The 117,497-nt window shown below is 37.8% G+C and overlaps 1 protein-coding gene across 6 annotated transcripts; it reads left to right on the forward strand.

Moving 5' to 3' along the window:
• The first annotated feature begins 383 nt into the window (after positions 1–383).
• Positions 384–113,794, forward strand: XPO4 (exportin 4). 6 transcript variants are annotated; one of them, XM_021664907.2, is made up of 23 exons: positions 384–472; positions 24,633–24,738; positions 30,317–30,458; positions 36,157–36,295; positions 45,558–45,674; positions 46,400–46,553; positions 63,378–63,490; positions 68,355–68,512; positions 68,760–68,934; positions 82,759–82,935; positions 83,479–83,621; positions 84,122–84,267; positions 85,076–85,253; positions 91,497–91,656; positions 92,172–92,341; positions 93,112–93,286; positions 95,725–96,018; positions 96,582–96,762; positions 101,560–101,678; positions 103,192–103,322; positions 104,208–104,325; positions 104,752–104,844; positions 108,295–113,794. In XM_021664907.2, exons 1-23 carry the CDS (start codon positions 404–406, stop codon positions 108,490–108,492), a joined length of 3,456 nt encoding a protein of 1,151 aa, XP_021520582.2. In that variant the 5' UTR covers positions 384–403; the 3' UTR covers positions 108,493–113,794. The 6 variants fall into 6 exon arrangements, with proteins under 6 accessions (XP_021520582.2, XP_064229608.1, XP_064229610.1 ...); XM_064373538.1 differs by lacking the exon at positions 108,295–113,794 and adding an exon at positions 105,626–107,638; XM_064373537.1 differs by lacking the exon at positions 384–472 and adding an exon at positions 4,293–4,506.
• The last annotated feature ends 3,703 nt before the right edge of the window (positions 113,795–117,497 follow it).

Here is a 117,497-nt window from a genome sequence, read left to right on the forward strand (position 1 = left end):
AGGGTAAGTACTGGCGTCCGGGCTCTGCGGGTCCCGGGGCGGGTTGTACCAGGGCTGTGGAGAGCGGGCCGGGGCGCCGGGCACCACGCATGCGCAGGGCCGGGAGCCTAGCTGGGCGCGCGACTGCAGTCCTCTGGGCGGACAGTCCGGGCCTCGGCCGGCGCCGGCTGCGGCCGCCCCCGCCCCAGCGCGGAGGCCAGGCTCACGCTAGTCCCTTCCTCGCCGCCCGGAACCCGGCAGCACGGCCAGACCCGCTGAGACCGCGACGCCGGCGTCGAGAGCGGCTGCGACGGCGGCTGCGACGGCCTTGGGAGCGCGTGAGGCTCCGGGTCGCGGCGGCGATTGGCCGGCCCCGGCGCCCGCTCCCAGAATGCAGCGCATGGCGCGTCATTGAAGAGAGACCATGATGGCGGCGGCGCTGGGGCCCCCAGAAGTGATCGCTCAGCTGGAGAACGCGGCTAAAGTTCTCATGGTGAGGACGCCGCGCCCCTCAGATCCCGGGATTCGCGGGCTCCCAGCTGGCCCTGCCACTCCAGGCCTTGCTGCCCACTGGGCTGGCGATCGGCAAGGGCCTCCAGGGAGTCTGGAAGTGGAGGAGGAGGTGGCGGTGGCGTGGCGCAGGATTCTTCATCCTACTTTCCTCCTGCAGTCGACCCCTCCTTCCAGGGGCTGTCCCCTTCCCCTGGCTGCTCAGCACCCCAGTCGGGCGTGGGAATATAGTGGTGTAGCAAAGAGAATTTCTTCACCTTACACCCTGCCCCGCAGACTGGGTCGCAGAGCAAGACGCGGGGAAGGAAGTTGGGGTTATCACCGCAGGGCTTCGGTAGGGCAAATTTGTGGGGCTGCGCGCCCCTGGGGAGTTGGTGTCGGGAGGGAATGGATGGCACAGCCGGGGTGTTGTTAGCAGCCCTTGTTTCTTGTGCGTTCGGATCCTCTAGCGCTTCCCTGACATGCAGCCACCTCTGGAGTAATTGCAGCCTGCAGCACGTGGAAGGGCCGGCAGTAGGGAGGGGAATCGTTGAGACCAAGGTCATTGGGGCAAAACTTGGTCCACTGCTAAGCTCCTTAAGTCGCCCGCGATTTGGAAAACTGAGTCTTGCTACTCTTAGACTTCATGCTTACACTACAATAAACAGTTTGATGAGGTTGTTTACTCAGGGAATTTGAGAAGGCCGAGTCAAAGGATAAAAGTGTTACATGCAGGGAGGAGAAGTAAGGATCAGCTACATTCAGTTACTCAGTACACTGTGTTTGTATTTGCTGGCTCAGCTTTGTTTTTGTAAATTATGACTTCGGTGTCTGGAGGTGTTTTTGGAAGGGAGGTTCATCTGATAGCTGGATTGATTCAGACTTTCTAAGAATTGTATGCATCCCGCACTGTTACCTTTTTGGACTTTTTTCCTTATGGTTCAGTGTTAGGGTGATTGAGCATCACATTTAAGAATATTTGAACTAATTCTAGCATAGTTTGTAGTTCTGATGTTTTACGCCAGGTATTTTTGTTTCTTCTGAAATCGAGAAGTCTTATAAAAGCAGGATTTACTTGCTTCATTGTAAATAAAGTTAATGTAGTACGTTTTGTCACAAAACAGACTAGCGAAGGTTTTCACACTTTTGCAAATTAAGTCCAGAAATAACTAGCTAGTATTCCCCTTAATACAAGATTCTTAAAATTCCCTGACATAGAGCGTTTCCTAAAATTGCTGAAATTTTCCTAGGAGTTAGAGGCTCTGTTTCTATTAGATTCTGGAAGGAGGAGGCCACCCAAAACATGGCTTTAGTTCTTACATTGATCAGGTAAAATCAGTGTCCTTCATCACTGGCTTAATACAAACTAGAATTTGTGCTTTCCAATATTTTCCCTCTTCCCTGGCAAAGCTACTTTAATCACCTATAAGGGGTAGGTGAGAAGAATAGTAATAGGTACTGTTTACTGAGTGCTAGATATTGGGCTTGATGCTTTACATACTTTACATATTTTATTAATCCTTGCAACAGCTTTACGAGGTTGAGAAATCGTTTAAGTGGCCTGGGTTACACAATTAGTAAGTAGCTGAATTAGGTCTTGAACTCAGTTCTGTCTGGCTCTAAAGCTGTGTGTCTTTTCACTCTACCCCATCTGTCATATGTTGTATAAATAATTTGTTTAAATGCTTTTTATCTTTCCAGAGGAGAGGAGTATTGAAAAAAATGTTGTGTTATTAAAAACAAAAAATTACAGCTGGGCAAAGTGGCTGACGCCTGTAATCCCAGCACTTTGGGAGGCTGAGGTGGGCGAATCACTTGAGATCAGGAGTCTAAGACCAGCCTGGCCAACACAGTGAAGCCCCGTCTCTACTAAAAATACAAAAACCAGCTGGGCGTGGTGGCGGGTGCCTGTAATCCCAGCTTCTGTGGAGGCGAAGACAGGAGAATTGCTTGAACCCGGGAGGTGGAGGTTGCAGTGAGCAGAGATCATGCCACTGCGCTTCAGTCTGGGTTATAGAGTGAGACTCCATCTCAAAAAAAAAAAGGAAATGACGTTTTTGAAAATTTCCACTTTACTATTCAGAAATTTGTTCCAAAGATGTGTAAGAGTAGCAGTTATTATATTATTTCTTAATATGAAAGCTATATTCCAAATTATTATTATTAATCGTAGCTACCATTTATTGAGTACATACTATGTTTGAGGTGCTATGCCAAGCACTTTACATATTTTATCTACAGTAACTCTCCTACTGGAGGTAATACTGAGGTAGGTATTATTACTTTCATTTTCTTTTTTTTCCATTTAGTACTGGAGGTGGTACTGAGGTAGGTATTATTGCTTTCATTTTCTTTTTTTTTTTTTTTTGAGACAGAGTCTCGCTTTGTCACCCAGGCTGCAGTGCAGTGTCATGATCTTGGCTCACCGAAACCTCCGCCTCCCGGGTACAAGCGAGTCTCCTGCCTCAGCCTCCCAAGTAGCTGGGACTACAGGTGTGTGCCACTACACCCAGCTAATTTTGTATTTTTAGTAGAGACAGGGTTTCACCATGTTGGTCAGGTTGGTCTCGAACTCCTGACCTTGTGATCTGCCTGCCTTGGCCTCCTAAAGTGCTGGGATTACAGGCTTGAGCCACCTCGCCCTGCTATTTTCATTTTCATTTTACAGGCTAAGGAACTCAAACATGAATGCTAAGTAATCTTCACAAATTTACATAGCAAGGGTTAGAGTAGAGACTCAAACTGTGGTTTGTCTGTTACCAGTCTGTGTTTATTTAAATAAATAAACAACTTCGCTCTTGTTGCCCAGGCTGGAGTGCAGTGGTGCAGTCTTGGCTCACTGCAACCTCTGCCTCCCGGGTTCAAGTAATTCTCCTGCCTAAGCCTCCCAAGTAGCTAGGATTACAGGCATGCACCACCATGCCTGGCTAATTTTTTAGATTTAGTAGAGATGGAGTTTCACCATGTTTTGTCAGGCTGGTCTCGAACTCCTGATCTCAGGTGATCCACCCGCCTCGGCCTCCCAAAGTGTTGAGAGAGATTACAGGCATGAGCCACCGCGCCTGGCCTGGTCTTTCTTAAGTTATAGGATAGTGGGATCAGAAAAGAGGTAAATTAATTAATCTAGGGCTAATTAAAAGCTGTTAATGCTCCTTCAATTATTTAGCATTAAAATGCATATTTTAAACAATGATTTTAGCATTTATCCATCTATGGGTCTGAATAAATCTTATTTATGGAAAATTGCTGTATTTTAACTGTTAATATGCTTTGAGATTCAAAATGCAATTAGTGATGTATTTTGTAATTATTTTTGCTTAATTTTTCTTTTTCTTTTCTTTTCTTTTCTTTTTTTTTTTTGAGACAGAGTTTCGCTCTTGTTGCCCAGGCTGGAGTGCAATGGCACAATCTCAGCTAACTGCAACCTCTGCCTCCCGGGTTCAAGTGATTCTCCTGCCTCAGCTTCCCAAATAGCTGAGATTACAAGCATGCGCCACCACACCCAGATACTTTTTGTATTTTTAGTAGAGACGGGGTTTCTCCATGTTGGTCAGGCTGGTCTCGAACTTCTGACCTCAGGTGATCCGCCTGCCTCAGCCTCCCAAAGTACTGGGATTACAGGCATGAGCCACTGCACCCAGCTTGCTTAATTTTTCATTAGGTAGCTCATATAGTTCTTTTATGGAAATCAACACAGAATTTTAGTACACAGAACAATCTTTTTTTTTTTTAAATTTTAAATTTTTATTTTTTGTTTTTTTTTCTTTTTTCTTTTTGCCTCACCATGTTACCGAACACAGAACAATCTTAAGAGATGTTTTAGTAGAGAAGTCTTAGGAAGTCTAGGATGAGTATCAGAAGGAAACTGTAACAAATTTTTTGGTGTAAACATACATTTTTAGTAATAGGGTCTACAGCTTTTATCAGCATCTCTGAGAGACTAGAGACCCTGAAAAATAAACTGAGTCTAAGCATTCTCCCTTCCATTCTACAGATGGGGAAACTGAGGTTCAAAGAGGTAGAAGTGACTTGCCCAAGGTAGGTCACAGAGCAAATTAATGATGTAAGTGATCCAGGCAGAGATCACCAGACTCCCCTTTCAGAACTTTTACTTTTTTTTTTTTTTTTAAATTGTTTATGCTCAACCATGTTGCTTCTCAGTCAACATATACTATAAATGTTACATTTTATTACTTGATGGAAAATGTCTAAATATGTTATATCTATATTGAATCCATTTAGTTTATTGGATAAACTGCCAAGTAAAGTAGTACAGTCATCCCTCGGTATCCATGAGAGATTAGTTCCAGGAGCCACCTCCACCCATGAACACTAACTGTGGATTGATACTGAAGTTTTTGAGACAAGGTCTCTGTTGCCCAAGCTGGAGTGTAGTGGCATGATCATAGCTCACTGCAGGCTTGAATGGCTAATTTTTAAAAAATATTTTTTTGTAGAGAGAGGAAATCACTATGTTGCCCAGGCTGGTCTTAAGTGATACTCTTGCCTTGGCCTCCTGAAGTGGGGTTATAGGCATAAGCTACTGTGCCTGGCTGAGTTCCTTATATGAAATGGTATGGTAATTGTGTATAACCTATACACATCTTCCTGTATACTAAAATGTAGAAGGGGTTTTGATTTTAGAGATAACATTATTAAAAAGTTTAGTGTTCTTATAGTATTGATGCCACATTCATTTGTGGTCCAAAGAGTGCTTTATTGTCTTGAATATTCTTGGTTTTGTTGCCCTGGCTTCATTAGGTTGTTTTGGATTGTCCTTAGTGATTGTGTGCAGTGATAACATAAGATAGTGCAGAGCACATATATTAACTGATACATTATAGAAATGTAATTTTCATATCTTGTTTTTTTTCTTTTGAGACACAGTCTTGCTCTGTTGCCCAGGCTAGAGTACAGTGGTACGATCTCGGCTCAACGCAACCTCCATCTCCTGGGTTCAAGCGATTCTCCTGCCTCAGCCTCCCGAGTAGCTGGGATTGCAGGTGCCTGACACCACGCCCAGCTAATTTTTGTATTTTTAGTAGAGATGGGATTTCACCATGTTGGTCAGGCTGGTCTCGAACTCCTGACCTCAGGTGATTGGCCCATTTTGGCCTCCCAAAATTCTGGGATTACAGGCATGAGCCACTGTGCCCAGCCCATATATTTGTTTTTAAACCAGGATGGATTTAGTAAGTGTAAATCCAACTTTAATAAATGAGATTCATGACTGGTTTTCATAGATTTTATTGTAGTGGAATTTGGTTAATATCTTCGAAAATACTTGCACATCTGTAGTCCTGTACAAAAATTCTTGTCTTACTTGATTTTCATCAGTTTTGTGAAGTAAATAGGATGAGATACTCCTAAACCTTATAAATGAGAAAACCTGGCCAGTCGTAGTGGCTCATGTCTGTAATCCCAGCACTTTGGGAGGTCAGGAGTTCGAGACCAGCTTGGCCAACATGGTGAAACCATGTCTCTACTAAAAATACAAAAATTAGCCGGGTGTGGTATCACATGCCTGTAATGTAATTCCAGCTACTTGAGAGGCTGAGGCCAGAGAATCACTTGAACCCAGGAGGTAGAGGTTGCAGTGAGCCGAGATCGTGCCATTGCATCCCAGCCTGGGCTACAGAGCAAGTCTCTGTCTCAAAAAAATAAATAAATAAATCCACGAGAAAGCCTGATATTCAGAGATGGTAAATGATTTGTCTGTTGTCATATAGCTAGTTTGGATCTGGAATCCAATCTCTGGCCATTGATTTGTTTCAGAACATTTCTTCAGCATATAGAAACACAGCATGTAAGGCACTATGCTGTATATGCTGAGGAGACAGAAAAAGCACCTTCTTTTTAAGGAGTACATAGTTTAGTGGAGAGAGGCAAAAATATTAGCAATTGTTGGTTGATAATGTTATAATAGAAGTAGGTACAAACATCTATCTCAGACTGAAATGGGGACTGAGAAAGGGCTTCTTGGAATAGGTTACCCTTAAGCTGAATCATGATAAGCGATGTCCATGGTAGAGAGAGATATTTTGGGGAAGATAGTTTGAGAAAATATAGTTTGGGGAAATACAGTGAGTTTGAGAAATATTTGAGCATTTATATAGTAGAGATTTCCTGAGCCCTTCAATGTATATGGTATACTGCTTTTATTTTTTTGTAACCACAGTATACATGTCATAAAAATGAAAATTTTAATTAACTGAATCCACTTTTCTTATTTGAAAGATGTATTATAGTGAGTATACATTTTTGGTTATTTCAACCCTGTCTTTTTATTTATTTATTTTTTGAGACGGAATCTCACCCTGTCACCCAGGCTGGAGTGCAATGGTGCAATCTCAGCTCACTGCATCCTCCGCCTCCTGGGTTCAAGTGATTCTCCTGCCTCAGCCTCCCGATTAGCTGGGACTACAGGCACATGCTACCACGCCTGGCTAATTTTTGTATTTTTAGTAGAGACGGGGTTTCGCTATGTTGGCCAGGCTGGTCTCGATCTTCTGAACTTGTGATCCGCCCACCTCAGCCTCCCAAAGTGCTGAGATTACAGGCGTGAGCCACCGTACCCGGCTTTATCCCTGTCTTTTAGTACCTGCAGTGGTACTAAATGTTAGAAAACTGGCACTAACAAAATTCTTTTTCTCAAAAAAAGCTAGTTAATGGGAACTTTATATTTCAAATTCAATTAAATGTGTATTTGCAGTTGGACTTGTGTCAAACTAATTGGAACATAGCCAGTGATCCAGAGAAGAAATGTGAAAAGACATTTGAAATCATTCATAGATACCTAAAAGGCAGTTAACAGCATTTTATGATTAAAAATATTGGATAAACTAGGAATTGACGGGAGTTCTTTTTTTTTTTTTTTTTTGTTTTTTTGAGACGGAGTTTCACTCTTGTTACCCAGGCTGGAGTGCAGTGGCACGATCTCGGCTCACCACAACCTCCGCCTCCTGGGTTCAGGCAATTCTCCTGCCTCAGCCTCCTGAGTAGCTGGGATTACAGGCACGCGCCACCATGCCCAGCTAATTTTTTGTATTAGTAGAGACGAAGTTTCACCATGTTGACCAGGATGGTCTCGATTTCTTGACCTCGTGATCCACCCGCCTTGGCCTCCCAAAGTGCTGGGATTACAGGCTTGAGCCACAGTGCCCGGTGGGAATTCTTAATATGATAACAAATAGTTATCTGAAACCATGTATTAAATGATGATATCCTCGGAAGTAAAACAGGGAGTCCTAATATAACTTATTTAACACCTTCTGGAGGGTCTAGCTGATACAATAATATTAAAAAAGGGAGTAAGTGCAGATATTAGAAAGCAAAGCCAAAAAAGGATTATTTGCAGGTGATATGACATTCTGGAAAAGACATGTAAGCAAAATAACTAAAAAACTGTTGGAACCACTGGTTGTTTGGAAAGATGACCATATATAGGATAAATAAACCAATTGCAAGATTTCCTTTATGCCAACAGTGATCAGCTTGAAATTAGAAAAAAGATCCCATTCTATTAGAAGGAAAAACTATAGAAATAAATTATAGGGTACTGATAAGAAACGTGCCACTTTTATGAAGAACATGACACAGCATATTTGCGGAATATAAAAGATTTGAATTAAATGAAGTCTGTGGTTCTTGGTCTGAAAGGTCAACCTGGTTAAGGTGGTAATTCCTCCCTCATTTATCTGTAAATTGAATATAATGTCAATCAAAATCTCTCTTTCCTCCTCACCCTTTTTTGAGGTGGAAGAAAAATTAATTGATTAGAAAATAGGCCAGACACGGTGGCTCGTGCCTATAATCCCAGCACTTTGGGAGGCCAAGGCTGGCAGATTACAGATCAGGAGATCAAGACCATCCTGGCCAACATGGTGAAACCCTGTCTCTACCAAAATGACAAAAAGTTAGCCAGGTGTGTTGGCACGTTCCTGAAGTCCCAGCTACTCAGGAGGCTGAAGCAGGGGAATAGCTTGAACCCAGGAGGTGGAGGTTGTGGTGGAAAAAAAGAAAGAAAAAAAAAAAAATATATATATATATATATATGTATATATATAATCTGGAAGTCTATGGGGGTTTGGGGACTTGATGTACCAACTTTTTTTTTTTGGCACAATCTCGGCTCACTGCAATGTCTGCCTCCCAGGTTCAAGTGATTCTCCTGCCTCAATCTCCTGAGTAGCTGGGATTACAGGCACACGCTAACACACCCAGCTAATTTTTGTATTTTTAGTAGAGACAGGGTTTCACCATGTGTTGGCCAGGCTGGTTTCAAACTTCTGATCCCAGGTGATCCGCCAACCTTGACCTTCCAAAGTGCTGGGATACAGGTGTGAGCCACTGTGCCCAGCCTATACTGAACTTCTAAGAATGTCTACATAGGCAATGAGATTGCAAATGGAAGGAGTGCTTAATACTTGTCAGATTTGTGGTTTTGATATTTGACTGGCAGCAGTGTGAAAAATCTTGTCTGTAGCTCCACATACTCTAAAGGCTGAGGCAGGAGAATTGCTTGAGTCCAGGAATTCAAGTCCAGCCTGGGCAACATAGCAAGACCCCATCTTTTTTTGTTTTTGGAGATGGACTCTTGCACTGTCACCCAGGCTGGAATGCAGTGGTGCGATCTCAGCTCACTGCAACCTCCCCCTGCCTGGTTCAAGCAATTCTCCTGCCTCATCCTCCCAAGTAGCTGGGACTACAGGTATATGCTGCCCTGCCCTGCTAATTTTTTGTATTTTAGTAGAGATTGGGTTTCACCATGTTGCCCAGGCTGGTTTTAAACTCCTGAGCTCAGGCAATCGGCCTGCTTTGGCCTCCCAAAGTGATAGGATTACAGGTGTGAGCCACTGTGCCTGTCCCAAGACCCCATCTTAAAAAAAAAAAAAATAGAGAAATAATAACTACCACCTCAGGGGGTTAGTGCAAAGATAAAATGATTTAACATACATTGAAAGAAAAGTGTTTAGTATAGTGCCTGGGGTATAGTAAGTGCTCTGTAAATGTTAGGTGCTATTTTGTACTTTAATGTATCAAGTAACATGGCATCAAATCAAGATAACTGTATAGTAAGCACTTGATAAATATATGAGTTAATTAGATTTCTTCTTGAGTAGTGCTAGCAGATAGAACTTTCTGTGCTGATGGAAGTGTTCTTTACCTGTTCTCTCCAGTATGGTAGCCACTAACCACATGTGTCTTGAGTACTTGTAACGGCTAGTGTAAGGGAGCCACTGTGGTAGTGGCTACTGTCTATGACACCACAAGTCTAGAGTGTGGCTGCTTGCTTTTTTTTTTTTTTTTTTTTTTTTTGAGACGGAGTTTTGCTCTTGTTGCCCAGGCTGGAGTGCAGTGGTGCGATCTCAGCTCACCACAACCTCTGCCTCCCAGGTTCAAGCAGTTCTGCCTCAGCCTCCTGACTAGCTGGGATTACATGCGCCACCATGCCTGGCTAATTTTGTATTTTTAGTAGAGACGGGAGTTTCTCTATGTTGGTCAGGCTGGTCTTGAATTCCCAACCTCAGGTGATCCGCCCTCCTTGGCTTCCCAAGTGCTGGGATTACAGGCATGAGCCACTACTCCTGGCCTGCTGTTTTTTTTTGTTGTTTTTTTTTTCGAGATGGGGTCTCACTCTGTTGCCCAGGCTGGAGTGCAGTGTCATAATCTTGGCTCATGGCAACCTCTGCCTCCCAGGCTCAAGCAGTCCTTCAGCCTCAGCCCCCTGAGTACCTGTGATCCCAGGTTCTTGGGAGGCTGAGGCAGGAGAATCGCTTGAACCTGGGAGGCGGAGGTTGCAGTGAGCTGAGATAGCGCCATTGCACTCCAGCCTGGGCAGCGAGAGTGAAACTCCATCTCAAAAAAAAAAGTGTCTTTTTGCCTTCCTCTTCTGATTTATCTTAAAATTGTGAATGTGAAATGTCTTTTGTCAGTTTTCTTCTCTTTGTCATTATGGTTGGGAAATGAAAATTTTCTAATTCTCAACAGTATTCAATGAAACCTTTCAAAAAAGACCACCAGGCCAGGTGCAGTGGCTCATGATTTTAATTGCAGTACTTTGAGAGGCTGAGGCAGGCAGATCACTTGAGCCCAGGATTTTGAGACTATCATGGGCAACATGGTGAAAACTGTATCTCTACAAAAAATTTTAAAAAATTATCCTTGCATACAGGTGCACACTTGTAGTCTCAGCTACCCAGGAAGCTGAGGTGGTAGCATCCATTGAGCCTGGGATGTCAAAGTTGCAGTGAGCTATGATCACAACACTGCACTCCAGCCTGAATGATAGAGCAAGACCCTGTCTCAAAACAAAAACAAAAACAAAACCCCCACCAGGTTTCTTTTATACTTTCTCAAAAGATCATGCTATAGTCTTAGGGCAATGTAGAAAACAAAAATTGAGGGTTGACTTACTTAGTTATTGCTTCTCCTTTCTAGATCACTTCATCATTCTTCCATTTTCTTGTTATTTTTGTTCTTTCTTTTTTTTTTTTTCTTTATTTTTTTGAGATGGAGTTTAGTTCTTGTTGCCCAGGCTGGAGTGCAGTGGCACAATCTCTGGTCACTGCAACCTCCACCTCCCAGGTTCAAGTGATTCTCCTGCCTCAGCCTCTTGAGTAGCTGGGATTACAGTCATGTGACACCAGGCCCAGCTGATTTTTGTATTTTTAGTAGAGAAGGAGGTTTTTCCATGTTGGCCAGGCTGGTCTCAAATTCCTGACCTCAAATGATTCACCCACCTTGGCCTCCCAGAGTTTTGGGATTACAGGTGTGAGCCACTGCACCCAGGCTAGTCTTTTCTTAGCGTAGGGAAAATTGGGACTAATTGGTGAGTTCTGATGAAATAATTCCAAAACGATGAAATAGCAAAATATTTCAAGATTTAGAAAAAATAAGATCACTAATACCCTGTTGTATATATTAAATTTATAAACGGGTTCAGTGGTCCCATAAAGTAGTTTCTCAAGCTGAATGAGGTTTATTTTTAAAAAGTAGGTCAGGTGTGGTAGCTCAGGCCTGTAATCCCAGCACTTGGGGAGGCCAAGGCAGGCAGATCTCATGAGGCCAGGAGTTCAAAACCAGCCTCACCAACATGGTAAAACCCTGTCTCTACTGAAAATACAAAAAATTAGCTGGGTGTGGTGGCGGGCACCTGTAATCCCAGCTACTTGAGAGGTGAAGACAGAATTGCTTGAACCCAGGAGGCGCAGGTTGCAGTGAGCCAAGATTGCACCACTGCACTCCAGCCTGGGAGACAGAGCAAGACTCTCTCAAAAAAAAAAAAGAAGCAAATTTTCTCTATTTTTTGGAATACCTCTGAGAAAAAAGAAAATCCGTGAAATATCAAATATTACAGATAGAACTACCAAAAAAAAAAAAAAACAAGAAAACATCAACAACTCTAAAAATTAAAAAAATTTGAGTCCAGTGGATTTTGTTATACTGACAGTTAAGGGAACGCCTGTATTGTACCAACATTAGTATGATGTTTGGTATGAGCTTTTCGTAAATTGTTTTTACGAAATTGTCAGGTTAGAGACCCTTCTGTCTGTTCCTATTTTGCCAAAAGTTTAGTTAAGGATCTTAATTTATTTAACTTGTTTCTGCATTTTAAAAATAATAACATGATCTCTCTCCTTTAATATGTTAATGTAGTGAGATATTATTTTGTATTTTTGTTTGTGACAGTGTCTTACTCTGTCACCCAGGCTGGAGTGCAGTGGCATAATCTCGGCTCACTGCAACCTCTGCCTCCTGTGTTCAAGTGATTCTCCCACCTCAGCCTCCCAAGTAGCCAGGACCACAGGTGTGTGCCACCATGCCTGGCTAACCATTTTTTTATTTTTGGTAGAGATGAGGTTTTGCCATGTTGCCCAGGCTGATCTCAAATGCCTCAGCTCAGGTGATTCACCAGCCTCGGCCTCTCAAAGTATTGGGATTACAGGCATGAGCAGCTACGCCTGGCCTTATTTATTTTCTAATGTTAACCTAGTTTTGCATTTCTGGGATCCCTAACTTGGTCACAGTTTATGTTATCTTTAATTTGGTTTATGAAATATCTTTTTATTAATATTTTTAAGTGACTCATAATTGCATATGTTTGCAGGGTACAATGTAACATATACACAAACACACACACACAACATGGAATGATTAAGTCAAGTTAACATATCCGTCATCTCCTTCTGTGAAATATCTTAAGATTTCTTCTTCTGTGTTCATGAGTAGGATTGACCTATAAATTTCTTTTCCTCAACTGTCCTCATCTGGTTTTGGTATTAGCATTATATAATGATATGCTAGTCTCCTAATATGGTGTGAAGAGTGTTCACTCTTTTGTAGTCTCTTGAAGAAATCTGTATAGGATTGGAGTTGCTGTATTTATCACTATAAATTTGTTTGTTATCCTTTCAATGTCTTTTTGTTTTCTGAGGCATCTATAGTTGCTTTCTTTTTTAATTCTTGCTTGTTTACATATTTGTGTTTTTCCTCTCCAATTTTATTAGTTATTCCAAGTAAACAACTTTTGGCTTTTTTTCAACAATTTCTGCTCTATATTATTTCCTTTGTTCTCTTTTCTTTGGGTAGTTTCTGCTTTCTGAGTTCTTAGGTTGGTTGCTTAGTTCTTTCGTTTCACATTCATTTTTATGTAAGCATTTAAGGCTAATTTTTCTCTAGTACTATATTTGTAAACTATAAGGATTTTTTTTTTTTTTTTGAGACAGAGTCTTGCTCTGTTGCCCAGGCTGGAGTGCAGTGGCTCGATTTCTTCAGTGATTCGCTGCACCCTCCTTATCTTGGGTTCAAGTGATTCTCCTGCCTCAGCCTCCCGTAGCTGGGATTACAGGCATGAGCCACCACTCCAGCTTATTTTTTGTATTTTTAGTAGAGACAAGATTTTACCATGTTGGCCAGGCTGGTCTTGAACTCCCAAACTCAGGTGATCCACCCACCTTAGCCTCCCAAAGTGCTGGGATTACAGGTGTGAGCCACTGGACCCAGCTTATGCTTTTTTTTTGTTTTTGTTTTTTTGAGTCAGAGTCTTGCTCTGTTGCCCAGGCTGGAGTGCAGTAGCTCCAGCTGAGATCATTCTCTGCTCACTGCCACCCCTGCCTCCCGGGTTCAAGTGATTCTCCTGCCTCAACCTCCTGAGCAGCTTGGATTACCAGTGCTCACCACCATGCCTAGCTAATTTTTGTATTTTTAGTAGATATGGGGTTTCACCATGTTGGTCAGGCTGGTCTCCAACTCCTGACCTCGTGATCTGCCTGCTCGGCCTCCCAAAGTGCTGGGATTACAGATATGAGCCACTGCGCCCAGCCTGGCCTGTGCATTTTCTGATTTCCATTGTGATGTCTTTTTTTCATCCTTGAATTTTTCTAGTTTTTGTTATTGTTATGTTAAATCAATTTTTTTACTTAATCACGTTTGGTCAGAGAATATGTCATGTACATACCAGTTATTTAAAATTTGTTTGGATATGCCTACGGCCTAGTGTTTTGTCAGTTTTTGTTCAGAAAGCGTTTGAAAAGAACGTGATATCCACTTAAAGTTGTAATGTGTTTATGGTATTAAATCAAACTCATTAGATTTTTTTTGTCTTCCTAACCTAACAGTTACTGAAAGTTACACGTTAATCTTCCACTCTAGTGGATTTGTTGGTAGTTCTGTCTTTTTGGTTTTTTGTTAGTTTGTTTGTTTTTGAGATGGAGTCTCCCTCTGTCACCCAGGCTGAAGTACAGTGGCACAATTTTGGCTCACTGCAACCTCTACCTCCCGGATTCGAGCAATAATCCTGCCTCAGCCTCCCAAGTAGCTGGGATTGCAGGTGCCTGCCACCATGTTCGGCTAATTGTTTTTTTTTTTTTTTTTTTTTTTTTGTATTTAGTAGCAACAGAGTTTTACCATGTTGGCCAGGCTTGTCTTGAACTCCTGACCTCAGGTGATCTGGCCTCCTCAGCTTCCCAAAGTGCTGGGATTACAGGGATGAGCTACCGCACCTGGCCCCCAATTTTCTTTTCAATGTGTCTAATCTGCCTTTTAATCTGCCTAGTGAGTTTTTAACGTATATTTTATTGAAGTATATTAACATACAAGAAAATTCACAAATCTCAGTTGTCCAGTTTGGTGATGATATGTGATTGTGTGTACCCCTGTAATTACCATCCAAATCAAACATAAGTCTATTGATATAGATATTTCTTTTATTATATTGCTCATAGAAGTTTTCTTGTGATATCTTGCTCCTTTTTAACAAAAATTATTGTAAAATTTGACATAAAATTTACCATTCATATTGTTGTGTAATTATCACCAAATTTTATCACTATCTCCAGAGCTTTTTCATTATCCCGAACTGGGACTATATTCCTGTTAAACAGCAGTGTCCCATTTCTTCCTCCCTTTAATCCCTGGTAACCATGATTCTACTTTCTATGAATTTGACTATTTTAGCTACCTCATATAACGGGGATCATACAGTATTTGTGCTTTTTTGTCTGGGTTATCTTACTTGGCGTAATATTTTCAAAGTTCATCCATGTTGTAATATATCTCAGTACTTCATTCCTTTGTTGTTGTTGTTGTTTTGAGGCAGGGTCTTGCTCTGTCACACAGGCTGGAGTGTAGTGGTGCAATCATGGCTTCTTGTAGCCTTCACCTCCCAGGCTCAAGCCATCTTCCCACTTCAGCCTGCCCAGTAGCTGGGACTACAGGTGCAAACCACCAGGGCTGGCTAGTTTTTGTAGAGATGAGGTTTTGCCATGTTTCCCAGGCTGGTCTGGAACCCCGGAATTTAAGCAATCCACCCGCCTCAGCCTCCCAAAATGCTGGGATTGTAGATGTGAGCCACTGTCTGCTATCACTTCATTGCTTTTTATTTCTGAATAATATTCCATTGTGTGAATATGCCATGTTTTGTTTATCCATTCATTTATTAATGAACCTTGGTACAGTCTATTAAACCCTTGCTTTCAGTTCTTTTGGATGTATAGCTGGAAGTAGAATTACTGGCTTATGTGATAATTTTATGTTCGATTTTTTGAGAAACTGCCATGCTATCTGCCCTAGTGGCTGTCCCTTTTTTTATTTGGCTGTACCATTTCTGCATTCCCACCAGCAGTGTACAGAGGTTCCAGTTTCTCCACAACCTCACCAACACTTGTTATTTTCTGATATGTCTGTTCTCATGGATGTGAGGTGATATCTTGCTGTTTTGATTCAGATTTTCCTAATGATTTGGTATGTTGGGCATCTTTTCATGTGCTTGGCTATTTGTATATCTTCTTTGGAGAAATGTCCATTAACCTCCTTTTTGTATTTTTTTGTCTTTAATTTTTTTTTTTTTTTTGAGCTGGAATGTCGCTCCTGTTGCCCAGGCTGGAGTGCAATGGCATGATCTTGGTTCGCCACAACCTTGCCTCCCTGATTCTCCTGCCTCAGCCTTCTGCGTAGCTGGGATTATAGGCATGTGCTACCATGCCCATCTAATTTTGTATTTGTTTAAGTTTCTTTTACACAGAGTCTCGCTTTGTTGTCAGGCTGGAATGCAGTGGCACGATCTCCGCTCACTGCAACCTCCGCCTCCTGGGTTCAAGTGATTCCCCTGCCTCAGCCTCCTAAGTAGCTGGGACTAGGCACATGCCACCACACCCAACTAATTTTTGTATTTTTAGTAGAGACGGGGTTTTACCATGTTGGCCAGGATGGTCTTGATCTCTTCACCTTGTGATCTGCCCGCCTCGGCCTCCCAAAGTGTGGGGATTACAGGCATGAGCCACCACCACGCCTGGCCCAAATTTTCTATTTTTAATAGAGATGGGGTTTCTCCATGTTGCTCAGGCTGGTCTCAAACTCCCCACCTCAGGTGATCTGCCTGCCTCAGCCTCCCAAAGTGCTGAGATTACAAGCGTGAGCCACTGTGCCCAGCCTTTTTTATTTTTTAATCAGGTTAATGGTTTTTTGTCTTCGAGTTGTAGTTCTTTATAGATTACAGATACTAACATTCTATCAGATAAATAAATGATTTATAGTATTTTCTCCCATTCTGTGGATTGCCTTTTCATTCTTTTGATAGTGTCATTTGATATACAAAAGTTTTTAATTTTGGTAAAGTCTCCTTTTTACATTTTTAGTTCTTTTAAATATTTTATATTCTGTTTCTTGTATTTCCAATATTTGTGAGTTTTGTTGGTCTGATTCTCTGATTCTTCAGTTTGTTGTTCTGTAAACTTGTAGAGGCTTATTTCCTCTTGTGTTTAGTGAAATTTATATATATTAACTCTTGGAAATGTTTATGAAAAACTTTGAAGCCTAGATTCCTCCAAGTGCCTAGGTACATAAACACAGGACTACTTTAATTTTATTGCCTGGAAGTTTTTTGGACCACATGGGTCCTGTTGTGATGGGCAAGAGACCCATTGTGGGCCTGCTTGGGGTTGTTCATTGTTTGAAGTAATTAGCCTCTTCCATCTGCTTGTCAAGGTCCAAACTGGCAAGTTAATTCTTCCCTCCCTTCTCCCTTCTTTTTCTCTTTCTTGGCCCCGCTCCTTCCTGGTTTGTTTTGTTTATTTTTTAAATAGTTTACCCTTGCGCTGAGGATCCCAGCTTTATATGGAGGGATATCTTGTTAGATCCCTACCTGAGATGGGCCCTGACTTTAATCTCCTGTCTTCTTTACCCTAGGCAGCTGTCAAAATGGAAGTTCAAGGTCACTAGAGATTGGCACATGTCTCCAGGGTAAACACATGAGTGTTTGCATTTATCTTTAGATCCCTGCTTTCGCTTCTATTTTAGCTTTTGATGATTCCTTAATTTCTTTTAAGCTCATTTATGCATTTAAAATTTTAAAGAAATTTTGTCCGCCGTTTATTTTATTTTAGCAGAAGAGTTGTTTAAGGTCAGCTGTACCATTGGGAATGGAAGGCTCACTTATTTAAGGAAATGCAAGGATTTAAGTGAATAGAAGAACACATAGAGTAATAAAAATTATACTCATGTGCCTACCTCCTAGATTAGCAAATGTTCAAATAGATGTTTCGCATATAATCTTTTAAAAATATATAAATATCACAGATATAATTGAAGCCCCCTTTGAGTCCCTGTAGACAGCATTCCCTGCCTCCTCCTCATTCTCCAACGGCCTCACAGTTGCTAATCCTTCCTTCCATGCCTTTATACTCTTTCCACAAATGTAAATAACATACTATTGAGTTTTTAAAATTTCATATAAATGGTATATTGTACCTGTCTTGTGATTTGCCATTTTCATTCAGGATAATTTTCAGGGGTTATCTAGGTTGGTAAATATATCTCTAGTTCAATTTTTAATGTCTTTACAAGCCACTGTATGACTACAGTGTATTCTCTTGTGGTGGAAATTTATTATTTATTTATTTATTTATTTTGAGACGGAGTCTCAATCTTGTCGCCCGGGCTGGAGTGCAGTGGCATGATCTCGGCTCACTGCAACCTCTGCCTCCCGGGTTCAAGCAATTCCCCTGCCTCAGCCTCAGTAGCTGGGATTACAGGCACATGACGTCACGCCCAGCTAATTTTTGTATTGTTAGTAGAGACGGGGTTTCACTCTCTTGGCCTTGATGGTCTCAATCTCTTGACCACGTGATCCACCCGCCTCAGCCTTCCAAAGTGCTGGGATTGCAGGCATAAGTCACTGTGCCCGGCCTTGGTGGAAATTTAAATTGTTACTTCTTGTTCCTTTTTTTTTTTTCTAATACAGTATTGTAGGAACATCTTTGTAGCCTTTGTATGTATGTGGGAGAGGGGAGAGATTCTCCAGGGAATAAATGCCTAGAAGGTGGTAGAAGTGGACCTTGCTGGTTGACACCTTCACCTTTTTCTGGATAAGTCTCAATTCTAAGTGGTTGTTCCATTTTATATTACCATTACCAGTTTATAATGGTAACCCAAACTTCACCAAACACTTTTTTTTTTTGAGATGGAGTCTGGCTCTGTCACCCAGTCTGGAGTGCAGTGGCAAAATCTTGGCTTCAAGTGATTCTCCCACCTCAGCTTCCCGTGTAGCTGGGACTGCAGGCTCGTGCCACCAGACCTGGCTACCTTTTGTATTTTTATAGAGATGGGGTTTTGCCATGTTGCCCAGACTGGTCTTGAGCTCCTGACATCAAGCCATCTACCTGCCTTGGCCTCCCAAAATGCTGGCGTGAGCTACCGAGCCCATCCCCAAACACTTGTTTTTGCACTTAATTTTTGTCCAGCCAATGAGTCAGAAATGATATTTCCTTGTTTTAATTTGCATTTCCATAGTGTTACTACTGAGGTTGAGTGTGTTGTCATGTTTATTTTCCATTTTTACTTTCTACTCTCAATTGTCTAGCCTATTGTTCATTGGCAGCTTTTCTTTTTTTTTTTTGAGACGGAGTCTTGCTGTGTTGCCAGGCTGGAGTGCAGTGGCATGATCTCGCCTGACTGCAACTTCCGCCTCCTGGGTTCAAGCAATTCTCCTGCTTCAGCCTCCCGAGTAGCTGGGATTATAGGCATCTGCCATCATGCTCAGCTTATTTTTATATTTTCAGTAGAGATGGCGTTTTACCACATTGGTCAGGCTGGTCTCGAACTCATGACCTCAGGTGATCCCCTGCCTCAGCCTCCCAAAGTGCTGGGATTACAGGCATGAGCCACCTTGCCTGGCCAAGAACAGAAATTTATTTGGCTCATGGTTCTGGAGGCTGGGAAGTCCAAGAGCATGATGCCAGCATCTGATGAGGGCCTTCTAACTGTGTTATCCTGTGGCAGAAGGACAAGTGAGCATAAGAGAGAGAGGGAGGGAGTAAGGGAGGAAGAGAGACAGAAAGAGGGCTGAATTTAACCTTTTATCAGGACCCCACTCTTGAGTTGATGGCATTAGTCTATTAATAAGGGCCAAACACTCATGACCTAATCACCTAATCATTGTCCCATCTCCCAATACTGTTAAAATGGCAATTAAATTTTAACATGGGTTTTGGTGAACAGATTCAAACCATAGCACCATATCTCTCTCAAAGATAAATAAGAAACCTAAGATAAGAAACCTAAACCTAAGATAAATAAGGATAACCTAAGAAATCCTTAAATGAGCTCTATAATATGACTTGAACACGTATTTTCTTTCCTAGTTTTGTAGCTTATTTCATATCTACCAGTAGTGCCTGGTTTTCAGTCTGACTTTAATATTCTCGCATTTTTTTGTGTGTTTTTTAATGGTCCTACAAATAATATGTATATTTAGCCAAGAATATTCAGATTTCTCTACTAGGTATCTGAAAGATAGTATTCTACCCAACTGTGTGTCCCCAGCCCAGTAATACTTAAGGAGGTTCAAAGCATGGGCTTTAACATCATACAGACTTAAGGTCAAATTCTGGTTATGATACTTGATAACTTTGTCATCTTGGGCGTGCAACACTATCTGAATCCTACTTTCTCCATATGTAAAAGGGGGGAAATAATTCCTACAGGGATGTTTGGGGTTTAAATGAGATGATGTATGTAAAGTATTTAGCACTCTGCCTGGCAAATAAGTAATAGACGTTGTTAATAGTAGTAAAAAAGTTAAAATTATTGCTGCCCAGGGAAAAGAAGAGTCTAAAGGTCCTGTAGAAAATTAGCTGGGCGTGCTGGTGTGTGCCTGTAGTCCCCAGTTACTCGAGGAGCTGAGGCATGAGAATCTCTTGAACCCGGGAGGCGGAGGTTGCAGCGAACTGAGATTGCGCCACTGCACTTCAGCCTGGGCAACAGAGTGAGAATCTGTTTCAAAACAAAACAAAAAAGGTCCTGTAGGATTTGACAATTGGCATTCCTGACTTTTTTGAGGAAAGGATTAGTAACATGATGGAGGAAGAAGCCAGAATGAATCAGTGCAGGCAGAAATTACAGACTCGATGAATTATTATGTGACTGTTTAGTGCCTGTCTTTCCTAATAGAATTCCGTAAGGGCAGGGCTTTTTCCCTTTAGCATCCCTAGTTTCTGGTATGGTGCTTGGCATATAGTCAGCCCTTATAAATACTCTTTGAATAGAGAGAGATGAAGAAGGAACTGAGGCTTTATGTGAGAGAGGAGGACGTAGATTTAAGAGACAGTTATGGTGTTAGTAAATAATTTAGGTGTTAGTAAATGATCTTTAGAGTTCTAATTTTGGATGCCTCTAGAACACTGATGGTGTTCTCCAGGAGGTTTTGTGAACTGAAGGTAACTGAGCTGGGCTAGAGGCTCACGCTGCAGTTTGGGGCTAGAAACCCTAGTCAATTGAGCTAGGAATTTGTGAGCTCCAGCTCTGGAAACATCTCAGTTTTTTCCCATCCTTGTTTTTATTTTCCTGAAGATCCTTGGGATGGTCTTGGCTCTCTATTACCACCTCCTATTGGTTTCAAACCTTTGAGGTCACAGTGAACTATGATCATGCCACTGCACTCCACTCTGGGTGACAGAGTAACACCCTGTCTTAAAAAGCAAAACAAAAAGACTGAGTATGGTGGCTCATGCCTGTAATCCCGGCACTTTGGGAGGCCAAGGTGGAGGTCGCAGTGAGCTGAGATCATGCCACTGCATTCCATCGTGGGAGACAGAGTAAGACTCCGTCTCCAAAAAAAAAAAGAAAATCAAAAAACAAAACCCCCACAAACTCATCTTGTTGAACTTAGAGAAGGTGCTGGGAATAAAAAATTTGAAAATTGGCTGGGCATGATGGCTTCCACCTGTAATCCTAGCACTTTGGGAGGCCAAGGCAGGCAGATCACTGAAGAACAGGAGTTGGAGGGCAGGTTGGGCAGCATAGTGAGATCCTGTCTCTACAAAAAAATACAAAAATTAGCTGGGCTTGGTAGCATGTGCCTATAGTCCCGGCTACTAAGGAGGCTGAGGCAGAAGGATCACTAGAGCCCTGGAGGTTGAGGCTGCAGTGAGTCATGATCATGCTACTGTATTCCAGTCTGGGCAACAGAGCAGGTCTCGAAAACAGACAAAAAACCCAAAAAGCAGACAAACAAAATAATTTGAAAATGGAAAGACAAAAATACCTACTTCTAGAATATAGTTAGCTGTTCAGTTTTTTGGGTTTTTTTTTTTATTTTTTTTGGATATAAGCTCTTACATTGTCACACAGCCTGGAGTGCAGTGGTGTGATCTTGGCTCACTGCAACCTCTGTCTCCCCAGTTCAAGTGATTCTCCTGCCTCAGCCTCCCTAGTAGCTGGGATTACAGACTCCTGCCACCATGCCCAGCTATTTTGGTGTTTTTAGTAGAGACAAGGTTTCATCATGTTGGCGAGGCTGGTCTTGAACTGCTGACCTCAGGCGATCCACCCGCCTTGGCCTCCCAAAGTGCTGGGATTATAGACTTGAGCCACCACGCAAGGCTTCACAGTTCCCCACCCTCCCCGACTCCCCTACTCAGAGTCTCACTCTGTCTTGAAGGTTGGAGTGTGCAGTGGTGCCATCTCAGCTCACTGCAACCTCTGCCTCCAGGGTTCTAGCAATTCTCCTACCTCAGCCTCCTGAATAGCTGGGATTATGTGTCCCCTACCACGCCCAGCTAATTTTTTATGTATTTATACATAGAGATGGGGTTTCACCATGTTAGCCAGGCTGGTTTCGAACTCCTGACCCCAGGTGATTCACCCACCTTGGCCTCCCAAAGTGCTGAGATTACAGGCATGCGCCACCACACCCCTGACCCTCAGTTTTATTAGTAAATCCCTTTTTTTTTTTCTTTTTTTTGAGACAGTCTTGCTTTGTCGCCCAGGCTAGAGTGCAGTGGTACAATATCTGCTCACTGCAACCTCTGCCTCCCTGGTGTGATTCTCCTGCCTCAGTCTCCTAAGTAGTTGGGATTACAGGTGCCTGCCACGGCACCCAGCTAATTTTTGTATTTTCTAGTAGAGATGGGTTTTCACCATGTTGGTCAGGCTGGTCTTGAACTCCTAACCTCATGATCCTCTCACCTCTGCCTCCCAAAGTGCTGGGATTACAGGCATCAGCCACACTTGGCTTTTTTTTTTTTTTTTCAAGACAGAGTCTTGCTTTGTCTCCCAGGCTGGAGTGCAGTGGCAGGATCTCAGCTCACTGCAACCTCCGCCTCCTGGGTTCAAGCAATTCTCCTGCCTCAGCCTCCCAAGTAGCTGGGATTACAGGCATGTGCCACCACGCCCAGCTAATATTTTTGTATTTTTGTTAGAGACGGGGTTTGGTCATGTTGGCCAGGCTGGTCTCAAACCCCTGATCTTGTGATCTGCCCACCTCGGCCTCCCAAAGTGCTGGGATTACAGGCATGAGCCACCACGCCCGGTCTTTTTTAAAAAAAATTGAGAGGGATTCTCATTCTGTTGCTCAGGTTGGAGTGCAGCAGCAGGATCTCAGTTCAGTGCAACCTCTGCTGCCTGGGTTCATGTGATTCTCGTGCCTCAGCCTCCCGAGTAGCTGGGATTTACAGGTGTTCACCACCATGGCCGGCTAATTTTTTTGTATTTTTAGTAGAGACGGGGTTTCGCCATGTTGGCCAGGCTGGTCTTGAACTCCTGACCTCAGGTGATCTGCCTGCCTCGGACTCCCAAAGTGCTGAGATTACAGGTGTGAGCCACCATGCCCAAATTCTTTTTAAAAAAATATTAAAAGAATTTAACACAATTCTTTCTCTTTCTTTCTTTCTTCTTTTTTTTTTTTTGAGACAGAGTTTCACTCGTTCACCCAGGCTGGAGTGCAGTGGTGCCATATGGGCTCATTGCAACCTCCATCCTTCGGGTTCAAATGATTCTCATGCCTCTGCCTCCACGTAGCTGGGATGACAGGTGTGCACCACCACACTCAGTTTATATTTTTGCATTTTTAGCAAAGACTGGGTTTCATCATGTTGCCCAGCCTGGTCTCAAATTCCTGATCTCAAGTCATCTGTGTGCCTTGACCTCCTAAAGTGCTGGGATTACAGGAGTGAGCCATGGCAACCAGCCAACACAATTCTTTAATGAAAATATTTTCATTTTTATCTAGAGAACTGTAGAGGGTGCTATTTCATTAGAAATAGTAGTCTGAACTGGCTTTAGCTAACTAATTATAAGAATTCTCTGCAAATCACACTGCCACGTATGCACCTATGCAACAATCTTGCATGTTTTTCACATGTACCCCAAAACCTAAAATGCAATTAAAAAAAAAAAAGAATTCTCTGAAGCCAGAGCTTCACAGTAGTTAATTTTTCTTGTCTGAACTTTTTTTTTTTACTATTTTGACTGAAATTCGAGTGACTGATGTTGCATAATTGATATAATTTATAATGAATGTTGATCTAATATAATTGATTATGACATTTTTCATTTTCTAGATTATTTGATATAGTTGAAATTATGACTTGCCCTCTTCATACAACGGTTTGAATAATAAAGGTTTATTTTCTTGCCATCTACCTCCAACCCCCTTTTCCAAATTTAGTATTTGTAAGTCTTAATAGTTTAAAAGTACAGGAATGTACATTTTATGTAGATCTGGTTCAGAAAATTATTATCTGTAGAGGAATGATTGTTAAACCAAAATGGTATTTAAAAACTTGGGGACAGACTTTAAAAGTTGTTTTTGTTAAGTTAGAAGTCTGGATTTTTTGAGTGATTAATTTGTTATTCAGAAATATGTTCCATAAATTCCAAACTTAAACTGCTCCCAAGTTTTTCTGGTTTGATAGTGATTTTAGAAAACTTAAAGTGGAGTTATTTGATCCTCTGAATTAAAGGATTGCTTTTGAAAACTGATTTTTAGTAACTTGGATTCAATTTCTCCTGTCCTGCAGAATTTTCAAATTATTTGAACTAGGTCAAGTTCGTCCAAGTGGTATATTTTGGAATAAAAGGTGATAATAAGTCTGCCTAATGTTTAAAAAAATACAGAAAAGTTAAATAAGTATTTTTTTAAAATGCAAGTTTTTAAAAACCTTTAAAGGATTCTGACTCAAACCTTGCCAGGATTTTTTTTTTCTGAAACCATATTTTAAACATTTATTACCAAGTTTTATACTATAGTTCTTTAAAAAGTTAAGCAAGAATTTGTCCCTCCTGCTCCCAAAAGTGCAAGCATTTTCTGTTGTTCTGGGTTAAAATATTGCTATTATTCAAGCTTTCTCATTAAATAAGTGTATCTGTTTTTGTTTTTAACTCTCAAGGCACCACCTTCCATGGTCAATAATGAACAACGCCAGCATGCAGAGCACATATTCTTATCATTTAGGAAATCAAAATCACCATTTGCAGTTTGCAAGCATATTTTGGGTAAGTATTCACTTAAAAAATATAAAGTATTTTGGCATAATCAGATCTGGGTTTGCTGTCTTAAACATTATTTTAAATTCCTTTTTAAAAATCAGGTTTATACAGTTATAATTTTTAAATTAATAATCATTCTACTGGAGTGGCTTTAAAGATATTCTGTAAAGCCAGGCAGGAAACTTTGTTTTCACATTGGATTTTTTCCCCCCTAGATATAGTGTTCCATAACTTGTTTTATTATTGACCATAACCTGAAGGCTGTTAATAGTAGAGAAAAATTTAGTAGTTTTTCAGTTATTTTCAAATGTCAATTATTACAGGATATGTACTATAATATCTTTTAGCCTAGTGTTAGTTTTAAAATTAAGATTGTTTTGGAGTTTTCTACATTTCCTTTTAGTTGTTTTCCATAGTTTTTTTTTTTTTTTTTTTTTTTTAGACCATTTAGTTTGTACTCAGCTTGCTTAATGAATATTAGTCATGTCTAGATAGGGTATTGCTGTATACATCCTAAAATAAAACACCAATTTTTACTTTTGTCAAATATGTTTTATAAGTATCTTCTGTCTGACATGTACAGAAAAGATTTCCTCTAAAACAGTTGCAAGAAATGTAACTCTCTTAACCAAAGATGGCATTTTCTAAGACATAATTATATATAATGTTGCCATCTCCCTCTTAGGTATTTTTCAGTAACAGAGAGACTTCATTGGTTATTGTTGTTTTATAACCTGATTACTGCTGGCTGATTTTTTTTTTTTTTAGTGGGAGCCATCTTTTGTAAGGCTCTGGAAGGCTACTTGAGTCATCTGTGACCGTAAAATTGGTTAGTTGAGTATTAAGAACTAAAACATCTGACCTTTTATTCTTGTGCTTTTAGTAAGGCTTATCAATAGCTACCAGTAGGGTAGTTTCCAGATTGAAATAAACTACAACTAAAGTTATGTGTTAAAAATGCTTTACATATAAGGGCTTATGAAAGAGAGTTGTTTGATTGTAGTGGAAAGAGTGATGATGTAGCAACTATGACATCTAGGTGCCAGTGGTGCACGTTGAGGAAGTCACTTCACCTCTCTGGGCCTCTTTTGCATCTGCCTTATGGCAATAATGATACCGTTTGTCTTAATGGATTTGCTATCTTAAGTTGTTTTGTGAGGTAAAAATTTCATTATGTAAAAGCACTATGTGAATAGTAAGGTAAAAGTCATGGCCATATACTTGATTTTAAACAGCTTTCAAAAAATATAATCGGCTTAAGAAATGCTGTGTTCTCTGTTTGCAAGGGACTAGCAGCAGTGGTGAAGGTGGCTCTGGTCTCATTCAGGAGTTAGGTCTTAGCAGAGGAACAGGTTCAACAACTACCTTTTAAATACTCCCTGAAGCCATTTTAATTAATGAATTCAGTTATTTCAGTGGTCAGCTTTTATAGTTGGATGGATTCGTTTCTGGCACTAAGAAGATTTATCTTATACCTGTGCAGGATATTTAAGTCAATGTTAAATGAAGCAAAACTAAACAGCATAAAGAGTTTAAGGGGGTATTAACTCATCCTTACTGCCTTGAAATTGTTCAGGATTAATAGGTTTAGAAAACCTAAAATAATTTGAGTCTGGTTTTCATGGCATATGCCTTAATGACATTGACTAGGATTCCATCAGTGTTTCATCTGACTTTGAATTGGAATTCAGTGTCATTCTACACTAGTTGGGAAATAGTTGATCTAAGTTATAAGTATTTTATTAGAGCATATTTGTTTATACCACTTTCCTTTTTAGAATATGTGAATTTTATGAAGTATTGTTGCTTTGTTATGATTGAGCTTGTTTTGGAATACTTTTGTTTTCCTGATAAAATTTTTCAAAGAGTAGTATTGCTAGTTCTGGCCATGCTTTTAAAATCAGTTTGGGTTTTGAGACTTGACTATTTAAAAGGTGGAGTGCATGTATTACAAGCATAATCATTAATGTACTGCAAAGCCCTGTGTTACATTAATGTTTACATCTAAACTTCACAGAAAATCTTTTCACTCCTTATTCAGTTGCCACCAGTACAGAAGGGTAAATTCCTCTAAGAAGACTTCTCATACAAGTGGCAGTCAATCGCAGTTCAGAATTTTCACATTCTTGTTTAGGGATTATGTGATCATTTTTATAGAAGGTCTGGGTAGTATATTCTACTAAAGGGAAGACTTTCTCTTTGATGCTTCCCTTTTCTAGCCTCTTCAAATTCTTCCTTCTCAACTTCCGACTTCAGTTTTATATGTTGCTAATTTTTCCTCATTTCTCTCTCTTCTTATCCTTTTGTTTTTATTCTAGTTTTTATGTTCTTTGCTCTTTTCTGTGTTTGTGTATGTGGTGGATCTATCTGTGCGTGCATGCGGCATGCTTGTGCATTTTGTCAGAAGAGCACTTTTAGACTTCTTCACTTCAGAAGTCTTTGGCACTTAGGAATTTATATTTTTTTAGGATCAGATCTTCCTTTAAAAAACCAATGAGTTCTATTCTTGTTAAAGAAATAATCAAGAATAGTGAAGAATTGGTTTACTTCTTCTGGAGCTAACTTTATGGCATCCTTTTGCTCCTTTCTTAGGGAGAAATGGATTTCTTTGACTTCTGATTTCAGAAGTAGCCAAAACAAAATAATAAGCTACCAAAAAGTCAGTTAGACTAGTAAAGTTTTACATCTCTGGAAGATTGTTTCCTTAGTAGTGCTGTCAGTCATGGGGAATTAGTAAATCATCTTCCATCTGGACTTTTTGTCATTAGCGTGTGGGCATAGGTATCATTGAGTCAAACAGCAGATTTTTGGAGCTTGTATTTATTGCCTGTGCTTTGGACAGAAATCTTTAAGGCCAGAGAGTTGATTGTAGTAGTTGTATATCTGTAGCTTCACTACTGGGGTTTTGTTTTCTTTTTTCAAAAACTTTTTGGTCAAAATGTGGTGCTTTTCCTCTATTATTAACTTTAACTTTTATCTTCATGTTTCTGTCTAGTTTCAGATGGCTGACAAAATGCAAATGAATTTTATTTACATAATTATCATTCAAGAAAGTTACTGTGGTAGCAAATGAAAACATTCTGCTGAAGTCACCTAAAGTAATTTATTCTGTGGACAGTGTCCTAGTCAGTGGCAGATCTTCCTAAAAGTAGTTAGTTTAGAAATTCTAGATGAGGCTGGGAGCAGTGTTACATGCCTGTAATCCCAACACTTTGGGAGGCTGAAGCAGGAGAATTGCTTGAAGTGGGAGGTGAGGGTTTTGGTGAGCCAAGGTCGTGCCATTGCACTCCAGCCTGGGCAACAAGAGTGAAACTCCGTGTCAAAAAAGAAAAGAAAAAAAATTCTAGATGAATTGTGAGTTCCTGTAGTTCCAGGCATCTTTATAACAAAGAGTAAAAATAAAACTCATATGTATTTATGAAGTTCTAATTTCATACTGGTAGGCTTCTAGAGTCCCTTCTGGCATCTCTTTCATACTTCTACTATGTATAAGTTAAATTACGATAGCTAATAATGGTTTTTATGAGAAAGGGTAATTTATTAGCTTAAGAAAATTTCTTCTTTTAAATTAGGAATTAGACTTTTTTTTTTTTTTATTTCTCCATTCTTAGAGTCAGCTTCTTATGGGAGTAGTCATTTAGAGATCTTCATTTAATACCACATGCAGAGGTGTCTAAGAAAGAGTTAAGAAACTTTTGTCTCTTGAAAACTTCTGAATATTCATCTCCTATAACTGCTTCCTCACATCTAACACCCACTCCCTCCAAAGGGCAGAAAAAGGCTTGGACATAAAAACAAATAGTTAGAATGTTTCAGTGATCATTAACATTGAAGGTGTTTATTTGCTCTTGTCTTCAGTGGCATGTGTGTTTCAGGGTAGATTAGTATTGCTCAAGGAAGATTTACCAGCCATGTGACCTCAAATTTCCTATTTCTTGCAGCATCGGTTTCTTCAGCTCCTATAAGATGCAGGAATTGATTTAGATGATCTTGAGTTCTATTTCTAAAATCCTGAGAGTCCCTGAGATTTTGCTTCCTTGTTGAAATCCACGGTTAAGGATTTCTGGTTTCTTGTCCTTAAAATTTTTACTATTGCAGTAGAAAATGAAGATAGGCAAACAAAGATCATTTTCTTTAAGAAGAGGTTTATAATGAGAGATTATTTAAATTACCTTTATGAGACAGTACCATGTTTCTCTTTAGTTGATCTAAATAGATGGAGCTGGGTTTCTGTTCAAATCCTCTTTTTTTCTAATAGGTTCACATTTTTAGAAGCTATTGCTTTATTTTAATTATTTATTATATTTTAAATTTCTAAATTTGTATCAATTCTGATAATCATCTCAATTAGAGTTCATGTTAAGATACATAGAATCAAAACTTTAAAAAAAGGTTCAAATCGATTTCTTAGTAGTTTTGATATGATCAAAACTCCTATGTAGTAGTCTAATGTGATAGAAATTTATATAGGGTATGCCTTTTCTCCTACATTTTTATAGCTAATATGTCAAGAACACTTGTAAGATTTTTAAATGACCTGAGCTTGAATAGGAGAGAAAACAGTGTGCTTGACTATATATATCTTCATGCTCTTCTGATAAATTCTTGAAGATGCCAGTCTATGCCTAGAGTTAATTTCTCATGGCTTTCAGATATGCATGTCCAGTGATCTTGGCAAATAATCTGGAGTCTAATCGTGGACTTTTCATGGATTTCACATGATGGTTATTTTTTAGAGCTTCAGAACATTTCTACTTTTTCTTGACTTCATTTTGACTGTTTCTCCCTGCTGATAATGCTGTTTGGAAACTGATTGTAGTGGTATTGGTGAATAAAAGAAAAAATAGAAAATTAATATAAAAAATGTTTAAAGTGTGTTAATTTTCTATTTTTTCTCCCCTGATTTAGATTTTAGATCAGATACTATAACTTGCTAGCTCAGGCTGGGTCTTCCTAAGTGTAGCTTTGGGATTTTACTCAGTTTGATCAGTACTGCAATCAGAAAATTCACAAGCACTTCTCACCTTGTGTAAATGTGACTTATTTTGTTTTTTACATTTTGAGAAAGAAAACCTGAACATGATCATTTTTATTTCTGAACTTGCTATTAGAGATGGGTCATCCTGCTGAAAGCTTAATACTTAAAATGGGAATATTTTAACAGCATGGCTCATCACAGATAGTAATGTTCAATGACTAGTTTATTAAAATATTTTTCAGATACGAAGCTCTATTTTGCACAGGGTGAGAATCTTAGGAAATTTTCTGATTGCTTTATATTTTTATTTTTATTTTTTTTAAAGCTGTGTTATTTTTTAGTTCTTCATGCTTTGGAAGTAACAGTTGAAGAGAGGTGAGGAAAGTTTGTGAAAATTGTGATCGGTGATTAGCTGCCACCTGCCTGAGGTGTCTTCTGAGAGGAACTAACCTCTTTGTGGTGCTAGAGCAAGGTCACTGGATTAAAAAAAGAACAGGTAACCATCTTATTCCTTGTCTGAAAAGTTCTGTTTTAAAATTAATAAATGCAAAATGTTCAAGGTAAAATGAACTATTGTTTAAAGAAAGTTTTTAATTTTCTCCTCAGAAACTAGTAAAGTGGACTATGTCCTTTTTCAAGCTGCCACAGCCATAATGGAAGCAGTTGTCCGAGAGTGGATTCTCTTGGAAAAAGGTAGCATCGAGTCTCTGCGAACATTCCTTTTAACCTATGTCTTACAAAGGCCCAAGTAAGTACATGGAGGGGTACTGCTGAAATACTTTTGCTGAGCTTCTGTGTATCTCTTTAGAGTTGCTTTTGATTTGCATTTTAAAAACTTTTGGCTGGGTATAGTGGTTCAGAACTGTAATCTCAGCATTTTGGGAGGCCAAGAAGGAGGATCTCCTTGAGCCCAAGAGTTTGAGATCAGTCTGAGCAACATAGTGAAACTCCATCTCTACAAAGTACAAAAAAAGAAAAAAATGTAAAAAAGTTATAGATGTTTCAGGTTAAGTTATATGTGTGGCTCATATTTTAAACACTTGACATAATTGTAGGTAGCTTTAGTGCTTAATGAAATAATACCTTTTAGTTAAGCTTATGATACTATGTTTTGTTTCTTTGAAAAGGTTGTGCTGGAAATTATGTTTTGTTGTTGTTGAGTTCTGAAGAATTTAGTTATAAATAAAAGTTGACCTTAGAGACTTAGATGAAGAACCTTTATATTAACTTGTTCTTTTGATGCTTAGTAGGGGCGATTATTTCTTTTATTGTGTTTTAAATTAAAAATGGTTTTAATATAACACAGGTGAGTATCCTAAAACAGGGAGCGGGAGGATGCTAAGTACCACTAACAAATCAAATGTTACATATATATGTACATAGAAATGTGCATAGAGGGCTGAGTGCGGTGGCTGTGATCCCAGTACTTTGGGAGGCCGAGGTAGGTGGATCACCAGGTCAAGAGATTGAGACCAGCCTGGCCAACATGGTGAAACCCTGTTTCTATGGAAAATACAAAAATTAGCTGGGTATGGTGGCATGCACTTGAAGTCCCAGCCACTCGAGAGGCTGAGGCAGGAGCATCGTTTGAATCTGGGAGGCAGAGGTTTCAGTGAGCCAAGATCGCACCACTGCACTCCAGTCTGATGACAGAGCGAGACTCCATGTTGAAAAGAACAATGTGCATGGGAAAGGTTCTATAAGAAGTTCCAAAATCTTTAAGTAGCTTCCATTGAAAATAGGATCAGTTTTGAGGAATGGGGTGAAAGTAAATTTTCTTTTTACATTGTACATCTCTGTATTGCTTAAACATTTTACAAAATTTTGTACATTTATTTCTTGAGTGATTTTTTTTTTTTTTTTTTAATATGAGGGCAGGTGCGTTGGCTCTTGCTTATAATTCCAGGACTTTGGGAGGCCGAGGCAGGTGGATCATTTGAGGTCAAGGGTTCAAGACCAGCCTGGCCATGTGGTAAAACCCCATCTCTACTAAAAATACAAAAATTGGCCGGGCGTGATAGTGCATGCCTGTAGTCCCAGCTACTTGGGAGGCTGAAGCAGGAGAATCACTTGAACCTGGGAGGTGGAGGTTGCAGTAGGTGACAGAGTGGGACTTTGTCTCAAAAAAAAAAAAGAAAAGAAAGAGGAAAACTATCAGCTATATAACTTTTGGGGAGAAATTGATTTACTCTTTACCTTTTCTCATTAAGTTCCCCAAAGACCATGTATTCTTTTAAGAATAGACAACACCCTTGTATGTTTACTGTTTGTGCAATTGATACTGTAGATGTTCATTTCCAGACTCATTGAAGAAAAAATTTTGTTATGTAATCAGAAATATGTGTGCTTAGGAATGGTGATTAATGGCAATAAGTATATACATACAATTTTAATTTTAGAGCATACTGTCATTCATTTATTTCTGTTGACTGTATCCTGGCAGTCTTAGTTAATAATATTTAATAATATCTGACATGACTTCAGCACTTTGTTAACTGCCAGCTGCCTTACGTACAAAAAAAAAATACATGAGAGTACGAAGGCAAGGTTTCTATAGCCTATTAGTATTGCAGGTTTAGTGGATGATGTGTCCTGTAGATAAATAGATATACATGTTTGTGAGGAGGGCATGGCTAGTTTTTTTCTGGTTATTCTTAGAATAACGAGGACTTGTTCCTAGCTTGAAACCTTTCTTTTCTCTGTCATGCTGGATTGATTGGTTGATTTTTGTTTGGTGGGTCCATTTGGATGTGATACTAGTTTGCCTTTTTGTTGTTTTTATTTGACCATAGTTGCTAGATCTGACAGGGGTGTTTTTCTTTTGACCCCTCTGTACCTAAAGAAAGGTAAGTAGAGGTGAGTAGAGGTCTTGACAATATCAGCAAATGTTTGTTCCGTTATTTTGTTCATTGTTTTGCATACGGTGTAACTCAGACACATCAAAATTTGTATCATCAACTGCAACCATGGAAGAGGTTTGTGTTTTGTTGAATTCTACTAAAATGATACTTGTTTTGATATTTTTCTTTACCCTACTAAAATATTTTGAAATCAATTATGATAGTATACTTATTGTTGAACACAAGTTGAGAAACCTTCACATTTATTTATATTTATGTAATAAAGAAAATAAGCCTTAGGGCCTCTGTGTTTAAAGGAGTTTGTATGTGGGAAGGTTAAAAAAATTATTTTTGGCCTCCAGGCCTAAAATGTTAGTTTTCTGAACAGCAATCTATTTATATGACCTTGAGAAAGTAACATAAAGTCTTCTCTTTAATATTCTGTTTTAGCTGTAGAACAGGTACTCGTGGTTGTAGTACCCATCTCATAAGGTTGGTGTTAGGATTACATGAGACAGTTCAGCACAGTGCCTGGGGGGAAGTAAAAGCTCTGGCTGCTCCAGCCATCATCATCTGGACCAGCCTTCCTTAAGGAGTCAGGGCCAGCAGGGGAGCTTCTGGCCAACTAGACAGGTTTTCTTTTCTGGAGCTGCTTATTTATCCCCAACCTGAGAACCAGTGAACTCTGGAGACTGTGGTAGACTTAAATGTGTAACAGATTTTCATTATGTATATGTGTGTGGTCTCTTGTATTATCCAAAATAATCTCATTCTTTTTTTTTCCTTTTAATTTTTTAAAATTGAGACAGGGTCTTGCTGTGTTGCCCAGGCTGGTCTTTAACTCCTGAGCTCAAGCAATCCTCCTGCCTCATTCTCCCAAAGTGCTGGGATTACAGGAATGAGCCACCATGCCTGGCCCAAAATAATCTCATTTAAAAAATCATTTTGATTAATTTAGAAGCTAAATTAATATATATATATATATAAGCTATTTCAATGTGGAAATATATATATGTCTATATATATACAGAGTCTCACTGTGTTGCCCAGGCTGGAGTGCAATGGTAAACTTTGAGCAAAGTTGAAAGAATTGTCTGATGAAGACACACAACCCTTTTTCCAGTAGAGGCTCAGTTAACATTTTGTCACATTTGTTTTCTCTCTTATGTATATATGCATTTTTTTACCCCTAACTGTCTGAGAGGGCCACAGACATAATGATACTTTAGCCTTAAAGTCCTTGAACATGTCTCTTCTGAAAGTATAGTCTCAATACTCCTGATATAATTGGTACATTTATATGAGCTAATAACTCTGATTCCATATTTTGAGTTTCCCAATTGCCTGAATAATATTTATATCCTTTTTCCTTTTTGTAGTTTTTTTTTTTTGTATTGCAGTCTGTCACTTCACCTCTATTAATATTTGCTTTATTTAGGTACAGTAGGTTATTTTTTTAAATCCAGGTGAGCCAGAGATTATATTGTATTTAGTTGTCATATCTCTTTTGTCTCTTTTAATCTAGAATTATTGTGTGCTCTTTTTTGCCTTTAATGACACAGATATTTGTATCTTGTAGAACGCCCTACAGTGTGGATTAGAGTCAAGCTAAATGTTTTTGGCATACTGCATAGGTAGAATACTATAGGCTGTGTAGTCGACAATTACATAAATAATGTTGTGTGCTTCCCATTGCATGCACAGAATTCTTTTCTTTTTTCTTCCTCTTAACTGAAATAAAATTTGTATACAGTGAAATATGCAATGCCCTCTATTAAATAGCCAAGTGCAGCATAGTGGTCAAGAAAGGGATTTGCACCCCACTTCTGCCACTTAACTCTGCAACATTGGGCAGATTACTTCTTTGCACCTTAATTTTCTGATTTGATTTTTAAATGGAATGAATAATAGTAGTAGTAGTATAAGGATTAGCTGTGTTAATATTTGTGAAATTAGTTTATATAAATTCTTGCATATCATAAGCATTCAGTAAATGGTAGATATTTTTTATTTTAATAGTTTCTAATTCTTGCCAATAGAGATATTTAAAACTAGCTTTGTGTACATTTGTAGTCATAGTCTTCAGCTTTATGTACATTTGTAGTCATAGTCTTCAGCTTTATGTACGTTTTCTAGTAGAAGTTGGTGCCTATGAAACTATTCTGTACCCCTAAAAGTACAAAAATTCCCTTTGACCAACTAATATTTTTACACCTAGTAGGATCTCTGTGTTTATTTGCTTAATGAATGAAGGATGACTGATTCAAGTCTATATTTTGAAGGAATGTTTTTTCCCTTTAGTCTTGACAATAGGGAGACATGTTTATTCATCTGTATAAATATCTAATAAAGGCTTATTCTCTCACAGGCAGTATGCTTTGTATATGCTAGTGTGCTTAGAATGGGTGGCTGATCTGGGAGCCAGTGAACAGTGGTAACAGATATGTCATGTCATGTGAGGGTGCTGTGGGAACCCTTAGTAATAACATTCTGGAGAAAGTGATATCACAATCTTGGTAGAGGGAATAGAAGTTCAGAGGCCTGAAACTGCAGAGTGTTCAGTGAGGAATTGAAAGGTCGATGTATCTGCAGTTGTGAGTGCATGTGGAAGGGCGGAGGTCAAGGAGAGGAGCAGCCACCAGGTGGCTATAGGTGGATGTCCAAACTGGGACACTTTTGACAGTGAAATAAAGAACTATTAATAATTATTTGGAGCAACAGATAAATTGAGGCTGTCCTAGGAAAGTTAGAATGGTTCCTACTGTTTATAAGCCATGTTAAGAGGTTTGGGATTATTCCAGGGGCACATGGTGGTTGTATCTTTGCGGCATTCTAGAGACTAGATTATAAAGTTTGGGGTTATGTTTTCTGATCCTTATGTTTCAGAAAAGATTGTGAAAAGTCAATTAAGTTTCTGTGCCCTTGTGGTCAAATGGGCTTGGTAGAATGTCTGCACTTCAGATGGGTGCTTCTGTCATCACATGGAGGAGCAGAACCTAGATATGAACATTTTGAGTGTGTGTGTGTGTGTGTGTGTGTGTGTGTGTGTGTGTTACAATTTTATGTTTCCATAATGATGTATTTTGGATAGCTAGTATGTTGCCTTTTCACATTAAAGGGAAATGAGATTTAGGATTAGATTAGTGGTTGTAGATGTAGGTTAGACAAAATTTATCTCAAAACTAGTGGAATTTTAATCTTAGTGATTCTTTTTTCCCTACAAATATTTAACAGGGAGCTGACTTACATCTATTGGAATATTGTCTGAAGCAAATAACACTTGTATAGTGCTTAGTATGTACTGGGCACAATTCTAGGAACATTTAACCCTTATAATAACACTAGTGGTGTTATTGTCATTTTACAGATGAGAAAACCAAGGCCCTGAATGCTAACTGTCTTCCCCAGGGTCATACAGCCAGTCCACAATGGAGCCTGGGATTGAACCCCCAGACCTCCTGGCTTTGGAGTCTGGACGTAACCATTTGGCTTTACTACTCTCACATGTCAGCAATGTTATTAGTAGTGTCAGGCGTAGAGAGAAGTTTGGGAGTATTCTTGTATTAGATTTAGGTAAATGTTTTCACAATGGTTTTTATTTTACAGCCTTCAAAAGTATGTTCGGGAACAGATTCTACTAGCAGTAGCAGTAATTGTAAAAAGAGGATCATTAGATAAATCAATTGACTGCAAAAGCATTTTTCATGAAGTCAGCCAGTTGATAAGTAGTGGCAATCCCACTGTGGTAAGTGTACTATTTGTATTTATAAATATTAACAATTTATATTTTCTGGTTACACAAATAGCATTATAGCAAGAGTAACGGATATCTACCTAAAAGAAAAAGTGAAAAAGCTATCAGTCAAGCAATTTTCATTTGTTCAGGTTTTCTTCTAGTCTTTTTTAATATATGTACATAATATAGATGTGGTATACTTTGCTTTTTCATTTGATTTTGTATTTTCCATGTTTCCATAAATATTCATAATCATTATTTTAATTGTTGTAAAATATTATAATTTAATATACCATAATATTCCATATACCAAATATAGTATGCCAAATATCATAAGCTTTGTTCATGAGATGCTGATGCTTCATCAATGCCTACATGAGTTACATGATGGTAATCTTGTCATTTCTGTGAATTTTGTTAGAATTTGCTCCTAAACTATTGGCCATGTGCATTATCCAATAGTGGCCATCATCAATAGTCTGGGGAAAAAGAAGTGGTGGATATACATAGATAAAACTAGCAGAGAAAAGGTTTGCAACTGAGGCTGCTACTTGGAAATATTATCCTTGTCCCTAATGCTCTGAATCAAGTTGCACTTCATATTTCAGATTTCACTTAAGAACATCTTGTTTCATTTTGATGGTCTGCAGTGAGTCCAGCTCATTGTGATAGACAGGATTTAAACTTGAGGAACATTATTAGTAACTTTGAGATCTGTCTATTTATGACTAATACTTTTCCCTTGTTAGTTTGGTGATCATTCCAGCTGGGATTTTGGTATTGGGGTAGAATTTTTGCGCCTGCCCTATGAGTAGCTTGTTGATACTGGGATGGTGCAGGCAAAGGATCAAGAGTCCCTTGCCTCTCTCAGGAATGAACACATACTAGGGAACTGAGTTCTCTGCTTCCTTTCCCCTTTGTTAATTTGACTCAGCACAAAAATTAGTCCCACTGCAACCTGACAATTGGATTTTTTTGAGCCACTGAAATAACTGATCTTCTGAGAATGATTGGAACAGATGTCGCTGTTGTTCACTTAGAGAAGATTTTGCTCTCTTCATTGTGTGTACATTTTGAGAATAGAGTAAATGTAATATTCTCATGAAAGACTCCAAAGTTTTTTTTAAAGTCAAATTTGTTTCTTTCTGTGTTTCTTGTTTTGTTTTTGAGACTGGGTCTCACTCTATTGCCTAGGCTGGAGTGCGGTGGCGCAATCTTGGCTTACTGCAGCCTTGACCTCCCTGTGCTCAAGTGGTTCTCCCACGTCAGCCTCTTGAGTAGCTGGGACTGCAGGTGCGCACCACCACACTGAACTGATTTTTTCATATTTTTGTAGAGACAGGGTTTTGCTGTGTTGCCCAGGCTGGTCTTCAACTCCCAGGCTCAAGAAATCTACCTGCCTTTGTCTCCCAAAGATTATAGGTTTGAGCCATTACGCCTGGCCAAAGTCAAATTTCTAATACCAGGGCTGAGAACTACTATAGCAGTAGGAAATCAGTAGTGGGAAATGGAATGTAATTTCAGGATTACATTTGTCTTGGTGACTACATTAAAAACATTAAATGTGAAAAAATATTGTCTATAAGGCAGGTTAAATGCATACACTGTCCCTGCTTGTCCTTGCCCAGTAGCTTGAAACTAGCTCATTAGGAAGGCCTAAAAAATGAGGTTAAGACATTTCATATATCTTCCTCTCTACTTGGACTGTTAAGAATTTGTAAATGGGGCTGGGTGCAGTGGCTCATGCCTGTTATCTCAGCACTTCGGGAGACCCACATGTATGGATCATGAGGTCAGGAGATCAAGACCATCCTAACATGGTGAAATGCCATCTCTACTAAAAATACAACAGGTTAGCTGGGCATGGTGGCACGCATCTGTAATCCCAGCTACTCGCAAGGCTGAGGCAGGAGAATTGCTTTAATCTGGGGGACGGAGGTTGCAGTGAGCCTAGTTCTTGCCACTGCAATACAGCCTGGGCCACAGAGTAAGACTCTGTCTTAAAAAAAAAAAAAAAAGAATTTGTAAGTGATTCAAGAATTTACTTAAGATTTTCTTAGTCTCAGACATAAATGGCAGTGAACAAGAGGATTAAAACCTCTGTAAGAAAAGAGAATGATAAATGATCAGAACATTGATTTAGTACTGGCTAGAAACTTTCTTTATAAAGGTGATTTTTAAGAGAGATTTGAAAAGTAGAGAAAATTAACTAAAGGTTTTCTATAGATGAGGAAAGGGTCGACTTCATGAACTATTAAATTAGGTAACTAATTTTTCCTTCATACCTCTTCTAGAAAGACATTTCCATCCACCTTCATTGGCCAGAAACTGTCTGTATGTAATCTGGCTTTTCCCCCTTCACTTTCAAAGAGTATTGGTTTTGTTTGTTTGTTTTGTTGTTTTAGAAACAGAATCTCACTCTATTGCCCAGGCTGAAGTGCAGTGACATGTTCATACCTCACTGCCACCTTGATCACCTGAGCTCAAGTGATCCTCCCACCTCAACTTCCTGAGTAGCTGGGACTGTAGGTGCATGCCACTGTACCTGGCTAATTAAAAAAATTTTTTTGTAAAGGTGGGGTCTCACTGTGTTGCCCAGGCTGTCTTAAGCTCCTAACCTCAAGGTGATCCTTCAGTCTCAGCCTCCCAAAATGTTGGGATTATAGGTGTGAGCCACTACGCCTAGCCAAGAATTGATTTTTGATGGTCCATTTCCCTGTACTCATCTTACATTTGCATTTATACGGGTTTAGGGGCAGTGTAGTATAATAGAACAATGATTTTGGATTCACCCTTGGGTTTAAATCCCAGCTCTGCCATTTATTGCCAACTTAATTTAAATTAACTTCTCTAGGCCTTAGTTTACTAAGATGTAAAATAAATGTGGTAATATTCACTTCTATTCAGCAAGAATTTGTGCTGTCTCTCTAGTAGCCTCTCACTGCTTTCTTCATAGAGTCTTGGGAAGTGAACTATAGTAAATCATCTCTTTTCTATCAAACAATATTTTAGGGAGGGAAAAGCAGAAGAAAATGTTTATGTATTATCTGTGAGTGAAAACTAATCATTTGTGTGTGGGTTTTTTTTTTTTTTTTTTTTTTTGAGTCAGAGTCTCGCTCTACCGCCCAGGCTGGAGTACATTGGCACCATCTCAGCTCATTACAACCTCCGCCTCCTGGGTTTAAGCAATTATCTTGCCTCAGTCACCTGAGTAGCTGGGACTACAGGCGCATGCTACCATGCCAGCTAATTTTCATATTTTTAGTAGAGACAGGGTTTTGCCATGTTGGCCAGGCTGGTTTTGAACTCCTGGCCTCAAGTGATCAGCTCACTTCAGCTTCCCAAAGTGCTGGGATTACAGGCATGAGCCACCACACTCAGCCAATTCATGCGTATTTTAAAAAAATGTAGGTAACCAACACCTTAGGTTTTCTTTAAATGCTTTCAGAAGTATCTTATAGACTTGGTTTTCTACAGATAGTTTTATGGAAGGACTATATCTAATTTGTATTTAAAACATGATGTATTCTTAGTTAATTCATGCTCATATGATTATTAAATAATATGTTATTTCATGCCTGTGGACAGTTACGATGTTTTCCTTCCATGATTGTAAAGGTTACCATGGCTATTTCATCTCAGTTTGCAGTAGAGTCGGACCTGCTGTTAATACTAATTTGGGAGCGGTATGGAAACTTGGCTTCCTAGGAAAGCAGCAATTTTTTTTTATTTTAAGCTAAAATTTTAATATAGTTCATATTTGTCTTATTTCCTTTGAAAGCGGTGGGCATACATTAAATCCTTTTTAAAGCTGTTTAATATAGCATTTAAGTCTCCTTTCTTCCTCTTTGCCATGCTAGAGAGAAGTGGGTGAGAAATTCACTTGTCTATGGCAGTCCCTGGATGTGATAGCCAAGTTAATCTCTCTTATCATAAGTCTCATTGATGTTTGCATAGAAGAGCAGCTGGAAGTCTGCTTTATGTATGGCAACCTTTCATAAAGTTTATTCTTGGTAATAAAGCTCCTGGGGTAAGAGCCAGGCTATTATAAGAGACAATCCTCTCTCTGAACAAGAGTATTTTATTTTGTCAGCTGGAGTTAGTGTTTGAGTATCTTGGCCTTGTGACAGTAAGCTGGTGAGTAAGGCAAGCTATCTTTGAAGGGCATTTTTTCACTAGCTTGAAATTAATGGCTTTTGCTAGAAATAAATGAGAATGCTGCTGTAAGACTTTCAATGTGAAGATAAGAGTTACTTAAATTGTTACCCACGAATTGTGAATTTTCAGTACTTCAATGAAAGAAGACTTGATTTTTTAAAATAACCTTGAGACCTCATTGCATGTCTTCTACTTCTTTGACATATTAAAATTTTCTTGTAGAAATTTATAAACAACCAAAAAATAGGGAACACATCGTTTATTTTCTGACTTCTGTTGTGTTAACCTAGTGCTGGGCGTAGAAGTAAACATTGATTCATTAACTCAAACAGCATTTATTGAACATCTACTACATTGCTTTAATGATACAGCTTCAGTTATAGCTCTCTTTCTTAAGTGGTGCAACACATTTAGTAATTTTAATTTTGCAGAATGTAGATCATCAAGGAATAGAATAAAAGCTGAAATAGGTGGTTGTTATTTTTTATGATAATGATAAAAAATACTGCTGCTACTTTACCTTTTTGTAACCTGGTCTAATTACATAGTATTTTTAAGCATTATCCAATTTGAGCCTTAGGACACTCATGCAAATTATGCAGGGCAGAGGGTGGTACCCCTTATAGATTAGAAGCTGAAGTCAAGGTTTATAAAGGGCTCTGATCACAGTTATTTGAAGAAGAAAATCTTGGACTGTTAGAGCCCAGATTTTCTAGTTGATTCAAACAACAGGATCCTTGTATTGGACTCCTAAAAGAGTCCTGCAGGGTGTTTTTATTTATAGTTTATTTTAGATGTAATTTTAATAAATTTTATTTGGTTTCTAACTGGTGGGCAAATGAAAATGATCAATTTAGAACTACCTGTTAGTGGTAGTCAAATTGCCAGCAGCAGTGAGTGGTAGACAACAAAGGATGATTGAGAAAAGCTATAAAGCAGACGTAAATCAACTAGCATTGGGATCTGGCACCACGTTGCCAGCGGGTGGAAGGCCCTTATGTTATAGTAGCTTCCAAGTAGTCACTTTACTATAATATCATATAATAATTGCCATATAAAGAATTCTTTAAGAAAAATGGATAGGAAGTAAGTTTCATTAAAAATGTTTGCTTGCTGCATTTATAAAATTATCAGATATTAGCTTAATTCTTTATGATCTTAGATAAGTGGAGCATTGTTGTATTAACCTCTTGGAAATCTAAGATTTGTACTAGCGGTGTTTTATACTGGGCAAATTCCTGTGAATTTTAGTATGGCAATCTTATACTCTTATCAATCAGTTAGTCAGTCAACTTTGATCTGATTTCACTGACATTCATTACAACAGCTTTTGTTTCCGGCTGTCTTAAGTATCAGAGCCACTGTCTCTGATATGGAAAAATATCTAGCTCTGACTTTGACAAAGGCCAGAGAGGCAGCACTTGAAGGTACTGGTCAGTAGAGGGTGAATTAGTGGGTAGTGTACTTGGGATGCTCGTTGAGACCTAACAATCTGAAGGAGGCAGATAAGAACATTCTTCAAGGGTAAGAAAAGCTAAAGCTGGTGATCTCCCATAGGCAGATTTGATGCTTTATTTTTTTTTCTTTCCACTCTCTGTCCTGGGAAGAAGCTGTCCTCTGTTCTCCCTTGGGAGTTTTATTTTTGGCTTGCTTCCCTAGCTATCTTCATTACAACACAATGTGAGAGTAACTTCCTTTTAAGGGGATTTAATCCATAATTAAATATTGAAAATTAGCAAACATATTTAGAAATGAGTCCTAGACATTTAGTAATATATTTAATTCCCCTGTGAATAGGGAGAAGTACTTTGTTGATATATGTTGAAGTACTTTGCTCTCTTAAATGTACAATCAGTGTTTAATTATTCATCATTCTCCAGGAGTCTCTACTCATTTGGCACCTTTGAGCCAGACCAGTGTAGTATGATTAATATTTATGATGGTAATCTTGTATTCCTACAGGATTTCCAAATTAAGGAGAGCTTAAACTATTTGGTATCTTTTCATGATAAAAATATCCTATTGAATTTTAGTTCTTTGAAAGCTGATAATTGTAGGTACAGTTAAAGCTAGAATATTTGATTTCTTGGAATACTTCTGACAATGCTGTATGATAATTTATTTTTATGTATTTCTTAAGTCTTTAAGTGGTATATTTAAATAGAACACATTTGTTTTAAAAAATTTTTTATTTCATGGGTACAAAGTGGAAAAGTAGAATGTAAGACTATATGTGGGTTAATAGCAATGGTATATAAAAATTTATATCTGTGCATTAAAAAATTGGAAAGCTATAAATGTTACAGTAATAACTCCTATATGGTAGGATTGTAGACAATTTTATTTTCTTTATGCTTTTCTATAATTTCTAGTTTTTCTAAGATGGAGGTATACTTTTGTAGGATGAAAAAATTATTTAAAAGCAAAAGATTCTTACGTGTTCAGGGAACTAAGTCTATATAGTGCATTTTGTTCTAAATTCCTGTCGTTTAAGAATGCACTTGTTTTTATGGGTGAATTTATACTTCTAATTCATTAGTGTGGATGTTTGCTGTTTTAGAGGGACATATTTATTGCTACAACTTAAAAGCAGTTCCATGCCTTGTTTTGTGTGATGAAGTTTGTAGTTGCAGGAGTAGCTTTAGCAGGGCTTTCACCTGTCATTGCCCTGCCCCTCTCCTTCACTCGTTTGTTTCTTATCTTGACCATAAACACATCTACGTTATCCTGGGAAATGTTTATTTCAGGCGAAAAAGTAAAGCTATTTTGAATACATACGGTTGTAATAATTAGAGAGATATTCTTGAAAACTTGAATAAGGTGATAGTTTTAAAATAAGCCATTTTGTGGTGAATGCAGTAAAAAACATTCTGTGGAAAGTTGTAAATTACTTGTGAAACATTAGTATATATATAATTTATTTGTAAGAATAAGGATTTGTGTTTAATGAGTGCTTCTAGGTTCTTTCAGCTTGTAGGTTTTTATATGTTATGTGTGAATTCTGTTTTCAATAGGTTATTTCATCTGAGATTTTGAAATTAATTTCCTGTTTTAGTAAGACAAGTTTTCTCAAACGTTTAGCTGTGTTTATAATGTTTTATTGAATGAAGTCTTAGAAAGGATAAGTGAAAAGCTAAGTCTAAATGAAAAATTATTTTCAGGATTCTAGGATCTTGGGATTCATTGTTAGATCATTGTGAGTTAGCTTTTTTCTCTGAATCTCATTAATTTGATTTAATATCTGCTTTCCCCACCAAAGCCTAGCTGTGTTTAAAAATCATGCTTATAGTGGAATCCTGATGTTATTTAAATGTATCTGTCTAGTGTTAATTGCTGGCAATGTGATCATTAATCATTTAAAAAAATTTTTTTGAAAATTAATCATTTTGTTAACTGAAAACGAAGGGATTGTACTTTCTGAATTTCTGAGGTCTCTTAAAACAGTAAAATGACAGGAATATGTGATCAACTGTTTTTTCTGTGAGAGGCTTTAGTGCCTGGTTTTTTTTCTCTCCAAGTGCCTGGGGCCATAGATTTTGGGGGGAAGGGACGTTTTTATTTTAAGTCATGTATTTTGAAGTAAAATTACAAAATGTGTGTGTTTATGCCAAACAAGTAGCATTTGGAGAACTTTTATTGTTGCAGAAGGGATCTTTGATCATACCCCTAGATTCCCTAGAGAATTTGCATTTCCAAGTGTGAAAAAGTTGAGAAACTTCTTTAATGTATAGGGTTTTGTGCCTTTCATAAATATTAGCTATATAGTTATGCTTGTTTTAGTTGCGATTAAGAGGCAAATAAAAATTTAATTTTATGTTTACTTTTTTTTTTTCCTTGAGATGGAGTCTCACTCTGTTACCCAGGCTGGAGTGCAGTGACATGATCTTGGCTGACTGCAACCTCCACCTCCTGGGTTCAAGCAATTCTCCTGCCTCGGCCTCCCAAGTAGCTGAGGCTACAGGTGCCCACCACCATGCCCAGCTGATTAATTTTTTTTGTATTTTTAGTAGAGACAAGGTGTTACCATATTGCCTAGGCTGATCTCGAACTTCTGACCTCGGGTGATCACCTGCCTCAGCCTCCCAAAGTGTTGGGATTACAGGCCACTGCACCCAGCCTATATTTACATTTTTTAAAGGAACATTTTAGACATATACAAAATGGACAAATAGTCTATTAGTCACTCATGGAGTCATCACTCACCTTCAACATATTTCATGCCAATTTTTAGGAATTTAATATTATTAAATTATTCACTAAGATTTGCCACGATAAGTGTCTGTAAGGTCAAGGTACTGACATCAGAAGCATTTCTGAACAAAGATGTTGCAGTTGGTGGGTGGATATGACTGTGTTCAGCTGTTGGATAAGCTTGCATAAATAGTATCATCTTGACTTTAATCTTTCCTTTGTTCAGAGGTAGTGTGCATATTTCTGTTTAACTCCTGGAAAGTTGCCAAAATAATTTGTATCCTCTTTCCATCCTTGGTACCTTGATTCTAAATAGTCTGGAAATAAAATCAATGAGTTGATATTAGGAGCCTGTTGGATAGAACCAATGAGAAGGAAAATCTTCATTTTTTTATTTAAAGACTTTTGGGTATTACCTGGCTGTAATATTTTGGACACTATAAAATCTATTTCACCTTTCATCTATTTGGGAATGCATTTTACAAACAGAACAGGGAGTCAGACAAATGTGTTCAAATCTCAGCTGGCCTTAGATAAGTACTTACTCTCTCCAACTCGGTTCTCTCAAATGTAAAATGAGGATGTAGATTGTTATGCAAATTCAACAAAATAATAACTTCAACATTGATTATTTTGAAATATTGTTTGAATTCCACGATTGAGTAGGAACAGTGTATCCTGAGTTCAAATCTTAACTGCAGTTGAGGAAGTACTATTAACACTTACCAGATGACTTAGAAAGGAGAGCTAATATTTATTTTGTCATATCTAATTTTTTAACTGGTTGTTACAAGATCTAAAGATATAGTGAAAGATCTAAAGATAGGGAGAAAATGTTCCATTATGTTCCGTTGTGTTCAAATGCATTTCAAAGCATTGAAAAAGTAACGCCTCACAATTATTTCTTATCAAATAATTACAGCAAACTCTGGCCTGTTCTATTCTGACTGCACTATTGAGTGAATTTTCAAGTTCAAGTAAAACTAGCAACATTGGATTGAGCATGGAATTCCATGGTAACTGCAAAAGAGTTTTTCAGGTATTGGTATTTTTCTTCTTGAATTTTAATTATCAGATCATTCACTTTTTACTCAATGTATTCCTAATGACATGAGAGTATTTATTTTATGTAGTTGAATGATAGCTTGTACTTCAGGATTTGTTTTGTGATTTCAAAGGATACAGTAAAGTGATAGGTTTGATGAATGTAGTTGATGGTTTAAAATTACTTGTTTAATTCTTGTCTTAAAAACAATACTTCTATAAAGATCTTTAGTTTATTATTTATTTCTTATTGTGTTTAGATATAACTAATTCAATTGATGGGACTCTGCTGGCCTTAAAAATAGGTCTGGAGGAATGCCAGAAGGCCATGTATTTTAAATGTTATTGCAGATGGTGTGGGCTCTTTGTCTTGTATGTATTGTTTGGCTCTGGAGTAAAGTTATGTGAAGGCATTGGCTTAAGTCATAGGGCTCTGCACTATAGCAACTGACTCCTCCAGCTCTGCAGTAGTTGTCAAAGACTCTCTTTTCTATGGAAGTAATGTTTATATCCGAGTAAATGTATTACAGCTGGCATCACTTGAAAGCATACTGTGATGTAAATTACAAGTAGAGGCCTAAAAATGGAAAACGTTCTTAAGGAAATAGTGCTTTCCATTGGAAATGTTAAGGTTTTTGTTTGTTTTGTTTCATGGTTTTAAAAGGGAATACATTTCTAAAAAATTTTTCATATGAAATATTTGTGATTTATTGACTATAGGAAGAAGACCTTCGTCAGATCTTCGTGTTAACTGTTGAAGTTCTGCAGGAGTTCAGCAGGCGGGAAAACCTCAATGCTCAGATGTCTTCAGTATTTCAGCGTTACCTTGCACTCGCCAATCAAGTCTTGAGCTGGAACTTTCTTCCTCCAAATTATATCCTTTAAACAAATGAACAGTTTATCTGTGGTAATTTTTTATAGGTGACTTAATTATGGCTTAGAGTCTTTCACCTCTGCAGCTTTTATAAAACACATTGAAAGAAAAGATTTTTTAAGAAATAGAATTTATCTTATAATGCTAAAAGACAGTGGATACTAGGATAATACTAGAAGATTTAAAAGTTTATTTACTCCTTTATAGAAGAAGTTTGAATACATAGAAATGTGTGGTGGATGATGGAGCTATTGCTAATTTAGGATTAGTAATATTCTTTGGGAAGGAAAAGGAAACAGGTAGAAGGTACCTTTTAAGAAACTGAATCATTTTTTCCTTGGACACGTAACTATGTTTGACTTTTTTGACTGACTTAAAGCTAGTTTGGAGTGCTCTAATTTAATCTTTATGAATGGTGATGTTCAAGTGTAGATAATAAGTTGGTAATATGTTTATTCTTCAAGGGCCTTTACCAATATAAAAAGATGAGAATTTTGCTTTTAGGAAATTATTTACTAGTAATACAAAAAATGTTTAAGTGGGTTATATTAATGCATATATATGCTTTTTAAATTAGTTACTAAAGTAGAGAAATTTCTATTTCATAAACTTTAAGGAACTGCTTTCTGATTTACTATTCTAGAACATCTGCTGCCTGTTGATAATAATATACAGTGGCTATCCATTTGTTGTATAAAGTCTGAAAGATCTGGATTTAAGCCTCTGCTGAGATCTTAGGCAAATCACCTGAACCTCTCTGTGTCTCAGCTTTTCCAAATGTAAAATGTCAGTATGGATTGTTGTGTGAATTAAATGAAACAATACATTTAAAACACTCAGGAGATAGCTACTATTATTGAGTTTTTAATAGCCTCCTTGAATTAAATAGTTCATTGTAAAACTAGCTGTCCGTTATACTCTTCTTTGTTGATCCAGTATGCCTCTCTGTAGTATAGGACATTTAATGTAACCTGTTCTAGATGCTGTTAATTTGGGAGTCTGTTCAGGAGAAAAAGACCGATGATAAGCAGACAGGAAATAGATGTGAAATCAGATCAGAGATCTAGGATGAGACTCATCTTTATTCTAACAGAGCCAAGAGGAGCTACATTTACATACATAGAAATTCACTAATTATTTGTGGCTGGTAAAATTATGACATTTAAAGAAGTGTGGTGGGGTATAACTCCTTCTTCCATTTCAGCCTACTCTACTTATGTAGTAGAATATTAACTGTGAAATGCTCTGTCAGATAAAGTGAATCTGACTCCTTCAACCATGAGTTCTCCAGGTTTCTTTCCCAAAGGCAGTCACTGTGATCTACCACATTATGGGGCAAAGCTTACAGTAAGGTCAGCCACTGTTTCCTTTTATTCTTATCCTGTAATCATCTTTCTCCTAGTGACCAACTTTTTATCTTTAATATATTAACTTAATTCTTTTTGGCTATCAAGAGGTGCCTACTTGCTTAGGTGTGCTTTTAAAAAAAATTTCCCCTTTGAGTGTTTTAATATTTTTGCTCCGTGTTTTTTTTTTTTTTTTATAAGTTGGTAAGGCATACTTTATTCATGGGAGCCAATGGTGATGGGTGTGGGGATCACCACAACAGGATCTTGCAGCTGGGGAAAGAGATTGGATTCAACTTCTTGCTCCAGTGTTTTCACTTTGTCGGGGGGGAAGATATTGAAAAACCTTGAGACAGATTTTACAAGTATCAGGCCATATGGAGCTATCAAAACATTAATTATATATGTAGGGAAAAATCAACAAAAAGTTACACTGCATATATTTTAAAGTGTCTGTTTTAAGGGAAAATACAGTTGGTAGAGAGTGACTATTTCATAAAAAGAAACAGTTCTCTGTGAGTTTGGAAACAAAGTTTGTCTAAAACATACACACACACAAAATATTTTATGACGTACTTAGATAAAACTTTGGAAAACTTGTCATCCGAAAATGATAAGCAATACTGCAGTGTTGCCAAAGAAAGTAATTCCTTGTTTAAGGAAAGTATATCTTGGTTTTTGACTTGAGGATATTTTGCTTCATGGCTTACAAGAGAGTTCTTGTGTGGCCTTTTTGTATAGTGCCATTTGTTGGCTGACTGCACTACAGCTAAGTTTTCTTTAAGTGGATTAGCTTTAAGTGTGGGAGAAAGAACTTGGCAGTGAGATTAAACTAAGCTACAGTTTTAGCACTCATTAGGGAAATCAACTTCAAGGAACTCAATTCTGACTAATTTCTAATTTTGAAAATTACCTGGCGATCTACCATTCAATCAGTAAGGAAAGAATGGAATAATTATGCAGCCTTGTACCATGGAGAGAGTCTAAATAATCAAATTTAAATTGGTTTAAAAGTGTTGAATTGATGCCTTTTAAAAGATGGTTTATTGACTGCGTGTGGTGGCTAACTCTTGTAATCCCAGAACTTTGGGAGGGTGAGGTGGGAGGATTGCTTGAGTCCAGGAGTTCGAGACCAGCATGGGCAACACAGCACAACCCTCTCTCTACAAAAATTACAAATATTAGCTAGATGTGGTAGTGTGTGCCTGTAGTTCCAGCTATTTGGGAGGCTGAGGTAGGAGGATTGCTTGAGACTGGGAGGTTGAAGCTGCAATGAGCCATGATCGTGCCACTGCACTCACCCTGGGCAACAGAAGAGACCCTGTCTCAAAATAAAATAAGATTTGTCTCTTAGGATAGACAGATAATAAATCATGGAAAATGTTTGTGTATTTTGTGTTAAATATATTGATAATTTAGAATGGTATCATGTTAAATGAGACTGTGTTAAATTATCAATAATCCCATTCATAATTTTTTATAATCGACGTTCTTTTTTGGATCTTTTTATATTGAGATAAATTTATTTTTATTTGTTTATTTATTTGTTTATTCATTCATTCTTGAGACAGAGTCTTGCTCTGTCACCTAGGCTAGAGTGCAGTGGCACTATCTTGGTTCATTGCAACCTCTGCCTCCTGGGTTCAAGCCGTTCTCATGCCTCAGTCATCCAAGTAGCTGGGATTACTGGCGTGCACCCCACACCTGGATAATTTTTGTATTTTTAGTAGAGATGGGATTTTGTCATGTTGACCAGGCTGGCCTTGAACTCCTGACCTCAAGTTGATCCACCCACCTTGGCCTGTCAAAGTGTTAGGATTACAAGTGTGAGCCCCCACGCCTGGCCCTGACTAATTTTTTGGTTTGAGTTTTTGTGGAGGTGGAGTCTTGCTGTGGTGGCCAGGCTGGTCTCGAACTCCTGGCTTCACGTGATTCTCCTCCTTAATCCTCACAAAGTATTGGCATTACAGGGGTAAGCCACCATGCCCAGCCTCAATAATAGCTTTATTGAGATGTAATTCACACACTATACTATATACCCATTTAGAGTGTACTATCCAGTGTGTTGTAGTGTATTCATAGACTTGTACAATAATCGTTGCCAGTAGTTTTAGAACATTTTCATTATCCCCAAAAGAAACTCTGTATTCATTAGCAGCTAGTCTCCATTTCCACCTTCTCCAATCCTTAGCAATCATATTCTGTTGATATAGGCATGTCATATAAATAGAATCATATAATATATGGTCTTTTGTGATTGACATCTTTTTTTTTTTTTTGAGGTGGAGTTTCACTCTGTTGCCCCAGGTGGAGTGCAGTGGCGCCATCTTGGCTCACTGAAACCTCCACTTCCTGGGTGCAAGTGATTCTCCTGCCTCAGCCTCCCGAGTAGCTGGGACTATAGGCACACAGCACTACGCCCTGCTAGTTTTGTGTTTTTTAGTAGAAATGGAGTTTTGGAACGTTGACCAGGGTGGTCTCAAACTCCTGGCCTCAAGTGATCTGCCTGCCTTGACCTCCGAAAGTGCTGGGATTACAGATGTCAGGCACCGCACCCATCCTGGCTTCTTTCACTTAGCATAATGTTTTCAAGATTCATCTGTTTTGTAGCATGCACTATCAATCATTCTTTATTCCTTTTTATTGCCATTATATTGTATAGATATACCACATTTTTTAATCCATTTATCAGTTGATGAACAGTTGGGTTGTTTCTAGTTTTTGGCTATTAATAATAATGCTGCTGTGACCATTCATTTATAATTTTTGTGTGGACTTAGGGTTTAATTTCTCTTTGGGGGGCCAAGGTGGGAAGATTGCTTGAGGCCAGGAGTTTGAGGCTGCAGTGAACTGTAATCACACCACTGCACTCCAGCCTGGACAACAGAGCAAGATGAAAATGATTTCTTCTAGAAAGTAGTGTATATAATATTGGGAAAACCAGTTGGAGCTGACTGAGCAATGGATCTAGAATGTGCATAGAGAGATACAAAAGAATGCAAAAAGTAAATATTTAGATATTTTTTAATATTTAAAGATATTAATGCTGTTTTAGTTAATAACTTGTATTACAGTGATCTTAGGTCAAGATTTATGCTCAAGGTTTCACTAATGAAATCATAACTCGGCCAGCATAGTGGCTCACGCTTGTATCCCAGCACTTTGGGAGGCCAAGGTGCATGGATCGCTTAAGCTCAGGAGTTTGAGACCAGCCTGAGCAACATGGCAGAACCCCATGATATGATTTGACTCTGTGTCCCCACCCAAATCTCATCTGGAATTGTATTCCCATAATTCCCATGTGTTGTGGGAGGTACCTGGTGGGAGATAATTGAGTCATGAGGGCAGGTTTCCCATACTGTTCTCGTGGTAGTGAACAAGTCTCACAAGATCTGATGGTTTTATCAGGGGTTTCCCCTTTTGCATCTCTCTCATTCTCTCTTTGCCTGCTGCCACCCATGTAAGATGGGACTTGCTTCTCCTTGCCTACTGCCATGATTGTGAGGCTTCCTTAGCCATGTGGAACTGTAAGTCCAATTAAACCTCTTTTGTAGATTGCGCAGTCTTGGGTATGTCTTTATCAGCAGCCTGAAACAAACTAATAATCTGTTACAAAAAATTAGCTAGGCATGGTGGCACACACCTGTAGACCCAACTGTTGGGAAGGCTGAGGCAGGAGAATTGCTTGAGCCCAGGAGTCAGAGGTTGCAGTGACTTGAGGTTGTGCCACTGCATTCTAGCTCCAGCCTGAGTGATAGAACAAGATTCTGTCTCAAAAAAAAAAAATAATAATAATAATAAAAAGAAAACTAATCATAGCTTTTTAACATTTATTCTCAAATAAGGAGCAATTTTGTATACTTGGGACACTTGGTGGTGTCTTTAGCAATTTTGATTGTCACAACTCGGGGAGTTCTACTGGCAGCTAGTGGGTTGAGGCTAGGGATGCTGCTAAACATCCTACAAAGCATGAGACAGCCCCAGACAAGCAATTATTGGGCCCAAAGTATCAGTAGTCATCCACACAAAAACTTGTACTTGAATGTTCAGAGCAGTACTGTATGAAAAGGCTGTCCATACTGTATCAATAGAAAGAACCCAAATGTCCATCAGCTGATGGATAGGTAAATAAAATGTGGTATACCCATATAATGGGAATATTACTTGTCATAAAAGAGGCATGAATTACTGATACGTGCTACAACGTGTGTAAACTTTGAAAACATTCCACTGAGTGAAAAAAGCCATTCACAAAAGACCACAAATTATATGATTACATTTGTATGAAATGTCCAGGATGGGCAAATCTACAGAGACAGAAAGGTTAGTGGTTACCTAGAACTGGAGTGGTTGGGAGAACGTAGGAGGTGACTGCTAAAGCATATGGGGTCTTTTTGGTACAATGGAAATGTTCTAAGATTAGATTGTGGTTGTGGTTGCACAAATCTGTGAATATGCTAAAACCATGGAGCTGTACGCTCGGGTAAATTGCGTAGTGTGTGAATTATGTCTTAATGAAGACTTTAAAAATATCCATCATGCCACAGTTTAGAAACCCACTTTACACAGGTCAACTGTACCATCAGTAGAATTATAGAGGGCGATTGGGGTGGAAATAAAGTTGTGGGAACGTGCTATGATGGGGCCATTGAAGTTAAGGAAATGGGAGAGATGGTCCAAGGAGAAGCAGAGGATCCATGTCAGGACTTTTAGGTGCATCAGTAGTTAAAAAGGAGGAAGAACAAAAGAGAACAAGAAAGCCAGTTAAGACAAGTGGATGGGAGAACAAGGCAAGGAGTGTTTGGGAAGCAAAGATAGATGATGTTTCAAGGAATTAGGTAGTTGACATCGTCTGTTACTGATAGGTAAGATGTAGATTGTTTTTGATCTGCACCAAATATCAATTAGAACATAGTTAATCATATGGAAGTCTGTTTATGTGAGTGACAGGGGCAAAAGCCATATCTCAGTGATCAGGTAATAATTAGTAATTGATGAAGTATGGAGTGATGTACAGTTGACCCTTGAACAATGTGGGGGTTAGAGACACCAACTCCCATGTAGTCAAAAATTCCGGTATAACTTTTGTCTCCCCAAAACTTTTTACTAATAGCTTACGGTTGCCTGGAAGACTTACTGATAACATAAACAGTCAGTTAACACATATTTTGTATTTTATATGTACTATAATATATTCTTTTTTTTTTTTTTTTTTTTTTTTGAGACGGAGTTTCGCGCTCGTTACCCAGGCTGGAGTGCAATGGCGCGATCTCGGCTCACCGCAACCTCCGCCTCCTGGGTTCAGGCAATTCTCCTGCCTCAGCCTCCTGAGTAGCTGGGATTACAGGCACGCGCCACCATGCCCAGCTAATTTTTTGTGTTAGTAGAGACGGGGTTTCACCATGTTGACCAGGATGGTCTCCATCTCTTGACCTCGTGATCCACCCGCCTCGGCCTCCCAAAGTGCTGGGATTACACATAATATATTCTCAAAGTAAGCTAGAGAAAAGAAAATCTTAAGACAATCATAAGGAAGAGAAATGATATTTACTATTCATTAAGCGTAAGTGGATCAATCATAAAGGTCTTTATCCTCGACTTCTAGTTGGGTAGGCTTAAGAGGAGGAGGAACAGGAGGGGTTGGTCTTGCTGTCTCGGTGGTAGCAGAGGCAGAAGAGGTGGAGGAGGTGAAGGGGAGGTAAGGAAAGGAAGGCACACTTGGGGTAACTTTTATTGAAAGTATAAGTGGACCTGTGCAGTTCAAACCTATGTTATTCAAGGGTCAGCTGAACTGTATAGATATTTCAAAGAGCATCAACTGATAGCTCAAGGAAATAGGGGTTTGTGCCAAGGGAATGTTATGTTTTATACTTTAAGCTTAGATGAACCTGTTTATTGCTTGAGGAGAGAAGTCAGGATTTCAGTCATTCAGAAAGAAAATGTGATGTTGTTGTGTTAGGCCAATGACATAGATGTTGAGATGGCCCAGGGCGTGGTTGAGGTAGGCAGCCCTGTGGTAGTGTGGGATGCCTGCCTTGATGATCCACATTTCTTAGCTATTAAGTGCTGATTTGACCAGCTTTGTCTAGGTTTCTTCCAAAACAAAAGAACACAATGGTAGAAATCAGCATGAAGAATTTTATTTTATTATTGTTTTTTAAACTGATAGAATTGCAAGAATAATGGAATGCTAAAGCACATATATATAAAGCCCTTGTAAAAAGTATTTTCTTCTGTCCTCTTTTTTTTGTGAGACGGAATCTTGCTCTGTTACCCAGGCTGGAGTGCAGTGGCGTGATCTTGGCTCAATGCAGCCTCCGCCTCCCGGGTTCAAGCGATTCTTCTGCCTCAGCCTCCTGAGTAGCTGGGACTACAGGTGCATGCACCATGCGCAGCTAATTTTTGTATTTTTAGTAGAGACAGAGTTTCACCATATTGGCCAGACTGGTCTTGAACTACTGACCTTGTGATCCGCCCACCTCGGCCTTCCCAAATGCTGAGATTACAGGCCTGAGCCACCGTGCCCGGCCTGTTTTCTCTTTTTGAGTAGTATTTCCTCCAACTGTTGTCTGTTTGTACCTGGCACTGTACCCTTTAAAAAGAAAATAGAGGCAGCACATGGTGGCTAACATTTGAATCTCAGCACTTTGGGAGGCCAAGGCAGGAGGATGGCTTGAGCTTGGGAGTTCAAAGTTACCTTGAACTATGATTGCACCACTGCATTCCAGCCTGGGCAACACAGGAAGACCTTGTCTCTTAAAACAAAACAAAACCAAAAACAAAGTTAGTTTTCTGATTTTAAAAAATATTAATTTATTGAAATAGGGTCTTGCTTTGTCACCCAGGCTGAGGTGCAGTGGCATGATCATGACTCACTGCAGCCTTGACCTCTGAGTTCAAATGATCCTCCTGCTTCAGCCTCCCAAGTAGCTAGAACCACAGGTGCACGTCACCACACCTGGCTTTTGTTTTGTTTTGTTTTGTTTTGTTTTGTTTTGTTTTGTTTCAGACAGAGTTTTGCTGTTGTTGCCCAAGCTGGAGTGCAGTGGTACAATTTCCACTCACTGCAGCCTTCGCCTTCTGGGTTCAAGCGATTTTCCTGCCTCAGCCTTCCTAAGTAGCTGGGATTACAGGCATGGGCCACCACACCCGGCTAATTTTGTTTTTTTCAGTAAAGACGGGGTTTCTCCATGTTGGCCAGGCTGGTCTCAAACTCCCTACCTCAGGTGATCCACCTGCCTCTGCCTCCCTAAGTGCTGGGATTACAGGTGTGAGCCACTGCGCCCAGCCCACACCTGGGTAATTTTTTTTATAAAGGCTAGGTCCCATTCTGTTGCCCAGGCTGCTGTCTTGAACTCTCCTGGGCTCAAGTGATCCTCCTGCTTTGACATGCAAAAGTGCTGGAATTGCAGGCATGAGCCACTGTGCTTGGCCTGGATTTATTTATTAAAGTTTTTTTATTTCTTTCACCACTGTTTTATAGTTTTAATAGTAAAAGGTTATTAAATTTATTCTAAGTAGATTTTTTTTTGAGACTTGGTCTCACCTGTCACCCAGACTGGAGTGCAGGGGTGTAAGCATGGCTCATGGCAGCCTCAACCTCCCGGGCTCAAGCGATCCTCTGAACTTCAGCCTCCTTAGTAGCTGGGACTATTGGCATGCGTCATGATGCTTGGCTGAGTTTTGTACAGATGGGGTTTTGCTGTGTTGCCCAGGCTGGTGAGTATTTTTTTATTAATTCAATTCTAAACTGTTATTTTAAATTTCATTTTCACAATGTATAGAGAAAAAATACAAATGATTTTTGTACGTTGATTTTGTATCCTCTAAGCTTGCTGAACTTGCTTATTAATTTAGCCAATGAATTTGTTTGGGTTTTCTATATACATGATTAAGTCATCTGTAAGCCATTATATTTGTTAAGGATTATTATATATAGGTTTTCTATGTGCAGCAGGTGATTTATAAAAGTATCCACCTACCCAGACTGAGTGGTGCAAAGTTCACAGCTCCTGAGATTTGGTAGATGTTAAAAATTGCTCTGTGGCCCAGAGAATGAATTCCTCTGGACTTTGTAGCCCCATGTTACTCTGAGACTTTTGAGACAAAATTCACTTGCTTCTCATTCTATTTTAGATCACTGTTGTGCAAAAAAAGTGTCCTAGTCCTGTGATCCTCCATCATACCATCATCCCTATTTGAAAGTGGGTGCTAGGGTCCTGGGTGGTCTCATCACAGCCTCCCTCTCACAGCTCTTCTCTGTGCTTTTCTGGTAGAGCTGCACTCACAGGCCAGCTTTCCTTCTGCCTTGTTCCTTGCACATCCTTCGTCTCTGCCTGGGTCCCCTGCCTTTGCTGATCACCTCCTAATTGTACTTCAGCCTAGACCAGGTTGGCTTTCTTTTGTTATGTTCTCCCTATGTGTGTTGTATATGATTTTTTTCCCATTCGGCTCACTTCTCAGCTGTATTTTTTCATTCCTTAGATTATTTAAGTATAGTTAGCCCCCCTAATTTGTAGGTTCCACATCCTTGGATTAAACTGAGGATCAAAAATATTCTAAATAAAAGTACACCAAAACAAAAAAAAAATCCAAATTTTAAAAACAGTACAATGGTGTATATAGCACTTACCTGGTATTAGGTTTTATAATTAATCTAGAGGTGATTTAAAGTATATGGGATGTTTATAAGTTACATGCAAATACGATGCCATTTTCTATCAGAGACTCTGGATTTATGTCAGAGCATCTGTGGATTTTGGTAACCACGGGTTACAATAGTAGTGTCTGTTTACCTACTGCCCGAAGCGTGGGTCTTGCTTTTGCTCACTCCATTGTTAGCCCCTAGCACAGGTGTTCAGCAAATATTTACTGTTATATATATATTATTTAATTTTTGAACGAAGCCAGTTCAGAAGTATTGGCTCAGTTCTTGGATGTTTGTTTACTACAAATATAGTTCAGCTAGTAGTTCACCTGGTGTCCATAAATGCTTAAGGGTTTTGGCAATGCTAATCATAAATGACAATATCATTTTGTAACAAGAATGTTTGGCAGGTATGTGTGGTATGTTGGCTTCAGTAATATTTCTTTTTTTAGTTTGGTTACACTGCCTTTTATTGGTATTCTATTTTTGTGGATCTGATTTGGTTTTGGTAAACTTTTTTTTTTTTTTTAACTTAATCCCTTGGGGAAAGCTAACTGGATTATAGAGTAGTAATGGGATACAGAAGCTTTCACCTAAATTGGATTTCCAGTAAAGCCAATCTTACTATTTGGAGGCAAGGCTTGGGAAAACATTCAGGTAAGGTCACTCCTTTATTTCAAAGAATTTGTGGTTGCTTGGACTGTGTTGTCTATAAGACTGGGGTCATTGGTTTTGTGCTGTGCCAGAAGGAGAAGTAGCAGTTTTTGTTGTTAGAAAATTTAATAGTGAAAGGGATTAAATATTTAAGAAAGAGAATGGGCTTGCTTTAGCTCTTGAAACTTTGTTTTGCTGATAAAGTAGGGTAAAAATTAGTATGGAAAGATGAAGAGTAAAGCATTTATTGCTTATGTGAAGTGTCCATTGTTGCTACAAGATCTTTCTATATTGTAAAGTAATTATAAGAATAGGCAAAGGAAATTTTCAGATTGTCCATATTTGCTTGAGGATAATGTGTAGCTATTGTATGCCTCATTTAATTATTATTTTTTTTTTAGTGTTGTTCACAATCACAAAATGATACCCTTACTAAAAGTGTTAGTGGATAAACTTAATTGCATATTTAAGGACCTGTGCACTTCCAAAGATGATGCTTTCCCTCCTTAATGTTAAGATGTATGTATTTAATGATAATGCCGTTTGTTGTATGAGAACTTGAGACAGAAGATTTAGTAGGATTATCCAGTGACAGTCAGTACAGGGTGCAATTAAGCTGTCCTCCTGGCTCTTGGCCTAGTGTATGTTTGTCTCTGGCTAGGCAGTTATAGAATAGGGCAGGTGGTACATTTATATATGCCTTTGATTTCTCAGAAGTTGATGAGCTTTCCTAAGTGGAGAATTTTAGAGCTAGATAGGATTGTTGTGGGAGAGGGGACAGGGAATGCAGAATTGATTCTTCATTCTTCTGTGGTGCAGTTGAATTTACATGTAGTTAGAACTGATTTTCCAGGGGATTATGATGGCATTGAGCCTAGAAGACTAGTTGGCTTTTAGCATTTCAGAATTGGATCCCCTGCCGGAATTCTTGCTAAGAGGGAGTGGACTTGTATTTGGTACAGTGACAAAAAAAAATTGTCCTGATTCTTTAATTTGGTGAAAAGATGGGAAGGTAAAGTAAGATTAGATGTGGATGACAGATTTTTTTTTTAAAGAAAAAGGATTAGCAAAAGATGGAATTGTGTTTTGTTTGGTTACAAATAAATTATTCTGATAAAAATATAAATTACATGCATTTGGCATTTATTTTAGAGAAATATATAAAGCCATAGCCCAAGCAAATTCTTGAATTACACTCTTATTTGAACTTTGGTGAAATAATAGTTATTTAACTAGTTCAATCTTTTGTGACTCATGTGTCTCATTAAATTTTACTAGCATGTAATAAAAGACAGTTGAGTAAATGATCAGTTCATTGTCAAACTGTTCTTTTGTTGGTGGCATGTTTGTTGCAAAAGATAAAGCAACGTAATGTCCAGATACTGTAACATGCTAAAGTGGTGACTATGAACCAAAACTTTTGTAAGTTTTAAAAGGAAACTGTTGTTTTATTAAAATTATTTTTAAATGAAAGTATTGCTTTATTTAGCCTTGAAATGATTTTTAAAATATTGTTTGAAGAATAGTAGTTCTAGCTTTCCAAATTTTGGTGGTAGTGGTTCTGTTTGTTTTTTAAATTAAGAATTTAAAAATTTTCTGGGGTAGAAATGGCATTTTTGATTTCTTAGGGAATTATTAAGAATTATCTGGAGTTGAAATGGTATTTTTTATTTTTTATACATACAGATAGAAATTGACATTTGAGAATACCTGATTAAAAATGAATTACCTTAATTCTTTATATTATTTTGAATATAAAGATATGGTCCAGATTTGTATATCGTTATTCTGATCACATTGTGATATGCTTTTCACAAGTTTCTTTTTAAATTGAAAAGTAATGCATGTACATGAATAACAATATTTTAGGTAATAATAAACATTAAACAATACATAGTAAGCCCCCCTCCCACATAAGAGCCAGCATAGTCTCTTATTCAGGGGCAGCAACTTCAGCAGTTTTGCGGTACAATCTGAAAACTAAAACATATTTCTTGTCAGAATAGCATTGTCTTTAAACATTTCTTCTGTATAAACATTTATAATGCTGTTCCATTTAAACATTTATTATTCTGTTTTTGTTGTCTTTGTGTTTAACTTTTTATTTAAATGCTTTTGGGAATAATTAAATATTTTTTAGTAGAGTGGGTTATGATTTGTAGTTATAGGATTATAATTGTCTTATAAAAACTATAATAATAGTGCATGTGCATTTTTATTATGGTATGTAATAGTGGTATTATTAGTGATACTGCCACGCTGGCTGATAGAAGGTAGTGAAGTCTGCAGTGTGTAGATTAGTTTTTCAGTGGAAGATAAGTGTAGCCTCTTTGCATGGAACATTACAAGTGTGCATTCTTGCTAGAAGGCAAACATCATGCCAGAGATAAATATCCTTTCCAGGTTTGGAGGTGGAAAACAAAAGTCACACGGAGCTCTGTAATAATCATGGGAAAAGTGTTTTCTGATAGGTATTACATACTAACTCATAAATCTCCTATGCTCTTGGCCACATATAAGGAATTTTAATCTTAAAAATATTTTGGTTACCAACTTTTGAAGAAAATTGGCCATAGAGTTTGGGCACTAGGGACGGTGTACTGAAAAACAGACCATGATCAGGAGAGGCTAAACCAAGATTTAAAAAAATGAGATTTCAGGGTTATTTTGAATCTGATGTTTAACATGAGCCATTGCAATTAATTGCATTTTATATCTGGAAAAAGCCCTTTTTAAAACTCATATCCGGCCAGGCGCAGTGGCTCATGCCTGTAATGTCAGCACTTTGGGAGGCTGAGGCAAGCAGATCACGAGGTCAGGATTTCGAGAAAACCAACATGGTGAAACCCTGTCTCTCCTAAAAATACAAAAATTAACCGGGTGTGGTGGTGGGTGTCTGTAATCCCAGCTACTTGGGAGGCTGAGGCAGGAGAATGGCTTGAATCGGGAGGTGGAGGTTGTGGTGAGCCGAGATCATAAGACTGCACTCCAGCCTGGGCAACAAGAGTGAAACTCCATCTCAAAAAAAAAACAAAAACTCATATCCACTTTCCCTTTATGCAAATAATTGATATCCAGAGTATTAATAGAGTATATGCTTTTTGTAATTTATAAAAAGGTAGAGGAGAGAATTATACACAAGAATTTTGGTTTAGGTTTAATAGTTTCCTTTTGTAAGATTTCTTTCTGTATTTTCTTACTGATATTTTTGTAAGATTTATTGGATCTTTAGGTTATCATCTCCCTCTTACCAAAAGACTTTGTTGCCCTGCTTGCTGTATTATACCTGGAAGGCATAATTAGAATGTGGGAGACTCTCCTCATTTACTTGGAATAGACTTTTTCATATTTCCAGAAGTAGCAAAATTTATAAATATTACCCTCTTTGCTTCTGCCACTTGTATTCTTCCTCCCTACTTGAACTGTCTGCAGCTCTTGAAGGGAGGTTTGGACTTTGATTCTCTTGCAGTTATAGCACCTGAAGTATTTGCCTTCTTACTCTGAGGGATCACACATCTGCTAGCTACTAAAATGGTAAATTGTCAGTTTGAGACCAACCGTTTTATTATGGTTATATGAACCCATTGATCTGTCTTATATCCTAACTAATTTAAAAATAAAGTCATAACACCTTTTATAAGCATATGAAATTGCAAAATCATTATTTTCCTAGTTGAAAATGTTACATGCATATATTTTGTTTGTTAGATTTAGCATATTGAAAATAAAGAGAAATAAAACTAGAAAATAATAAGTGAAATACATTTAACTTTTTATGAAGTACAAAGAATTGGCCAGGCGTGGTGGCTTGTGTCTATAACCCTTGCACTTTGGGAGGCTGAGACAAGAGGATCACTTGAGCTCAGGAGTTCAAGACCTCCATGGGCAACATAGACCCTGTCTCATTAAAACACACACACACACACCCCCCCCCCACAAAGAATTGATTGCCTTACTCAGATCATTTATTTCACCTACTAAAGCCTCTGCCATCCCATTATTGTAGAAAATTTCAAAGATATACAGTAGTAGGGAGAATACCCAGCTTTAAACAGCCAGTCTTGTTTCATCTGTACTCTGCCATTTCCAGACTATTCTGTAGCAAATCTTAGGTGTCAGATAAATCAGTATATTGTAGTATTGGGTGAAGAACACAGCATTGACCTTAGACCACCGTCAGTGCCTCATGAGAAAATGAACTCACTCTATATTAATAACTCTTAGTGTTTATGGGGTGATTTTTTTTCTCTCTTTTTAAAATCAGGCTCCTTTCTTTTGGCTTTTTTGGCCTTCCCCTCTTTCCCTGTACCTCCACAAGGGGGCAGATAAAGGGAGTGAGAAGTTTAAATGAAACAGATTTGAGTTTCACTTTTGTTAATCAGTCAAGTAGAGTTACAGAAGATTTTGGGGATGACCTTTCAGAAACAAGCAGTGACTTTTCTTCTTGAAACAACTCATAGTGCCCCTCCTTGCTCTTCAGAGATAGAATAATATTAGCTATTTTAAAGGGGTTAAACAATAATCTTTAAAAACAAAACAAAAGATCCCCAGAGCATTATTACAGCCTTTAATTTTCTCTGTGAATGATAATTTTTCTGTAAAAATAATGATTTAGACTTTAATCAAAATATAGTATTTGAATTTCTATCTACTTTTTTCAGAGGATAGCTCTGGGTGATTATCATTAAGATTTCTTATTGAGTGATGTGAATGTTGCATAGTCAAAGTATTTTAGCTGGGCATTTGGCTAGCAGTAGAAGGGTCATAACTACCGTCTTTATCCCCAGGCAGTTTTATTATTTCTTTTGTTTTTAGATTGTTTTTTTTTTGAGGTGGAATTTCTGTTGCCCAGGTTGGAGTGCAGTCACCCAGGCTGGAGTGCAGTGCTGCGATCTCGGCTCACTGCAGCCTCAGCATCCGGAATATCTGGGACTACAGGCACGTACCACCACGCCTATTTTTAGTAGAGACGGGGTTTCACCGTGTTGGCCAGGCTGGTCTCTAACCCCTGACCTCAGATGATCCACCCACCGGGGCTTCCCAGAGTGCTGAGATTACAGGGCATGAGCCACCATGCCCAGCCGAGTTTTCTCATTTCTTAAAAGCCTCAGTTGGCCAGGTATGGTGGCTCACGCCTGTAATCCCAGCACTTTGGGAGGCTGAGGCGGGTGGATCACCTGAGGTTGGGAATTCGAGACCAGTCTGACCAACGTGGAGAAACCCCATTTCTACTAAATACAAAATTAGCTGGGCCTGGTGGTGCATGCTTGTAATCCCAGCTGCTTGGGAGGCTGAGGCAGGAGAATCACTTGAACCCGGGAGGTGGAAGTTTCAGTGAGCTGAGGTCATACCATTGCACTCCAGCCTGGGCAACAAGAGCGAAACTCTATCTCCAAAAAGAAAAAAAGCCTCAGTGACTGTGGCAGTATCAATGAATCGTATGAATCGGATTCATAAAATTCTATAAATATATGATGGTTACTTTATTTATGGTAAAACAGTATACTGTTTGAAGCATGTTTGAAATTGAATGCCAGAACACCATATAAATTGCTGTTTAGTCTGTGGGAATTTTAAATAAGCATCTATGAAGTTTTTTGTCAACAGATTATTTCTTTGTCTTGATATTTAGATACTGTGACCTGTGGGAGTTTTTTTTTTTTCTTTAATATTATATGTGTTTAATCTTTTTTTCTTTTGTTTTCCCAGTGAATATATTTCTTTTGGAAAAATGCTATTTTCCCAAGTAGACCATATGAAACTCACATTTTGAATATGTGGTGTTAATTGTTGTAAGATATTGGAGGAAATGATGGGATAAACTTGCAGAAATTGATTGTTTTTGCATGAATTTTGGCAGCTGCTTTGCAATAAGTATATTTCCTTTTGTTGCCACCATTAAATTCTCCGGTTCTCAAGGTTTCTATATGTCTTACCACATGACACGTAATTACAATGAAAGCGTTACCTTACATTCCTCTAGCATTCTTCCCCTCCAGCACCACACTTAATGCCTTTTATTCCTCAGCTTCATGCATGAATTATGTAGCATATGTGACGAGGCTTAAACTGTTACCATTACAAATTCTTTCTAGATGGCTCCTGTTATATTTAGGATATACTTATACTTTAGACAAAGTAAGAATGTTATTGTTGTTGACCTTGACACCAAATAACTGGGCAGACATTATATAGCTATGTTTGAATCCTCGCAAAATGTGCTATTGAAGCCAACAGAGTCCTGGCGGGAGACTCTTCTGGATAGCAGAGTTATGGAACTTTTCTTCACAGTAAGTCTTAGTCCTCGTCTCTGGTAGCAAGGGCCATAGAAGAGAGGAAATGCTTTGGCATGTTTCTTAAGTAAAACAGAACAGATTGCTTTTCTCCCCTAAAGTCTTATCTTTTCATCAATATAGCTGCTTAAACAGAAATTATTTTAAAAGGTTCTTGCTAATTTATAAAAATGTCACATAGTTTGGAAGGGCTTAATATCCTAGAGCAGAAGTTCTCAAACTTTTAATCTCAGGACCCCTCTATACTCTTAAAAATTTTCGAGAACTCCAAAGAGCTTTTCTTTATGTAGGTTATATTTATCCTGTTAAAAATTCAAACAAAGCTTTACAAAATAATGTGCTGAAAAGTAACAATAAGAAACTATTAACATATTAACAGAAGTAACATTTTAATTAAGAGTATTTTAAAAAACAAAGCAAGTTTAATGAGAAGAATAGCATTGTTTTGCATTTTTGCAAATGTGTAATATCAGACTTAATAGAAGACAGGTTATCTTATCTGCTTCTGCCTTCAGTTAGTTGCAGTACTGCACATTGTATGGTCTTGGGGAAATTCCACTTTTTACCTGTGTGACATTGAGAATGGGAAATGCAGATACTGTCTTCATATTATTATGCAAATAGTTTTTTTCTCATAGACAATCTGACAGACTTTTAAAAAACTTCAGGGATCCCTGGGCCACAGTTTGAGAACTGCTATTCTAGAGTGTAGGTTTTATATTATATTCATGAGTCATTGTTTAAGTTGGTATTAATGAATAGCATTTTATCTCATATGTAACTTTAGACAGTCTTCTTTATTATTAGTTAAATATCAAGATGTAAGCAGTATGCTCCCACATTCGCCAGTGTGTATCCCCAATAGAAAAATCAAAAGCTGGAAAAACAATTCATGTGTGTGTGTATGTGTTGGATGCTAATTTGCAGTTATAGGGTGAATATACGAGTTAGTTAGATATATTGACATGGACAAAAGCCCAAGTAAAAGCCAATTAAAAAGAAAAAAGACAGCTATTTTGCTTAATCCCAGTTGTTAATTATAGTTTCTTTTCATTTGTTTTAAAAATATAGATGAGTCCTGCAACTGCCTTTTTCTGATTGAACCATTTACAATAAAGTAGTTATGTGGTACATGTTTTAAAATAGCTAAAAGGTTATCTATCCAGGGGTATATAGAAAATATATTTTCTATGGAAACATTTGGACTGAGCATTAATCACCTTGTGGTTTCTTTTTAAAATCAGAGAAATGATGGCCAAAACCACTATCAAGATCAAAGAGATAATTGTAACTAAATTTTAAAATTCCGTCGCCTGCCTCATCTGACAGGAATTGTTTTGATACGAATCCAAGTCCAAGTCTTTGTATTATGCACTTGACTGAAAGTAGATTCCACTCCAGCAGTTTTTGAAAAGGTGAAAAACTTGCTGGCAGCACTGAAAACAGCTCTACCAAGTCTGAACAGCTGTCTAGACAAACCAGACAGCTGCTCCTGTCAGCTGTGAACAACCACATGCAAAGAACTTTTGAATTTGAAAGTTAACCCTTTTTTGCTTTATTTGAACAATTTTTGTGTTTGTAGCTATTTTCACTTAAGCAGTTTATGAACAAGTTTGTTACTTGTTTTAAAAATGACAGTGACTAATGTTTTTATTTAATTTTGGTTAAATTTAGTTTTAGTTACATGAATTCATTGCCTAATTTAAAGCACTTTTCCACTGGATATCACTTGTGCTAGATTTGGATAAGCATCAATATACTGTTGCATAAGAGCAAGACTTTAAATATGTGGAATACTTTGGGTTGCATTCTGCCCTGCAGAGGTTGACAAACTTCTTGATTTTTTTTTTCCTTCCCTAAGGTCTTGGGGAAAAAAAAAAACACTTTCATTGTGTTTTCTTCCTACCTTTTTGATCAGAGTCTTCTTGATCTCGCTTATAGGTCTCTTCCTTCTTTGCTCATCACATAAATACTGGCATTCCTATCTTAATTTCAACTTTGCTGACTCTGTACGCTTTCCTGTGGCTCTTTCTTCCACGCGTAGGACTTCAGGCACTGGTTCCTGGATGACTCCTACATCTATATTCAGCACAACCAGCTCCAGAGTTTCTGAGCCTCATAATCCAAGTGCTTACTGGATGTTTTACTTTGGATGGCCCACAAACATCTCAGATTTAACATGTTCCAGTAGAATTCGTCATCTTCCTTACTTGCTTCTCCTTCCTTGTGTTCCTTTTCTTGATGCATAGCCTTGCCATTCACCTCACTGGGCATCCTGCTGGACTTTGCTTTCCCTTATCCCTCTGTCTCTTTCCCATATTCAGGTAGTGATTTCAGCTTTCAGTTTTATAACACAGTTTATATTGAATTACATGTTCAGATATAGAGGAACTCTTTTGTAATGATGACATTGGAAAAAAGGCAAGAATCTATATTGTATAAAAATTAAGTGTTTATCATTAGTTTTATGTGGTTTATATTTCAGGGAACATAAATTAAGCTTGAACAGTACACATGGTCTCCAAAGACAGTTATTTATTTATTTAAAATTTTATTTTTAGCTATTTCATTGACGGTATTCTTTCTTTTGATTGCTCGCTTCAAGACCATAATGAACATTCAAGATTGTGAGATGGATTCTTATTGTCCCAGATTACGTTGTATCTGTTGACAGAATATATCTCTGGACATCATGCTTAAATGCTGATTAGATTCTAAGGCATCCAGACAAAAATTTAATTACAGGTTTCAGATAAAGAACTTACGAGAGCGAGTCGTGTTCAGAAGTTTATGAACTAGACAGTGTGCATATATGAATTTGTCTATTCTTAGAATTTACTATATAAAACTTAAAATACATTAGAATATAGTTTGAAAAATATTTGTATTCTAGACCAAAGATTTGCAGACCTTTTTTTTGTATAGGGCCAGACAGTAAACACTTTAGGCTTTTCAGGTCATATGTTCGTATTCAGCACTACCATTCTAGTACAGAAGCAGCCATAGTTGATACATAAATAAGCATAGCAGTGTTCTAGGAAAGCTTATTGATGGTCATTAAAATGTGACTTTTGTATAATTTTCATAGGTCACAAAATATTATTATTTTTGTTGGTTTTCCCTCAACCATACAAAAATGGGTGAAAAAAAACATTCTTAGCTCACAGCCATACAAAAACAGGCAGGGGTTAAATTTGGCTTATAGGCTGTGGTTTGTTCTAGTCCAAAAAGAGTATAGCATATTTTAAGCATGTCAGTGAATCAATTAACTTTGTAAGTTTTAGAGATTATTTAGTATTTTAAATTTCATTACTAGAACCTTAAGAAGTTCAGGGATAGGCCGGGCACAGTGGCTTATGCCTGTAATCCCAGCACTTTGGGAGGCCGAGGCGGGTGGATCACCTGAGGTTGGAGTTCAAGACCAGCCTGACCAATATGGAGAAACCCCGTTTCTAAAGAAAAAAAAAAAAGGCCAGGCACGGTGGCTCAAGCCTGTAATCCCAGCACTTTGGGAGGCCGAGGCTGGTGGATCACGAGGTCAAGAGATCGAGACCATCCTGGTCAACATGGTGAAACCCCGTCTCTACTAAAAATACAAAAATTAGCTGCGCATGGTGGCGCGTGCCTGTAATCCCAGATACTCAGGAGGCTGATGCAGGAGAATTGCCTGAACCCAGGAGGCGGAGGTTGTGGTGAGCCGAGATTGTGCCATTGCACTCCAGCCTGGGTAACGAGCGAAACTCCGTCTCAAAAAAAAAAAAAGAAATTCAAGGATTAAGGATTAATGGACTCAGTCAGTGAACAAGGATTTATTGAGTGTTCATTGTGCCCAGTATACTAGTAAATACTTAAATAGGTTCTGACCTCAAGTAATTTAGAAACAATTTTACGAGTCAAAGTGAACATAACCTAAAGCTATGAGTTCAATGTTATACAACATTTACAAAGTAGAGAGAGAACTAGTAGAGAGTGTAGGAAAGAAAAGGGCTAGAGTAGTTAAGTGCTTTGGCAAATACAAAATGGTACATACAACAGTAAGGATTAGGATTAATAATGATCATATTTCTACACTAAATTTTCCTTGGCTCTATTATGTCAGATTACAGAAGTGAAACCTTTAACATCTGAGAATATTAATACTATTAAACTAGGGAGCAGTATTTTGAGAGCATTTCCTTCACACAGAACACTATACCAGGTGTTTCACATCCGTATTGTATCACCAAAATAAAATCTAGGTGAGATTTAAATGGATTTAAGTATAATATATATTTTGTATTTAAAACTTTTAGCATTTATTAATAAGAATGATGTAGGTTAAACTGAGATTCAAACAAATTGTAGGTGATCTGAGCATTAATAAAAGAGTGCTTGTTATATTTTGGTTGAATGAATGCATGAATGTCTATGGATTCAATGGCATATTGCTTTTCTAAGTGTGCAACTGTTTACTTCCACTAAAGCAGCATCTATATACTCCTGATTGAACTTGTCTGCTAACTTTAGCAAGAAACTGTAGCTAGGCATAGTTAGCATAATACAGATGACTGTCGTTGTTGCCGTTTTTAGAAGAAGCAGTATGTCTGACTGGCTGGCATCTGTTTCTCTCTTTGTCATAACATGCAGATCAATTTTCAAAATGTAGGTAGCCCTCAGTTAAAAATTAATTGATATGTTTAAAATAATGCCTGTAATGTAAAGTGGACTGAGGGACAATTTTCAATTTAGTTTAATTCAGGAATTAGTTTTCTAGAAATAACCAGCTACAGTGAGTTTTTCTCTTACCTCATTTGGCATGGTAGACACGTGACCCTTACAAAGGAAGAATTTATATTTATGGATTAGTAATTCTTTCTAACAGGTACATCGAAAAATCAGAGAAGATTCAGATATGGCACAAGATTCTCTGCAGTGCCTTGCCCAGTTAGCTTCTCTTCATGGACCCATCTTCCCTGATGAAGGATCACAAGTTGATTATCTAGCACACTTCATTGAGGGATTACTGAATACTATCAATGGGTAGGTATACTTGCCCTTTGCAGCTGAAAAAGGAACTCTACATTTTGTGTTTAACAGTAGAAGAAAAAAAGAAATTAGTTATTTTTCCCCCTTATATTTTGAAGTAAAGTCATATGGGTAATTTGAAATTAATAAACAGAGACATGCCTTTTAAAATCAGTAACGGTATTGCTTGTTTGGAAATGAGTTATTATATTAATAATTTTTCTTTTACTACCACTTAATAACACTCATTCCTTGGTTTTAGAATTGAAATAGAAGATTCTGAAGCTGTGGGAATCTCCAGCATTATCAGCAACCTGATAACCGTGTTCCCACGAAATGTTTTAACTGCCATTCCAAGTGAACTTTTCTCCTCCTTCGTTAACTGCCTCACACACCTCACTTGTTCTTTTGGGCGAAGTGCTGCATTGGAAGAAGTGGTGAGTGACTATTCTAAAATAAATTGTGTCAGTTTTAAGTGTGTAAATTATTTGGAAAACATGATCTTTAAAAATTTGTGGGTTAAGATAGCTTTAGTTGGTGATATTTATTGGTGTTAAGAATTTAATTTTGAGATGAGTTAGTACCCAAACAGGAGATGGAATGAAATGAGCTGTGGTTTGTTCAACACATATTTTCACAATTTTTAACATAAAACTTATGAAGCTCATTCTAACAGCAAAAATATTGTTTACAGGGTGCTGCTGTGGTGTGGTGTAATTATGTGTAATTTTATGTTTCTTTTTTTGAGAATTTTTTACTTTGGACTTATTTGGCAATATGTAAACATAATTTGGTTCAAATCATTGTAACCTTGCTTATTTTGATTAGACTGTGGTCTCTAATTTTTTGGATGGTAATGCTTTAATAGTGTATCCTGGTAGAATTTAATTTACATTTAAATTAACAATAACAATACTGAAGATTTTTTTTTTTTACAAATTTTCAAATGTGTATTTTCCATATTTTATATTTAAGTTTAGAAAACATCTACCAAAACCCCTTGACAACACAGCTGCTTTTGTAATAGTTACTGTGAATAGCTATATTAATCATGGAAAATAATTGATTTCATTCCACAAAGTAGTGATTATAAATTGTTGCAACTACTTTTTCTTTATATGAATCAAAATGTGAATCTTTCTGAAAGGCTGTAAGAGTGGGGAATGTAGATATTTTGTTAGCATTTCTTGTTAAATTGTAAGTTATTTTGATTAGATTCTGCCAACGTGTATAAGTTTTTCATATCCCTTCAGAGGTTTTCAGAGAATAGAGAACTCGAGAATGATTATGTTTGTGTAATAGGGCACTTTTGTGATTTGATGAGGAAAGGAACCAGGTCAGACAGGTGTTTATATGGTAGAGAAAATGTAGTAAGAGAAGAATAGAGTTTAAAGGCATGAAATGTAGATTTGAAAAAATCCATGGTAATTTAAAGTATTTATGCTTTACTCAAACCACTTTCAAATGATGACAGATTCTGAACTAGTCAGGTTGTATTTAACATGAGTTCCTTGCACTTTCCCTCTCCCCTTTGGTTTGTTTATTTTCTCTTCTAAACCAGGTGGATTGAAGAGCATGTTGATCCTATATTTAGAAACTAAACTACCTTTTAAAGTTTCTGTTTGTGAGTTAAGAGTGTTCCTAAACATTTTAAAGAATTGCTGGAAGATATATGGCATCTTTGGTTTGCAAATTTTAAGGACAGAATTTATTTTGAGGACACTGACATCTTGATAATTTTTCCATCAAGATTTGACAAAGGAGTGTTGGAATATAGAAAGCCTACATGTATTTGCAGAGAAGTAGATGTGTATTGTGCTTATTTCACAGCAGACATGCTCTAGTGATGATGAGCCTGATAGGTTTCATTCAAGAAAATTATTTATTTTCATTTCTTTTACTCTTTGAATTAGTTTTTAATTGAGCTGTTTATGATATTTAAAAGTTATTTTTAAAAATATTTGGTCATGTGTTGAAAAGGACAGAGGGAAAATATCTGTTTAAAGTTTTGCACTAGTCATAGAAACCAGGTCAGGGATGTGTGGTGAAGTTGAGGGCTAAGGGGGTGACTCCTGCGTGGGGACTTGCTTGAAGACTAAATCTTCTAAATGTCATGTCAGCCTCAAGCAGTTTCCATTGTATCTTGTGTATGCTGGGGGTGGAGGGCCAGGGGAGTGTACAACTCATACCAGAAATACAGGAACAAATCCAGCCAAACCAAATTGGACCTCTGGGACAGAGACATTTCATCTTTTGTTTTCTTGGGCACCCAGTGATTGTAGTGATAGTATGTAAGACGTGGTTGTCCTGAGATGGAAAAGTATATAAAGACATGATCTTTTAAGTAAAATTTGAAAAATTGAGGCATAGTAAAGACACGAGTTTGGGAGTTAGCATGGGATGAAAAGATGATGAACTTTAAAGGGAGTTGTGGGCCGTTATGGGCCAGGGAGTCGTGAAGTGTAAGAGCTCAGGCAAGCTGCTTCAGTTTTTTTGAGCATGTTTCCTCATTGGTAAAATCAGGATATGAATTCCTTCCACTGCTTTATGACATGGATTAACTGCATGAAAAGTACCTGTATAGTGTGCAGTAATTTGTTACAGGCAATAATATATTGAATAATAATTTTTAAAATGAACTTTTATAAGAATAGCATTTATTGAAAATTTGTGTGCACTCTTACCATGAAAGAACTTTGAATTTTGTTTGTTGAATTTTGTTTGCTGTGAACCAATTAGAATTCTAATTTTTAAAAATTATTTTAAAAATAATTTATTATAAATTATAAAATATTTTTTGTAATTTTAATTTTGTGAAATATTTTTTTTTCTTAAATATTGAAAGTTTCTTTTCCCACTTGTAAAACGTTCCACATGTAAGGCTTTTTACTATGAGAATACTTTTTAGGAGCTGTGTTTGTTTAGGAATACATACAGATTATCATCTTTTTTAATAGCAATTCATGTCTTCGATGGTGATTATGTTGTTGTAGCAAGGGAAAAAGAGCATCTTCATAGAAAGAAACATTCTTGATACTAATGTGTTTTTTTGAAACCCATGTCATAAAGTCACCTTGCTTGGTGGCTTTAACATGTGAGTAAAGAGACACGTATTTGTGAGTACCTGACTTGGAGTTAACTGAGAGTCTGTGTTCACAAAGAGCAATTCCAGTATTCAGCCAAGTTTCTCTGTGGCTGCAAAAGTTTCTTGGTATTACTTGAGGCTTCTTGGAGCCAACAATGTTTTCATTACACCCCATTATCTGTTGCTGAACCAAAGAGGCGATAATGATAATGAATGTGGAGATGAAAAAATACTGCCTTGAAGATTAAAATCCTTCTGGGCACAGTAGCTCTCACCTGTACCCTGGGAGGCCAAGGCAGGTGGATCACCTGAGGTCAGGAGTTTGAGATCAGCCTGGCCAACATAGTGAAACTCTGTCTCTACTAAACATGCAAAAATTAGCCAGGCATGCTGGTGGTTGCCTGTAATCCCAGCTACTCAGGAGCCTGAGGCAGGAGAATTACCTGAACCTGGGAGGCAGAGGTTGCAGTGGGCTGAGATTGTGCCACTGCACTCCAGCCCAGGTAACAGAGCAAGGCTCTGTACACACACACACACACACACACACCCCAATTCTAACAATAATTGTTCATTTTAATGCATCAACTATTTTATAAAAGATTTGTAATAGTACATGCATTTGAATTGGTTCAGTGAAATGCAAGGAGAATATGGCTTGAACTCCATACTCTAGTTTGCTCCTTGGTTTCTTTTCTAATTAACCATTTTGAGTTCAGCCCAGTAAGCAAAACCATGCAGTATGTTGTTACGTGAACACAGCAGCAGCAGCCTTCATAGCACTGAGGTATTTTGTATATGCATTTTGGTGTGTGTGTTGTATATAGGGGCAATGGTGGTAAATAACAATTTATAAAGAAAGAACTTTACATCTAGTTTTAGTATATTTGTAGCCTAATCTCAAGACCAGCAGGACAAGATAGTAATTAAAAAGGTGCTTGATAAAGTTGTTAGGAAGTTGATTATAGAGTGTAATGCAATAAAATAAATTTGCAATTTGTCGAGTGAGTGAGTATATTTAAAGGTCAGCATTCTTGATTCAGAATCTAATTTCTCTGACTTGTTGGGTAATTACTTTGTAGAGAGGTGATGTGACAAAAAGGAAGCCATACACTGAAGCCAAATTACAGATTGAGAAGTGGGGAACATAAATTTTGGAATATCTCAGTGATAAGAGGGAAAACAATTCTTATTCTCTGGGATGGCTGTGTCAGTACCGTGTAACTGTGTACTCTACCTGGCATCTTCACCCATGGAAGGATGAGTTGTTACAACCTGCCAGCCTCCCCTCCAAACGATTCTTGTAGCTATAAAAGAATAAATTGATGATACTTGAGAGAGCAAGCTGGCTGTCCAGCGCTCCCCACCCATCAAGCACATTCATTTCCTCTGCTTAAAAGATGGAAGAAGAAATGAAATGAAACCTATGAGTATTTTGTAAACCTTGCATATTAAAAGTATACTGTTCAGAAATAATAGCAATGGTTTTATCTCTACCAGGATATTTGGAAGAAAACTAGTTACTATTTTACCTTAAATACAGATTTTTATTTAAAAAAGTGTTTTAAGAATTATTTTAATGTTTTAATTCTAATTGGATGATAATATTACCACGCAATGTTTCATGACTTGTATGAGTCAGCTCTGATTGTTTAAATCTGCTTTCCTAGTACAGAACCAGTGTAAGTTTTATAGAATTCTTGCACCTGAGATAGAGTGCAGTGGATTTAGAATAAAGCTTACTTACTGTCATAACTATTGTTCCATATTGTATCCCTTATACTGTTTGTTATATTAGCATTAGAAACATAATTAGATCCAATGGACCTGGGGTTCAAAAATGAATACTAGAGTGAGGTAGAAAAAAAGGGATTTCGAAAGCATTTTCATAGTATGTGGAAAAAATTTTTTAAACAAACAAAAAAACAAAAGAAAGAAGGGATTGCCCTTTTATCCCATGTAAGCTGGGCGAGTCCCAGAAATGTCAGCCACTATTCAGCTCCGTAAGTCTGTATTGAGCACTTCTCGTGTGCCAGGAACAGTGTCTAACGTGTATGCATTCCTTTGCATTGAGAATTTGGAAACCCTTGTGCGTTTTCAAAAGGAAGAAAGTATGATAATCCAGTAGTGCAGCATTTAAAATCTTTTTCTGTAAATTATAGCTTGGACTCTTGTGTTTTTGTGGGATAGGTGGTTTGTTTTTTTAAGTTATCCATCTATAGGATTTTTCTAACAGCTACAATTCTTGTCTACTAAATCAATTTCTCTTGGGGGATTCCAGAAGCCAGGAATACTGTCAGCTGCGTAGGTACTCCAAAGTTAAATTAATTCTGTACTTTAGGGACTAGCTAGAAAAAATAAAATAAAAATAACTAGATAAGGCGTTAATTTATTTTGCATTTGACAAAGATTTCTAAATTCCTGCATTTTTAAGTGGAGAGTTCGTTAAGTTTTCTGATATTTGTCACTATATTGTTGCCATATTTGCCTTAAATGATACTTCGTTAGGAAAAAATCTAAATACCAATAGCAGATGAATAACAGCATAAACTAATAATATAACTCTTTTAGTCTTTAATCTTTTATATTGTCCACAATGTGCAGCACAAATATTGTTTGTGATTTGTCATTGGACATGGGGGTTGTTCTGGTGCCTGTAAATTTTAAAGTTACTGTGAAATGTTTTATTCATATAAAGTACTAGTTTTATGTTATAAAAATATAAAGAATAATGAAATAAACAATTATGTATCAACCACCAGATTAAGAAATAGTATAGTATATTGATAGAGCCTTTTTCTGTCATTTTTTAACCTGTTTTTTTTTTCTCACCTGTTACTGCACGCAAGTAGTATTGTTGCATTACTTATTTCTGCCAAGTGGGTCTATAAGCAGATGCTGCTGGTGAACTTCCCAGCCAGTGTTTTGGCCACTTTTTTGCAGCCTCTACAATCTCTGGTAGTTTAAGCTGTTTTCACTTCTAAACTGTTGTGAAGAGTGACACAGAAGGAACTTTTTAAAGAATATTCTGTAGATGTAAGATTTTCTGTGACAATTAATTGCCCGTATTCATCTCACTGCATTTTTTATCTATGAATCACATACTGATCTAACACATGTTATTTATGTTTACATATGAAGATAATCTTGATGATCAGCAGAAAGAGCTTTCCAATTTCATGGAAAGGATTTGGAGTTGTCATGATGATTAGTTGCTGTTCATAGGAAAACAATCTGTAACTACCTTAGCATGAGATTTAGCTCATATTTTTATAATATCTGATAATAGATTTATATAAAGATAAATATAGATAATGACTTTATATTTTAGAGCAGATCTGAGTTCACAGCAAAAATTGAGTGAAAATACAAACCTCCTCAAACATGGAGCCTTCCCATCCTCACCCATCAACATCCTACACAAGAGTGGTCTGTTGTTACAGCTGATGAAACTACATTGACACATCATCATCATCCAGAGTCCATAGTGTCCATAGGGTTCACTCTTGGCATTGTACATTCTGTGGGTTTGGACGAGTGTATGATGTCCACCATTAAGGTATGATACAGAGTAGTTTCACTGTTCTGGAAATCCTCTGTGTTCTGCCTGTTTATCCCTCCCGCAAACCTCTGGCAACCACTCATCTTTCAGCTGTCTCCACAGTTTACCTTTTTCAGAATGTCATACAGTGATGTTAGATTTTAATCTCTGAAATTCAATTTGATGTCAAAAAAGGAGACAGATGTCATACACTGAAAGTTTTCTTTTCAAATCTTCATTTGACAGCATTTTCATAAATAAAATTAACCATTATTTTGGAATTATATATTTAACATAATTACCAAAACATAAAAGCAGATTTCTTTCTGTGACTGAAGGGTTGCAAATTTGCTGCTCTATATACTTCCAAGTTAATTTCGAGCATTGAGAGATAAGTGCTGATATCATATTTTGATTACCTTCTCCACCCTCCATTTCTAGATGGAGTAAAGTGGGGTCAAGTAGTCTCATAAGCTCTAAGCCCCTCTCCAAAGCCTCTCTGGCAGCAGGCCTGACAATACCAAGGGCATGAGCACATAGCGTCTAGCTTGGTCTCCTTAGTCATCTCTGTGCACGTGCTGCTGGCTTGGCTGCTGGGTTTTGGCCAGAGTGGCCATGGAGCAGGGCCAGGGTATTATGAAAAAGCGCTAGGTTAGGTTTCAGTTCTCTGTGATTAGACTGAAAGATTTCGTTGCCAATTGTCATCAACCAAATTTTTTCTCACACTTTGCTCGATAAGTTATATTATCTCCAAAAGGAACCGGAACGCTCTTTAGAAGTCCATAGTCTTACTGTAAATTGCCATCCAATGAATTGAGGCTCTGCAGTCTACCTGTGATAGTCTGTTCTAATATCAGAGTGTTAATAGAAGGGATTATTGAAAGTTTTTTTTAATAATAGAAAGGCATATAAGACTTTTACTTTTTAGTTATACTTTTCTGTATATGAATAATTAAACAAAGATAACATGTATTAGATATGTATTTTAAAAACAACAAAGATAGGTCTTAGAAAATATCCTGCTTTTTTTTTTTTTTTAAGACTGGGTGGGTCAGAGGATGCTATTCCTAAATTCCTCTTGTGATATGTTACCAGTCTGTTTATTTTGGCAAGATAAACTGTGAAGACTTAACAAATGATGGCTGCAAAGCACATGCTTTGTTAAGTATATAAACAGGCCACAGATGTTTCTATGGAAAGAAAGTATCTTATTCGTCTTCATATTCCAGTGCCTGGCTCTTAGCAGTTCAACCGATTTTTTTTTTCTTTTTTTTTTTGAGACAAGGCCTTGCTCTGTCACTGAAGCTGAAGTGCAGTGATGTAATTTTGGCTCACTGCAACTTCTGCCTCTCAGGTTTAAGCGATTCTCCTGCCTCAACCTCCCAGGTAGCTGGGACTACAGGCATGTGCCACCACGCCTGGATTAATTTTTTTGTTTTTAGTAGAGACAGGGTTCCGCCATGTTGGCCAGGTTGGTCTTGAACTCCTGACCTCAGGTGATACACCCATCTTGGCCTTCCAAAGTGGGATTACAGGCATGAGCCACCATGCTTGGCTGAGAAGTCTCCTAAAGTATAAACCTAGGAGTGGAATTTTTTGATCAGAGAGTATGTGAATGTTCACTTTTATAATATAGTAGTGTCAAATTTTTGCTAAAGTGATTGGACCAATGAATTAATAAATGTGTGTGAGTTCTCAATGATCCATGTCCTCACCAACACTTACTGCCAAACTAGCAAGTATAAAATATGGTCTTAATTTTCCTTCCCAAGTACCAGTAACATTGAACATCTTTTCATATATTTAAATACGTAGTTCCTATGATTGCTCTTTTGAAATGCTTGTTCATGTCCATTGCCCATTTTCCTGTTAGGATGTTTGTCTTTTCCTCACTGATTTGTGGAAAGGCTGTATATGTTCTAGAACTAGTTTTTTGTTGGTTATATGTGTTGCAGATTGATATGGTTTGGCTCTATGTCCCCACCCAAATCACATGTCGAATTGTAATCTTGTAATACCCACATGTCAGGGGGCGGGGACCTAGTGGGAGGTGTTTGGATTATGGGGGTGGTTTCTGGCATGCTGTTCTCATGATAGTGAGTGAGTTCTCATGAGATCTGATAGTTTAAAACTGTATGGCAGTTCTCTTCTCGCTCACTCTCTCCTGCTCTGCCATACTGAGACATGCTTGCTTCCCTTTGCCTTCTACCATGATTGTAAGTTTCCTGAGTAGTCATGCTTCCTGTTAAACCTGTGGAACTGTGAGTCAATTAAACCTCCTTTCTTCATAAATTACTCAGTCTCAAGTAATTCTTTACAGCAGTGAGATAATGAACTAATACACAGTTCTTTTTTTTTTTTTGAGGCAGAGTCTTACTCTGTTGCCAGACTGGGGTGCAGTGGTGTGATCTCAGCTCACTGCAGCCTCTACTTCCCGGGTTCAAGTGATTCCCCTACCTCAGCCTCCTGAGTAGCTGGGATTATAGATGCCCACCACCATGTCTGGCTAACTTTTTGTCTTTTAGTAGAGATGGGGTTTCACCATATTGGCCAAGATGGTCTCTATCTCCTCCTGACCAAGTGATCCAGCTGCCTCGGCCTCCCAAATTGCTGAGATTACAGATGTGAACCACTGTGCCTGGCCAGATCTATTCTTTTTTATGACTCCTTTTTCACGTTATAGTATCTTTTTTCTTTCTTTTTTGAGACGGAGTTTTGCTCTTATTTCCCAGGCTGGAGTGCAATGGCATGATCTCAGCTCATTGCAACCTCCGCCTCCCGGTTTAAGCGATTCTCTTGCCTCAGCCATCTGAGTAGCTGGATTATAGGCATGTGCCACCATGCCTGGCTAATTCTGTATTTTTGGTAGAGATGGGGTTTCTCCATGTTGGTGAGGCTGGTCTCGAACTCCCAACCTTAGGTGATCCACCCACGTCGGCCTCCCAAAGTGTTGGGATTACAGGCATGAGCCACTGTGCATGGCTATCTTTTCTTCCTTATTTAAAATTTGGAATAATTATAGATTTACAGAAAATTTGAAAAGACAGTACAGAGAGTTTCCTTGGGCCTTGTACCCAGTTTTCTCTTAATAGTATCATCTTTTGTAGCCATGATATGTTTATAAGAACTAAGAAATTAACAATTGGCATATCATTAGTAACTAAACTACAAGCTTTATTTAGATTTCACCAATTTTTCCACGAGTGTTCTCTTCCTGTGCCAGGACCTAGTCCTAGATATCACATTGCATTTTTGACTTCAGCACTTTTTTTTTTGATGAACAGGTGGTCCTCATCTTAGTTTAGCTGAAAGTTTTTTTTTTTTTTATGATTTGTAATTTTGGTTCCAATTTAAAGACACCTACCCTTCCTGTGTTTTATTCTAAATGCTTTAACATTTGCCTTTTATGACTTTAACATCTTAAAGTTTAATCAAGTGGGGATGCAAATTTTTTTTCTTCATGTGGATAATAGGTTTTTCTGCAACATTTATTGAATAACTCTTCATCCTCAGTGGTCTGCCGCACTGTAGTTTTTATATAAGAGTGCGTCTTTCCTAAGCTTGCTAGTCACTTTGGTCAGTTTGTCTATTTCTTTACTTGTATATCGCTTTGTCCTAAACAAAGTCTAGATAGGTGGATAGGTTCCCCTACCGTAGTCTTCAAAAGAGTCTTGGATATATTTGGCTCTTTATTCTTTCATATAAATTTTGTGAGCTCATCATGTTAGATTGTGGTTGGGATTATAGTGAATCTTTATGAAGAGCAGACATCTCTACTATAACTTTTCCTATCCATAAATGTGGTATTCTCTATATTAATTTAGGTCTTATGAATTGTCTATCAATAAAGGAAAATATTTTTCCTAAGTACCTTATATTTTTGTTGCTATTATAAATAGTATTTTTTAAATCTCATTTTTCAGATTGCTACTGGCATAGAGAAATGCATTTGATATTAGTACATTTGAGTTGATATTTGCTAACCTTTCACAAATCTTACTGATTCTTATAAACCTTTAAAACCTTTGGTTTTCTATGGATAATCATATCATCCATGAATAATGACAATTTTGCTTCTTTTCTATCTACAATTTATAATTCTTTTTCTTGTTAATACATTTCTTGCTTTCTCTTATTGTATAGTGCTGAATACAGGTGATAATAGAGGACATCTTTTCTGGTTAAGTAAAATTTTATCAGAATTGCTAATAGGGTTTTTAAAAAACAGGAAAGAGTATTGAATATTATTAAATGCTTAATCAGTTGATGTAGTGAATTGCACTTGTAGATTTTTTATATTAAAAATTACCCTGAATTTCTGAGTTGAGTCCAACTTGATTGAGATGTATCATATTTTTAAATTCGCTGCTAGATTCATTTGGTGGCAAAGTTTTATCAGCTGCATATATTACTTACCTACTTACTCTTTTTCCTCTTCTCTGGATCAGTTTGAAGAAGATGGGCTGTTTTTTGTTTTGGTTTGGTTCTTGCAAGTTCAGTAGATCTCATCTGTAAATTTACTGAGACTGGTACTTTCTCTGTGGGGGAAACTTAAAAATTTTTAAATGATTAGTTACGGGAGTACTCAGGTTTTTCTTGTTTTTTTTCCCTTGGTCTAATTTGTCAAGTTACATTTTTCTTGGAATTTGTCCATTTATCTTAGGTCATTTTTACTTTTACTTTGTTCTTTATGTTTACGATTTCACTTTTCTTACTGATTTTTTTTTTTTTTTAATTTCGAGGCAGAGTTTTGCTCTTGTTGCCCAGGCTAGAGTGCAATGGCCCAATCTTGGGTCACTGCAACCTCCGCCTCCCGAGTTCAAGCAATTCTTCTGCCTCAGTGTCCCAAGTAGCTGGGATTACAGGAATGAGCCATCACACTGGCTAATTTTGTATTTTTAGTAGAGACAGGGTTTCTCCATGTTGGTCAGGTTGGTCTTGAACTCCCAAACTCAGGTGATCTGCCCGCCTCAGCCTACCAAAGTGCTGGGATGACAGGCGTGAGCCACTGTTCTTGGCCTTTTACTGATATTTCATAATACAGTTTTAATGTTGTGAAATGGTATGCCTATTGGAAAAAGTAATTCAAATAATACATAAAGTTAAAATTCTCCAAAAATCACTTGTCACATATATCGTGTTATCATTTGAGTGACTGTCTTCCTTGGCATGTCTTGATTCACACATATAATGCCTTTATTCCTAATCATGCAAATTTTATACTTGTTAATGTTTTTAAAGAAATTTTGAAAAACTAAAAATTATAAGTGAACCAAATCACTTTGTGTTTCACTTTCTGAAACTTGTTTTATTAATGTTTTGATATTTTTTTTCCAGGTTTTAAGGCATCAATTATAATTAAAGATAAAATCATTGTTTTTTCCTAATACCATGAGCATTTTTTATATGCTTAATTAGTGTCAAAAATTGTGTTTTAATGTAAAACAATGAGAAAATGGTTTAGTAAATTTATTTGCACAGTTTTAAGTAACGCTGCAGCAAACATGCTTATATATAAATCATCATGTGAGCCAGGCACAGTGGCATATGCCTGTAATCCCACCTACTTGGAGGCTGAGACAGGAGGATCACTTGAGTCCAGGAGTTCAAGACCAGGCAGGGCAACATAGCAAGATCCTATCTCTTCAAGAAAATTGAAAAATTAGGCACAATGGTGTGCACCTGTAGTCTGCACTGGAGTCTACCTCTGGAGGCTGAGGCAGGAGGATCACTGAGCCTGGGAATTTTTTTTTTAGTTTTTTATTTTATTTTTTTGAGATAGAGTCTCACTTTTGCCCAGGCTGGAGTGTAGTGGCGTGATCTCGGCTCTCTACAACCTCTGCCTCCTGGGTTCAAACAATTCTGTCTCAGCCTCCCAAGTAGCTGGGATTACAGGCAAGCACCACCACAGTCAGCTATTTTTTTGTATTTTTAAATCTCACCATGTTTTCCAGGCTGGTCTCTAACTCCTGACCTCAAGTGATCCACCCAACTCAGCCTCTCAAAGTGCTAGGATTACAGGCATGAGCCACCATGCCCAGCCTGAGCCTGGGAGTTTAAGACCGGCTTGGGCAACATGCATATGCACACACATATACACACCATATATGTATCTCATCATGTCACTCTCCTGTTTAGTAGACATTCTTAAGGGCTTAAGTTTCTTTTTTGATCAGCTCTTCCAGTGGTGTCTCATTCTACATTTAGGCCACTCTTCAGAGCTGCTCCTCCATCAATCTGGCAGGCTTTGGAAGAGTGGCTGTATCTTAGAGAGAAGGAAGAAATTAGTAAATGGGCATAGCGGTGAAACAATATTAGAGATGACTTAATTCTTTCCTGACCCTCTTTGTTCTGTACAAGATTTCTGGTGGCTTGTGAAAAGAGCCTTGAAAGTGAAATAATTCTTTAAAGCTTGCAAAAGAGAGCCCAGATTAAGTCAGAGTGGAAAGTCAAAACTGGAGAAAAGAGCAGTCAAAACAAGAGAAATGAGGAGGAAGCTCATCTATAGGTAATAAGGTTGGTTTTCATTTTCTGATTTGAACGTCTTGACGTGGGAAGGAAGACACAGTTCTTTAACGGGATCTCATGCAAAAAGAGGAATGTTCCTTAGAGGAATTTTCTTAAATATTAAGTAAAATAAAAGAAAAAAATCTCTTCCAAACAGAGCTTCACACAGGAGACAGTGACTGATAGTGGAATCTTTAATATACCATCAGGGGTTAGTTTTCGAGTTTCTTTTTTGTACAGTTCTATTTATAAATATTGATTTGTGGCTGGGTGTGGTGACTCATGCCTGTAATCCCAGCCCTTTGGGAGGCCGAGTTGGGTGGATCACCTGAGGTCAGGAGTTCGAGACCAGGCTGACCAACATGGTAAAACCCTGTCTCTACTAAAAATATAAAAAATAGCTGGGCATGGTGGTGCGTGCCTGTAATCTCAGCTACTCAGGAGGCTGAGGCAGGAGAATTGCTTGAACCCAGGAGGTGGAGGTTGCAGTGAGCCGAGATCGCACCACTACACTCCAGCCTGGACGACAGAGTGAAACTCCGTCTCAAAAAAAACTGGCCAGAAACCAAAAAAACATTGATTTGTTTTTATGTATTTTATTCTTTCTTAGAGATCTGAGAAGAAAAAGGATATTTATGTTAAAGAAAATAGAATAAAACTCTTTCTATCTTGCAGTTAGCTCATGGGTACTTAGGACTCATATAATTAAAATACATTATGGAACCTAGTGATTCCTTCTTTATCTGGAAACATTTTGCTTTTTCATCTTACAGAGCAAGGACTGGAACAAGAAGGGAGAGTGCTACTTTGTTTAATGTCAGCTGGAAATATGGTGATTCAGATTTTTTGGCACTATGTGCATGCATATTTGCAAGTGATCATGAAAGTACCAAGAGTGTTGATTTTGAGGTTACAAATAAACTGTAGCCAAGAAGTGAATTTGTAAATATGGAATCTACAAAAAATGAGGATCAACTGTACCATAAAATCTCTCTTTAATGGGTGATAGTTTATTAATGCTCTGTTAAAGGAAAAACTTAAACTATTTATATGTATTTATGTGACTCTTGTTATAATGCCCATTATCGTTCTCTGAACATTTGTTTTATGAATGTTCTTTTTTTTTTTTAGCTTGATAAAGATGACATGGTATACATGGAAGCATATGATAAATTGTTGGAGTCCTGGCTAACTTTGGTTCAAGATGACAAACATTTCCATAAAGGCTTTTTTACGCAACATGCAGTTCAAGTTTTCAATTCCTATATTCAGTGCCACCTAGCTGCTCCAGATGGCACAAGGAATTTGGTGAGTTTTAAGCAAGATGATAATTAACAGTCTATTTCATCATAGGCTATATTCACTGTGTTATACATTATATAATACCAGAAATTTAGGATGGGTTCCCTCAGAAGATTTGCTGGGAGCAAAAGTGGTCCTTATTCTATGAGTTCTTATTATGTGGGATGCTGCTTATAGTTATTCCTTTTCAGTTTTCAGTTACACACATCTTTCTGTCTAGCTGTCAAGAGATATGAATAATTTGGACCATGGGTGTCTGGTCATTTCAGTGACAGAAATTCAATTATCCCATGTGGGAGGTGGGTTTGGGTGTGCAGTTAGTTGTATTGATCACCATGGGGTGATTCCCGTACTTCTTTCTCTTGTATGTTTTCCCTTTTTGATAACTACCATGGCTGTCAGCATTGTTAGAAGTTAGCTGTTCTCAAAGGTTGGCTGTGTCCCGCTCTCCTTTTGCTCTGCAGTGCTAAACTATGTTGTGGAGCCACAGAAGTGCACGTTGAATAGGTAGTGCAGTTCCTCATTGTTTATTTCTTTCTCTTGCAATAGACTGCCAATGGTGTGGCCTCTCGTGAGGAGGAAGAAATAAGTGAACTTCAAGAGGATGATCGAGACCAGTTTTCTGATCAACTGGCCAGTGTAGGAATGCTAGGAAGAATTGCTGCAGAACACTGTATACCTCTTCTGACAAGGTACACACAGTCCAAAGAAACCCCATGGAGCAAATACTCTTTTTCACAATTCCCTGGAGAACACTTAAAGTGTTTAAAGACTTTAAACACCCCCACCCCGTGTCCCATCATACTGGAACAAATGGACAGAAACATACTCATGATTGCGTTCCTTGGCTTAGACATTTGGAGCCCAGGCACTGCAGCATAGATGGCAGAGAGATTATGGAAAACATGGTATGAGAAATGATTTGACCCATATCAGTAAAAACTTGGAATAACCAGTTTTCAAATGCCTGTTGTAAACCTTGATTGTTTGTAAAGCAGTGTTTTAATTCTATGTTATAAAAAATAAATCATATTTCCTGTAATGCTATGAGAACAGTTGTGTACTATAATGTTTTTGTATATGTGTTTTTATGCTAACATTTAATTCGTGTTATCTAATATATGGAAGTTTTAAGTTGATCCATGTCTTTGCTTATTGAACTTTATGAAGCCACTGTTTTCTCCTCTTTTAGTTTATTAGAAGAAAGAGTAACAAGGCTCCATGGTCAATTACAACAACATCAGCAACAATTACTTGCTTCACCGGGTTCAAGCACTATTGACAACAAAATGCTTGATGATCTCTATGAAGATATTCACTGGCTTATTTTAGTTACAGGTTGGTGGTTTCTTTTTAAAACGTAATTGCCAACTGAGCAGTTTAAGCCTTGAAAGAAGCTTCAATATTAAAAACAGTAATTTATATATAATATTGGATAAAATCTGGATAGAGCTATTTTCTGTCATAGAACTATGGATGCATTTTTAAAAAATACTGGCTAATATGTATGCAGTGCCTATTGCATACCAAATCTTTTATAGATCTCATTCTACCCAATGAATTAGTGTTGCTCGGCATTATTACTATTACCATCATCATCATCATTATCCCCAATGAACAGATGAAGCAGCTGAGTCTTTGAGAGTATAAGAAACTAGCCCATTGTCACACTGCTGTTAATTTTCAGAGCCAGAATGTAAATCTAGGCAGTCTGACTCTTAGGATCATCTTTCTCGACCACCATACTATAAGTGTTTCCATATTTTAAATAATGAGGAAAAAAATCTTGACTTTTGAAAATGAATTCTCTAATATTGGCTTCTAATATAGATAGTAGCAGAATTTTTTATTAACTTTACAGAATATAGTACTAAAAATTACTTAAGGTAGTAGATTAAAAAGCCCCTATGAATTATAAAATTGGTGAATAAAACATTTGTCTTTTTCTGTATTTTTGAGAATTACTTATCTGAGACATAGAAAGTTTTTTCACATAAATTTGAAATTAACAGGTTAACATTTATACTTTACTTTTACATCAATTTATATGATGTATATAAATCAAATAAAACTGAAAACATTTATAGTACAATTTGATAAATGTAGATTTGTTAAGTGTTCATTTTTAATTTTTTTTAAACTGAAGGCTACCTCTTAGCTGATGATACTCAGGGAGAGACTCCGCTAATACCTCCAGAAATAATGGAATATTCCATTAAGCATTCATCTGAAGTTGACATTAATACAACACTTCAAATTTTGGGATCTCCAGGAGAAAAGGCTTCTTCCATCCCAGGGTACAACAGAACAGATTCTGTGATTAGGTAATATAAACTCTATAGCTGTGCTCTTGTAATTTTTATACTGTTTTATAAATTCTGAGTTGATGGGTAGATGACTGGAGTGATAGGCACGTTGTAAATCTGATACATGAAAAAAATGAAAACTTGGAGAAGCCTTGAAATACACAAGGATGGCAAGTACTCAGTATATTTAGGCAATGGCACTCTAGTGAGAGTTGACAGCTATACCCAGTGCTGAAGAAAACAAATGTCAAATAATTCTGAATACAACGAGACTTGGAAGGGACATTGAATGTAGTTATGAACGTAACGCCTGTCTATCAGAGAGCAATACTGATGTATACAGGCACCCTAAATGAAGGGAACCAGATGAACTTTAACAAGTATTATTTCATAAAAACTAAAACTATGTTTCGGTGGCTTTCTTATGGAAAATGGTAGATGATAGATAATTCATGTATCATAAAATGGAAATCTTTATTCTAAATGTGAAACTTAAGGGCCCTGTTACAAGACAGGAGAGTACCTCAAATGAGATGATTCACTTTAATCTTCCTAATAGTAATGGCAAAATTTTTGTTAATTCTTAATGGTGAAAATAAGGAGGAGTAAACTGTATTAAAAATGTTCTTGCTGGGCACTGTGGCTCGCGCCTGTAGTCCCCACACTTTGGGAGGCTGAGGCAGACAGATCACGAGGTCAAGAGATGGAGACTATCCTGGCCAATATGGTGAAACCCTGTTGTCTCTACTAAAAATAGAAAAATTAGGTGGGTGTGGTGGCACGTGCCTGTAGTCCCAGCTACTGAGGAGGCTGAGGCAGGAGAATCGCTTGAACCCGGGAGGCGGAGGTTGAAGTGAGCCGAGATGGGGCCACTGCACTCCAGCCTGGCGACAGAGCGAGACTCTATCTCAAAGAAAAAAAAAGTTCCTAAAAGTGAATTTGCAAACATTTAAAATTTCAGTATCTTTAACTTTATTTTAAATTTAGGTTGCAAGCAGAGACATCAGTAATGATAATAACATTGGTTTTTGTCAGCTGCAAAACCAGTAACTTCTATCAAACAGGATGCTGTTCCCTTTATTCTTTTTCATATGCAGAAATATATGAATATCATTCAAACATGCTATAGAAAATGTGATTTTTAAAAAAATAGTTGAAATATTAAGCTGATGCCAAGGAAATGTTGGGGAATTTATTTCCTTTATTGTTGCATTCTCTTGTTTGAAATAAATTCATACTTTATTGAAAAAGTGATATCTTTCTTTTAGGATTACCATAGTCATTCGATTTAGTGTCTCTGGAAATCAATGCTTTGCTCTGGTTTGGTTGGTGGCAAATGTTAATTTAAAAAGCACTTCATTTCAGGGTGCTGTCATGTTATATATTGTTATATTTTTTGCTTGGGCAGTACCATCAGGAATGCTTTCCTTGTATTTTAAGTGCTTTTTCAATTTTTGTCAATCCCAGGTGTTAGTATGGGAGCAAAACATTTTGGTATTTGAGAGCACAGACTATGGAGAATTGGAACCAAAAAAAATAAAAAGTCACCATGTTTTTAATCCAAAGAATTAATATGAAATTTAAAAGCATGGTAGAAGCATTTCTTGTTTCACTAAAAAAGCAGCTCATATTTCTTAAAACAGGTATCATTTGAGAAATAATTATTGACTAGTGACTACGTAACAGGCAGCCTTTGGATATTTGAACAAAGCAGATAAAAGTCACTCCTATCTTAAAGAGCTCTATGCGTATGTTAGAAGACAGCAAATGTGACAGGTAAAAAGCTAGAGTGAGAGTATCAGTAGGGATCATTGTAGTTGTTATTAGTGTGATCAGTGTTGGCTTCATTTAGAAAGTGACTTGGGAGCAGAGACATGAGGTTGGTAAGGAAGGCTGTGAAGGTGTCTTGGGGGAGAGCATTTCAAGCAAAATAAACAGTGAATGCAAAGGCCCTGGGCCTGCTTAACATGTTCATGAACAGCAAGAATACCGTGGTGGGTTGAGCAGAGTGACATGGAATTTTATAGGAGATGGAGTTAGGAAAATAGGTAAGGTCTTAGGCCTTTGTAACATCTTTGGCTTTTGTTCGGAATTAAGCGCTATGCCATTGTAGGGTTTTGAGCAGAAGAGTAACTTACATGTTAAGAAATTTCCTGCTGCATTGAGAGTAAATGATGGAGGCTGTGTGTGATGGCTCACACCTATAATCCCAGCACTTTGGGAGGTCAAGGCGGCCGGCTCATGAGGTCAGGAGTTTGAGACCAGCCTGGGGAATATGGTGAAACCCCGTCTGTACTAAATACAAAAATGTAGCCGGGCACGGTGGTGCTCACCTCCTGTAGTCCCAGCTACTCAGGAGGCTGAGGCACGATAATCACTTGAACCCAGCAGGTAGAGGTTGCAGTGAGCTGAGATTGTGCCGCTGCACTTCAGCCTGGGCGACAGAGTGAGACCCTGTCTCAAACAAAAAAACAAACCCCAAAAACTCAAGAGTAAATGATGGAAGCCAGGAGACCAGTTAGGAGACAAATTGCAGTAATCCAAGAGAAAGATGATGGTGGCTCAGAGTGAATATACTGGAGGTTGTAAGAAGTTAAAGAAAGCTCTGTTTGATTTTTTTGTGCTCACTTTTGATTTATGACATACAGATGTAATTCAGGATTGACTTGGAAAATATAAGAAACAGTGCTGTCTGGAATATATTTGTAGGTACAGTGCTTTAAGAAATTAAAGTAGGAATGGGATATTAATCTTGGAATGTCAACAATTTAAAAATATTTTGATGTTTTTATCAGTTGAATCTTCAACTCCCCGGCGTGCCAGGATCTGAGGATGCAGTTAGAAGTGTATAAGGGTGTTATAGGAGCTCCTGGTTCCCCTAATATATGGGCAGAGGAGAGCCAGAGGGGCTTCTTGAAACAGAAGAGTATTTCAGGCAGTGACACTAGCATAAGCAGTAATGTTACACTAAAGGGGTCCCAATCCAGACCCCAAGTGAGGGTTCTTGGATCTTGTGCAAGAAAGAATTCAGGGTGAGTCTATAAAGTGAAAGCAAATTTATTAAGAAAGTAAAGGAATAAAAGAATGGCTACTCCATAGAGCAGGAAGTTCCCGAAAGAGGAGGAACGCGTCCACCATAGGCACAATGCTGTATATATGTATATAGGATAAGAAAAGATCATGGAGAGATGCTGTGCTACAAGGGTTTGTGATAAAGGATTAGTTTTCTTAATTACTGCATTTTGCAAGACTCAATATTATTATCTCTAAAGCAAAATTAGGAATGCCTTTGTTTTCCAGATGTTGGAATATCTGGACATTCCCAAGTCTGGGTCTGTTTAGTAAACATTAATTTGTTCCTTTAACTATAAACTAGAGACTAGGGAATGCCTCACTTTTTGGGAATACAGCCCATTATGTCCCAGCTTCATTTTCCTAGCCCTCACCCAAGATGGATTCAGTCTGGTTCGATGCCTCTGACAGTAAGAGAGCCCTGCTCAAGTGAGAGGAACTTAAGGTGTGGCTGGTGTGTGACCCAGGAGGGCAGGACTATGGCCTTTGTGGGTGGATGAGGGTGGAGAGGCAGGGAGGGTGCTGTGAGTGGGGCTGATGAAGTGGGAGTAAAAATGCTGACAAGGATTTGAGTAGAGAAGTGAAGTGATCAAATTGTTTTAGAGTTACTATTGCATGGGTGATCAATTTAAAGGGTGACAAGGCAAGTTAGGAAGCATGTTCTTTCGTAGTCATGGAGTGAAAATGGAGAAAGGCTCTTGGGTCATAAGAGGTATTTCTAAGGTAGAAGAAAGGCCCCTGGCCATCTCTCCTGGACCTGTCTGACTCAGGCTGAGTGGCTCTTTCATTGACGTTTCTTCCACTTTACAAAAGAAAGGCCAAAGCTCTCACTCCTACCTCTGAACATGTAGATTGGCAGGCGTGTAAAACCCTACAGAGGAGAGGGACAGTTGCAGATGATGTGGCATTGACAGAGTAAGTGACTAAGTCACTAGTGAGTGGACAGTTAGCAGGTTTCAGAGACCTTTGCATTAAATAACATGAAGGGTACCTGATCACGTCAACTAAGAGATGATTAAAAATAATTTTTGTTGGTAGATCTCTGTGATTTTTGGCATATAACTTGGAAGAAATTCAGATAATTGGGTGACTCTGCTATTTTAAAAATACGTTCTACTTATGAAGTTTTCTCAGTACTTATATAGATTAAAAGGAAAAATAGGCATCAAATGCTCAACTCACTTTTCTGGCAATAGGTAATGTTCATTCAAAGATATGTGAACTAAGTGGGAAACAAACCCTACTAAGTTAATCACATTAAGAGATACATACACTTTTATTTTTGTGTTTAATTATTTATGTTTAATAATTTATTTAAATTTATACTGTTTTGTTCAATTGTGTAGTTTTAAGTATCATAATGATAACCTCAATCCAGAAGACATTTTTAAACACTTACGGTCTTATGATCATTGAAAATGATTAAAAGTTATCTTTCAGTATGTAGACATTTGTATCAGAGTATGTTGTATGATGAATAAAATGCTGGAACATAAAAATTTGTTACGTTAGAATGATGTTCAATGGGGAAATGAAATTGAAATAAAAATAAGGAAAATTTGTTTTATATTTTTAATGGATGATATTGGATATCAGACCATTATGATAATAAAACTCCAGTGCATAAATTTAAAGTGTTAATGTAACCATTTTTTTCAAATTTTGTTAGGCTAGAATAGATATTTACAATGATTTAATCTTACCAGAAAGTTTGACATATCTACAACTTAAATGTATTAATGTATTGTGAGATTATTGGGGTTTTGTTTTGTTGTTGTTCATAGACCCCCTAAAATTTTTTTTTAAAGTTTGAGTGCTGGTGGTATAGGAATTGTACAGACAGTGAAGAAGGCAGGGTATTGGTGGCTCATGCCTGTAATCCCAACACTTTGGGAGGCCAAGGTGGGAGGATTGCTTGAGCTCAGCAGTTCAAGACCAGCCTGGGCAACATGGTGAAACCCTGTCTTTACAAAAATTTTTTAAATCAGCCTCGTGTGGTGGTGAGTGCCTGTAGTCCCAGCTACTTGGGAGACTCAGGCAGGAGGATCCCTTGAACCCAAAAAGTTAAGACTGCAGTGAGCCGTGATTTTGCCTGGGTATACTCCAGCCTGGGCGAGAGAACAACTCTGTCTCAAAAAGAAGAAAAAAAAGAGATTCTGGGGTGGAACCTTAAAAACCTCTTGATTTAAAGAAGAAGGTCAGGAGAAGAGGATGCTGCCATAAAGACTGGGAAGGAGGAAGCAGATGGCTAGATGAGGGAAGGAAGGGCAGTGACCACAGGGAGGCTGCAGGAAGTATGGGCAGTGACAGTGGGCCATCCAGTGGGGTAAAGAACTGACACATGGTTGTATGATCTCATGATAAGATCATTTCAGGCTTCCTGAGAGCACTAGGAAAGGAGCATAAGCCAAACTTGAGTGATTAGAATCCTTTTCCCAGCACTAATATTCATTGGTGTATAATGGATTCTTTCTATTACATCCTTTCCTTCCTTGCCTTTTGGCTAAAGTCAAGTTAAATATATATCATATCTGATTATGTGCTCTCCCCAACAAAGACATTTCTACTTGTCTGCATGTCATGCTATGTGATTGACACCACACAGCCATATGAATTATGTAGTGTAGGAAAGGACACTATGTGTGCTTACACAGGTAATCTTTCTAGCAAGAGTTTTATTTAAAAATACCATGAAGACTCAAATTTACTAGGAAGTATCAGATTTAGACACGGCTCAATATTCAAAACTTTCTAGATAACTCCCAGATCTTGTACTATAACATGACCATGATATTAAAAAAACCAGGGTAGTTTTAAGTAATGATGCTAAGTAGTACAAGTTAAAAGAATTTGGCATGTGCTCTGAAGATTTAATTTGATGTATTTCTCCTGAAAATCTGAAAATTCTCTTTAGCTAGTAATGCTGAGATTCGCACAGGTGGTTACAACTTTGGCAGAAGGATGTCTCTAGTGTTGACTCTTCCTTTTCTTTATCCTGTCTTCTACTCCGTGAAAGGTCAGAAATAATATGGGACACTTGTCTAAAACTCTACTAATGAAATTTTCAAGTATAGCCTGACCTAAATCCAGATAATTTAAAGACGAAAAAGGACTTTTATGGAAAAAATGTATGGTTAGACAGCTACTAAATAAATGAAAGAATAAATGACTTCTGTTTTATACCTACAGGCTGTTGTCTGCCATTCTCAGAGTTTCAGAAGTCGAATCTCGAGCAATAAGAGCAGATCTCACTCACCTACTAAGTCCCCAGATGGGCAAAGATATTGTTTGGTTTTTAAAACGCTGGGCAAAGACTTATCTCCTGGTGGATGAAAAACTGTATGATCAGGTCAGAATGTAAAACTGTTAAAACTTCATTTGGATTTATGATGATGGCAGTTATAGAAGCAGGAACATTTCTCTTGGTGGTTTTCTTGTCAAAATGTAACTGTTTAAGAGCAGTTTAACATTTTCCACGTCGAAGAGAATTTTGTGACTGGAATGCTGTTTTAATGGTTTTTTTTTTAGGGCACATCATTTGATTTAGTTTATTTTAACCACTGTTGAAGATAACAGATTATTATTTGGGAATAGATTATGCTTTTTTGTATTTGGTTTAAATATTATGTTAGTTTTTTAATGCGTTGGGAATAATAGAAGTTGACGGGAAAATCACACTGGAAAACGTGAGCGGATTGAGGATGTCTTTTTTTTTTTTGACCTATGGAAATGTTAGTACATTCATAAAATTGATGTGAAGTAAGCACTACTTCAGATTAGATAGTAATTTCAGTTTGATTTTTCTCTGGATTTCTTCAGTTGATTTTTCTTGCTTACCTTAAAAAATTTGTTTCCTCTCTTAAGATAAGTCTGCCATTCAGTACGGCGTTTGGAGCAGATACAGAGGGTTCTCAGTGGATAATTGGCTACCTCTTACAAAAAGTCATCAGTAACCTCTCAGTCTGGAGTAGTGAGCAGGACCTTGCGAATGACACTGTGCAGCTCCTTGTCACTTTGGTGGAAAGAAGAGAAAGGTTAGCCCATTGTTGGAGGCTGACTGTGTGTGTATGTGTGTGGGTGAGAAATTCTTTTTCACTTTTTAGTGTAGTCCTTTCAACTGGCAAATGGTTACATAGTCTTAATTCCAGATAGAGCATACATTTTTGGAGTAGTGCATTTTAAAAACTATGTCACACTATTATTACAAATGCAAATGGAGCTTTCCCGTCTTATAATTGAGCATTGCATTGACTCCTTCAGGATTTGGCAACAAAGCCCTATGAATAACAGATTAGTAATTTGTAGTGTTACAGACACTTTTATGTGGAATATGCTCATTTGAATTTTTAGCCATCTTATCCGCATTTTAAAAATTAAATACTGATATTTAAAATTTAATGTTGGAAAGTAAAATTTTTAGTGCTTCCTAAAACAATAGAAATGTTTTCATTGTTCTTACTATATAAGGAATATCATTGTTATTATTACCATTGTGATTGGCTGATTTATTGAATTCTTATAATTTACTATGTACTCTTCTATATCAGTCTCAGCTAAGACTGTTGTTATTCCTGTTTCGCAGATTATAGAGAAGTGATGATTGATAGAGATTAAATAATTTTACATTACCAAACAACTAGTGTGATTTGAATGTAAGCCTGTGTGACTTCAAAGTCTATACTAAGTTTACCGTACTTTGCTTTAAAAATTAATTAAATCTAGTTATTTTTGATTTTCGTTTTCTTCATATATATATGTGAAGAAATAAGTAATACATCTTATGTTTTGTTATTTCTACCTGTAGGGCAAACTTAGTAATTCAGTGTGAGAACTGGTGGAACTTAGCTAAGCAGTTTGCAAGCCGAAGCCCACCTCTTAATTTCTTGTCAAGTCCTGTGCAGAGGACATTGATGAAGGCTCTAGTCTTAGGAGGTTTTGCACATATGGACACTGAAACCAAACAGCAGTATTGGACAGAGGTAACGGTGCCTTCTATTTTGATTACACCCTTTTGTGTAACTTTGTAGTTTCTTTATCTATGCATTGCCATAAAAGAGTCTATGGGGACATAAACATATCAGTCATAGCCTTTTCTTTCCCTTTTCCCTTTCCTATTTCCCTTTTCCCTTTCCCCTTTCCTTTTTCCCTTTCCATTTCCTTTTTCCCTTTCCCTTTTCTCTTTTCCTTTTCCCCCTTCCCTTCCCTTTTCCCTTTTCCCTTTTTTTCCTTTTTCCTTTCCTTTCTTTTCTCTTCCTTTCTCTTCTTTTCTCTTGTTTTCTTGAGAGTGTCTCACTCACTCTGTCGCCCAGGCTAGAGTGCAGTGGTGCAATCTCAGCTCATTGCAGCCTCTACCTCCCGGGTTCAAGCAATTCTTCTGATTCAGCCTCCCAAGTGGCTGGACTACAGACTCATGCCACCATGCCCTGCTAATTTTTGTATTTTTAGTAGAAACAGGGTTTTGTCATGTTGGCTAGGCTGGTCTTGAACTCCTGGCCTCAAGCGATCTGCCCACCTTGGCCTCCCAAAGTACTGGGATTACAGGCATGAGCCACTGTGCCTGACCTAGTCATGGCTTTTCTGATATTTTTTTCTCCTAATGAATGGATTGAAGCTTCTTATTTTACAAATGTTATCTTACAATTTGTCTGTACCTGCCTGTATGTGATGACATTGAATATTATCAAGTGTTCTGCATTTTAGGAACATTTTTCCTAACTCAGTTGAGAGCATGGACTGGTTTATTAAATCTTCATTAGGGATCAGGGAAACATTCTCCTGTCTTGAATGAGATGCAGATTAACCATGATATTCATTTCCCGGGTCTGCTGTGACAAAATACCACAACAGAAATTTGTTTTCTCCTACTTCTGGAGGCTAGAAGTCCAAGCTATAAGGTGGCCGCAGGACTCGTTCTTTCTGAAGGCTGTGAGGGAAAATCTGTAGCCTCTGGTAGTTTGCTGGCAGTCTTTGGCCTTCCTTGATTTGTAAATGCATCATCGTGATCCTTGGATCCTTGCCTTCATGTAAACATGTTCCCCCTGTGTGTGTCTGCATCCATACTTCCCCTTTCTATATCAATTATATTGAAGTAGGGGCCCACCCTATTCTGGTATTACCCTATTCTGGTATTACCTCATCAACTAATTATATCTATGACAACCCTATTTTCTATTCTATTTATTCTATTCTATTCTATTTATTTTTAGAGATGGGGTTTCACCATGTTGGCCAGGATGGTCTCGATCTCTTGACTTCGTGATCTACCCGCCTCAGCCTCCCAAAGTGCTGGGATTACAGGCATAAGCCACCACACCCAGCCTTTCTTTTTTTTTTTTTTTTAATCAGATGGAGTCTCACTCTGTCGCCCAGTCTGGAATGCAGCAGCATGATCTCAGCTCACTGTAACCTCCACCTCCTGGGTCAAGCAATTATCCTGTCTCAGCCTCCTGAATAGCTAGAATTGAAGGCACGCACCACCACATGTGGCTAATTTTTGTATTTTTAGTAGAGACAGGGTTTCACCACGTTGACCAGGCTGGTTTCGAACTCCTGACCCAGGTGATCTGCCTACCTCAATCTCCCAAAGTGCTGGGGTTACAGGTGTGAGCCACCATTCCTGGCGAACACTACTATCAAATAAGGTCATGTCCTGGGGTTTGGATTTCCACACAGGAGTTTTTGAGGGACACAGTTTGACCCATAACAACAACCATGCGCACATTATTTAATGGGCTTAAATCAAGGACCAAGAGTTGCCAGTGTGTGTGTAGGTTGCCAGTCTGCAGTCCTTGTGTCTAGAGGGCCCTTAGTGTTTGAGAAGGGGCACAGTAATGGAATTAGGCAGTTGTTTGTGACTTCAAATCTAGGGGAAACCAGACTGACTAAGTATTTTTATTTTAAACGATTGTATTATCATATGGACAGCTTTAACTAGAATTAAGATACTATCCTCTTGAATATGAGTACTCCTATATACAGGGCAGGACTGATTATCTGAAGTTATGACGGAAAAAGGAAAAAACAGGCGAGAGCTTTGTTGGGCTTCACTTTGTGGAGGGTGGCAAGCTGCAGCCTGTGGACCAAATGTGGCTTGCTGTCTGATTTTGTAAATAAAGTTTATCTTTGTTTTTTCCTTTTTGGCTAATTACTTGGGAACAGATGGAGGGAAATGACAGAATTCTTTGAGTGGCAGGGAGAAATTTATGTTCCATACATTGGGTATTCTGTCCTTTACATGAGCCGGAAGTTAGGATGACCCTCAAAATGGGGAGTGTGAAGTCTCGTTTAGGTATTCTTTGTTATGTGCTTGTCCTGCTTCCAACCATTAGAAATGTTTTGAAAAGTGAATATTTATCTAAGCTGAGGAAACAAAACATGTGAACGGAACTTTAAGAAAATTCCTGCTTTATTTTTATAGGTTCTTCAGCCACTTCAGCAGCGATTCTTAAGAGTGATAAACCAAGAAAACTTCCAGCAGATGTGTCAGCAAGAGGAAGTCAAGCAGGAAATCACTGCCACACTGGAGGCCCTGTGTGGCATTGCTGAGGCTACCCAGATTGACAACGTAGCAATCCTGTTTAATTTTTTAATGGACTTCCTTACCAATTGCATTGGGTTGATGGAAGTTTACAAAAATACCCCAGAGACTGTCAATCTCATTATAGAAGTTTTTGTTGAAGTTGCACATAAACAGATATGCTATCTTGGAGAGGTAAGCACTTTCTAATTTTATCCCCTCAGGATTAAAACTCTTCAAAGCTATAATAAAATAATAGATCTTTACTTCAAATTTAATTAGTGTTATCTTAAATAATGTTTTTATTCTTCCAAAAGACTTTTCAAAAATGTTTAATCAAGAGGCTGAAGAGACTCAAAAAGAAAAAAAGAAAAAGAAGATTTAAAAAAAAAAACCATAAATCTGAGAAAGTCGTGTTGAATGAATATAAATTTTTTTAAAATTTCTTCTAAAAAAAAAAAACATTCAGGTTTGTTACATAGGTATATGTGTGCTATGGTTGTTTGCTGCACCTGAATATAAACTCTTGTCCTAAAATTTTATTGTTAGAAAAGTAGTAATATTTTTAAAATAGTGTTTTCTTAATATATGCTTTCTTGGAAATTATTGTTGTTTTATGTAGTTTAAAACAAGAATTATTGCTACTCTTGGAATTGGGAGTTAATGTATCTAGATTATATTTTTGAATTTCTTTAATGTCAGTGTTTGTTTCTCAAATAGATTCTACCAAGTAGCATAATTTATGCATTTTTTTGCAGTCCAAAGCTATGAACTTATATGAAGCCTGCCTTACTTTGTTGCAAGTGTATTCTAAGAATAATTTAGGGCGGCAAAGAATAGATGTTACAGCGGAAGAAGAGCAATACCAAGACCTGCTTCTCATTATGGAACTTCTTACTAACTTGCTGTCAAAAGAATTCATAGATTTCAGTGATACAGGTAAAGTGTAACGTGATGGTTTTTAAACTTCGTTGTTGTCATCCTTTTTATTAAAGCAAAGGATTGTTTTCTGTAAGTGACATGGGAAGTTTAATTTATGGAATAAATGAAAGAAGATCTCAGTGGTTGAAGTGAGGGTGGGGACCAGCGGCCCTTCTGCTTGGCTTTCCTCTTGTAAGAATAATAGAAAGAGTATCTCTTATTCATGGAGATCTTACTAAATGCCAAGCCCTATTCTTACCTCTTAAAATGATATGAAGTCGATCTCATTGTTCTCACTTTGTAGATGAGGAAACAGAAGCACAGAGAGATTAAGTCACTTGGCCACAGATACTTAGCCAGGACTGGGATTCAAATCCCAGCCTATGACTCCAGATGCCAGTCTCTTCAAAGTTACACTTTATTGACTAATCACTTCTCCATGTCCCCCAAGGTGGCCACCCCAGCACACCCTAGCACTTTCCAGAGTGCAGCTTGGAAAGCCCTGTTGGGGTAGGAAGCACTGGTCTCGGAGTTAACAGGCTACACTTTGAGGACCTAGCCTAGTAGCTCACCTACAGCATGACGTGGGGGGAGTTGATTAGCCTACTTGTGCCTTTACAAGCTTGTCAAATGGGTATGATAATAAATACCTTGCATCATGATTGAAGGATCAGCTGTAAATTATCTTTGGTGCCTAGCATTGTGTCTGACAATCAGTAAGTAAAAGGTAGTTGCTGTTACAGGCAAGAACCTGATCAGTAATTTAAACCTCATTTATTTGTATAGTTTCAGTGCTATACAGTTCACTCCCCTCTACACTCCTAACTTTGCCTACAAGCAAAATAGATCTTGTTTCATACGAGAAAAATGAATTATATCTAGACTCTCCTATTACATATTGTGCAGACATGTATGGTAGTAGACATTTTTTACTTCTTCCTTGTAAGATTCTCTAAGTTGGGTGCTGTAATGTCCCACTTGACTTATTTATCCCAATCCTTGAGATTGTTCTGTTTCCTTAATTTTTTCTTATTCCTTATTCACTGGACCATGGTTTTTCTTTTTTTATATCTGCTCTGAGCTAGGTACCATCAACCTCACAATGTAGAAGGTTTATTCTTTATTCTTTTTTGCTGTTAACTAGGGGTACTAAGGTGAGATAGTCTGAAAAGCACGGCACAAATTCATTCTTCTTCAGGGAATTCTCTCTGGTCTATTTTTAGGCCCAGCCTCTTACCCAAGTTTTCTAATTTCAGGTCAGTGCTGCTCAATCCTCGAGTTTTTAACTTTTTTTTCTTTCCTTGTTGTTGCTTTGAGAGGCAGGGTCTCCCTCTGTCATCCAGGCTAGAGTGCAGTGGTGTGATCACTCATTGCAGCCTCGACCTCAGGCTCAAATGGTTCTCCTACCCCAACCTCCCAAAGTGCTGGGATTACAGGTGTGAGCCACTGGGCCCAGCATTCTTAACCTCTCACTAATACAGTATTAGCTGGTTCATGGACTCTTGGAAGCTCTTCTATAAATGTTCCAGGTGTGTCAGGACCCCAGGTTAAGAGCCTTGTACCCAGAGGAATCTGTAACTAAATGTTAAGACCCAAAGCTAAAACGTGTATGTTTAGATGATTTACTGTCATGGTTATCCTTGTGTATCATAAATCAGCTCATTGTTTCAAATTTCTCATTTCTAGACATAGTATCATCTTTTTCATGGATTCTTATTCTATACCCCAAGTCAGGCCCCATCCAAGACCTACTAACTCTAGAAATCTATATGTTGACTAAGTTTCCTCATTGTTTCTGACATACTACCAGATTTGTCTTATTTTCAGAATAATTTTCCTAAAATAGTGATCCCATCATGTTTCCTACCTACTTAAGTATTACATTAGATCCCAGCACTGGCCAGCATATAATAAGAAAAAGGAGAAGGGACAGTCCACATTTCCAGAATATTCTATAATTCTACTGAAAAAGGAAGGATTATAATAGAAGTAAACATTTAGAGACAATATGGTGAGGCTCTGGCCTGTAGAATCTTCTGTCTTCTTCCTTCCTTGAAGGCCCCTTTAGGAAATCAGAACTGCCTCTCTGCTTCCTTACTGGAGGCTAGATGGAGGATCCTTCCACAGCACAGCCCGAGTTTGTCTTTATGTACCATAATTTCTGTACTGCTTGCCCTGGACCCAATAGGACTTATACCAACAATAAGGGATAGCCTTATTGTTGGAAAATTTTTTGACCTGGGAGTCTTCTTGGGTTAAGGGTGAAATGTTTTGGATCATTTATATTGAAGGTGGGGGGCTATTAAAGGCATTTGGAAGACCATCTCCCAGGTTTATAGTGCAGCTGCACTCCTCTTATCTGCCATTCTAAGAACAAATTGTAAGCAATAAAAGCTAAGCATTTGAAGGAGAGATTTTTGAAATATAAGCAGTGAAAAGATTTCATAATAAGGTTAATAAAAGAAATTGATGCTATAATGCTCAAGCTAGACAGAACAAAATCAGGGTAAAAACAAAACGAGTATATGGGGTTGAAATTCAGAAGAAACAAAAATGAAGAGAAAGTAGAAAATTATAAAGAAACAGCATTGACAGATAAGGCAAATGATGGTAAAAAAGAAAATATTTTGTTATTTTAAAAATAATAGCTGAAACAAAATATGAAATATTTTAAATGTTATAAAACAAAGTTAATGGACTAGGTGAGATATTAAAAGCGTAACTGGAAACCAGCATCTGACATTCTCTCTCTTTTTTTTTTTGAGATGGAGTTTCACTCTTGTTGCCCAGGCTGGAGTGCCAATGGTACCATCTCAGCTCATTGCAGTCCCCGCCTCCTGGGTTCAAGTGATTCTCCTGCCTCAGCCTCACGAGTGGCTGGGATTACAGGCACTCACCACCAGGCCTGGCTAATTTTTTGTATTTTTAGTAGAGATGGGGTTTTGCCTTGTTGGCCAGGCTGGTCTTGAACTCCTGGCCTCAGGTGATCCACCCACCTCCCAAAATGCTGGGATTACAGGCGTTAGCCACTGTGCCCAGCCCTGACATTCTTTAACATAGTGTCTGACCTGCTGTCTTGACTGCTTAGCAGGGCACATGGATAGAAATTGAGCCCTGTCGGAGCCATGACGGGCCTGCCTTTGCAGGCTTTGAGAGATCGATCTTGTTGGCAAATACCTGGAGCCGGGAATCAAGCTCTACAACTAGCCTTCTGCTTCAGAGCAGGCTGGGCTTCTTTGGGTGGAATCCAGGTTTACCAGTATGATGTGCAGGGAACATGTGGTGACTCCTGCTTTAACAAATAAGATTCTTCCAACTAGAACAAAGATTCCAGGGGAGAGGCTCAGCATTAGGCTTAACAAGTGGATTTTAAGTAGACACGTCTCCCTCATTTGATCTTGTTGTTGTTGTTGTTTTAAGATACATACCCTTAATAGAAAAAGAAATTGTAAGTATAGAGACAGAAAAATCATGCTTACTTTTGAACACCATCCAGAGTCATTGTATAATTGCATTTTGGGAATTTCTTTTTGTGGTTATTTTTGTGCTGTTTTCTTTGTGATCATGCTCTAAATACAAGTTTTGTTTTGTTTTGTTTTTACTCCTGGCAAGCTGTGAACTAAAATCAATTTTATTTATTTATTTTATTTTTTATTTTTTATTTATTTATTATTTTTTTTGAGATGGGGTTTCACCATGATGGCCAGGCTGGTCTTGAACTCCTTACCTCAGGTGATCCACCCACCTTGGCCTTCCAGAGTGTTAGGATTACAGGCGTGAGCCACCGCGCCCAGCTGACATCAATTTTATAGTCTGTCGTTTTGATTAATGTAGCATTAACCTATCCCTTGTCATTAGAATTTGTGATGATATTTTTAATGGCTATGTGGCATTCTACATTTTGGAATTTAACCTGTTTCCTAATATTGGACATCAGGAATATTTAACTTTTAGCTCTTACAAATGATGAAGCAGTGACCATTTCTGTGGGCAAGCCTGTCTGAATTTCTGATTATATCCTTAATAGATAAAATGGTCTTAATATATTGCTTTTGAAGTTAACCACATTTTGTCCTCACCGTCAATGAGATGTTATCATTTACAAATCATTTTTAATGTAATGAATCAGAAGTATCTTTTTAAAATTTGTATTGCTTGATTAACAGTTGGAATGGACTGTATTTCTTTAGAGTCAAGGCTTTGATAAATGTTTATTTAGAAATGTTTATCTGTTTAGGTCTTAGTATTTTCATTAATTTATATGTGGATATAATTCATATGTATTAAGAATAATAACCCTTTGTCATATTGGTTGTTGTTTTGTAAACTACTTTGTTTTTTATGTAACATTTTAATTTCTGTATTTCCCCACATGCCTTTTAAGCTTAGAGATATTTTACACACTTGAAATCAAGTGTGTAAAAAAAAAGTTAATTAGAAATTATTTAATTCGTATTATGGCTAGTATGTCAGTAGAGTAGATTTTATGTTTCAAAACATTGATTATTAGTTTTATTTCTAGACTGTCCCCTGCCTTTAGCCTCCCCAACACTTCTGTATCAAGTACTTATATCCCCCAATAAAACTCAAAAGGATGACATAGGGCTGGGGTCTCAGATCTTTTTTTCACCCCTGGATTTGCTGTCCCCTCCATCTCCTTGCCAGAGATGGGGCAGGATGAGCTCAGATTCTCTATTATTCACTCATTGATTTATTTAGGCTCTAGGGGTGAATTTATTTTCATAAGGGTAGAATACACACTTTGAAGATTGATTGATGTTACCACCATAAGCTTGAATCCTTTTATTTTAATAGATGAAGTGTTTAGAGGACATGAGCCAGGTCAAGCAGCAAACAGATCTGTGTCAGCAGCAGATGTTGTGTTGTATGGAGTAAACCTAATTCTGCCCTTGATGTCACAGGATCTCTTGAAGGTAATTAATGTAATTGCATGTGAACATACAACTATATGTACTTGAAGTTCAAAGATACTTTAGACAAGAATATATCTGTGATTTAATTAAGTGGTTGTATCTGTTAAGTGCACAGGAAGTTGCAATTTTTGCATTTTCATTAACGGTTACTTGTGCATGCTTCTCAGTAACATGGGCCTTTACTCAGTCTTTGTTCCTGCCCCAGAGTCCTGCAGGTACCCACACATTAGTAACTCGCTTTGTCAGGGACTGCTACAGAAAGAAGCCTGTCCTTTTAGAAACTACATTCTGTTAGCAGTTTTGATTAGCTCATAATTTGTCACTAAGGGAATAAAGTAAGTTATGTTTCAGTGTTTTCCTCTGATACTGTTTGAACATTCTCAGGTTGAGAGATTGAGCAAAGGAAAGCATTTTCCAAGAGGCACTGGGATTGTAAGCACCAAGACTGATGCTGTTTTAAAGTTTTTGCACATTCTGACTAGATTATGCCTTGGTTTTACCAGTTATATTGAGTGTGTGCTGGCGGTCAGGCAACTTTTTTCTACCTTCCGTAAGTACGGTAGAGGAAGGAGGTCTCTGGTTATGAGTTGTCATAGCAGGATAAGGGTGGGGATGAGGACATGGGTGGAAAGGAGGAGTTTGTGTGTGTATGTGTGTGTGCGTACGCATGCGCACAGGCACACACACACACGCACACACACGAGATAAAGACAAGGAAGGAGAGTAGGAGGAAGTAAGAGAGTAGAAGAGGCTGAGAAGTGCCCAGAAGGTGAGTATGAGAAGAATAAGAGTGCTGTTAGATTGCCAGCATAGCAGGATCTAACCGTGTGCTTCTGTCCTAGAGAATGTCTCTCATGATTGGAAACAATGCTGATGACCCCTGGTATTCACACAGCAGCTAGCAGGATGAGGAAGTTTAGTCAGCTCTCCATACTGATTTGCATTTAGGGTTTGTTTCAACAAATAAGCTATTAAACATTTCCGTGTGTATTTTTGTTAAGTGTGGTTAAACCAGACTACCTAATTTTACCTCAGTTCTCTAGGATAGTACAAGTGGAGAAATGTTTTTGGAAGCATAAAGACTGAATACTATGCTCTGTGCATAGTCTTAACAGTTTGCATTACCTCCTTGTATTTTTCCAATATGCTTGAATGGAAATACATTTACAAAAAGGTTTTACTCCCAAATTATTTAATAATTTTAAATCTGGCTGCCTTGTTTACTTATTCAGGGTAAACACAGAATATCTGGAATTGACCTTAGCTTTTATTAACTATCTAGAAGATAATTGTTTCTACTGTCTATTACTTTGTTTCATAGTAGTTACGAAAATATGCCCTTTATTGTAACCTGTTTTTACATTTAATTTGGTCTTCATGTTTTCTGTATCTTGCACATGCTTTAAAGAAATCATTATATTTAGAAGCTTGTCAGTTACATAATTTTATTGCATTGATGAAAATAAAAATTGGATACTAATAAGAATCTAAATATTTAATATTTCTTTTTCAGTTTCCAACCCTTTGTAATCAATACTACAAATTAATCACATTTATCTGTGAGATTTTTCCTGAAAAAATACCACAGCTTCCTGAGGATCTGTTTAAAAGTCTGATGTACTCCCTAGAGTTAGGAATGACATCATATCCTTTAAATGAACATCATTGTTACTTGTCCCTTGGGGAAAAAGATCTTCCTGTAAAAAAAGTTTTTTAGGTTTTCATTTTTCTTTTGTGATTCAATTTTATTTAAAAAAAAACAAAAACAAAAAACTCTGGGCTGGGTGCGGTGGCTTATGCCTGTAATACCAGCACTTTGGGTGACTGAGGTGGGTGGAACGCCTGAGGTCAGGAGTTTGAGATCAGCCTGGCCAACATGGTGAAACCCTGTCTCTACTAAAAATATAGAACATTAGCCAGGTGTCGTAGTGGACGTCTGTAATCCCAGCTACTTGGGGGGCTGAGGCAGGAGAATCGCTTGAACCCAGGAGGCAGAGGTTGCAGTGAGCCAAGATCACACCATTGCACTCCAGCCTGGGTGACGAGTGAAACTCCGTCTCAAAAACAAAAAAGGAAACAAACTCTGTCACCTCTATAACTGCTCTATTTCTGTGTTTCTTTTGTTAGTTGGCTTCGTCCTGTTCTCCTTTCACAGATCTCTGAGGCATTCGGTCCTGGTTCCATAGTCACTCCTTCATCAGGGCCCCATTAATAATGCTGAGCTGGGTCTTTGGTCTTAGGTCTAATTGTAGAGAATAATATGACTTTTTAATAAGTTGTATGTATTGTAAACTGAAACAAGCTATATACATCACCAGACTCAAACCCAAAACCCTTATAGGCCATCTGAAAAACACTGGAAATCTTCTTTCCTTATATAACTCAGTGAAGATATTCCCCACGAATCTTCTTGTGTATCTGTATTCATTTCTAGAAACAGTCATTCATTTAATACTAGCTATGATTTTTTAAAATCTTTTATAAATCAAGTATATCCAATCTAGTTTGTTCTTTGACCTTCATGATCAGAATGAGTTCGGAGGTTTGCCAGCTTTGCCTGGAGGCCTTGACACCGTTAGCTGAACAGTGTGCAAAAGCACAAGAAACAGATTCACCACTTTTTCTAGCAACACGGCACTTTCTTAAGGTAAGATGTCTGTGTGGTAGGTCAGAAAATCATCTATTTTTAGAAGTTTGGTTGGTGCACATAATTCTGCATTCAAATGAGGAAATGCTTCCATTCTTTTGGGGACGGGAAACCGTGACTTCCTGTTCACTGTTTTTTCTGGAGATAACTCTTCATGGACACATTCTCATCCACCATTTCTTGTGTTCTTGAAAATTGATGTAATAAATATTGACGGAATTTGGTATTTTTGATTGTTCAGATACCACAGCAAGTAGCAATATCTGTAAGGTATGCTTGTTTGTTTTTTTAAAACATTAAGAAAAATTTCAGATTGATTTAATAACTAGAATAACAACCAACCTTCTTTTTTTTTTTGGACTGGGGAGGGACTGGAGGATATATGATCATCATATGTTTTTATTAAGAAGTCTTATGTAATTTCAGCTGGTTTTTGATATGCTGGTTTTGCAAAAGCACAACACAGAGATGACCACTGCAGCTGGTGAAGCTTTCTACACGTTGGTGTGTTTGCACCAGGTACTGGACATGCCTCTCTTCAGGGGACTCTTCTCATGCTGTTTTGCAAAGAGATTGTTGAGATAGATGGTGGGTCATTAATTCCTGCTTTCTTATAGGATCTGTGACTCAGTGCCTCAGTTTCATTTCAACGAGGCAGTATTTCTTACCTTCTTTATTAGCTTTCACATGTCAGTTTGTGTTTATCTGACAGCTGTTTGTCAGTTCAAAACATTTATTTTTTCTTCTCCACCACTGTGAACCATCCTTTGCAATGCTTACTGCCCCAAGCCTGTCCTTAAACAACTGTGCTGGGAATGAGGAATACATAATGGGTGTGTGAGGAACTCATGATTTTGTGAGGGAGACAAAATGGCGGACAAGGAAGAGTCTGCCTTCAGACAGTATGGAAGACAGTACATTATTGCATATTATATTATAGAAAACAGTATACTATTTATTTTGTTGATCTTCTAAAGACTCTGAAGCATCACTGATAATGGGGTTAATATAAAAGTTAGGCCAGCTTACGTCTCTCCCCAATTCTGATAGAATAGGTGCCTGTGAAGTTTATGAAAAGGACCATATTGAATATTTTACTGCCTCAGTTTCCCATTTTCCTCTCCCATGAGCGTGCGCGTGCACACACACACACACACCCTCCCAGCATGGCCAAGTTATTGACTAGAGAAACTTGGCATTTTATTTCCGTCTTTAAAAAAGGGTTTAGAAAAGGTCTTCTGTACTGTTTAAAGACCTCCTTTCTCCAGACTTCTCGTAACATCTGTGTCCCCATTTGAAGGTGCTCTGGGACTTCATTTCTTGCTGTCTGCCGTAGGCTGCCACTTCCTGCAGGTAGTACCTGCTCTCAAATCTGTGCTCTTTTTCTGCCATTTGACTGACTTGTTGCTTACTAGCAAGGTAGACTTCTTATCTGCATATATTTAAACCATGACATTCTGATTCTCTCCCTTCCCTTCCCTTCCTTCCCCTCCCCTCCCCTCTCCTCCCCTTCCCCTTCCTTCCCCTTCCTCTCCTCTCCCTTTCCCCTCCCTTCTCCCCTCCCTTCCCTCCCCTCTTTCCTTCTTTTTCTCTTTCCTTCCTCCTTCCCTGCTTCCCTCCCTTCTCTCTCTTTCTTAATTTTCTTTCTTTCCTTCCTTTTTTGCTTCCTTTCTTTCTTGCTTCCTTCCTTCCCTTTCTTTCATTTCTTTTTCCCTTCTTTTCTCTCCCACTCTCTTCCACCCTGTCTCTTCCTCCCCCCCTTCCCTTCCTTCTTTCTCTTCCTTCTCTATTTCTCTCTCTCTTTTTTCTTTTAATATATTTACACACGGTAGAAAAGAGCAGGTTTTAGGAATGGCGAGTATGATACCTGCTGCCTGGCCTCAGAGGCTCTACTATCTCGATTTTTTTTTTTTTTTTTTGAGACAGGGTCTCACTTTGTCACCCAGGCTGGAGCGTAGTGGTACAATTAATGTTCATTTCAGCCTTGGCCTCTTGGCCTCAAGCGATCCTCCCATCTCCCCAAGTAGCTGGGACTATAGGCATGCACCACCACACCTGGCTTGTTTTTTGTAGAGATGGAGTTTCACCAGGCTTTTATCGAGCTCTTGAACTCAAGCAATCCACCCACCTCGGCCTCCCAAAGTGCCTAAGATTACAGGTGTGAGCCACCACGCCTGGCCACTTCTACCATTTCTTATGAGTAGGGAAATGATAGGAGATTATACTTGGTCCCCTGTGAACAGGACTGTCCCTTGGACAGGGCAGTTAGGGGAGCCACCGTGGCTCCATGGTTTGGGGGTTGGGATGCTGCACCTCACCCTTCTTTTCCAAATGTAATTAACATTTGGTTTCACCATTTTGGTCTATCATGATATCCCAAGAAGCCAATGAAAAATAACAGCAGGCCAAACACAGTGGCTCATGCCTGTAATTTTTGCACTTTGGGAGGCCAAAGCAGGTGGATCGCTTGAGGCCTGGAGCTTGAGACCAGCCTGCTCAGCATTGCAAAACCTTGTCTCTACTAAAAACACAAAAATTAGACAGGCATGGTGGCACATGCCTGTAGTCCCAGACTCTTGGGAGGCTGAGGTGGGAGGATCACTTGAACCAAGGAAGTGGAGGTTGCAGTGAGACAGGGTCTCACTCTGTTGCCCAGGCTGGAGTGCAGTGGAGCAATCATGGCTCAGCACAGCCTCAACCTCCTGGACTCAAGTGATCCTTTCACCTCAGTCTCCCAAGTAGCTAGGTCTGTAGCTGTGCACCACCACAACTGCCTAATTTCTAAATTTTTTGTAGAGATGGGGTCTCACTGTGTTGCCCAAGCTGGTCTCAAATTCCTGAGCTTGAGCAGTCTTCCCTCCTAAGCCTCCCAAGTGCTGCCATTAAAGGCCTGAGCCACTGTGCCTGGCCAGGCCAGCTTTTTTCAGGAGAGCTTACCTCTGACCTAGTTGAATTTCCCTCAAACCCATATCTTCTTTCACTTTCCTTTATAAGGCTTTGTGATAGAGTGTTAAAAATAGAAAACTCGGCCGGGCGCGGTGGCTCACGCCTGTAATCCCAGCAATTTGGGAGGCTGAGGCGGGCGGATCACAAGGTCAAGAGATTGAGACCAGCCTGGCCAATGTGATGAAACCCCATCTCTACTAAAAATACAAAAAAACTAGCCGAGCGTGGTGGCACACGCCTGTGGTCCCAGCTACTCGGGAGGCTGAGGCGGAAGAATCGCTTGAACCCAGGAGGCGGAGGTTGCAGTGAGCAGAGATGGCGCCACTGCACTCCAGCCTGGTGACAGAGCAAGACTCTGTCTCAAAAAAAAAAAAAAAAAAAAAAAGAAAACTCCCCATATTCCTGTATTTACTAAAGCCCCTTTCCTGCCCTTTCTCTAAGGGCTGCTGGGTACAGTGCTGGCTTGGAGCTTTCAGAGTGCTCTGCTCCACTTGGAGAAGACGCTGGAATATATTTCTCTGCCCCCTCCTCCCGAAGGTTTCCTGCCTGTTCTGTCTTTGTGCACATTGCTGTCCTCAGAACTGTGTGAACAAGATGTCTCTATTAACCTCTGGGGAACTATTGCAGACTTAGATTATGTGTAATACACAAAATAAATAGGAATAATGTGCTTTGAAGAGGCAGCATAACGAAGTTGATTATCACATGGGTCTTGGGGCCAAATTGCCTGGATTCTTGCTTGATCTGAGCCATATCACCTCACCTCACTGAGTGTGGAAACCTTCACCTCTGGAATGAGAATAGAAACAGTACCTGTCTTGAAGCATTGCCATAAATGATAGATGAATTAACTCATGGAAAGGTTTTCAAACAGTAGGACTTAAATGCTGAATTACTCTTAAATGTTAACTCTTAAAATGTGCCCCTGCCTTTTAGAATCCCACAATCCAGTAACTGACATATAACTACTTGTATGATATTCTCAGAGGATATATTCTTGTATATACTTTCTCTCTTCAATAGGCTGAATATTCTGAACTGGTTGAAACATTACTGTCAAGTCAGCAAGACCCAGTTATTTACCAGAGATTAGCAGATGCCTTCAACAAGCTCACTGCAAGCAGCACTCCTCCAACGCTGGATCGAAAGCAGAAGATGGCCTTCTTAAAGAGTTTAGAAGAATTTATGGCAAATGTTGGTGGTCTCCTTTGTGTAAAATAAACAACAGAACTTTATGCTTAATTGAGATCCTTTCTGCAAAGTGCACTGAATTGCTGAAAGTTGACTTGAGTCTTGTCCTGTTCCTCAGTTCATTTGGCCATTTTGGATTTTGGAGAGCCTGAAACTTTGATATGTATGTATGTATGTAATGCAGTGAAACAGGAGAGGTCAACTTGGAATCAGCTTTTGCTGTTAAGTGTTAGCCACAATCTGTCATACATATGTCTTTTAGATTTTGAATGGTGATTTAAAATTTTCAAAATGAAATTCCATATATGTGCAAACAGATATGGGCACCATGAAATACATATGCAGTGCCTTTTTTCCTTTTAACATAGGTGGCTAGCCAAAGTTTAGAATTTTTGTCATTAAATATTAAATGGATATATGCTAGGCAGTGTTTCTGAAAATCTCCATAGAGCGCCTGCATCACTTGAGGAGCTGGTAAAAAGGTAGATTCTTAGGCCCAACTGTAGATCTTCAGAGTCAGAAGGTCTGGTTGTTGGGCCCAGGAGTCTTCATGTTAATAAGCTTCTCCCTTCCATCACCCCAAAAGTTTGAAATCAATGAGAGACATTGAAAACTCTTAAGAGGTTTTGTGCTTTCTAGCTTTTCCTCCCTTTGATGATTAGGTTTGTAATTCAGCAGGAAGGGAAAACATCACCAGGGGTTTGTTGGCTTTTTCTTAGCTTGCTTTCTTGCTTTTCTTGCTTTCTCTCTCTCTCTCTCTCTCTCTCTCTTTTTTTTCTTTCTCTCTCTCTTACATCAACCCAGTGTTGCAGGTTTTGTGTAATACAAGTCACTAGTCATACTCTTATGCCTGAACTTGAGGAATATATACATGTATATTTTTGTTCCATAAAAATAACCTTAGGAACTGTAGCCATTTCATTGCCTTAATTTTAAGAGGAAAATATAAAAACCGCTGATTTGTTTTAGTAAGAAACCACGTCTTGATGCTTCAGAGTTGGTTTAGGGTGTTAGCTGCTATGAACCTGTGCCCCTTCCAATCGTGTATTTATGTAGGTTTATCAGTGAAATGAAAGGCTTGTTCCCGTCTAGTCTTAACTTTTTGAGTGTGTTTCTATCCAGACACATAGCCCGTATCTACTCTAAATGGCTTGCTTAAGCAATAATTATTTTAAAGGATGTGAATTACTGATTCACACAGACTATTGCACGTTGGGGCATTAGGGGCAATAATTCTTCTCCAGTCATGGGAGTCACGTGAATTTAATTTTAGAGATTAAAAATTCACTTTAGATCCTCTACTTTGATCTTTAATTAAGATTTTTATACAGCTGCCATGCTCCCATAATTCAGTGTGCCAGCTTAAATTATGGAAATAAAAGCTAATTTATCAACAGCGGCATATGAAACTCCGCCTACTGCAATACTTTCACAACACAGTGACAGGTAGAGGACTCTGGCACAGGTGCACTCATGAAAATCGGCTTCCACCATGTTCCTGACACCTGTCTGCTAAACCATGCTGCAGATACAGTTTTTATACCTGATTGCACATAGCATATATGTCATTACATGTGTTGCTGTGCAAAACTGTATAATTCTGTGCTATTAACAGTTAACAAAACTGGAGCATCTAAATTACATCCAACCTGTGCATGTGATGTTAGGTAGATGTGAATGCAGGGCCTTGGGCCATAACTTTTTGAGGAACATGTCTCTCAATCTCATCACTATTGAGTCACAATTAAGGGGAAGCAAAAACATCTTGAAAGACTGCTAGGAAGGAAGTAAATACCAGTCTTCATGAAGTACACGTTTCTATATTTTAAAAAATACTTTGAATGATGCATTTATTTTTAGGTGTTTTTTTTTTTCCCTTAAAAAACTTGAAGTGATATGCAGCAGTAATCTATTGGTTTTGCATTGTTCTTAGTGTTTTGTGTTTCCCAGCTCCCTCAAGCTTTCTCGGCTGTTGTGAATTATATATATCTGTGTGTATGGTGAGTACAGTCTCTTTACTAGAGGGCACTGAAACACACAATTGACTGGACAGGTCCACATGCCATGAGAAAACTATAATCAAGTTATTAAAAATAAAGATGAGTGGCAAAGGAATGCCTTGGTAAGTAAAAAGGCATCTGTATTTAATAGCTTTTATTCAGATGGCAACATATTTGCAAAATTTGCCCAGATCCTATTACAAAACTAAAAATAGAAAATTTCATCTCCATATTCCTGAGGCGTAATTTCATTAGACCAGTTTTAGTTAAAAAAGACCTTCTTCAGATTGGACCAAATAACACTTAACCAGATCACCAGAATGTTGAATGTTGGCACACTGGGGTGGGGAGAAGCCACTACCATTTTTTAGGTGATGGGGATGCCACTGAGTTGCAATGGCTAGACCTTTTCAGGGTGGTTGTGTGCATGTCTGCCTGATTGGATGTTTGTTCACATTGTGTCTTCTTTGATTTTGTCCAGTTTTGTCTTTAGCTATGTTTATTAACTTCTCTCGTCTTGTTTTGTTTTAATGCTCTTGACCCAGTGGGTATCAAGAACACTGGCTTAATTCTAATCAGTTGATTTTTTTTTTCCTATTAAAACTGTTAAGTTGTTAAAACATTTTTTAAAATAAAAACATTATTTGTGCCCTCTTTTATATATGTTAAAGGGACACTGTCAAGTATTTCATTTTTAAATTTTTGTTTTATAAAATTTCTGTTGTTCATGTAGTTCCTTTAACCTCTAGTTTTCCAGACATTCTTTGTTTATTTCTTATTTTATTCTCCTTGACCCATTTGTTTCCCAAGGCACAATCACTATAAAGACTTTATACTTCCACAGTCTGATAATGTAGTAGCACCTGTAACTGTGTTTTTGTTCTGTTAAAAAGATTGATTTGCTTTTATGGTCCTTGGGCTGGATGGGTGGCTGCCTCAGTAGCAAAAGTACTTGACAGTATTTGACAGTGTCCTTTCCAACACTGTCATTTGGGTCTTTCAGGCTGGCCATCTCTGTTGGAAGACAGCTGCATCAAGTTTTTGTCTGGTGTAAAGTGTGACATTTAATGTAAACAAACTGCAGGTTTTTTTCAAACTAATTTTAAGAATTTAATCTTATTTCATTGTAAACTGTATAATTATATTACATTACTCTGTTAGATGAGATGGTTACTACTACTTTTCCACGATTTTCATTTCAAAAGCAAGTATCTATATAATTTCCCCCCAGTCAGCATTATTTAACCCTCCCCTTAACTGTCTTTGAACTTTCTCTTTTACCAAAAATGTCAGGTCTTTAGGGTTGTAAATCACCATGTTTCCCATTTCTGTTAATACTTCTATGAACCCCTCAAGTATTGAAGGGAACTAGCTATAAGCTTCAAGGATTACAAGTTTGAGTCTCCTAGTAATCAGCATCATTCTGAACCCTGAAATGGTATTTTTTTCTGTTGGAATTTTTACCTGTTTGCCATCTCTGTTGTTAGAGATGGTTGTCAATAGACCTTACTAAGTTAGCTGTCTTTGATGAGGAATTATTGTTATTGGTTCCTGAATAAAATATTAGCCTTTTAAGTCAGAAGGAACCTTAGTACTTCTTAGGGTTTTGTTTTGTTTTTTTAAACCAGAGAATAAGGAACTGATTTGGATATGAGGTTTAACATAATTTTCTATGTTTTCCCACAAAACAACATAGTTGATTTGAGGATATAATGTTTTAAATTATTTTTAAATGTAAGTGGATATTCTCTGACTTGGTAACTATGTTCTGAAAACACTGCATTTAATAATTTTTAAAAATTGATTTTCTAAAATTAAAATGTCCAAATTAGGCATATTGCTGAGCTCAAATTATTTGAAGTGCCATGGTTCCAGTTGAACTTTAAGCATATTTTCATTTAGATATAAAAAATGTGAAGTATGCCTGGTTGATTATAATGAGAACCCATGACATAGTTAACCAAATAATATGTTTGGTTCAAATAAAACTAGAAGTTTAATATTGGGCATTCATTCTTTATAAAGAGGATGAATGAAGAAATTGGTTTCCTACTGTAGTGCTCTATGGGTAAGTCTTAGTGAAGACCGGAATGCTGAAGTCAGCTGTGGCGATTCCCTCCTAGGAATTAGGAGATTCAGTTTGCCCATTACCTGCTTGAAACTCACATCTTTACCCTCCTCTCTCACTGGCCCTCCCAGCAATTGGAGAGTTGGTTTTTGTTTTGTTTTGTTTCTGTTTTCTCCTAGTCTTAGCTAGGCCTCTTAGCTATTAGGAACTGTCAGACACATACTAGTAGCTAATTTTCCTAGCCTGAAATTACTGCATCTGCACTATGTACCTACTGGGGATCTGACCTCAAGTGTTTTCTGAGCCCAGGCTTCCTGGTGTGGTGTCTTTTACCACATAAAATTATTTCAAATTGCAAATGTTGGTATTGTGATTTGATTCTCTGTACAAAGAAAGAAGTTCTATGCAGTGAGTTTGTGGTTTAATGGTCACAAAAATGTTAGCACTGCTACCACTCAGCACGTGTACAATTTTTTAAATTTATAAATATTAAAATTTTAAACTTACACTAAGACTTCTCAGTTTTTTTTAAAGACCTAGGGATGAGTGTACTGTTTAAATATTTACCTCTATTAACATAACTAATGAAGGTATAAAGTTGCATTTAGTTTTTCAGAAGATGCTGCAATATGATTTTAGGAAATAAGGCTATGTATTGAGCCAGTTACAGGCTGAGTATCAAGTTGATAAAATTTTATTTATATTTTTAAAGTTCATAAATGGGAGTTAAAAATGTGTCTTTTCACTAAATATTTTTATTACATTTTTGTTTTGACCGTGTGTGATTTGTTCATGGGTACTTAGCTAGACTCTTTTATGAAACTCATTGAAATGGTGCTTGTTTGTTTACCATTATAGGACGATTGACACTGGGGACGTTACATAGTCCTAAAATAATTTTAAATTTAAAAAAATGAAGACATCTGTACAGATAAAAATCAAGATTTTCATTACCTTCTGGGAGAACTCCTGGCACTCACAGTATTAAAAATAGGAAAATTTTATCTATGTTTTATATTTACATCAGCCCACAGTCTTAGAAACAATTCCACAGTTATTAGTTAAATCATTAGATTTGGTGCATATTTAGTAAATACTTTTAGCAGTTTGAGTCATTGTTTTTGGCCTTTCAGGGGAAGTGGAGAATTACCAACTTAATGTGTGCTAGACAGACCCACCCTTTGCCCAGTGTTAAATCTTGTAAACATATGAAGTGAAAAGTTAATTTTTAAAGAAAATACATTTTTAAAATGTTCATTTTTAACCTGAATTTGCTTTGAGTATTCTTTGATTTGTAATGTTGTTATTTAGGTTATATTGAGATTTATTCCACTCCAAAGGTGGATAAGGAAAAGTTATTTAAGAAAACCAATCAGAGGGCAGTTTGAATTTTTGTTTTTCTTTCATTACCAGCTGTGGGGCCATACACACAGGCTAATCATCTGTCATTCGAGAGCCACAGATGATTTCAAAGGTCCCAAATATATAAAAATCTATAACTTTAAAAAAAGACATCTTTAATGGTGCTCTGCAAAAATACAATCGGTTTATATTGAGTGGCTTATGAGTGACTCCTTTGACATGCCGATTAGATTATGGAACAGTTTTTTTTGTTAAACATAGGATCCCAGACTGGGTCTTATGCATTCTGTGTAATCTCAAATGGCAGTTTAGTTTGACTTTCTTTGAAAACTAAGTGGAAATGGCATATTTGGTGAAATTAATGAAAGAATCTTTTGCTGGGAATTTCCACACAGCACCTCCGGTAGCATTCTGTCTCAGTTCTGGCACGTAATCCAACCTCCTACCCAGTGTCCTTGTAAATTATTATATTTTTTTTTTTGAGACGGAGTTTCGCTCTTGTTACCCAGGCTGGAGTGCTTGTAAATTATTCTTAATATATAGCATGAGAGTGAACTGAGATAAGTCATTCATGTTTCCCAGAACAAACTGAAACAAATAGGATGTGCTAAACATTTCTATTCCCATAGTAGTGAGCAGTTTTATTCTGTTTTGATAATGTTCACCTCTGCCTACTTTACCATCTTAGACTTCAAATGCTCCTTTAAGTAAGCCCAAGATGTATTGAGTAGTGGAACTTCTTATTTGTACACTTGTTTATAACTGCACTGCCCTGGAAGTTATGATTATTTCTGAGGACTGACCTGGTAAAGCTACTCGAACTGTTAGAGTGCACGGTAGAGGCAGACCTAGATTCAATTCCTTACTAAGTTACTTAGGGCTTACATTAATTTCCACAGGTCTGTTGTCCATATCATGAGCTCATGAATGTTCTTCCCAAAGAAAAAATTTAAAACAGTGATGGATAAAATATAGTAGTAGATGCTCAATAAATTTCATTATATTTAAAGATTATTTCTGAAAACACATTTCATTAGATAAATGTATCCTAACACTAAGTCAGATACCTAATAGTCAATTGCTTTTAAATACATAGTGTAATATCTTCATATTGATACAGTGTGATAACACTAACCACAACCACTCTAGGGATATTGGGGCAGAGTTAACCATATTATTTCCTATATTTTGTTTTAAATGAGAAAATGGATCTATTTATGTCAACTATCTTAGTCCGTTCTATTTAAATCAACCATCTTAGTCTGTTTATGCTGTTAGAATACCTGAGACTGAAGAACAGAAACTTATTTCTCACATTTCTGGAGGCTGCCCTTCGCCTTCTATTATGTGGAAGAGGCAAGAAAGCTGTCACCAGATGCTGGCAAGAAACAATCAACACCTTCCTTCAAGCCCGTTTATAATGGGACCTAATTTCATTCATAAGGGAGGAATTCTCTTGGCCTAATCACCTCTTAAAGGCCCCACCTCTTCATACTGGCCCATTGGCAACACTTGAATTTTGCAAGGGGCTATTCAAACTACAGCAATGATTTTATTTTCTGCTGAATATGCACCTGTTATTTCTACAACAATGGAAAAATCCTAACACTGATTCCCAAAGTGAGTTTCATGCATTAGTAGTTTTAAAAAAATAGTTGCTGTTAAATAAGTTTTGAGAAATAAAACAGGTTTCTTTAGTGCATTAAGTTGAAGGCTTTAATACATGAATGCCTATTGTGAAACGCAGAAGAATTGAATCAGATTTTCCTTATTTTATTTAATACAGTCTTCTCAAATTACCTTATAGGACTGGAAATCTAAGAAATATCCTTTGCAACATGCTTAGGATAATTTGAGTAACTGTGATAAAGCACTCAAACAATGGAAGAAAAACAAACACTTAAATCTGTTTTTGTAATTACAGGTAATTTCTTCGTTGTTAAGAAGAACTGAGTCTAGTGTGGTTTGTTTTTGTTATTTTGAAATGGGAGATACCCTCTGTCACCCAGGCTGGAGTGCAGTGGTGTGATCACGACTCACTACAACCTCCACCTCCTGGGCGTGAGCGATTCTCCTGCCTCAACCTCCCAAGTAACTGGGAATACAGGCGTGCGCCACCACACCTGGCTAATTTTTGTAACTTTAGTAGAGATGCAGTTTTGCCATGTTGGCCAGGCTGGTCTCAAACTCTTGACCTCAGGTGATCCGCTAGCCTTGGGCTCCCAAAGTGCTGGGATTACTGGTGTGAGCCCCGCACCTGGCCCCGAGTCTAGTTCCCTTTCTTTTTTGCACCATTTCTGAAGAGAAGCAATATCAACAAAAATCATTGGTGAATACAAAAGGAAAATTGCTGAATTGAAATTGATCTGAAAGCATCCGTGTCCAATTTAACTGGATAAGTAATTTTCCCTTTAATGAGAATGAGTATTCCTTTAATATTTTACATGTTCATGATTTGCAAAAACCATTACATTACAATGCATAGGTTCCACCAGGAAAACATTTACTGTATTACTGTCATGCTGTCTGAGCAATCAGCTCTACTGAAGGTAAAAAAAAAAAAAAAAAACTCTGACATCTGTGGTCACTTTAATAGTAAAAATAGGATATAGTAAAATACATGAAGATAACATGTCTTACACGCTATTAAAGCAATGGAAGCTTTGAAAGCTTAAAATGACCTGTTTCAGACTCAATTTGATTGAATGTAAACCTCTGTTAAAGTAATTATAAGCTAAGGCAGTTTTGTTTATTGAACACAACCTCTGTAAAAAATGCACTTATAAAAGTTGGTTATTGTTTCTTGGTTTGTGTTAATTTCTTTTAGTTTGCTTTATATGTTTTCTTCCTGATCCTTTTCCAGGATACACCTGATCTTGAAATATTTGGTTAATAGACTTGTCATCAATTCAAAACAATCAAAGTCAAAATGTAGCATGGGGTATTATAAACTGGAAACAGTTCTTAAAATAGAAATTATAGTACACCCAACATTATAAGCCTACTGTTTCATGAACTACTTACTGAATGGCATCATTTGCCAGCTGAACAGTTCGTTTATATCCTTACCTTATACCAGAAAGGATTTTCAAATTGCTCAGCAGAATATAACTTAGCAAGATCATGAAAGTGGTAAAGAAAATGGAGGAAAGGGAGGTAGGAGCATAATATAGATTGATTTCTTGGGGAATTGAAAACAAATACTTTGTATCACTTACAATTTGATAACTGCCAAAACCTAAGAAAACCTTGTCATAATCAGTGCCTGTGTGTGCCAGATATCATTAAGGTATTGTTGACAAAAATCGTATATACTTTACTAGATGTCTATATATATGTATATATATTGATTAATGCACTCAACTTTCAGAGGACTCTGAAAGACTAGTGAGTTTTAAAGATTCCCCCCACCCCACGCCAATCCTATAAATTTTACCAAAGCTCAATTTGATGTCAACATTTAAAGTCAACGTTTTGATATGATTAAAAGACTGAGTAGACAATAGACCAACGAAGCCTTGACTTTAAAAACCTACATGATTCAGTGCAAAACAGTAGGTTTAACTTTAGGATCTTAAATTTACTTTATTTTTTGAGATAGCGTA

The sequence above is a fragment of the Aotus nancymaae genome, unplaced genomic scaffold (genome assembly GCF_030222135.1).
Source record: "Aotus nancymaae isolate 86718 unplaced genomic scaffold, 86718_ANA_hifiasm-v0.15.2.pri h1tg000009l, whole genome shotgun sequence".
NCBI lineage: Eukaryota > Metazoa > Chordata > Mammalia > Primates > Aotidae > Aotus > Aotus nancymaae.

Bases quoted from the DNA above. Each gene is read 5' to 3' on its own strand.
- XPO4 (XM_021664907.2), top strand. From the start codon at position 404: ATGATGGCGGCGGCGCTGGGGCCCCCAGAAGTGATCGCTCAGCTGGAG. The intron at 85,254-91,496 runs GTAATATAAACT...TTATACCTACAG, and splicing joins AGAACAGATTCTGTGATTAG to GCTGTTGTCTGCCATTCTCA. The intron at 96,763-101,559 runs GTAAAGTGTAAC...TTATTTTAATAG, and splicing joins CATAGATTTCAGTGATACAG to ATGAAGTGTTTAGAGGACAT.